Source organism: Phaseolus vulgaris, chromosome 6 (assembly GCF_051622355.1).
Source record: "Phaseolus vulgaris cultivar YP4 chromosome 6, ASM5162235v1, whole genome shotgun sequence".
Taxonomy (NCBI): Eukaryota; Viridiplantae; Streptophyta; class Magnoliopsida; order Fabales; family Fabaceae; genus Phaseolus; species Phaseolus vulgaris.
The window spans coordinates 20266763-20410207 of NC_143503.1; the positions used below are offsets into that span (position 1 = coordinate 20266763).

The window sequence follows — 143445 nt, forward strand, 5'->3', positions numbered from 1 at the left end:
TCTTGTATTGGAAGACCTTCCGAAAGATGGGCATATCTGACGACGACATTGTCCAGTATGATGAACAAATCATTGGCTTCGCGGGGCAGAGAGTCAACACCAGAGGATACATTGACCTGGACACCAAATTTGGAGAAGGAAATCGAGACTGTCGGACGATCAAAATCAGATACCTGCTTGTCGACGCCGAAACGTCTTACAATATTTTGATCGGGCGATCCTCTCTCAACAAATTGGGAGCTATAGTCTCGACTCCTCACCTGGCCATGAAGTTCCCGGCCGACAACCCGAGTAGAGGCCGAGAGGTGGTCACTCTCCATGCCGACCAAAAAACTGCTAGAGAATGTTACGCGGCAAGTTTGAAGATTCTGCCACCGCGAACACCCACCCGGAGGGCCGAGGTTCATCATATATCCTTGAGTGATGACTTGGATCCAAGACCTAATGACGAACCCCAAGTGGAACCCAAGGAAGAGGTGGTGCCATGCCGAGTGGGCCGAGCAGGTCAGAATACTCGTTTGGGATCAACCTTAGGAGAAGAGGGAAAGAACATTATCACAGCTGTCCTATACAAAAACACAGACTTGTTCGCATGGTCGGCAGCCGACATGCCGGGAATAGATCCTCGCATAATCTCGCACAAACTATCAGTCTGTAAGGAGGCTAGGCCGGTAGCCCAGAAGAAGAGAAAGTTCGTGGGAGAAAAAGGACGGATAGTCGAAGAGGAAACCAGGAAACTACTGGATGCTAGGTTTATCCGAGAAGTGCATTACACCACGTGGTTGGCAAACATCGTCCTGGTGCAGAAGAACAATGGAAAGTGGCGAATGTGTACTGATTACACCCATCTTAATAGGGCATGTCCAAAAGATGCATATCCATTGCCAAGCATTGACCGGCTGGTAGATGGTGCAGCCGGTCACAAAGTGTTAAGTTTTCTTGATGCATACTCTGGATACAACCAAATACGCATGAATCCGGCAGACCGAGAGAAGACAGCCTTCATTACCGACAAGGCCAATTTTTGCTATGAGGTCATGCCTTTCGGCCTCAAGAATGCTGGAGCCACCTATCAGAGGCTCATGGACCAGATGTTCCGAGATCAGATAGGAAGGACCATGGAAGTATATGTTGACGACATAATTGTAAAATCCGATAGCGTGGAACAACACGCCAACGACTTGGCCGAGGTCTTCCAGCAGATAAGAAAGTATAACATGCGCCTTAATCCAGAGAAATGCGTATTTGGAGTCGAAGGAGGCAAGTTCCTAGGCTTTATGCTGACAAGTCGAGGAATCGAGGCGAATCCGGACAAGTGTCGGGCCTTGGAAACCATGAGAAGCCCGGAAAACCTGAAAGAAGTTCAGCGGCTGGTGGGAAGACTGACGTCCTTGTCCAGATTTATGCCTAGATTAGCGGATAAGATCAGACCAATCTTGAGGCTCACGAAGAAAGCAGAGAAGTTCACATGGAGCGAAGGTTGCGAAGAAGCTTTTCAAACGGTAAAAAAGGCGTTGGCCGAACCGCCTATTCTAAGCAAACCCGTCCATGGGATCCCTCTACTGGTCTACCTGGCCGTGTCGCCGGAAGCCGTAAGTGCCGCCATAGTACAAGGCACGACAGAACAAAAACCAGTCTACTTCATTAGCCGAGTACTACAGGATGCGGAAACCCGGTATCAAATGATCAAGAAGGTAGCTCTAGCCCTCGTCCATGCCTCCAGAAGGCTACGACAATATTTCCAAAGTCACGAGGTTATAGTACGAACCGACTTCCCCATCAATAAGATTTTGCAAAAACCCGAGTTAGCCGGAAGAATGATTGGCTGGTCAGTCGAGCTGTCCGAATTCAGCATTAAATACGAACCACAAGGACCTATCAAGTCCCAATGCTTGGCAGACTTCACTTCAGAGTTACAGCAATGCCAAGAACCTGAAACCATATGGGTCTTGCATGTCGATGGCTCCTCAAGTAAGAAGGGTGGGGGAGCCGGAATTGTTCTGGAAGGGCCAAAAAATATACAAATTGAGCAATCTTTGCGTTTTGGTTTCCCTACTTCGAACAATCAAGCAGAATATGAAGCGCTCATAGCCGGACTGTTGCTGGCAAAAGATGTGGGAGCTCAGAAGGTGGAATGTCATACGGACTCACAACTCATGGTCGAGCATGTCAATGGGAACTACCAAATCAAAGATCCTCTGCTCCTGAAATACTACCACAGAGTGGTTAACATCATCAGTCAGTTTCAAAACGTCAAGATAAATCATGTGAAACGACAAGAAAACCTGAGGGCCGACACCCTGTCCAAACTGGCAACCGCTAGGACGAAAGGCCGACACGCCTCTGTCATTCAGCAGATCTTATCGGCTCCGTCGGTCCCCATCGGGGAATGCATGGTCACCGAAAAAGGAGAAGACGACTGGGTGTCCGACATGAAGAAAGCTGTCAAGGACCGTGAAGAAGGGAAGGACGGCCATGACTTACACCTATCCAGGAAAGCGTCACGATTTGTTATAATAGGAGAAGACTTGTACAAGCGAGGATTCTCAACCCCTTTACTCAAATGTGTGTCGAAAGTAGAAGCCGAATATATTCTGCAAGAATTACACCAAGGGGCGTGCGGGTTACATTCTGGGGCCCGAACAATGGCGACGAGAGTCCTGAGGGCCGGTTACTATTGGCCTACGCTAAGAACAGATTGCACCAACTTTGTGAAAAAATGTGTAAGTTGTCAAGAGCATGGTCCGCTAATCCACCCACACCCTCACAACCTGCAAAGCATCAATTCTCCCTGGCCTTTTGCCCTGTGGGGGATGGACATAATAGGTCCCTTCCCCCAGGCAACCGGGCAAAGGAAGTTTCTACTGGTCGCAGTGGATTACTTTACAAAGTGGATTGAGGCGGAACCCCTTGCAAACATCACAGCTAGGCAAGTCCAGAACTTTGTATGGAAAGACATCATCTGCAGGTTCGGAATCCCGCACACCATCATCACGGACAATGGGAGACAATTTACTGATCGCAAGTTGGTCGAATTCTATGAAAGCCTGGGCGTCCAGCACAAGACAAGTTCAGTGGAGCACCCGCAAACCAATGGCCAAGCCGAATCTGCCAACAAAGTCATCCTGAACGAACTAAAGAAAAGACTTGGCAGTGCCAAAGGTAAATGGGTAGAGGAGCTCGTAGAAGTTCTCTGGGCATACCGGTGTACCCCCCACTCGGCAACTGGGGAAACCCCGTACAATCTCACCTACGGCACAGACGCCATGCTGCCGGTTGAGGTCGGAGAGCCGACAATCCGAAGAGAACTCCACAGTTTGAAGATGAATGAAGAGTGTCTAAGAGCGGAGTTGGATTTGCTCCAAGAAGCACGCGACAGGGCCAAGATAAGAGAACAAGCTTGCAAGCAGATGGCTGCGAGAAGATACAATTCAAAGACAAAACCAAGAGCCTTCCAAGAAGGAGACCTGGTCTGGAGAATGAAAGGGGAAGCTCGCAGGATCCCAGCAGAAGGAAAGTTCAATGCAAACTGGGAGGGTCCCTTCAAGGTCAGAGAAAATCTCCAGAACGGCGCATATCGCCTGGAACAATTGGATGGCAGGGAAGTTCCCAGGACGTGGAACGCGAGCCATTTGAAAATGTATTTCAGTTAACATGTATTATAGGTGTACTCTTTCCTACCTTCGATCTTTTTTCCCAGAGGGCTATCCCGAGGGTTTTTGATTGAAGAAGGTTTTAACGAGGCACCACAATCAATGAAATCATGCTTATCACTCAAAATCCTCTGGCAAATCATTAATACAAGAGTACAATAAAAACCTCTCGGCCAAGGAAGAATTCACCCAAGTGAATCCCTGCCGAGAGTACAAGAAAAACCTCTCGGCCAAGGAAGAATTCACCCAAGTGAATCCCTGCCGAGAGTACAAGAAAAACCTCTCGGCCAAGGAAGAATTCACCCAAGTGAATCCCTGCCGAGAGTACAAGAAAAACCTCTCGGCCAAGGAAGAATTCACCCAAGTGAATCCCTGCCGAGAGTACAAGAAAAACCTCTCGGCCAAGGAAGAATTCACCCAAGTGAATCCCTGCCGAGAGTAATAGAAAAAACCTCTCGGCCAAGGAAGAATTCACCCAAGTGAATCCCTGCCGAGAGTACAAGAAAAACCTCTCGGCCAAGGAAGAATTCACCCAAGTGAATCCCTGCCGAGAGTACAAGAAAAACCTCTCGGCCAAGGAAGAATTCACCCAAGTGAATCCCTGCCGAGAGTACAAGAAAAACCTCTCGGCCAAGAGAGTTCAAAATAAAAACCTCTCGGCCAAGGAAGAATTCACCCAAGTGAATCCCTGCCGAGAGTACAAGAAAAACCTCTCGGCCAAGGAAGAATTCACCCAAGTGAATCCCTGCCGAGAGTAATAGAAAAAACCTCTCGGCCAAGGAAGAATTCACCCAAGTGAATCCCTGCCGAGAGTACAAGAAAAACCTCTCGGCCAAGGAAGAATTCACCCAAGTGAATCCCTGCCGAGAGTACAAGAAAAACCTCTCGGCCAAGGAAGAATTCACCTAAGTGAATCCCTGCCGAGAGTACAAGAAAAACCTCTCGGCCAAGGAAGAATTCACCCAAGTGAATCCCTGCCGAGAGTACAAGAAAAACCTCTCGGCCAAGGAAGAATTCACCCAAGTGAATCCCTGCCGAGAGTACAAGAAAAACCTCTCGGCCAAGGAAGAATTCACCCAAGTGAATCCCTGCCGAGAGTACAATAAAAACCTCTCGGCCAAGGAAGAATTCACCCAAGTGAATCCCTGCCGACCGAGAGTGCAATAAAAACCTCTCGGCCAAGAGAGTTCAAAATAAAAACCTCTCGGCCAAGGAAGAATTCACTCAAGTGAATCCCTGCCGACCGAGAGTGCAATAAAAACCTCTCGGCCAAGAGAGTTCAAAATAAAAACCTCTCGGCCAAGGAAGAATTCACCCAAGTGAATCCCTGCCGACCGAGAGTACAATAAAGACCTCTCGACCAAGAGGGTTCACGATAAACCTCTCGGCCAAGGAAGAATTCACCCAAGTGAATCCCTGCCGACCGAGAGTGCAATGAAAACCTCTCGGCCAAGACAGTTCGAAAGAAAAACCTCTTGGCGAAGGAAGAATTCACTCAAGTGAATCCCTGCCGACCGAGAGTGCAATAAAAACCTCTCGGCCAAGAGAGTCTCAGAAAGCCAAACAAGTAATGTATACGAGAAGTGAGTGAAAGACGACATTCAAATTAAGAAATTCTCATTCATGGTATTCAAAAGAAACCGGCTACGCCGTATCGATTACACAAAAGACGGGGTCACGACTTTACAAAAAATAACAATTAAACGCGACCCATGCATAGAAGAACAAACTAGCTATCGGGCTCTAGGTGTTCGACCTCTGAAGTTGTCGGGGGAGCTAGCACTTGAGGTGAGCTTGGGATTTGATCTAGCGGCATGAGTTGGCCTTCGTAGAAGTCCTTGTCAACATCAAATTTCCCTTCATCCAAGGGAACATTATAGAAAAAGGCTGCTTGCCGAAGGGCTTTCTTAAAGCCAAGTTCATGTTCCTCCATGACGCTATCTTCGGCCACCTCTAGTTCCTTCAGCAGCTTCTCTATCTTCTCTTCGGCTCGATGGTTGGTATGGGCCATGTCCAAGAGGCTTTCCTTTAAGCCCTTCACTTTGTTATCAGCCTTCTCGGCAACCTCTCTACCAGCCCTCTCGGCCAATTCGGACTTCTCTTTCCACATCGCCACCTCAGTCTCTAGAGCTTCATTCTGAGCCACAAGTGTAGCATTCTCGGTCAACTTTGTTTTCAAGCTGGCCGAGGACTCATTCAGCTTAGTTCGGAGTCCCTCCACCTCGGCTGCATTTTTGTCCCTCTTCATCAAATCGGACGCCATCCGTTTGCCGAGTACCAAGGTCCTAGAACACAACTCCATGAAGGCGTCATGAACTTGAGCAGGGCGTGCCGACAGATACGCATCTTGCTGGTAAGGATTCAGCATGATGCTCACCTTCTCGGCCACATTAAGATCGTGTCCAAGAAAGTCAGGCCCACTTGAACCCGGTCTCCCAGGCAATCGGCCCCTCTTAGGAGACCTTCCAGATGAAGAGCGCTCCCCATGGCGCCGAGAAGACTTGCCACGATCCTTGCCATGGTCTTCTTTTCGTTTCTTTGGGTTGGTCGGGCGGTCGACTTCGGCAGCTGGCACTATAGTAATGGGGATAGCAGCCTCGGCATTCGGTGTACCCGATCCTCCCGGCGTATCCCCCCTCGCGGCCATCTGAGCTTGCCGCTTCAGGCGAAGCTCTCGAAAATAATCTTTCTTTCCACCTGGCGGCACCAAACTTGCCATTATACCTGAAGGACGAAAGCAAAGTTAGTCATAGTAAAATGCACAAAAAGACGAGTAAAAACACATACCATCAACATCAACACATCTATCAGGGGACAAGTAGGCACGGACGAGGGACCGGGTTGGAATCTTGCGAGGAAGTTGGTCCAACACCGATAACACTTCCAAGTCGTCATCGGTCATCAGGGACCTCGGCCATAAATTGAAACGTGCCGGATCCTTCGTCCAATAAAAAGGAAACTTAGGTGTCTCACCATCAAAGAAAAACTGCCGTCCCCCCTCCTCAATGACAACCTTAAAGAAACCTGTTTTAAAGTTCTTATAAGATGTCGTATAAGGAGCGAAAAGGCTATTTTTTGTTTGGCCGACAAGGGATAACCAACATATTCGGTCACCCGGCCTAGTGCCAAAGAAATGCAGAAAAGACCTAGCTGTCGGCCTAAGACTCAACACATCGCAAAGCAACCGAAAGGCCTGGAGTGCTGCCCAGCTATTCGGGTGCAGTTGCGTGGGGGCTACATTTAAAACACGCAGCACCTCCATGGAAAAACTATCAAGGGGAAAGCGGATATGCATATCCGAAAACAAACAAGAATAGAAATAAAAAAAGTCCTTTCGCCCTTCCCCCCTTCCCAAACAAACAGTCTCAAACTCTCGACACCTACGAAGAGCGAAAGCACCACTAGGCACACCATCTAACACAATATCTACGCTATCTACAAAATCCTGAAGCAACGAAACTTTGGTAAAGACAGAAAAGAACTCACGAACGCTACTATGTACCCATTTATACTCGGCCTCTCGGGTTTCCTCCCCTGCGTACCCACTCAATGACAACGACTCTGCGGGTTGTTCACTTTCCCGACTCAAAGGGCCGACAGCCCGAGAAGAGCCTTCGGCATTCTCGGCATCTATGACAGGGATATCATCAGCCAATGGCCTCTCCCTATCAGACCCCCTAGACACAGAAGGACATGAGGCAGCAGCCGAAAGAAGAGACATTGTTACCTCCAGGAAACTCTTCAACCAATACACAAGGAACGAAGGAATATCACTCGGCTGTCGGACTCTCGGAGCTAGTTCATGAATCACGTGAAGAAATCGGAGCCCACTGCCACTCCTATTTATAGGTGAGAAAAACGAGAAGGCGAAGCGTCACAACGAATGCCCACCGTTGGATCCACATGCAATGAACGCGTGAGATCCTACCCAGCGGTCACATCCCACAGTACCACGTGCACGCGCCTCGAGTACAAGCCAATGTACTCAACCTCAACAAACTGAAGGCTCACGGCAATTCGACTCTACGTTACATTTTAGCCAACTCACTTGAGCCTGGGGGGCATATGTACTACCAGATGGCCGTAAGGCCGACTAGACCGGATAGACGACAAAACCGACTAGACGACAACAGGCGAAGCTAAACACGTAATTAAGCATAAACAACCCAACTTAAATGGTAAGCACGGTTAAGACTCAATTGGGCCTTCGTTTGGACCCTAAAGCAGGCCCACAGCGGCCATAGCCCACCTAGAGCAGTATAAATAGCAGAAGAGGCACATCACCCAAGGTAACTATTCACTCCCCACTCTTCTGGTACCTAGCTCTCGGTCTGACTTGATCGTCGGAGTGTCTTCGCAGGTACTCCCCCCATCGTGTCCAAGCTGAAGATCCAGTCGGAAGAAGACCAACCGGAGGACCAACCGGAAGGCCGACAAGAAGAGAAGAACGATACGACATCATCAGAAGAAGTGTTCTGCAGGGTCAGATCTTGTAGGAACAACAATAATTGATATTATGATACAATGTTATTTTAAATTATTTATAATTCTAAAGTATATTAACATTCAAATTACAATAAAAATATATTAAAAAATAGATTAAAAAAAGATAAACTATTAAGAAGAAAAAAAAATCGTAAAAATGATTGTGTTTAAGAACAGTAACTTAAAAGATATTTTCGTAATCGATAATTATTCAAATTTATGTATAAAGAGGAATGGTAATAAATACTTTTTATAAAGTAGTTTAAAAGGATTTCAGATACAATTTAAAATAATTATTATAAAGTCAATAATTTATAAGTAACTGTCATTCTAAAAATATTTATCTAGAAATTAATTTAAAATTTTAAAAAATATTGATAGTTAATTAGATATTAATTTAAAAATTAGTTTATAAATTTTTATTAATAATAAAAATTACACGTAATCAATAAAATAGTATATAATTTAATCAATATAATAATTAATTATTTTTTATCTTTAAAATTAATTTTTATTTAATAATTTTTTTATAATATTTATTTGAACGTGTAATTTTATTTAAATTTATACTTTAAAGGAAAAAATATACAATTTAAATCATTTTATTTTTTTATAAATATGACAAATCTTGCACACTTATATTATATTATATATATATATATATATATATATATATATGGCATGATTCATAAATTTTTGTCCAAATATCATGTTTACAAAAGAGGAAAAACAATGTTTGTTCCCTTTAGAATAGATAAGGTATGAACATAATTTTTTTCACACTTTAAAGTTTTAATCATATATTCTAGAATTATAATCATGAATAAATTTATTATTTTAATTGAGATTCATCTAATTGAGTTTATTTTGATCTTAACTTTTATTTATGTTAATCTTGTGTTTTAGTCGTAGTAAAAGATTTAATATTTCCTAGAACATATGGTCTGACTAGACGGTATGATAGAAGCATTTGGCTAAACCATTTGAATGAAGGGTTTATCGTTGCAAATGGGTTGAATCATGCGAAAGTTCAAGTTGCTTATTTAAATCAAAATGGAAAACAAAATTTGAGTTAAAGAATTAAATCACCAATATCTCAAAAACAGAGTTGGAAGCAAATTTATGCAAGAGATATTCTCTCAAAAATTTTAAATTATAAATATCATGTTAAACGCACCAAAAATTGAGCAAATCTCCTTCGAAGATATTGTTCGTGTAAATCTTCTTCAAATATCTTTCAAAATAATATTGGGTTTAATTATAATGGATGAGTAAATCTAGAACGAAAATTGAAAATAAAATATTTGGATTAAAAGCAAGAACAAGATCTATAACTAATCGGGAAAGAGAATAATTGCTTCATAATTCGAAACAGAGAAAGGAAACGTTTGATAATTGTAAAAAAATATCTTGAGAATGATTATGAATTCGATTTTGTGCAAAGAAAATAAGATTATAAAAAGAGACGTCAAAGGTAAAACGATGATAGTTTGTTGGATCGTGATACAACACACTCTAAACCTAGTTTTAGTTTTTTTGTATTTTTTGTTGTTGTCATACTCATGGAAGTCTAAACCTTTTGGGTTAACTCCTCTGTAATTTCCCAATGAGTTCTGAGGTTCTGATCAATAAAAGTTTCATTTTTCAATTCTACGTAGTAGTTTGTTTTAACCTTATGATATTTTTGAAATCTTTTTTTTTTTTTTGTAAAAGGTTGTTCTCGAACACATGTTGAAGGTTCGATTCTTTTCTCTAATTTGAATTTTTTGGTTAGTTCGTTTTGTTTTAATTAATCTATTGAGTGCGTGATTTAAGAGGTAAAAGAGAAACATCTTATAAGTAGATGCATTAATACAAGTGGAGTATTAAATACGTCCGTGTTTAATTTAGTTTAAATATATATGAGAATTGAATGATGATAATATTTAGATAACCTGTGAAGAATTTATTGGTGGAAGAACTTTAGGAGTCACATATTCTTCATTCATCTTACAATGTCTATTATGTTCTCTTATTGAACAATCATAAATCTCTCTTTACTATACTATTTTTGCTAATTTTTGTTGCTTGCAAATAAGTTTTGAATTTTATTTGTTGAATTCGTTATTGAATTTGTTAGAAAATGACTTGAGTCATCTTACCTTATCTATACTATCATCTTTAGTGTTAGATGGTTTATCACTATGTTAAACAATCTAATACTACAATATTTTTAATTTGATTGTAAAAACACCAGCTATCTATCACACCTTCCTTATGCCTTCCTCATGCTTGACTAATGTTGTTTCTCATCTCAAATTTGCTATAAAGCTTATTACAAATTGATCTTAAAAAACATTTAAGTGATTAAAAGAAAGAAATTATTTATAAACTATTATTGAAAACTTTTAAACAAGATGAAATTTTTAGAAATTGGAATAAATTTATTATTCTTTATAATAATTATTTTAAAAAATCATATAATAATTTATTATTAGATAATAATGTAAACTTGTCTTATAGTTTGAGTATATTAACGTTAAACTCTCTATAAAATGGTAATAAAATTTAATAATATTTTTTTTTCTGACTTGTTTGGTAAAAATTTCAAATGTTACAAAATTGAAAAGGTATATTGTTTTAAATCATACAAATTTCATTTGTAGAATCCCAAAAAAAATTAAATTCACAATAACCTTCATAGTAGAAAAGTAAAAAGATGAAAAGAGAGATGATGAAGAAGAAAGTATACATAAATTTATATATATATATATATATATATATATATATATAAATAAATAAATTTATTTATCATGTGAAAAATAAAAGAACAATACAAATGGTATGAGACACACTAGTAGGGATATATAGATTAGAAAGAAAAGAAAGATGAAAACCAAATCATATATAAGTAATTTAGTGAGTTGAGGTTAGAATATCCTGAAAAGGGTGAAATCTAAGACAAAAGAAACTCAACTATGTCTCATGGAAAATACTACATTTGAACCAAACAGAGTATTAAAATAGAAGATAAAACATGTTATTCAAATATGGCAATAAAAACCATCCAGCTGAAGCATCTACAAAACCTACTCTAATAAAGGTAGGAAATCCTTTAGAAGTGGTCATGTCATAAAGAATAATTTATCATAAATAATTATTTAAATTCTAAAATTAATAACTAAAATTTTGATAGTTAATTAGATATCAGTTAAAAAATAGTTTACAAATTTTATTAATAATATAAACTATTTTATATCAATATTTTTTTAACTTTCAAAATAATATTTAATCTAGTTAATACAAAACTAGCATTGCACTATGTTTTGTTGAGCTTGAGTATCGTGTCAAAATATACAACACGAAGAATATCAAAACTTTTGAAAAACCTACTTTAACTCATATTTTATTTGGATTCCGAACTTCTACATACCTGCATTCAGGATATTGGGTTATTATCTTTTAAATAGATTATTATTATTATTATTATTATTATTATTATTATTATTTATGACAAATCAATTAATATAATATGATAGATAATATAACTTCTACTTACTCTTTCTCCTGTTTCTGTGCATTATTTGTTAATTGAAAGTTCATGAATTTGATGTTAATGATAATTCATGTCTTCTCTGTTTAATGTGGTAAAGTGTGTAAAAAAACTACTACAACCAATCAAAAGTTATTACTGGTAAGGTTACTACTGAGTAAAAGTAAATAGATTATTTACTTTTTCTTATTAAATTCTTGACAAATTCTTTGTGCATTGAACTTGCATTTTATCACCTTTCAAAATTTTCAAAATTCCCTCTATTTGAATTCAAAAAATACAATTTTAAAATTAAAATCTAATTTTGGAAAAGTAAATCCAGAATGCAATAAATACATTATGGAAAAAAAATCCAAAATACAAAATTTGAAAATACAATCTGGAAAAGAATTTTCAGAATTCAAAAATATGTTATGAAAATTCAAATCTGGAAATATATTTTAGAAAAATGGTTCCAAAAGTATTTTGTTATCCGTACCCTAATTTTATTTAAGGTTATTTTGTCATTTTGCAGGGGTATTTTCGTCATTTCACTGGAAAATTGAGTGCAAAATGACATTGATATGGTGGAGGAAGAATTTGCCTAAATTCTCTTACAAAACAAATTAATTAAAAAAATAAGCATTTTGTGAGAGAAAAAATTATGCACTAGTAATGTAAAAGGGTTTTACTATGTAGTTGATCTTGAACAATTATGCATGATAAACTTGTTGACTCATAATAGTGGTAACTTATGATTGGATGATAATGCTGTCTTACATTAGTATAACATGCTCATTAAACTCTGTTTTATACTAAGTAAAATACTTATTGTTAATTATTTTGGTTGGAGAAGTTAAGGAGACTTTAGTGGCCATCATCACTCATGAGTGGCCCTACCATAGACTCAAAGTCTTAGTCAACTAATACTAAGTTTTTGCCTATGGATGACTAAACCTTTCTTAATAGTAGTCTCTCTCAACTCTCTTGTTCATTCTGCAATCCAAGCCTGAAAAAGGTACAAACGTGCATCAATTGTTCAGGGAATTTTGGTTCATCAGCTCTTAATCCAAGGTTTGGTTCATCCTCATTTGTTGCATGCTGCACTGCTTCATATCTGCAATACGTAGTTGACTGTTTTATGATTGGATTTAATGTCAAAAGATAGAACCGAAAACAGCATTTAGGAACCAAAGAAGCACACATGTTTTGAATGATTTTGTTTTACTCTCTTGCATTTTGTTTATTGGTAAATAATGTGTGTTTAGTAGTGGAAAATTATCTTTCCAAAATCATTTGGCTGTTGGCTCTGGTGCTTTCATTCTTGAAATGTTTTTCCTTTTTTGAAATTGGAAATTTATGAGATCAAAAATATTTTTCTTGAAATTTATAATTTGGTGACCTCTTGAACATTCAGGCAGTTGCTACTTTCCTAATGTTTGATGCTGTTGATTGAGATCATTGCTCAGAATATTCCCTTTCTGGCATAATTTTCAGTATGTCATAGTTGTTGGTTTAATGTGAAAATAAAAAATTAGCTGCACAGTGCATAATTATTGTGCATACTACTACGTGAATCATGATGGACCCTCTATTAACTGGGAGTCGTTGTTTTGGTCATTATCACCATAGAAAGACCATATTTTAGTATGTCAAGAACAGCTGTTTCAGAGTATGTATAATCACATTGAATAGTTTATGGGTTATCAATAAGTTCATTTTAAACATACCATTATTATTGCTATTATAGTAAAATAGTATAAAAGAGAGAGGATGCTTAGGATTTTACTCAGGACTTTTTATCATAAAAATATATTTTTCGGGTACACCCAATAGTTTCACATCGTTTTGTATGGAGGGCACCCCTATGAAATCATACATAATGCTGAAAAGTATAAATGTTGAAGCCTTTTGATTGCAGGAAAATGGCTGAAATAGGTGCAGCTGTGGCGTCAACGTTAATAGAGCGTGTGGTGGATGCAATTATAGGTCGTGCTAGATATTTATTGTATTTCAAAAAATCTGTTGTTGATCTTCGAAAATCAAAGAGAGAGTTGGAGAAGTCATTGCAGCACATTAGAGAACGTGCTCAAGAAGCTGCTACAAATGCAGAGAAGATTGTGCAACCAGTTGAAGAGTGGCTGAAAGATGTGGAAAGGGTTTTGGAAGATGTGCAGGGGCTGGAAGAAAGGGTGGAAGAAAGTCAATGCTGTTTGAACATGACATTTAAGTATTCTCTAGCAAAAGAGGTGATATGCATGACGATGCAAATGAAAGTGGTCAACAACAATAACAAATTTGAGCCATTTTCACACCCCATTAAACTCTCAAGCATGAATTACTTCTTTCCCAAAGACTTTGTGGCATTGGATTCTAGGATGCCAGTTTATGAAGAGCTGCTGCAGGCAATCCAAGATGAGAGGAGCAATGTGATTGGAGTGGTTGGCGTGGGAGGATCAGGTAAAAGCACTTTAGCAAGAGTGGTGGGGAAGCAAATAGAGGAGTCAAAGCTTTTTGACAAGGTGGTTATGACAATTGTGTCTCAAGATCTCAAATTGAGGGACATTCAAGGTCAAATTGCTGATCACTTGAGCTTTTCATTGATGGAAGAGACAGAACTTGGCAGGGCACTACGGTTATCTCACAGGTTAAAAACTGAGAAGATTCTCATCATCTTGGATGGTGCATGGGAGAAGCTGGACTTGGAAGCTATTGGGATTCCATTGAATGAGAATGACAAGAGATGTTGCGTCCTCCTCACCACCCGCAACCAAGAAGTTTGCACCTCAATGAACTGCCAAAGAATGATTGAACTCTCTATATTAAATGAAGATGAAGGTTGGAATTTGTTCAAGCAACGTGCACAAATAGATGATGATTCTCCAGATGAATTGAGAGAGGTGGCAAGGAGAGTCTTTGACAAATGCAAAGGACTGCTAGTTGCCATTCTTGCAGTGGCAAGAACTTTGAAGGGAAAGACTTTTACCAGCTGGGAATTGGCATTACTTAGACTAGAAACTTCTGAATCAATTGATGTTCAAGAGGGCTTGGCAAGTACCTATGAATGCAATGAATTGGAGGAAATAATTTGCTTGGATTCAAAGGATGCAGGACAACTTAGATACCTCTATGCCCCTTCCCAGCCACTTTTCCCCAAACTAAGGAAAATCTTAATCAAAGGATGCATCAAATTGAGAAAAATCTTCTTCCCAAGCATGGTTTCAAGCCTCCCAGAGTTGAGAGAGCTGTCTGTACAAGATTGCAATGAATTGGTAGAAATTGTTTCTTCAGAGGAAGCTAGACAATTGCCAAACCTATCTTTTCAATCTCAACAAGTTTCTTTCCCCAAATTGGGGCTGATTGAGATTGAAAGATGCAACAAATTGAAATCAATTTTCTTTGCAACCATTGTTTCAAGCCTATCAGAGTTGACACAGTTGTCTATATGCAACTGCAACAACTTAGAGGAAATAATTTCTTCAGATTCCGAGGAAACACAGAAGCATAGAAATGTAAATGCTCCTTTCCCACAATTCTTCCCTAAACTATGGAGGATTAGCATTCAGAATTGCAACAAATTGAAAACATTCTTCTCTGCTACCACCATTACAAGTCTACCAGGGTTGCAACAACTAATAGTAAAGGACTGCAACACATGGGAAGAAATAATTTCTCTGGATTCTGATCAAGCAGGACAATCTAGAAACCAATATCCTCTTTACAATCAAGAAGACTGTTTCCCCAAACTTAGAAGCGTCCAGATTGAAAGATGCAACTCATTGAAAACAATCTTTATCATGGAAATTGTTTCAACCCTTCCTGAGTTGTTTGAGTTGACTGTAAAGGGTTGTGATGAATGGGTGAAAATAATGTCCTTAGGTTCGATGCAAGCAAAACAAGCCGGAAATCTATCTGCTCATTCCAAACAAATTTGTTTCAACAAACTGCAGAAAATTGAAATTGAAAGTTGCAAAAGATTGAAAACAATTTTCTTTACAGACATTGTTACAAGCCTTCCGGAGTTAGAACAAATAGTTGTAAAGAACTGCAATGAGTGGGAGAGCATAGTTTCTTTACATTCAAAGGAAGAAAGACAGCATAGATTCCTTTCTGCTTCTTCCCAAGAAGTTTCTTTCCCCAAATTGAGGAAGATTGTAATCGAGAAATGTAACAAATTGAAAGCAATCTTTTCTACAACCATTGTCACAAGCCTACCGGAGTTGGAGCAATTGATTGTAAAGGACTGCAATGAATTTGAGGAAATAATTTCCTTGGATTCAGATGAAGCTGGAGGACTTAAAACCTCATGTGCTCCTTCCCAACAAGTTTCCTTTCCAAATCTGGGAAGTATTAGTATTGAAAGATGCTCCAAATTTAAAAGAATGTTTTACATGGTTATTGTTAATATCCTACCAATGTTGGAACAATTGGTTGTAAAGGATTGCAATGAATGGGAGGAAATGATTTCCTTAGATTCAGTGAAAGCAAATGAACATGGAAATATTTCTGCTCCTTCCCATCATATTTGTTTTCCTAGACTGACAAAGATTGAGATTGAAGGCTGCAATAGATTGAGAGCAATTTTCTCCTCAACCATTGTTACAAGACTGCCAATGTTGGAGCAACTATCTGTAAAGGACTGCAGTGAATGTGAGGATATAATTTCCTTGGATTCACAGGAAGCAAGACAATTTACAAGCCAACTCGCCCCTTTCCAACAAGTTTGTTTCCCCAAACTGAGGAAGATTGGTATAGAATGTTGCAACAAATTGAAAGCAATTTTTTCCACAACCTTAGTTACTAGACTGCCAAGGTTGGAGCATCTGAGAATCGACAACTGCAATGAACTGGAGGAAATAGTTTCTGTAGATTCTGTGAAAATAAACCAACTTAGAAAGCAATATGATCGTTCCCAACAAAGTTATTTCCCTATGCTGCAGAGGGTATTGGTCAACAGATGCAACAAATTGAAAAAAATCTTCTCAGCACCCATTGTCACTAGCCTTCCAGAGTTGGTGAATGTATGTATAAGCTATTGCAATGAATGGGAGGAAATAATTTCTTCAGATTCAGAGGAATCAAGTAAACAAGGAAACCTATCAGCAGCTTCCCAACAAGCTTTTTTCCCTAAGCTGGAATCAATTTATATTGAAAAATGCAACAAAGTGAAAACACTCTTTTGTGTAACACTTGTTACTAGTCTACCCAAGTTACAACGTCTACATGTAGTGGGATGCAATGAATGGGAGGAAATCATTTCTTTAGGTTCAAGGAAAGTAGGACAGAATAAAAACTTCCTTAATCCTTGCAAAAACAAATGTTTCCCTAAGCTAAAAAGAATTTGGGTTGAGGGATGCAACAAATTGAAAACAATCTTGTTTTTAAGCATTGTATCAAGACTACCAAACTTGGAATACCTGTTTGTTGACAATTGCAACAATTTGGAGGCGATAATTTCTCCATATTCAATGGAAGCAGCGCAATCTAGAAACCTATCAGGTCGTCCAAATCAGGTTAGATTCCCCAAACTTGAAAGTATTGTGATCAGGAGATGCAGCAAAATGAAAAACATTTTCTCTACAATCACTTTATCAAGATTTCCAAAGTTAAAAGAACTTGATGTACTGGACTGCAATGAACTGGAGGATATAATTTATTCAGAAGCAAAACCACTTAGAAACCTGTCAACTTCTTCCAAACAAATCTATTTCCCCACACTACATAATATCCAAATCGAAAGATGCAACAAATTGAAAACAATCTTTTCCTCCACCACTGTTAGTAGCCTGCCAGAGTTGGAAAGTGTGATTATAGAGAATTGCAATGAATTGGAAGAAATATTTTCTTTCGTTTCAGAGGAAGAAGAACAAGTTGAAAATATATCTGCTCCCTCCCAACATGTTTGTCTGCCAAAAGTTCGAAGCATTAGAATCAAAATATGCAACAAATTGAAGTGCATATTCCCTTATTCTGTGGCATGTGAATGTCCTTCACTGGCTTTACTAGATGTAGAGTCTTGCTCTCAACTAGAACAGATTGTTAAATTTGAACATAAAGCTACAAGTGAAGAAGAAGGTGCAGGGGTGGCGGTTGATGATAATCAAGCTAAGCATTTATTGTTTCCAAATCTTGGTTTGCTAAAACTCAAGAAGTTGCCAACTATTACTGGGACTTTCCCTTGGTATGAACCCCAAAATTGTCAGTTGATCATAGAAGAGTGCCCCAAGTATTTGTGGTTCACTTAATGTGCCTCACCACACAGGTACACCACTAACTATTCTGCTACATTTTTCTCTAGTGTTGATTTAAAATGGCATTCACCAATTTAATTAAGGAATGTCAGTTTCTGTGATTTCTGTTTTGTTGGAAAATGTTCTCTTATCCAGTTAGTAGTTATAGTTCAGGAAATATAAACATTATAAATCAAGCATGAGATTAACTCGTTGGATTTAATTCCAAGTTGTGAATTATTTTATCAACTCAAAGATGTAAATTATAGTGTTGTTTGTGAATTAAAGTATGATAATATAGTAAGTACTGGACTTCCTCTTTTTCCCTTTATATTTAAAGGAATACATGTTTTTCTTTATGTCAGTGGCTAAGCAGGGAAGCAAGCTGGTGGTGTGGTCCCCATGGCTGCTAGAACTCTTACTCTCTCGGAGCCTCTTGGTGTCTCAGTTCCTTCATAAGGGTGGTTCTTTCCTCTGCAGTTTCCTCCACATGCAACTTAGCTCTGTTTTATTTCTTTGCTTAACTTAAGTGCTTGTTTATGTACTTTGTGTGTGTGAAATTTGTCTAAATTTAAAAGTGTGTTGCACAATGATCCAAGTAATTATTGATTGTTAATGGAATTTAAAGGACTTTGTTTGAAGTATCTATCTTCAAGAAATCATTGTAATATTATCGATCGAACTAATAAATATCCAAAATGTTTATTGCTCATCTTCTCTCAATTAGAATTTTCCTTTTGATTCAAGGTAAAACTGATTTCAATAAAAGAATGATTTTGTTAGAACCCGACAGAAAAAGGAGTTTTTTCTTTTTCTTTTTGTCAAAGTGGGATCATGGAGTTGGGGCATTATACTTTTCTCGACTCATTTCATTGAAACTATGCCTCAATTCAGTTGCATTCTTGAAATAGAGAGAGATGTAAAGATTGATTGGTAGTGACTGATGATTTTTTCATTTCTTCAACATTATTGGACTAAAGTGGTACACAATGATCCCAGAATAAGTAAGCGCCAAATTTCAAGAATGCTTAATTAATGCACATTCTTTTACTTCCAACTAGCATGTCTAGAGGTCCTACAGGTGCCTGAAAGGAAACTATATATAGATGCTGCAATAAATACATAAAGGTCTAGTTGATGTTAAGTTACTTTCCCGTCATAACAATGGAATTCAAATTCAATACCAATTTGAGTGTTGGTAAGAAACAAGAACTGTATTTAGTATATATACAAGAAAAATACTGGTAATATGATCAAAATACAATTTCATACTAGAAAGCAAAAATGATAAAATTTGATCGATTACAATCTGTTGTGTTCTGCAACATATCTTGTCAAGATCAAACAATGTCAAAATTGACTGATTGCGTACATATTTTTACAGAATATAAGTGATGTTGATCGTAGGAAGGCATTATATCCCAAAAAATGGTTCACTCAAAGAAACTTCAAAAGAACTTTGACACCACAATTCCAATTCCAATAGGGAACATAAACATGTTTCTCTTGATGAAATGTGGCAAAACAACTGGCATGTCGCTGGAAGATTATTACGTGCCCTTTGGTCTTTAGAGAACATTGCTTCGATACACATATAATTCATGAAAGCAGGCTTCAGTGAATAGTTAACTAAGAATTTAATAACTAAGGACAAAAATGTAACTTCTGCAAAATACTCAAAATATTAACATTTGAGCAACAAAATAGAATTTATACTTCATGGTTAAAATGCACTAAAAAATTCCTAGAACTTGCACAAATGGGAATTTTCGTATGATCTAAACTTCAACATGCATGATTCCATTTTCATCTATGATAACATGCAACGTGTATGTTTCTGGATGAATACTAGAGTATGAAGAGACAATATATTCATTTGTCAATGAATAAAATAAAAGATTAGGCTATGATTTGTATCATTAAACTGGAATCTGAGAAAAGGCTTACTTTTGGTGGATAATGGTTTCAGATGCTATCTTCTTGTTCTTCCATCTCCTCAAGAATAACATATTTGGCTGCAGCATCTCCTGAAGGCTCTGCCACGTCACTGCCACTAGCGTGGCCCTTCTGAAGCTTAAGGTATCTGATTTTTCAAAACAACAGAACAAACGCACTTACTGGCTGCCATTAAATAGAGAGGAAATATCACATCTGAGAGAAACACGAGTATGGCTTCCTTAAACCCTAGATAGTATGTGTACAAGAATTACATGGTAGCTATTACGTTGTATTATTAGATCGAACAAAACTTGCAGTTCCATTGTTTTACATATAATAAATTGAGTATAAAATTGGTTATACATGACAAATTCAGCACTATACATACGATTTGACATTGAACTTTCCAACTGTGACCTATTAGTACAAGCAAATAAACTACAAATATCATGTAATTAAACCTTCCCTTCAAGTTTTGGAAGTGGGAAATATAGACTAAAATAATTATTCAATTCAATTATCCCCCTCAATGTGGCAGAAAACTTAAAAATAACACATTTTATTGTTATCACAGAATAAATTAAAATTTGAGAAAAGAATGCACATTTGACTGATATTGTTTCTTGAAGAATACGTTACATGATGACTTACTTGTACCAATTAAACAAACTGACACCAATCATAATAGTTAATAGTCCAAATCCTTTCAACCAAGTGAATTGATCATGGAAGTACAGTACTGCAACCTACACAAAAAACAACATAAAACCAAAAGAGTAAGATGTACAAGCAGAAAACCCAGATGTGAGGGGTAAACAAACACATCAACTCATCTATTCATTTAATACACAGCATTATATAAGTAGAAATGTAGAATAATGCATATCTGTTGCATTATATGCATAATGCAAATCTATACATTATGAGCAGATGTTGAAACTCAAGAATCAGTTAGTGCTCAAGTTAAAACATGTAAAAAACTATACAGCAATACGGAATTGACAAATTACCCTAATTCAATCTAAATACAACAACTAACTAAAGTAGAAATAAAAAGGACAGCTCTAATCAATAATTTGAAATAGTACAGCTGGATTCTAACATCACATTCAAACCAAAATATGAAACTTCTTTGTTTTAAGGTTTCTAGGTCTGTATGATCCTTAACTAATTTCTGTCTTATATGGACTAACAGGAGTCAATGAAAGAGAGAAAAAAAAGTGTGCAATTTGTCTTGCAAATAACTAACAGTTCCATGAATGCTAATTTTTTCCCCTTTATGTATTAAAATGAATGCCAATGTTTAGCTTAGCAACTATTGTAATAAATTCGGTACATGAAAGCATACGCTGCAAAAATGTAATTCTGATACGTTTACACCACAGAAGTGAAACTTGGTAGGATAGAAATATTTGATTGAATAATAAGAGGGACAGACACTGGATAACTATATCAACAAATGGTAATATCATCCAAAATATAATGGTACCATACCAATATGGTGACTGCCTCTTTAACAACCCCAGCTATTGTCACTGTAACAGCACTAGTTACTGAGACCAGAACATATTCTGTTAGCACCTGCAAGAACATCAAGATCCAAAAGTCAGTGTGAAGAAAGAATAAAGTTAGGTAATATGACAGTAAACCAAAGCCTGTTCAGGACAAGTGTAACAAGCAAAATTAAACAATAACTAACAAGCATAGAATTGTTAAGACTCCTCCTTGAGTTTTAGGAGGAAAGAGATATAAAAAAATATACATGTATCTTAAAGGGAATACACAGCCTTACCATAAAAAAAGCAATTGTGCCACCAAGAAGCATCAGCAAGCAACTTCGAGTAATATGCACTGAATTATCAAAGTACTTGTTTTCTTGGAATTCATCCCATGGATCTAAAGCAAGGGAAAGAAGGGCAGTTGCCACAGCCATTACTGGAGTTACATAGCTCATCAGTGTAAGTGGATTTTTCAGACCTGAAATCATTTGAAAAAAGCATAAAAAAAATTTCTTAAAATATAACAGCAGTTACAAAATCTTAACTCGAAAGTAAACTTGGGCAAAGAAAAATGACTCAATGCTAGATCAAGTGAAAATTTAAAAAGATGAAAACACTAGAACATGTCAATATAAAAAGTTAGCCTCACTAAGTCTTCAAATAAATAATTAGGCTCTATAATTTTAGAACTTCAAAGTCCACATCAATGCTTGGAGTGCTCTAAATCTCTTGAGCCAATTTTGGTCTTTCCCTTTATCTTTTTGGCTTTGAGGAGGATTCCTGATCCTCTTCCAGTATTTTTTCCCCCTTCTATTAAGTTATTTTACTAAAAGGAAAAAAAAATCAATTTCTTGATACATAATTAAATTAACAGTTGCATATGCTATTTTCTATTTATTAACTACTCCACATTTATTAATTTCTTCAGGAGCTTAATAATCAATAACCTTGTGTTAAAATATAAGATTCCAGGATTTAAAATATATTGATTGCAATTAAATTCAGATTTCAATTTTCACAAGGTAAGCAATGATAGTTGTTTTAAAATATATGGAAGGTACATATGCAAAGAAAACACAGGACTCCAATAATTTTTCAGCAAGAAGGCAACTGCTTTATTAATCTAATTTTGGATTATAAAATCTACTGTGAAGCAACAGAAGTATTTAGTTGATGAGCTGAAGGAAAAACCAAGGGTTAGGGCAGTACAAACTTTCAAAAGAAGCAACATCCCTCTGACAGTTGAAGTAACCATTACTGATGCATCAGCTTTTCAGCAAGGAGACTCCAACAATAGGTGTACAATTAATTTCTTAGAGATGCATCATTAATCTTCTTTTTTTCAATGTTTTTTTTTTCGTTATTTTTCTTAGGAGGATTGCTTGTCCTCCTTACTCTTCAAAATTCTTTCTCTTAATCTCAATAAATTTATTTCTTTTTACACACAAAATAATAGCTACTAAAATATATGGTAACCGGTATTTCCAAAACTTCGATGTCTAAAATACGTAGGCATAAAGCACCATTTCTGAACCAGCAATTTACACTATTTGGTCACATAAATTAATGTGTCCAGAAAGGAACAAAAGAATGCATAGTGACTGAAAAATGAATAAACTGGCAGAAATGAATGTCAAATTAATGAATTGATGGAGCAAAACCATCAAAAAATAAATAAATTTAAAAAACCAATTATTTAATTAAGTGAAACAATTCATCCAATATATCATATAAATTTAGTAAAATTAATATTCTCAGACATGAAGTTATGCAGAGCACATACCGTAGGCTTCTTTCTTTCAATTTGGTTTTCAGTTCAACACGAATGGCAAGAATGCAAATCAGGTTCCAATACAATAAAATGAAGCAATGTATCAGAATGTATGGTTGACAAAAACAGGAAAAATAAGGGCATGAATGTGTTTCTGGGTCTGTTTTGTGTAGACAGACATGTAGATATCAAATATCCATAGAAATGAAAATGCAAATATAATACCTGCAAAAGGATCTGAGTCATACACCAACGAAACCCAGACATAACAGCAGCAAGCATAACAAGTACAAACCCCCAGAAGTCAAACTCGGTCTCTTTTGAAACTGCAGCACACCAAAATAAATTAAAGATGAAAGGTTTGAATTCTCAATTTGATATAAATTCCTAAACCTTATAAAATGCAATTTGACGAATTTTGGTTTAATTCTCAAACATTATCAGAAAAAAACAATAGTTTTAATTGGTAGAAAATTTAACAAAAAATATGAAGAGTTTATTGGCTGTTTCAGATTCTGAAAACATTTTTGTTGATTAAGCTTCAAACTAAATTATAGGAATAAATGCTGGATGTATTTCATTTTGGAATTGAAGAAAATTCTTCCACACCAAAAAAATCAGAAGTATATTCAACGACACGGGCTAAGATGCAAAAATCCTTGATAGCTATGCTGCTTATTCTCAGAAGGTTTACATGCTCTATATATATACTTTATCATTGAGCTTGTAGGCAGCCAAACTGGCTCAGGTGCTTCAGACTCTAAGTGAAAATAAATGCATATAAAAATAGCATATTATGATAGGTACCAGAAACGTAAAAAGGAAACAAAAACAGAGGTTCTTCTATATATCTCTTTCCTCCGAATTCTTACCACTCGATTATTGCTTAACCCCTCAATCCTCTCATCATTACATTTATGTATCCTCCCATGCAGAATGTACTCAAAATGCCACCTCCCTGTTAACCACATGCACAGGCAATCACTTTAGAGCCACCCATCCCACCTAACATCCCTTCCCAATCTGTTCTAGCTCTCTCATCATCTTTAACCCAATAGCCTTCCCTTTATCACTTAAAAATTTAATAATAGGGGAATATTTACCATATTACTACCACAAAAGTGAAGGAGGATATAATACCTGTTAATAATATGCCAACAGAGATGACTAAGATGATGCCTGAGAGTTTAAGGCTTGGTGTCTCCAACCTTCCAACCAAAATTTACAAAGAGATGTCAGAAAACAAGCATAAATGAATATATATGACCTACAGGATGCATAACCAAACATGCAATCATTTGATAGAGAAAAATAGCAGCATGAAAAAGTATAACAGAAATTAGAAAATAAAATATTAATTGAAATAATTGTTAGCATGTCAATTTTAAAAGAATTACACCTTCCCACAGCATAAATAACTATTGCTGAAAGTAATGATTGATGACTGCAAATACCTAATTCCTTCAAGGTTACACAAAATTTCATGATAAGTGTGCTTTCATTAATAAAAAAAAAGCCTAAAAACTATCTTATTGATGCAGCTGCTTAAATTTTAGAATGTTTAACATTTACTCAAAGAATCATACAATCGGATTATGAAGGCAAAATGACTGGGAACACACCTGAAAGCAAAAGCAAACAGAAGGAGAAAAATTGGAGCAGCAGATTTACACTGCAAGAGAAAAAGGAAAGGTAAATAAGAAGAATAGTTACTTGCATTAAAACGAGGTAAAATGTAGAATCTAATCTAATGAACACTACACAAAGAAAAATAGAATAAATGAACATATATCTATCTCATTATACATGAAAAGAGAAATGTCACAAACCATTGTAGCAAACGTGACAGAGATGAAAACTAGAGATGCATTGCTCAAGTTAACATCCATTGCAGTTCCAAAAGCAGTTGGTACAACTGTTAAAGGCAAAGTCCATCTGTGGCATTAGTTGATATAAAAGTTAATGTAACAAGTGATGAGAAATCTGCACAAAAAGTGTGCTTCAAGGTATAAGGTTAGCAAAAGAAACAAAAGAAGAAAGAGTAACAGAGTCAACCATCCTAGGAGTTGTTCAATCATTTCATATTGCTAGCAAATTTGTGCATACTCAGATCGGTAAATAACAATAATTGCTATTTGCTGGAACATAGGTAAGCTCCCATAATGATAAACAGAAGTATGGGAGTAGTTTCACAAAATTAAGCATCAGATATTTTAATTTTTTAGTAGAAAAGGGTGATAAGTTGAGCTCATTTGTCTCACCATGTAAACAAACACTCAACCTACAAACATGAAAGTGTAGTATGTTTGACTCCGTCTTTATTCCAAGCTACAAAAATGTTACTAGTTTGGACCAAACTACTACTACTACAACCTGGAGATTCAAGTAGAAAAAAAATGAGAAAACTAATTCCTATTTTGAGAAAAGTTATCACCACAAAAAACTACAAATGATTTTAAATCAAAAGTAGCAGTGCAACTATAACTGAAGTCATTCCGCATTTATAACAGTCATTAAGTGATATGAAAAATCACTACCCAAAATGTATTTAGAAGAAACAACATTACATACCTATTCCATATAATAAAGTGGTGGAGAGAGTTAAAACCTATTATAACAAGAACTGGTGGATACAGGAATCAAAAATTTACCTCTCAAAAAGTAATCCCTCCAAGAAATGACAACATTAGTCTCAAACCTATGAGACCAAAACCAGGTGATAAATTTTGATAGAACAGCTTGCATTGTAAAGTGGATAGTATTCATTAAAAAAGGAGCTGGGAACTTTCCCATATGATCTCCCAATAGACTTTTATTATACCTGTTCAAAATATTTTGGAATAAGAAATGGAGGAAAAAAGGATATGCATCAGAAACAATAGACAGGATAAATACACCAGCAATGACAAAAGGGTAAACAAGGAACTTACAGGGTCAAAAAGAGACTGAAAGTGTACCACATAAGTATCAAAAACAATGTCTTCAAGATATTTGCTAGATGAATAGGATTCTGTGAGCTTTTATCCAATGATTCATCATCACCCACAGAAATGTAGGAATCAACATCACTTGTTCCTCTTTCAGACTTGTCCTCAATGTCAAAAGATGCATACTTCTCGGATCCATTACCTCTCCGGTGAACAAAATCATCATCCATCGTATCAATACCGTTAGTTTGCATACTCCTCTGCCGAAACTTTTGGTGAAAGAATCTCTCTCTATCTAAAGCTCTGCTCTGCAGCTCATTCTTTTGAGGAATAGGTAACGCAAAATCAGAGTCCTCTTCTAAACTAACATCTCCATTACATAATTGCTCATCCAAACGGATTCTTTCATCATCATCTTCACACCAGCGTGAAAAGGAAAGTTCTCTACGAATGGACGGTCCTAAGCTTTCACTGACAACATCATCAACCTCTGTAAAATCACCATTCTCTGAATCCAATTCACTCTGTACCATCTCCTATTATCCATGTATGTACTCTTCCATCCAACTTATGTTTAATATCATCACTTGTTACCAAATCCAACAACATAAGCACACTTCAGTGCATAACACAACTAGTGCTGGACTGCTGTTCAGGCACAGGACTGCCTCTATGATCAAATCGTCACGTGGGGACCCACTGATACTAAGTAAATAAAAATAGGCTCAATTTATTTCAGTCCAAAAAAAGAACCAGCTCCAGAGCTCTTAGATACCCACTCTATAGTGTGGCTTAGATTAAACTAAAGACTAGATCTTTACATGTACAAGTTCAAGAAGTCTGAATTTCATGCCATATGACTAAATCTACCATAAGTCATAACTAAATCTAAACAAAACCATATTACAATACAAACTGGTAAGAAAGCATAGAGGAAAATAAAAAAATCTCGCTAAAATTTATATTGAAATTGATTGAAAAAGCAACAAACCCCTCAACTACCTATTATCACGGTACGCCCCAAAACAGCTTGATACTTAAAAATAATAAGAGTAATCAATGAAGACTTTCATTTGCAACACAAGAATAGGCAAATACATATTCAAGGTTGTTTTGTTCTGCAGTGCCATTTTTAAACCGGCCCAAAATCAGTTCATAGTCATCAAGCGTAAAGCTGAATAAAAAGATCATTACTTTGATGCAAGCTGAGAGATATAAATTCCCATTTGAACTAACATTACCTCGTACAAGTCAAACAAGAAAAAGTCCATAAAAATGCAACCTTTGGGATACACACGGGCTTTTGATGATACCCATCATGAAACTTTGATTAAAAAAATTAATGTTAATTTCCTGGAAGCATGGAACTAACCTGGGGATGATCGACAGAGAGAAAAAGAACGAAACAGATCTGAATTTGAAGGCGTTGGATCTGAAACTTGGTCTGAATGAAAGGTGCGTTGGGCGTTTCGCGGAATTTGTTTGAAGGTTATTGTCTTGCACAACAGCAGAGTCACCAACCTGTTGTTAATGCTGATTATTATCGATTTATTGCCCTCTAACAAAGTATTGATGTTTTTTTGTTATCATTTGACGCATAATCAATGTTGGTCCATAGATTTTTTGCTTTGCATCCATTTTTTTCTTTTATTTGTAATACTTTGCTTTCAATTTTGGAAAAATGGTTGGACAGGTAAAGTAGGTGGAAGACAGAATTGGTCGACACGATTTTCAGGTGTATGTTTCACTGTTTGTAGGAAAATAATGAAATTAAGTTTTATACAAATTGTAGCAGTTATTTATGTTAGAAAAAATTATTTCGGCAATAATTTTTTATTAAAATTAATCATTATAAAAAAATCATGATTTATTAAGATAGTACAATAGATTTTGTAGACTAATTAGTAAAAAAAACATTGATCGTTACATTGTATTAACCAGTATTATTATTATAACTTAATTACATAAGGTAAAAGTTAGAGTTATTTTACAGGGAAAAATTATATTTTTAGTAGATAATTCTCTTAAAAACACTTCCACTTTTTATTCAAAGAAGTCATATTTTTGTATCACTTTAATTGGTTTTTAGTTTTCCTAACTAAAAATTTATTTGATGATATCAGTAGTATTTATTTGTGGGGTTAACTGAGAAGACATAATAACATAGGCATGATTAAAAAAATTGGTTGCATTACTAAAAAATAAACAAACTTTATTGTAACTTGAAGTGTTTTTTTAAGACTATTTTTAACTTTTTATATTTGTTCTTCCTTATTACGAAAATATTTATTAAGTTTATTATTTGTATTTTTAACACGAGATAATATTTTATTATATTTCTCTCTTCTTCCATTTATAAAATAGAGTTTATTATTTTTATCCTTTTTATATTAGAGGGATTTCTTAATTTTTACCATTTTATGAAATAAGACATTGATGGTGATAGATAAAAAATTTGCTTTATTTTATTACAAACTAGATTTTTTACATTATTTTGTTCATTTTAATTATTACATTATTTACTGTGTTTATTTATTTATTATTTTTAAAATGATATTACTAGATGATAAATTTATCTTCTTTTATTTTAATGTTTTTATTACGATGCTTATTTCAACCTTGAACTATTTATGTTATTTTTATGATTTAAATTATATCAATTAACACATTAAAAATATGTCTACTTAAAATAATGTTATTTTTCTATTACATTAAATTTGGGTAAGAATAGTTTAAAATATAGATTAAGATTAACAGCACAATTTACAGAGTATAAAACTCTAATAATTAAATATGAAAGATATATATATATATATATATATATATATATATATATATATATATATATATAGAGAGAGAGAGAGAGAATAATTTATCAATAACATTAAAATTATAAAATATAAATAATATACAATTTATTTTTATGAATAAAATTATAATATTTTTTCTCTATAAAAATACTATATGTACATTAATCTAAGTTTTAAAAATTGTTTAAAAAACTATTTCACCCAATATTTATAATTTAATAAATTAGTGTAATAACTTTAAAATACTTTTTTATTTTCTCAATTTAAAATAAGTAACTTTTTAAAATTAAGGAAATTAATAATTAATTTAATAAGTGGAATCAATTAACTTTACTGACTATTACAAAGTACACACAATGCTAAAATAAATGTATGGTATGAATTATTTATTTGAATGTAAAATTAATATAAAAAATAATAATGTTTCGTTAAAAGCTTGATAAAGTTAACATCCCTAAAACCCTACACCGACACTCATTATGAGTTCATATCATAGTTTGTTGACCTGAGACATTAATGACAAACAAGATGCATATATGTGACCAATAGGTGTGCCCGAATTTAAGAAAATGTTTATAATTTTTATCTTTAAAATATTTTTTATTTTGTTTTTTAAAATTAAAATTATCTAAAAGTAGTAAAGAATTACCATTTTTAAAATTGAAATAATAAATAAAACTACATGTAAATAGATTGTTCTCACAACTGGTAAAGAAATAAAAAAATTCTTATCTTTTTCCTCACCACCATTTCCCCTCAATAGAGTTTGTTGCAGTCTGCACCTCCGTGTTTCAAACCTGCACCCCATGTCATCCATTGTTTGGCCACTTCAATCTCCCAATAAGTTGAAGAATATCTTAAATTCGATAACTCCCATTACTCAATGTTCACATCCTCAAGCAGCAAATATTATGCAGAAGCTATGAATTGTTGCTTCAGCCGAAGCATGGTCCAAGTGTTGGTAACGTGCAACCAAACAGACACTAAGATGTGTGTCGTGTTAACGTAGGATTCTTGATGGAGACAAATGCCACTTTCTTTGGCATAGAATGGAGTTTATCATTCGTAGAAGTGCTTGATGATGCATGCAAACCAGCTTGCTGTGAAGGTTCGTTGATGGAGGCTTTTGTGGTGTCTTGATTTTCTCCTTCCTTACTGTACATAGTCATCTTAATGTCAAATTGTGACGAGTCAGTCAACAATTCAGTATTCATATTATCTATATGACAGAGATCTTCTTTGGCAGCAACAGCTTCTACTCCCTCAAGCTGATCATCTACACAACACAATTTAGCAAACCTTGGTTAGAAAAAAATGGCACCAACCAACAAATTCAAAACTTAACTTTGATTATATAATAGTTCCATAAACAGCCTCTTTGCGACATTAATAGTTTCGGATATACAATGGTGATGCCAAAAACAAAGGGGAGAGAACAGTAATTCTTTTATTTATGTGATTTGTGTACAACTTCATGCATGTAAATCAGTTGCAGAAACTAAGCAAGTACAAATGCCACTTTGTAAGCCCAATCAAAGAAATTAATAAAGCAAAGTATAACAAAACAAGCAAAGATGACAAGATCAATTCAAGAGCAATAGTCTTATCCTAGTAGGTGATTTCGATCACATTGACCACGCAATGTCATTGGGTTTGGCTAAAAACTAAAGTCTCAGTTATATTATTCGTCATGAGATCCCTTATAATAATTTCTGCCAATGTTCTTCTTTGGCGACAAGATCAATTCAATCAAATTAATTAGTATTATCTGTCATTTAATAGCATTCGCATGTTTGAGATCCAACGATTCACAATAATAACTAAATAAACAGAATATTGGCTCCCAAATTATACTGAACAGAACAAGAGAAGCTACTGAATATAAGTCATATCAACAAGCTCTTATCAAAGTCAGTGCTTTATTATATAAAATGCTTGACTTCAGAAATATAGTAATATGAAAAGGACAAAATTGTTTCAAACACCAGAAAGACGTTCAATTTAAAACAGTTAAACTGCCATGAACTGAACTAACACAATTAAATAGTAAAATAAAGAAGATCTAGAGAATATGCAACAGCAGAAACAAGCACATCACGGTTCTTACCCCCGAGAAAAGACTCGATCCTATTATAACTAACATTTGATGTTTGGACAGAGACATTTTCATTAGGGTCCTCAGGTTGACTTTCATTCCTCTTCCTTTTATGCTTCCTCTCGTGTAATGTAAACTTGTCTGAATTCCAAACACACTCTAATGTAACAAAATCATCACTAACAGGAAAGAAATCTCTAAACACCTGCATCAATAGTATATATCAATAAAGGAGAAGAAAATATATTAGCCTATCATTTTAGATTTATATAAAAAGAACCTAGTGCTACAAACTAACCTCAATCCCATCAAGAGCTATTTTTGCTGACTGTTTCGTTATAGAGAGAGAAGAAACCATGTTGAACAATGAAACAACATCAAGTAATATCTGTTCAAGGAGGATAAAAGAGGTTCAAATTAATTCGTCAATAATGCTATACGATAAATTCATGATCACACCGAAGTATAATTTATGTTTTACAGTATTAAATGCCAATCTAATATGTCTTTTACTTTCCAGCTAATTTAAAAAGTACCTCTGCATTATCTTACATTAGATAAATTGCAACTTAATAAACGATATAGCCAAGATTAAATACATAAACTTAGAAAACTTACTTGTTGAACCAAAACTCGAAGACGTGCAAGCAAAGCCATGATTGTCAGAGAAAATCCCATAAAAAAACATTGAGCAAACAATACAGATATCTCACTATGAAATCGTCAAGGAAAGAACTTCTATTTCGCAATTTTAACAGATTCTTATAAAATAATCAAGAAGAATACTAAAAGGCCTCTAGTGCTACTGACATTAATGGTGATAAAAGCTTTCAAGGGTTTGTGTATTCTACTTCTCCAAAGTATAAAGCAAAATGATGATTCATGGATTAAATAAAAGACCAAAATACCACATTAGATAACCATAACCAATCTCAGAAATGTAAAGCATCAAAATCAACATAATACAAGACTGTATGAAGGTAAGGGGAGATGACATCAACACTGGCAAGTACGAATTAAGAAGTCCTTCGATGAAAATGTAAATCAACCAACAAACCTGCCTAGGGAAAAATATCAGCATAAACGAAGAAACAAAAAGACAGAACACAAAAAATTCCACAATTAAGTTAGTGTATAGAATCAGTACATGCAAGTAAGTTCCGTATGTTTTACAAATAGCATTGTAGTTAAAGGGGTGAAAGCTAATGAAAAAAGAATACTAATCCTATTATGGAGCATGTAAATCATATCCATCATTTGGTAACACAAAGAACTAACTGGTACCCATTGTAAGAAATACAAAAAAATGCCATGATCATAGTATAGCCTATTAATTAAATTATGAGCATGTACAATAAATGAGCCAAGTATTAAAATACAAATCACACTATAACAGTAGTAGAAGGATACGATGCAGCCTTCAGTATTGGTTCAACCATCTGCATAAGAAAACAGAACATAAATTGAAATCAGAGAACAGGTTCCATAAATATAAACAATCCCAGATTAAGTCTATTATGATGCACAGGGAAAATTATTTCAATTAGAATCATACAATTTGTATGAAATCCTCATTATAGTTATACTACATAGCATACAAGGAAGGAGGACAGCTAATGAGCTACCACAGTATATATACCTTGATCTTAAGGTACTAAGTAAGGAAAACAATTAGAATTTAGAGCAACAACAGTATTGATCTGCAATTTCACCTCAGCTAATAAGCGTGCAGCTCCTAACAAACGCTCCGTAAAATTATGCTGCTTTTCACCATCACACTTTCTCCTTTTTAAGCTGTTAAAAAACGATATGTGAAACACTATCATCACCAACAAAACAGAACTTATAAATTATAATATCATCATATGCTGAAGGGAAAAAATTTCATGGAATTATTTAAGAAAATCAAAAAATAAGTAGAGGTTCAGTTCTGTAAGAGAGAGACAGAGAGACACCACTCCAGCAAAGTAATAATCTTTTTCATAAGAATATTGCCGCATTCATATTCACACATTTAACTATAAGTGTAGGTTTGAATAATGGTTTAAAAATAGTCATTTCCTATTTTTATGAGATCATGTAAAATGAAGAGTTCAAAGTTTTCCATTTCCTTTTTTATGCCTTGCACACACCACACGTAAGGAAAGGGCAAATAAAATTCAACATATTGGAAAAAAAGAATCCTCATGCCAAAGTACTAAGCACCAGAGAGGAATTCCCTGAAATATCAGCTCAATATAAATACAACATATTTAAACATCCAATCATACTTCCTTGCAACTATCAGAACTGTATAGCTAAATTAATTATTTGAACATGATTTGGGAAACACCAAGCAAAGTAATTGATTGTTAGAAACATGGTAGTTGAATCGAGAGATACAAGTAGTGTATCGGAGAGCTGATATTATGAATCGTAAATCGTTTTGTATCGTGAATGTGAATCGTAACATTCATAAACATAAAAATTTAATATATACTTAAATATATAAGATGTGTATGTATACATGCAAGATACAATAAATTATATATATATGTATATATATATATATACCACACAAATTCACCAAAACAACCTCTAAAAAATAATGTGGTGCATATATGTTATTAAACAAATTCTGTCTATCTTTTTTTATTTACTCATTTTTTAAAATCCACACTGATTCACACAATCCAGAATCTTTTCTTTCGCTTCGCAATTTAGCGATTCTTCGCACGATACAGCTACGATTCAGGGCCGAAAAAGTTTCTTCAAACGATTCAGGGCCGAAAAAGTTTCTTCAAACGATTCGTATACTGGGAGGGTTGGGAGGGTGAAACCGTATCATACCTCTCTAAAATAATAACCCTCTGCCTTGGTTTTTCTCCTTTGATAACAAGGAGGCATGTTGATACAAGATCCTCCAAGTTTGCTGATTGCAGAAGTCTTAAATCCCTCCTCACCTACAAATTTCAATACAGAACAAACAAAACCCCAAAAGATATAAATACAATGTTCCTCATAAATGCAATAGCTTTTAAAAATTGTACATTACAAGGAAAAAAAACTTCCATGAAATTTGTGAAACATTATGCAATTACACATTGACAGTGGAGAAACTGTAAACATAACATGTAGTGAACCTTCAAAAGATGTTGGAAATAGGAAGAGCGCCGGTGCTGGTTCTTATTCTTGTACACCATTCTCTGAAGAATGCCACGCTCAGATTGGAGTTGGGGAAGCATAGATGTTATTCTTGCCTCAATTGTTTCAAATTCAGTACCCATTGAGTCCCTGCAATTTAATTCAACAAATCAATAAAAAATTATGCATTAGTGATACAAATGGCCAAGTTAACCAGAAAAATAAAATAAAACAAACTTCTACATTTTAACTCATAAAGCCACGAGTTTCACGATGTTGGGACTAATACTTCTGGCGGCGACAGCGGTTGTCGTGGTGGTGCCTCTCGCGGTGGTTCTCGAGCCGTAGTTCCTCACAGCGGCACTGTTTCTCGTGTGGCGCTTCGGAGGGTGTTGCGGTGGCGTCGCAGCGGAGGGGCGGCAACGGTGACGCGTGTAGTGGCACAGTGTTACATGCAGTGTCAGTGAAGCTCTTCTCTCACTCTCACATTCCCAATTTTACTTTTAGGGTTTCTCACACCTAATTGGATTTGAATTGGATTTGGATGAGACAATCAAATCAATTAGTCTATTTTAAATAGTTAAATATAATTTTAATTTCTTTATTTTGTTTTTATGGTATTTTAAGACATTTTCTTCACTCTAAAAAGTCCCGTAATTGTAATTTAACTAAATCTTTAAATTGAAATATTCAAGGACCTATAAAAAAATCTTATTAATTAAAATATAAAAAATATAAAAAATAAATGCAAAGAAAATATCAAAGTATATAGAGTTTATCAATATTAGGCTTCTCTAGAATTTTTAAAATATTTATTCTATCTTTACTATTTATTTAAAACTTTGTTCCTCCTTTGTTAGTTGGGTAAGCTTTTTCAATGTTGTATTGTAATTGTTATTAGAAATTGGTTGTATAACAAAATGGTGAGTTTTGAATAACAAAATTTATAAAGAATAAGTAAGGGAGGAGAAAATGTAAACTAAATAATAAAAAAATAAATTCTAAATTTAATTAAACTATTCTGAGAATTGCATTGGAATATTTTAAAATGTTGAAAAATCCTAAATTACAAATAGGTTTATATTAAGATTTAAATGTTGATGAAAATATTGAAGATAATCATGTAAAATCAAACCATATAATATTCAACAATAATATTCATTATAAAGATTTTATAATATATAATTCTCACATTCTATATATTTAATTATAATATAAATATCTGAACATAATTTAAACATTAGAGTACATATCTGAACAGTTTTTTTAATTTTATTTTTCTCAATTTATCTATTGTCAATTTTGTTCTTATCATATTTTATCTTGGTGGCAACAGTGAGAAACAAAACCATAATTTTTTTTTACAAACAAAACCAAAACCATAGTTTCTTTTCCCAATCTCTATCAAAGTAAATTTTCATCCGGACTTTAAAATTAATCAATAGACAATTTTATATTATTAAATCATATACAACAAGTAAGATCTGAAATTTATTTAACATGAGTCAAAATATAATATTAAGTAATTTTCTAAACAAATAATAGTACTTTATTAAAAATAATATGAATACTTATTATAATATACTTAATACATACTCATAAGATTTGAAGTGAGTTGAAAATATATGTTATTGAGTTAAAAGAATATTATAAAATTTATTTATTTAATTTTTTAAGATCTGATTTAACCTATTTTGGGAAGTAATAAATAATTATAAATAAATATTTAAAAAGATAAGTGTGATTTAATATCCGTTTTAATTATATATTATCAAATAAGTTTAAGTCTAATTAAAAAAAAATATAAAGTTATATTTGCTATTAATTTATATATAAACTATGTTTTGTAATTTTATTTTAAATATATATTTGATTAAAAGATGGATCTAAAAGAGTTTAGGAATTTAATTTACATTGAGGAGAGTTGAAGGTATTATAAATTGAAGAGTTTTCTTAGCAATACCTTATCTATTAGGGTGTGGTATATTAATACTTCTAACAACAAAAATATACACTTAACATCATAATAAATTAATATTATATTTATTTTTATCTTATTTATTTAATGATGAGATATCATTCTAAAATCGAGTTAGTTCACGGATCCCAAAAACTATGATCAAATAATTTTTAAAATAAAACATATATACTTTTTAATTAGAAAGATCCAATACTTGAAAATGATAACTTTGTAGATAATAATCAAATATTTTACATCATAATAACAATGAATTTAATAATTAAAAATGTTACACCAACCCTTTTATTAATGGTTATCAATATAAAAAAAAAACTCAAGTTTTAACTGTTCATTAATTTCAATTTTTTCAAAAAACTTTCAGATAATACACAATAAATTAAAGTATTAAAATGTTAACATTGTTTTTTAAATTAGATAGGTACATGGGTCGATCAAATACATTACAAGTTCAACCTGAATAAGTAGATAAATAAGTCAATTATAACTAAATCAAATTAGTATTTTATTGATTACAGATTTTATCATGTGTTTAAGTCTACTAATACTCTAATAATTAATGAAGCATTTTTATTACATCCTTTATCTTTTATCATTTGTTATAATATATCACAGTTTTGATTAAACAATTGAGAAGATTAGAATGATACTGCAGAAGATTATACTCACAAACTGATAGCATAGATGTCTGAAGATTTTCTCTTAAGACTTGTTACTTCTGGTCTCAAACACAACAGTGAGTGAAAAACTCAGTAACACCATTTCTCACCCTTACAATCTGTAGTTAAAATGGACCAAAGAAAAAAAGTGAATTAGGTTCCTAGGTGATGATGAACTTTAAAAACCAAAACTAGTCAACATGAGTGGTTTTTTCTTCTTCTTTGAAATGTTCTTTTCTTTGTCCTGCTATTTACATATAAATGTGAAGTACATCTCAGAAGTCAATTGTGGGCTCTCCTAGTGTCAGATTTCGTTCCACTTTCCATGGCAAGTTAAAGAGTTTGGCCATGATAAACTTGAAGATTTTGTTGACATTTATATTGTGGGTTGCACTTGAGAAGAAAAGGGTAGCTTTCATGGCCCTTGCATATGCCCTTGCCTGTGTTTATGCATTAACACCAAGTTAAATTTTGGAACAAAACCTGGTAATGAAACTTCAACATTCACTGATCTAGATCTGATCCTTAATAAGGAAATAGACAATTTGGTAATAAAAGTGACAAGATTCAAAAGAAGACACTCTTCAATTTCACACATCAATCAAGGTAAAGGGATAAAATGTTCAAACCAGACAAATCAGTCAATAAAAATAAAATAAAATAATATCTTCCAAACATTTTTTATTCTACTTAGCAATAATGTTTTACCTGTGTTACAATTGTCCATTGCACATCTGGGGGGAGTCTAACAAAGTCATCAAATTTGGTTCCTATCAGAATGGGAATTGCAGTCTGCAAGTTAATAAAATCAAAACCAGTAAGTTCATTAATGACATTGATTTGCCATTTTAACACATAAAACAATTGCTAATACAATCTTTCTTAATAAATAAATACTGTTCTGTGTTTGGTCTTAATGAGAGGTTCAGACCACATATTTATCCTAAATCATAAGGGTCATTAAAGCTTTGGGAAAATAATGAATGTGCTTTGTCCTTTTGTTTGTACAATTCCAAAGCTTTTCCATGTGAAAAGAATTTGTAACCAACTTTAACCAGTGAAAGGTCTTAATTATCTGTACCACACACAATGAATTCATGTAATTTCAAAATTATTGACCATGTGGAATTGAATTTGGGTACCTGATTCCACTTTCTTGCCTTACTGTACCACCCCACAACACTGCAAAGACATCCCAAAGTAAGCACAAAAAGTAAATATCTTTGCATTTTTGCTACCAAAATGTTTCCACAGATTATGAAGGAAACAGCTACCTGTTCAGTGTACACCGATTTGTGAGATCAAACATAACCAAAATTGCAACTGAATCTTTACAAGCCATTGGAATCTGATGAAGAGACCCTGTGTCACCTACATACACCAGCACAAAATAATTCACCATCAAAACTTCACTCACAGTTACAAAGCCTAGAAAAGCCATGACAGAAAGTTCTAATTCAAAGAAAAATTTAAAGTTAAACACCTGCAACATCCCAAATACTAAAAGAAATTCTAGCTCCTTGAACAGATAAAGTTTTGTCCATCAAATTAAGTCCTTTCATCTGCAAACTCCTCTTTTCCTGTTCATCCCCCACATACTTGATCTGGAAAAAGTAGTCATACTCACATATTAAAAGAAGAACTAAAAATTATAATAATAAAGTAATGACAAATTTTGGTGACAAAAAAATTCCTTTTCCTCCCAGATTTCTGGGGCCACATAAATTTTAGTGACAAACAAATCTTGTACTTAAAACATAAAACTAAATAACCAAATTTATTCCTAATGGAAAATAGAAAGACAACCAACACTAGATAAATGAAAAGTGAAAGAAAAGCTAAGAAGAAATTAAATCAAAACTTAAAACTGGTTTTTCCAACAAGGCAAATCACCCAGCAAAAATAACCAAGACCCATTTTAGATAAATAAAAAGTGAAACAAAAGTTAGTTTGAAACTAATATAAACTTAAAACCAGTATCACAAAACCAGTTTTTTTCAATATGGTAATCACCAAGCATAAACAACTAGTACCCATTTTAGATGAATGAAAAATGAAACAAAAGTTAGGAAGAACTCAAATTAAAACTTAAAGCTAGTTTTTCCAATATGGCAATCACCAAGGAAAAACAACTAATACCCATTTCAGATGAATGAAAAATGAAACAAAAGCTAGGAAGAAACCATAAAACAAGTACCACAAAACTGGTTTTTCCAATATGGCAATCACCAAGCAAACTGATCTTGAGGTTGACCAAATCAGAGTCCGAGTCACATGGGGTGGTGATGGGGTGTCCATGCAGGGAGGAGCCACCGTGCAGGGTGGCCGTGGAAGGGGGGCTACGGAGGGGCAATCTGAGGTAAGGGGCAGGTGTAGGCCTTCCAAGAGAGCAGAGAAAGATCCTGTCCCAGATGAAACGACCAAGAAAGGACACCCTATGGAACAGGTTGCAGTGAAGGTTGACATGATGAGCCATTCTGTGGCATGCTTGAGTTGTTCTTCTTCTGCTCTTGCCACTGATTTTGGCCATTGAAGAATGGTGTTTGCTTCTTCTTCTTCTTCTTCTGCCTTTTCTCTATGCTCATAACTCCATTGTTTCTGTGTGTGCCTTTACTTTGGTCCCATCACCCAGGCATAAATTCTTGTGCATTCAATATGTTTAAATTATTATTTGGTCTCTTTTTGGTTTGACAGAATAAACAATAAAATTCTTCTCCTGTTTTTTTTTTTATAATATTCCCAAGACTTCAAGTTGAAAGTTGTTTGGTTTATGGATTAATTTGGACAGTTTAATAATAATGTTTATTCCTTCAACAATTAATTACTATTCACCCAATAATGATTAGATCTTGAATTACAAAAAATAAAACATAAAATGTCCACAAGTTTACTTAGTTTAAATTAATTAACATATCAGTATTAATGACATAGTTGCCCAAAAAAATTATTTAAAATGCTGATTAATATCAAGTAATCACAATCTTATTAAATTTGATTTACCTCAATTTGTATATATTTATAATTTAAAAATATTTATGAAAAATGTTTTTTTTTTTAAATTGAAGTTGCATAAAAAGGGTAAGTGGCTTTCTCTATAATTCATTCAATTTAAATTGAGCTGAATTATAAACTATATCTATGGAGTGGATGAGTCAACACTTGATTTTTATTTATTTTTTCATTCTTGAATATTCCAATGGAAAAACAGTGTATAGAAAATATCTAATTTTCTTTTTCATTTAATATATATTTTTTGTATTATTGCAGGATCGGAAACAAAGGAAAATGTGACTCTATTAAGGGCAATTGACTCATATTTCTGAGACTCCAAAAAATTGTAAGGGTATTGTAGTAAATTCACACTGTTTTGTCCACATTCGTGAGCATTGTGGGACTTTTGTGCGTTATGCTTTTAAGATAACAAAAGGATGGTAAAAATAATAGAATAGAAAAGAGTGGTTATGATAACAAGGAATTTATCCAAGTGAATCTTCAAACACTGTTCTTCTTTTATTCAACTGTTTTAAATCTTCATGGAATGAAATATATTATTATGTTATGTGTTTATGATATGAATAGTTGTTTATGATTATGTTTGACATAATAATAATAATAATATAATAATGTGTTGAAACATAAATTTAAAATGATGCATTGTTGTTTTTTTAAAATGTATTATATAAGAATAAGAATTGTATTGTATAGATTATTCTCAGTTGAAGAAAACCAACTTAGTTTTGTAATAATTTTAATCTGTCATTATTTATGTTGATTAGCCATATGTACAAAGTGGAAAGGATGGATAAAGAGGTTTAGAAATAATTTTTCTATTGCATGGAACAAAAAAAACAGGTGTGCATATATATAATTATATTTTATGTTTCTTTAATTTAGGCGTGAGATTACTGTTTTAAATATTTCGGCAACTAATGCACAGTTGACAAACTGCAACGTGGTGTGACTTGGCTGAGGTAGGTTTACGTAGTATGACGTGGCTTAGACGGAATGACGTGGCAAAAAAATCGAAATTTAAGATTTCTTATTCCTGTTCATCTGCGTTTTCTATCTTCCATTGGTGCTTTGTTCCTCTTCTCTCTCCCTATGTTGTTTTTCTTCTCTTGTTGTATTGCTTCTCTTCTCTTGCTGTTGTTTGTCATCTTTGTGTGTGGTGTGAGGATCGTGTGATGTGTAGTCGTTCATTCGGCTGCTATGGTTTCGGTGGGTGTCTTCCTATACGCTAGGTTGTGTGCTTTGGAGTCATTATTGCAAGGGTTCTTCGGTGAGACGTTAGGTGATAAATTTCTGGAAGTCTGGTTTTGTTTTGGTAGAGTTAGGGTTTTGGTGGCCTGTGTTTGGGTTTTATGAGTGATATGTATCTCTCTTGCATTTAGGGTGTGAGGCTTGTACGATTTTGGGTATGCAATTAGAGAAACTTTGTGAGATGAGGAAGAATGCATGCATTTCAGGTTGGAGGTATGTGCTGAAGGTTGAGGATGAAGTGAAGGAATAATGTGAGGGTATCGAGAAGAAGAGGAAGAGGAGCAAACGGAAAAGTAATGAATGTGACGAGGCAGAGAGTGCTAAAGAAGAATGTCAAAAGGGACGTTTTCTAGTGCTTGGAAAACAGAGTCAACAACACTGGGAAGTAGAACCGTAAAGGGGTTTAATAGAGTCACAAAATCAAGTGATGCAATATTTAGTAGAATCTTGATTTTGATGTGGTTGAAAGGATATGAGTTATTGAAAGAGTAATTCAGTAATTTAAAAAATATGATAGATTGGTAAAATAGAATAAATGGTGGTGCATGTGTGCGTGGATTTGTAATTGTCAAAAAGATAATGTCCATTTTATTGGCCCTGTAATTTTAGGAATGGATTATGAGACTTTTTACAGTGCATTTGATGACCAATCGACCACAATGAATTCAATTCTAAAAGGGAAGGAGTTGTTCACTCAAGAGGTAATTGTTGAGTTGTGCTCTTGCTTTATCTTTTGGAATTTAATGTTATGAATTTAGCTTATAATTTATATTTGCAAAATTTAGTTCTATATTTAGCCATTTTGCTTGTTGTGTTGTGAACTTCAACAAAATTGGTATTTCACTCATTAGACATTTTGCCAATAAGCAAGTAAAACACTTGTATTTCAATATTCTATTAAAACCATGAATGAACATCTAGCCGACTTTAAAAGCTTATTGAGGAATTACATATGTTTCTTTTGCCCACATTGTTAATGTAATATTACTATATTAGTTTTTTACTTGGGTGAAAGAAAGTGAAGACTTATTGATTACTAGTCTCTTTGAGTTTTTTTCACTTAGTTCAATGTTACACCATTTTGATCCCACTCTGGTTGTATTAAATGCGTAGCAAACAACAAGGCTAATGTATGATTCAGAATCAAAATGCCTTGGATATTTACAGTAGTTTATCACATGACAGAGCTATTTTGTAGTTGCAGTCCACGGCCAGACTTGTGACTTATATTGGATGGATTAATACTGGGATCACGTAGAGGTTATTCTCATTCCAATTTCTATTGCTGCCCATCTAACTAAAAATAATTGAGCATGACAAAGGTTGTTATCCTGTCTGTCATTACTCAATTGTGTTGTAACTATTTGGCAATAATTGCATTATTTCAAGCTCAATGTGCATTTGATGTCATATTTTAGCTATTCTATCTTTGTTTCTTACATTTGGCACTTTTATCATATCCCTTGATGTTTTCATGCTCCTTTCCTTAACATTTATAAACTCCTTATATTTTGTTTGTCATTTTCAATTTGAATAATTGATAATTTTCTGACCAAAGAAACTATTTTTTTATTTCTCAAAATCAATTGATTTTGACTGTCTTATTTTGTATTTTTTTGTCCGAGAGTAACAAATTGGTTTCTTTAACAAAAAAAACCCTCCCCTTCAAGTTGGTTTTCGTTCTTAGTTTTGCTAATTTTGAGGCTTGAACTGCTTTCCCATTGCAGGATATAAATGAAGAATGAATTTCAGACAAAAATTGCTTTTATTATGATGGTTTGAAAAGGCTAAGGTTAAATGACCCAAGGATTCATGGTCTTGATGGATGATTTAAGGCTGTTAACTGGCGTGATGCCCTTGTTGTGGTAGCAAAGATTGCCCACCAAGTTAAACCAGAAGAAATTGTTGGAGTAGCTGGGAAACTTTATGATGCTGAGTCCATGACATGATTGCCCTACAAATTTTCATAAATGGGATGGGGTCAAATGATGTATGGGGTGAAAGCATTGGTGTAAATACTAATGTTGGTTTCATATTAGAATATAGTATGAATACTAGCATTGCTTTTGTTGGTCTTGAAAAGGTGGATGTGTTCCTATTGGTTGGTACCCATTAATTTTTCAGTTAATCTAATTTATTGTTAATAATATCTTTGTATTTTAATGTTACAAATGGTCAAATGGTTATTGTGTATAGACTATAGATTTTCTTTCAATACTTCATCTCATAAATTTTAGGTAATTTTTCAATACTTAATGATTTTCTTTCAAAGAACATGCCTCCGCTTTCCCTCCCACGGACATGCCTCCACTCGACTTGATTCTAACATCACCGCCACCACTAACAACCACTCGATTCTCCCTCTGCGTTGAGAAAGTCAATAGTCCAACTTCTCACACCGTTTTCAAACCCTAAGTTTCTTCCCCTTTCTATATCTGAAAACCAAATTACATCCCTCAATTGCCACATCACTATCATAACATTTACAACAATATCCTTTGCCACGTCACTCACTGTGTCCACATTGGCATTGTCAAAAGTGTGTAATGTGAAAGAGAGTGTAAAGAAAACATTTTTGATTTAAATAAGATATATATATATATATATATGTATTCATAATTTTTAAATATTAAATTATCAATCTCTTTCTACTTAAATAAGAAAAATTAAATTATTATTTAAAAAAAGACCAAATAAAAATAATTATTAATATTAATAAAACCAAATTTTAAATTTATTAATTTTATAAAAAAATAGATTGTATTGATGAAATATTTATGAAGTTTTACTTAAATCCTGCTATATTTTAAAAAAATTAAAAAGTAAATATGTTAATAAAAATAAAATCAGTAATTAATTGTACACAATAAAATAATGGTTACAAATTGTTTTTTTTTAATTTAATATTGGCCTTTTTTAAAATTTTAATTTAAATAATTATAAAATGTCAAAATAATGAAAATAAAAAAATAAAATAAAATATTAGTATAAGGATAAAATAGGAAAAAATTGTTGCATTTATGTGGATTCGTACATGAGAGACACAAAAGAGCATGAAAGACACATAGAGAATGAGAAACACCGTGAGAATTAGAAACATATTATTAGATTTCAATAGATTTGAGGAACAAGAAAGCTAAAATAAAAAAGAACAAAGAAAGAAAAAATCGTGTTGAAATTAAAAAATTCAAATTGGTAAGCAGCAACCATTCATAAAAATAAAAAAAATAGAGATATATTTTAAAAAATTAAATTTAAAAAAACTATTTTTCTGATAATTATTTTAATATGTTTTAAAAAAATAGAAAATGACACATAATAATAAAATTAAATATTGATATAAAGATAAAATATTAAAAACTACTTATATTTTATATTAAATTATAAATTATTTGATATTTCATTATTATTATTATTATTATTTAACTCTAATAAAATATAACATGGATAATAGTAATTATATGTAATTATAAATTTTTACATGAAAGTATAAAAGATATATCTTTCATAAAATTATACTCATATAATTAAATTCCTCTCTTTCATATATATATATATATATATATATATATATATAAAGAGATAGACTTAGTAAAACATGGAAATGGTTAAAATTATTATCACAGCCTGATTTTTTTTATTATTTATTTATAGTTGTGTATTTAGCATCCTCATTACAAACCTAATTTGCATCCTCATTGTCCATCTCTCCATTTTGATTAGCACAAAGTTCAGAATCCTCATAATTTCAACAAAATAATACTTGAATCTAAACAATACTTACATTTATTATTTTCATTAATATCTATACTTTCATCTAATATTCAATCTATTTCCTGAAGATTTTTACTTCTATTTTAAAAATAGAAAGATCCAGTTGAATTTAATCTACTCCCTGATATTCCTTAAAAAGTACACAACTGTTTCAAATTCAATTTCTGTCAAATTAAAATAAAATTTGCAGCAAATTTTATCAATTAAAAATAAAAGGTATTCCAAAATAAAAATAAAAAAATCTGCATCTCAATTAAATAAAAAAATCCAATTTAGAATCCTAGCTCCCTAAATCACACCACGCAACAATGGAACCCTGATTCCACACCAGCTATCTCTAACCTTTTATGAACGGCACCTTCGTCACCACCGTCGACCTGCAACCCCCGACCACCGCAATCGCCGCACGAACGTACGAACCGCCACCACCCTGCAACCTAACCGCCACCACCGCGCGACCGCTCCGCTCGATCGCCACCAGCGCCGCATTCGTTCAGAGAAGACGCACCACCTCCGCGCACTCCACAGAAGACGCGAAGCCCTAAAGGTCAGTTTATTTCATTTAATTTTCCCCATTCTGAAGGACACCGTTTTGGGTAAAAACGAATGTTGAACTCGCAAACTCGGAGCAGACTCGCGAGTTTGACAACCATGATCTTGTGTGTTACTATGTTCTTTTTGGATAGCGTATTGACTTGATACATCAACGATTTTAGCACATTATTTTTTTATTTTTTTTTAATAAAAATCCTATTTTCTTGGATATTCAATTTGTTAAGTGCATTGGATATATGTTTCTTCTTTTCTCGACAAGATCTCTAAATTACCATTGAAATTGATTTCTAATAATTTTTTCAGTGAGTTGATATGTACAATGGAATTGGGCTACAGACCCCAAGAGGGTCAGGTACAAATGGGTACATTCAGAGTAACAAGTTCTTTGTGAAGCCCAAGATTTCAAAGGTTGCAGACAACACGAAAGGGTTCGAGGAAGATCAGGGCACTGCTGGGCTTAGCAGAAAGCCTAACAAAGAGATCCTTGAACATGATCGTAAGCGTCAGATTCAGCTTAAGCTCGTCATCCTTGAAGACAAGCTCATTGATCAGGGCTACACTGATGCCGAGATTGCTGAGAAACTTGAAGTAGTTCGCCAAAATTTGGAAGAGGCTCCTGGCACCAATGAAACGGATGGACTTGGGCCCTTATCTGATAAGAAGTAATTTGATCTTGAATTCTGATGTTTAGATAAGAAGTAATTGATCTTGAATTCTGATGTTTAGATAAGAAGTAATTGATCTTGAATTCTGATATTTAGATAAGAAATAATTCTGTCTATTAATGATTAATGTGTTCTTGTTAGGCTTGTGATTGTTTTTTAATTTTAACATCTGTGTTAGGGTTGCGAGTGATTATTATTTGTGATTCCAGTTATCAGAATCAGAGAAGAAGCAATTGACTTTGCAATTGACTTTGATGGAATTTTAGGCCTGTGATTCTTGTGAAATAATTGTTTCAACTTTTTGTTGATAAGCTCTTTTACATTTTTATGAATTGTTTGTGTCTGTCATCTTAGAGCAGAAAGCTTAGTGTGAAACAAAAAAAACCTTTATGCGGAGAATCACTTGAGCTTTTATGGTTGGACTCTATAAATTAAATAGAACTTTAAGTGTAACAGAAAATTCAAATGGTAACATCCTATCTTAAGTTTAGATGCTAAGAACATATCATTAACAACATTTGTGAATCACATCTTTCACACCAATCATCCAATTCTTCCACAGCAGGTTATGACACCTTTTATCCAAAGGTTGTTGCTCTGAACCTGTTCAAGTTGGCCAGAGCAGCTGTTTTTGCAGCCAAATTATAAAAAAATGGCTGCTCGAGCTGGCAATCACTGCAATGCAATCTACACTCACTTCTCTGTTCCACTCAAGTTGTGTTTGCTGCTAGTGGGTCTAGAAGGGAGATATTCCACAACTAGGTTATACTACAATGTATTGTCTTATTTTTTATGTTAAGATCTTTTATATTTTACTTACAAGACAAAAACCACCCGGTCTCCTCTTTTTACTTTGGGCCAAAAGTTATTTATTGGACCCTTTTATTCATGGGCTTTCTAATCAAAATATAAATAACAAAATCCAGATTAAGTTGAAGGTTTTTTATTGAAAAAAATGTGTTTTCAACACTCCATTGGTGTGTGTTTGTCTGTATAAATCTGAGTAATGGACAATACAACTGTGAGAACTCATAAATAAAAGGCTACTGCCTATTACATACTAGGTATAACAAATTTTATAAAAGCAATACAACAGAAGATAATCATTAATTAACTTCGTACTAATGTGGTATAATATCTGCAAGTTGATAAATTTAACTAATCTCCTTGGATTACATCTTTAAAGTGACAATCAATTTAAATATGTTTAGTTAAACATTGGATTAGATGCAATCTGAAGAGCTGCCTTATTATCACAATTTGACTTAGTTTGTTGGACTCCTATAAATTTTAACTCCTGGAGAAGTTGTTTGCATGTTAGATTATTGGGGTGTAAGGTTGTTTTAATTATTTTAGTGGTTGCTTGTTGATTAATGTTTCGAAGGCATAAATGCAGTTAGATTCAGATTAAAGTATATGTCAATTTTTGAATGTTGTGTGTAAAGTTATGGCTAGATATATATTTAATAAAAACTATTTGGAGTATTTCAGGGTTTCAGATACGCAAACTCATCAAATTGCTGCTAGGAAGGAAAAACAGATGGAATCATTAAAAGCTGCTCTTGGCATTGTATCATCTGAAGTCAATGAAATAAATGCAGATGGGACTGATGGCCTTGTGAATGATGTAAAAAATGGTTCTAACATGGACGGGAAACATGATTCAAAGCCTGAACATGCCTTTTTGGACAGAGATTTCAGTAGGAAGAAACAAACGGTCGAAGGTCAAAAGGATGAAAATATTAAGAAGAGCCACAAGAAGATCGAAACTCGTGAGAAAAAGTACAAGGATGATTCTTCTGATTCAGACACCTCTTCAAATGAGAAGAGAGGTACAAAGAAGCGTGGTAAAAAGTATACAAGCAGCAGTGATGAATCTGATTCTGATAGTGATTCTAAGAGGAAGGTTAAGGCCAAAAAGATGAAGATTCCTAAGCACCGCAAGAAGGGTAGGGTGGAGGGTAGTGACTCTTCTTATGACTCTGATGACAACAATATTGCAAGAAAAAGTTACAAGAAAAGACAAGAGTCTCATAATAGGCACACTTCAAAGGATGATTCTGATGATCATGATGACATCCGCAAGAATAAGATCAAGGAAGGGATGAAACATTAAAAAATGAGCAAACGTCATGATTCTGAGGTGGAATCTGATGTTGACAGTAAGGAAAATAAATATGGTACAGTTGGAAAGCAGAGGACAAGAAGGTATAATTCTGATGATGAGAATTCTGATAGAGACGGTGTTAAGCATGCCACTGAGCAGAGAGGCAAAAATTATTATAAGAAGGATGTAGAATCACAGATTGTTGGTCGGACTGCTTGCCATGGTGAGGATCATTTAGCAAGGAGGCATAGAAGAGACGATGATAATCATAGAGAGCATGAGCATAGAAGGGATAATGATGACTGTGGGGAAAGAAAGCATGGAAGGGATGAAGATCGCATAGAAAGAAATTACACGAGGGATGAGGATGTTGGAGAAAGAAAGCATGCCAGGGATGAAGATGTTTCCAAAGAAGAGAAGCACAGAAGGCATGAGGATGGCCGAAGAGTTAATCGAACAGGAAGAAAGCACTCAAGAGATGAGGATGATCTTGGAGAAAGAAAACATGCAAGGGATGGTGATGATTCTAAAGAAGGGAACCGCAGAAGGGATGAGGATGACCATGGAGAGAGGAAGAACTTGAGCGATGTAGTTGACCTTGTTGAGAGAAAGCGTGGAAGGGATGAGGATGAACATGGAGAGAGAAAGTTCAGAAGGGATGAGGATGAACATGGAGAGAGAAAGTTCAGAAGGGATGAGGATGAACATGGAGAGAGAAAGTTCAGAAGGGATGAGGATGAACATGGAGAGAGAAAGTTCAGAAGGGAGGAGGATGAACATGGAGAAAGAAAGTTCAGAAGGGTGGAGGATGAACATGGAGAAAGAAAGTTCAGAAGGGATGAGGATGAACATGGAAAAAGAAAGTTCAGAAGGGATGATGATGATCATGCAAGAAGAAAGTTCAGAAGAGATGATGATTATCATGCAGGAAGAAAGTTCAGAAGGGATGATGATGATTATAGGGAAAGGAAGCACTCAAGAGATGACGGTGGTGTTCATATGGAAGCAAAACACAATAGGATTGAGGATAGTCATGGAGAACGATAGAACATAAGTAAGGATGATGATAGAGAGAGAAAACAGTCAAAGGATGAAGGTGGTCGTGGAGAAAGAAAGCACAGAAGCCGCCAATGAAACTGATGGACTCGGGCTCTTATCTGCATCAGATAAGAAGTAATTGATCTTGAATTCTGATGTTTTTGTTAGAATTGTGATTCTTGTGAAATAATTGTGTCTATTAATGTGTTGTTAGGCTTGTGATTGTTCTACTCAAGTTGTGTTTGCTGCTAGTGGGTCAAGAAGGGAGATATCCCAGAACTCTAAAGTTATACTACAACGTATTGTCTTCTTTTTTATGGTCTCATCGTCTTACTTTGGGCCAAAAGTTATCTACTGGACCCTTTTATTCATGGGCTTTCTAATGTTATTTAATCAAAACATAAATAACAAAATCTAGATTCATTAAGTTGAAGGGTTTTTTATTGAAAAAACTGTGTTTTCGCACACTCCACTGGGGTGTTTGTTTGTTTGTCTGTATAAATCTGAGTAATTGACAATACAACTGTGAGAACTCATAAATAAGGGTTACTGCCTATTACATACTAGGTATAACAAACACATCTCTATGAAAGCTATACAACAGAAGATAATCATTATTTAACTTCCCCTTCAAGCTGGAGCATATAAATTTTATGCACCAAGCATGGAACATATAAACTAAATTTGAGGTCTTCATAATGATGTTGTAAAATATCTGCAAGTTGATCATTGGAATTGATAAATGTAACTAATCTCCTTGGATTACAACTTCTCTCGATTAAAGTGACAATCAATCTAAATATGTTTAGTTAAACATTGGATTAGATGCAATCTGAAGGGCGGCTGCCTTATTATCACAGGTCGCTTAATGATAATATGAGATAAAGTTTGTAATGCTCATTTTAGGCCTTCTTGCTAAGTGTCTAAATGAAATGACAAGCTCTTTTTTCCCCAAGCATTCTTTTGAATTAACAATAAAGAAATTTAGAATTTCATTTGCTTGTTTTGCATAGATACTGTTCTTGCTGTGTTCACTGTTTATGTCAACATTTTAGAGAGGCTGCATTTGGTACTTAATGTCAGAATATTTCTTTTGACTTTTTCATTTTTCCTCTCCAGATGTTGACATACATTATTACTTGCTATTTGATGGACCTGATGATCTGTGGCAACATACAAGGAACTTATATAACGAAACCTCGATTTTCAGGTGTGTACTGTCTACTATGTTTTATTTCTGCATCAAGAAGATGGCATTTGTAACACTTTACTCTTCTTTTACTATGATTCAAAAAAATACAATAGAAACAATTTGCATGAAAACAACTTTCTGCTGTGTAAGTATAGCAATTTGTATTTACTTATGTCATGCCTATGAAATGGAACATAATACAGTAAAATTGATGTCTGGAATTTCCATTATATCAAGGGCATGTTCAAATTAAGTAGATTATGGTTAATGAATTTAGAATATTAAAAATGGATGATGACATTTTATTAACTTGATTCTATGGTTTTCTCAAGACCTCTGTCACTAACAAGAACATATCCTTCTACATTTTGTAGTTTCTCTGGAAAACAACACTGTGGTCCAAATAACATCTTTACATCTCTATCAAGTATTAGAGCTACACTGGTTGGTGAGTGTCCTCCTGAAAAGTTGGTGCATGTTGTTGAGAAGCTTCAGTGCCGTGCTCATGGTGAAGATGGAGTTGCACCTTTTTAAATTTGATGTGATCTTGTTTCAGCTACTCTAGAACTTCCTTTGCATCTTTTTAAAAGTAGTTTTAGAAGAAAGTTTTACTCTATAGTTATGTGATGTTTTAATGTCTAAAATATTAGTTATTATTTGACTGTAAACCAAACGCTTTTTTATTTTGGTTTGTAAACAAAACGCTTTTTTAATAAAATAAGAAATTAAAAGTAAAAACTTTACATAATTATGAATCCGTATATTACAGAAAAATAAATATAACCTAATAAATAAAATCACATAATATAAATAAATAATAAAGAAAAATAATACGCAAGTATAGATAAATTAAATAATATATAAATAAATAACGTAATAGAAATAAATTAAATGACAAAAATATAAATAAATAAAAGTAACTATAATTAAAATAAATAATTAGATTGTATAATAACATAAATAATAAATATAAATAATTAATTAATAAAACACACGTCTCATTTTATTATTCTCCTTACCTTTGGAGATCTACTACAATAAGAAATTTCAAATTTCCTTCACCCCAAATTCAATTTTTCTTTCTTTCTTCTCTCTTTCCCCTTTCTCTCCCACCCCATACACACACACACACACACACATATATATATATATATATATATATATATATATATATATATATATATACTTATGAGAATATAGTAACATGGATTAGAACATTTACTAATTCTTATTTTAAGATAAAAAAATAATAATTAATATAATTACTTAAAACCATAACCCTTATCTTTGTCCTTCATATCTAACTCATAAAGCATTCCCACTTGTTCAACTTCTTCCCACAAACCAATTTCATCCAATTCAAAAGTGCAAAAGCAACAATATATACAAATATATTATTGAATTTAAATCATATTAAACACATTAAATTTTTTTCTACAACTCTTCATGAAAGGCCAAAAAGCCGTAAACTCTTATATTCTTCTCCAGATCCTTCTAACCCATAAACTTTATCTCCAACTTGTTCAACTTCTTCCCATAAACCACCTTTATCTAGTTCAAAAGTGCCAGAAAATGAAAGAACAACCATTTAAATATATTATTGAGGTTACTATCCTAAATTTTTACCTTTTGCTTCAGACCCTGATACAAAAACATTATATTTTGCTTCTTGAACTTTTCCCCCACAAACATCTTTCATCTTGCTCAGATGCGTAAGAAAATGAAAAAAAATAATCAATGTAAATATATTATTGAGTTTGTATAAATAAGAGTATCTATTTAAAAAATATTTTCATACAACTCCTAGAAAAATCTAAACTTTTTATGTTTCGCTTAAAATGAGTCAATGTAGTTCAATGGAGTCTAATAACGAGTAATTTAATAAGGTCGTTATAAGTTCTAAATGATTCTGGTAAGATATTAAAAAATGAATTTTAAGTTTTTTTTATTAGTAAGAAAGTGAATTTTAAATTTAACCCAGTTTTATAAAATTAGCTGATAAGATAAACTTTGTTTCTATTTATATAATATAGTGTTTTTATTTTTAGTCGATATGAATCTCCAATCAATAAAGTAAAAGAAAAATGGAAAAACAACCTGACAAGGAAGAGGATAAAGGTAAGAGTTATTATAAAGAGAGAAAAAAAACCAAAGATATGAATAATTGTTTACGATTATGTTTGAAATAATAATAATAATATAATGTGTTCAAACATAAATTTAAAATGATGCATTATTGTTTCTTTTTTCAAATGTATCATATAAGAAAAGAATAAGAATTATATTATATAGATTATTCTCACCATGCTTGAAGAAAACCAACTTAGTTTTGTAATAATTTGAATCTATCATTATTTATGTTGGTTAGCCATATGTACAATCAAGCTGAAAGGATAGATAAAAAGTTTAGAAATAATTTTTAGTTATGCAAGTCTGCATGGACAAAAAAAATACGTGTGCATATATATAATTATATTTTCTGTTTCTTTAATTTATGCGTACTGTTTTAAGTATTTCAGCTAATTAGATTTATTTAAAAATAAATATTTGTCCTTTTGGTGGGATTTAGTTGTAATGGACCACTGAACATATGCAACCTGTAGTCCCACATCGAAAATAGAAGTTATTTTAACAAAAAATATACACTACAAATACTATATGTACCTCACTATTAAACTTACTTACCTGAACGGGGTTAATGAACGATCAATAAGGTTTATATCCTAGGGAAGTGACCTTCCTTGCACATTGAAGGGATGCTAACCTAAGGTCTATCTAATTGATGGAGCCTCCGTTATAATTTGTGGTAGTGGGGCCAGCGTTCGCGCGGCCCCTTCTGACTCAGTATAAGATTCATGTTTTTCTTCTTCATTCCTAATATAAGGTCCATATTGTTCATTTCAATGACTCAAGTAAATTTAATAGTGCAGGTTTTCAGTCTAACTATTGTTCTTATCTGATCTATGGAACCCATGAATTTGCTGTGGAGTTTGGTTTGAAAGATTGTTTACTAATTAATTCTATTGTTCTTTGTTATTGGCTAGTGACACCTTCTTCCATAAGGTCCATATTGTTCATTTCAATGACTCAAGTAAATTTAACAGTGCAGGTTTTCAGTCTAACTATTGTTCTTATCTGATCTATGGAACCCATGAATTTGCTGTGGAGTTTGGTTTGAAAGATTGTTTACTAATTAATTCTATTGTTCTTTGTTATTGGCTAGTGACACCTTCTTCCAAGAGGTCAAAACTTGTAAATTAAATTCTTTAGTACTAATAATTGAATTTATTAATTAGAAAAGTGGTATTTATAATGTAGATATTAGTTTTTGTAATAGTTATTTTTGAAAATTATATATAGGATAACTAGACAATATTCACTTAATGTAAATACTCTTGCTAACCATGTCTGTCCTTTAGCAATATTTATGTTCAATTTATCTGACATGCCAACTATAAAAGATATTTCAGTTTATCTTTACTCATCATAACATAATTCCATTAGATCAAAGTATAGAATATTAGTATAAAAACATGCATTTGATTGTTAAGCATATTTGTATTTTTTATTTGTAACTGCCTTAAGATTATGTTTGACATAATAATATAATCTGTTCAAACATAATTTTAAAATTATCTATTCTCATGAACAAGAAGAATTTTTGGTTTTATGGGTAAACAAACTCATTCTCATAATCCATCCAAAGCATATGAACTAACAGTTCAGAAGTTATCAAAATGTTAACAACTATGTAGCTGAATTGGCTTATAGTGATCAAACAAATCATGCCCTTTGCACTGAAAAATTAAGAATGAAATCTTTAATTTCTTCGTTGGCCCTGTCCAGTGCCGTCCTACCCTCTCCATCTTTTACGTCATATTTTGCTCCAGCTTTCAAGAGTTCTTCAATTTTTGGCTTGTCACCTTCTGATGCAGCTAATAGGAGAAGGATGTCCACAGGGTGGATCTTTAGGCTTAGAAGAGCTTCCATTCTATCATAGGTACCATCTACAGCCAGCATCCCCATGTAGTTGAAGTACTGCAAAATTATTTTATGAGATGTGAATTATGATGTGCAGGAAAATGTTACATGTCATTGTAAAGTTCATTGATGCTTTTAGAAATAAGAGCATTTTCTCTTCCAAAACTGAATTTCCAAATTACTATACACAGGAAAAGTCAATAGAAGAACTGGAGAAGGGGATGAAAATTTGAACAAAATAGATACTCAATAAAGTTGCACAGAATAATATACAAATAATTCAGAGAAACACTTGAATCTGTTACAGATAAATTTAGAGAGAAATTTCGGACAATGTGTTAGCTTGACTTATTTGTGACTTATATTTTGAATTTTCAAGATTACGATGAATTCATCCTATTGTATAAGAGGATGAGAAGATCGAAATTCTGTAGTTAATGCTCTAGTTATTAATTTTTTTTTTACTAAATTGCAGTACCATTCCTTCCTTTAGAGTGACTTTCAAACTTCATAAAGTTTCATCTAACATAGTTAACCAAGGCATTTCCTGTTTCCTGAATATGTGTCTCAAAATAAACTGGTATGGAAGATCCTCATCAGTATCATAATGTTTCCAGAGTATTCAGTGTTTTGATGGTTTTGTAGGTTTAAGTCAGGCTTAAACTGACTCCAAGAGTTGAGAAGAAATTAAAATTCTTTTGCTAGTATCAGAAAATCTTCACCTAACCAAACAATGGTCACAAAGGCTACAAAATTATTTCTCTTTTATGAATAATTATTGTTACCCTATATGAATGTATGTATATATATACACAACCTGCTGCAGATAAAATACACTATTTGGCTGTGACAGTGCCTTTAATGAGACACCTTTATAAGGTCTTTAAATTTTTAACCGCACAAAGTATGTCTGAATGTTAAACTTGACAAAGACAGGATGGGTTCAGTAGATAATAAGGGTGACCTGTATAGTACTTAGAAGGGATGTTGGCCTAAGGTCTGGCAGGTGGTACTGATATATTATTTATGTTTATGATTTTTAAATTTGATGACATTGTAAGAGATTGTTCTACTATGTTAATTGTTCCAGCAGATGCGGCAAGACAAGTTAACAAGTGTCTTAGTATTCTATGACAATCATGTCTCTCAGTGAGATTTGTTTGTAAGGTATTTTAATAACAAAATGGAGGATGAGTCAATTACAGCTTAAAATTGGGTAAAGATCAAGCAGAATTAAACATTTATTCATCATAGCAGTACCAACGCAACCCAGTCTTATAGAAGAAAATTTGATGAAAATTGTTCTCAATAAATCTAGAGTGACTCCAAGAAACATTCTAGTGGTGCACAAGCATAATAGTTAACAGTGGCAAAAGTTTAAAATTTCGAATCAGCAAACATCATTCACATTCTTTAGTAGCTGTAAACTCCTAGTAGAGAAAAATAATAAGGGCATATTTTTAACAAGATAAAAATGACTCAATAGTAACTTAAATAGCGCAAAGAGCAGACAAATTTGGTCACATTAAAATCATTGCAAATCCAATCAAAATCATTTGTCCATCTCTACATAACATATAAAAAATTGCCGATCTATCTTCATTACTGCCTCTTTTATTCAATTATGTTCCTGCATACTTTCCCCTTTCGTTTTCCAAGATTTCTTTTTACTTAGAAAAAAACTGTTAAAAAGTTCCAATCTTATCCTAAAAATTGAAGCATGCATGCAATAATAGGAATGAATAATCTTATTTAACTACTAAGGATGAGAGTAAGAACTCTCCTCCAAGGGTTTCTCCTCCCCAAAAAGAGTTTCCCTTTCCTTACAAACTTTCTAGTTCTCTGAATGTCCTATTTATCAAATTGATCCCCTCAATCTATAACTCCCTAACCCCATTAAGAACATACACTCACTATTCTCTTCACCTATATGAGATTGGAGAATCCTAATGTAAATAAAAAATATTCCCTCTTCTTAAAGCCATCCCAACAAAACATACCAGCAATGCATAAGCACAGTCCCTCATATCAAATCTCCACAAGCTCAAATTTCCCATACAACTAACATGCACATATCATCTTATCCCTCCCTTAATGTAATTTCCTAACACAAACAACAATGAAATTCTACAGCATCACCACATGCACAAGCATGACACATTTGTAATAACTAACAACTCTCTAACAGCTTCAATCACCAACCTGTTCCACATCATCTCTGTCAAAGTCATCACGGGCCTGGCTGCCATAAATGCCAGCACCTTGGGCGTCAACACCGTTCTTGCCGAACCTGAACCAGCACGTGGCTTTGGAGCCGTTGGAGGGGCCAATTCTGGAGGTGAGGCTGAGCCACCCAACACTTTTTTGTGTGCCCAGAAACCGTGAGGCAGAAACGTGAGGTGAAGGGAGGAAATTGTTGAGCTTGGAAGTGATGGGGGGGTGGGTGATGCATGGGATAGAAGCCATTGTTGTTGAGTTTTGAAACAGCAAGCTTGCGTTGTGAAACTTTCGCTTCTTTTGTGTTGTGTGTTGCTATCCACACACGTGTCTCTTAGATGCTATCCACCAACTCTATGCAGATTTTCTTCTTATACTCCCACTTTTTTCTCTCTTCACTCTACAACTATATTTATTTTATTAGTAACTATGTACATAATTCTAGGTACGATATTTTGAAAAATAATATATTTTAGATGGTGTGATATGAAATTATATTTATCTTAAATAAATTGATTTTATTAATTTTAAGAAAAAGAGTCTTCTTATATTTTAACAAAATAAAAAATTGTGAATAGGAAAAGGAACAAAAACAAATTAGTAAAATCACTTTTTTATTTATCAGAGCCTTGTTTCGAGACATGTGGTTTTGAAATATTTAATTATACTATAAAACAAATTAGTAATTCTTTAATGACAATTAAGGTGCAGAATTAGAGTAATGTATAGAAGTTGCAAACTATGGGCTAAATTCACCCTCTAACTCCAGAAGAATGAAAAAGTAGTATCAGTCTTGCTGATAATGACAAAATTACAGAACACTTATGAAAAACAGCCACTAAAAAATCACATGCTGTTCCATTTTTCATATTAAAACTCTGAATGTCAAACTAAACATCATTTATACTACATGCAGAAAGCAATTATATTTGTGTGTTGCATTTTCTCCTGTATTGAGTCTATATGGATACTTGGCATGTACTTGCTGATCTGGTCAAGTTACGAATCTTCTTAACCAGAATGACAATGCTTTCTATCAATTCCAGGATGTTTTACAGTCCAAACCCTGCCAAGTGATGTTGAAAATACTGCTTTATAACTACTTTGAGAGACTGAAAAATCTTCTCACTTCTCATTGAAACTTCATCAATCTCTACCCTTTAGCATTTCTATCAAGTTAATGCAAAATGGGGAAATTTTTAAACTTTTGTCTAAAGTATCGGGGATATTAGAGGCTAATATTTACTTAATAGTAACAGTGTATTGAAATAGTTACATAGGTCTGTCATTAGTAGTATACACTAACCTTTAATCTAATGTTAGCATTTAGGTTTGAGAGTTGCAGCCCATGCAATTTCTTCTGCTTCAAGGAAGTGTTTGGTTTGCTAAAATATGTTATATTTTTCATCTGTGACAATAATTTTCTTTCTAAATTTTATATGATTAGAGAATTGTGCTTAGGTTTTACTTCTTGTTTTCAGTTTTAATTTCTTGATTAGCTACCTATCTCTACTACCAGTTTGTGTACCACTTCTTTATTGAGGATTCTCAGTCCTGAATTCTAGAAGATCTTAAAGGCTTTTTGAGTCAATAATGTTATATAAGTATAGGAAGTGAAGTTACTGTAATAATCAAACAAAAGATATTTTGAAAAGATATAATGAAATTGAGATAATGATTTTAATACATTTTTGTGATAGTAGTTTGCAACTAAATTTTTTTGCAGAATGGAGCAGCATCAGTGTTAAAGGTAACATAATTTTGGCCAAAAGTGATTTACTTTTCATTGTTGAGTTTTTTCTTTTTCATTTAAAGTTTGTACACTCAGTTCCTTAGTTGGAGTGATATTAAAGGTAGATATACATCCAAGAAGAGAGACATGTGACATTCATGGGAACATTGAGAGTCTATCTAAAGCCCACATCGACAATGCTAGATATAGTAATGGGAAGAATACACTACAAATATGATATGTGTCATCTTTTACAACATACTTACCTGGACGGGGTCTATGGATAATCAAGGAGGTCTATGGCCTAGGGAAGTGACTTTCATTGCACACAGAAAGGGTGCTTCTCTAAAGTCTGTCCAAGTGACAGAGCTTACGTCATAATTTGTTGCAGTGGGACCTGCGTTCGCGCGGTCCCTTCTTATACAGTTTCAAGCACTAATAGATTTATCAATTAGCCTAATATGCACCTAGCCTAATATTCACCGATTTAATTGTTTTGGGGTTATTCATTCTTATCAGGAAGTTGATATTCGTTACTTGGGTTTGTCATGTATCATTCTTGTACTTGATATTCCTCCACTAATACGATCGAAGTTGTCCTCTACTTGATATTAGTTACTACAATACGATCAAAGTTGTTTAACTAATTTTTATTGGTGGAAAAATTAGTGATGTCAAACTTGGTGAGCTCTCTTCTAATCAGTCTGCAAGAATAGTTCCTTGCTTGAAGAAAAGGATAGACCTTTATGGGACTTGAAGGAAAGGATAGACCTGCAAGAATAGTTCCTTCCTTGCATGAAGGAAAGGATAGACCTTTCATGGGAAAAAATAATGATATCAAACTTGTCAATGGGTTCTCTCCTTATTATTCTGCAAGTTCCTTGCTTGAAAGAAAGGATAGGAGGAACAGAAATGAGGTCAATCATTTTTGGGGATTCTTTGCTTCTTATTGTCTATTGATATAGCTTTATGGCAAAGGTAACCAAAAGGAATGACTTGGAAAAAATATTTACATCCAAGTCTCAAACCTCATTCCACCCTGTCTCAAAATCTCAGTATTTTAAAAGTATTTTGTTTCTTTCATCAGTTTTTCAAGAAGTCAGACTTGATACCTCAATCTTGTTGCAAAACTATATTGTTTCTTTAATCTATTCAAAGTATCGAACCCTCACACCATCCTGTTCCTCAATCTTGTAGCAAAAATATATTGTTATATATATTGTTTCTTTCATTGTTTTCTTTTGTATAAAGTCACAATCTCCCACAACTCCGTCCCTCAAACTTATTGCAGGAAAAAAATGTCTATTCGAACAAATCCCATGAAAGCAGTGCCTACATTGTTGAAACGTTTGGTGACTACAGACAAAGTAGCAAAATTGAAGGTTTTGAAAAATGAGTTGATCCAGATAAAGAATTTGTTTTCCATGGTGAAGGAAAATGAACAAGAACTACTTGACACTTTAACCATGGTGGATGGCTATCTTCGCAACAACATACCTAAGTTGATAGAAGAGGAGGAATATATTTGTGAAAAAATAAGGGAATCAACTAAAAAGTTGCTGCCACTTGATCAAATCCTAAGGGCAAATAATGCTCCTGAATCACGAGGAATAACAGTTCAAGAATTGAAGCTTGGTGAAAGAGAAGAAGTGAACATATCACTCCCTTTGACCCCACAACCTGAGGAGTTGGGAGTGATTGAGGAAAATTGTCAAAGCCTAGATGATCCTGAAAAGAAATGTTTGCTGTCTCTCCTACATTTCCCAGAGAATTCCGTTATGAGGAAAAGGAATATAATTCTTTGGTGGGTTGAAGTAATGAAAACAGCAAAGGAAATTGGTGAGTTTGTGTTTGAAAAGCTTACGGATCTTAAACTAATTGTACCACATAAGTATGACTTTGTGAATAAATTTAAAATTAATCCTCTGGTCCATCATATTCATAAGTCAAGTGGGTCATTATTAGGAAATGATGAAGAAAAGCCTTTTGAAATGTACTCACAAAGAGTAACCTCATCTCATTCTCCACGTGGATGTTTAGCACTTGACAAACAAAAAGTTGAACTAAGTGACGAGTTTGGTTTTAAATGGAACCTTTTGACAGGTATTTTTAATTTTGGTTCAAGTTATCTTAACTTTGGACCCCAATCAATGGCCAAAATGAAGAATTTGAAGGTGCTTCAACTTGGTCGTTGGCTGCACGCTTCACCAAAACATCATATTGAAGTGAACAGCGAAGAATTCTTGAAGGAGTTAAGAGATCAAAAGGATTTGGCATATCTTAGCCTTCGTGGAATATCTAGAATATCTGAGCTGCCAGATTGCGTTTTTCAACTTCAGATATTAGAGACTCTCGATCTCAAGGCCTGTCACAATCTAGAAACATTACCTGTCGATATTGCATCAATGAGAAACCTCAAACATTTGAATCTGTCTCAATGCTACTTGTTGGACAGAATGCCAAATGGGATCGAGAAGCTGTCTAAGCTTGAAGTACTGAAGGGATTTGTGATTGGTAGTCCTGACAAGACTCCTTGCAAAATATCAGATCTTGTACATTTGTCAAAACTAAAGCAACTCAGCATCCGCATAGGAAGTGGGGCCATGATCCAAGATATAGAGTTTGAAAAATTGAGAGAGTTCTCAGAGCTTGAGAAACTAAAAATATCATGGGGTGTGTTTGGCACAAGGTTCTGTAAGATGGAGGTTAGTTTGCCTCCAAAGTTGAAAAGATTGCATCTTGAAGGCTTTCCAGGACAAGATATGCCAGAATGGTTGAAACCTGACAAGATAATCACAAGTTTGCGTGAGCTATATATTACAGGAGGAAAACTCCAAAGTATGGATATTCAAGGATATGCTCATGTGTCTTGCTCATTGCAGATCATCCGTCTCAAGTACTTAGAACATTTGAATATTAATTGAATCAACAAATTTGCTGGATCTGTTATCTGCTGTGTATTTCAGAAAATAGAATATGTTCTAGATTATCATGAGTTTGATTAGATAGCATATTGAGTGAAGAAAGGTGAAAGCATGTGTCTATGTCGTACTACTATTTACAGAATTTTATATACATGTCTAAATTTAATTGTGCCCAGCTATGTTTTTCATTTCAGGTAAGAATGAAGACAAGCTGAAAAAATAAAAGAAAAAGAAATATGCCTTAGATGACAATATATATACCTACATTTGGTGTATATATTTTACCTACCTCACATATCCTCAACTTATTTAATTAATATTAAGTAGAGTTGTGATAAGCTGATAACTGATACATGTGCACCACTGTTTTACAAAAACTTTCATCAACACCTATGCTGCTCTGCTTAATCGAAATTTCTCTATAACTCTGCTTAATAGAGCATGTACTTATATTTGGGCCTAATCACGTCTATTGAGTCTTAGGTGGTATATGATTTGATTCATTTTAACCAAATCTACAGGAAACTTCCCAAAAAGGCAATATATCATCATACACTGAACGTGCTGTGTGCTATTATAGTAGCTTCTCCACTCTCCACTGCAAGTCCAATGCATGCAATCACTTAAGCATACTTCTTCCACATTTAGCTTCACCTTATCAGTCCAGGGATTCATTAGGTGAAGATTTCCTTCTAAATTACATGGAACACAAGTAGCCAATAGAAAAGACCTGCATAACAAAACCTTAGATAAAAAAATTTGTGTTTGGAAATAAGAAAAATATTGTTCTAAGATGAAATATAACTACTTGTCCTTCAATTGTAGTGAACTAATACTGCAATGTACCTAAAATTACAAAGCCCCATCTGACATTTCCCAACCAAGTAATGCTACAGTACTTTAATTAATGCATATTGGGAGGATAGTTGAAGAGTGAAACTAGTGTAGTGATAAAATAAAAAGTCTTTTATAGATACAATGAAATTGATGCAAAATAGGAAGAAGAGGTAATAAGAGAATAATGATCTTAGAATATTGTGATGGCAGTTTGCAGCCACTAATTCGCAGAATGCAGCAGGTTTAGTTCAAGGTCTTGTTATGGACATGTGAACTCAACTAGTATGGGATGGTCATGTTTTTTTTTACATTCAATTCAATAACTAGTATATTAATGAAACGCTGATTCTTGAAGGCAAATTCTTTTTAGTTTGAGTATAGTTTTACCGAATCCTTTTTCTTTAATTTAAACCAAGCACTCAACGGCTTTGAAACCATTCTATGTTAGCCTTCAAAAACTAAATCCCACATTGAAAATATTTCTTATAGAGTCATGGAAAATAGACTACAAATATAAGATTTGTCACCCTGAGTTCCATACTTACCTGGACGGGGTCAATGGATGATCAATAAGGTCCATGGCCTAGGGAAGTGACCTTCATTGCACTGAGAAGGGGTGTTACTCTAAGGTCTGTCCAAGTGATGGAGCCTACGTCATAATTTGTGGTAGTGGGGGCCTGTGTTCGCGCGGCCCCTTACATTTTAGTCAATTGTTGTTTGACTTTTGTATTTTATTGTCATCTGTGTATATCTTCCAAATGGGATTTCTATTTGCCATATAATGAGATATCATTGTGTTTTATGTTAAAGTTTGTATAACATCTGCCTTTTAAAATTACACTGTCTGCATTAACTCCATGGAGAACAATCACTTATGCATACTTCTTCCTAGACAACAGAAAAAAAAAATTAAAAAATCTCAAACCTATAATGTTCTTAATTTATTCTGTTATGAAAAAATTTACTTTATATTATAATTCCTTCTGTTCTGTAATTCTGAGTTGAAGTATTGTTCTTAATTTGTTTTGTTATGAATAAATTTAAAGGAAAAGAACTTAACTATGCTGTTGGTAATTTTCAGAGAACTTCCTTTATTCCCCGTGTGTTGATGAAAAGGAAAAGAAACAGGTAAAGTTATCTGTGGTTCATACATTGACATCTAACTAAATGTTATAAAACAATCTAACACATTAATTGATCACAGATATCAAAATGGCTAGTTGTACAATGCTTAATCAATCCAACTCCCGTTGCCCCTAACATTTATGTTAATGAATATCTCTATTTGGATCTATTCACTCACTAAGTTGGTAATATTAAAAAATCATTTTTGAAAGAATGTTTCTTAAATTTTTCAAAATATCATCAGCCACTTACCCCAGTTCAAGTTGTCTATAGATTACTGTCTCTTGTTATAAAAGCTTATTTCTTTAAGATTACTCTATCCACTCTACTTCCAAAGTGTGCAAATCTCTACCACAAACATATTTCTTTATGTCAAAGTTTTCCACTAAAGTAGAAAAAACCCACTTAACAAAAGCTAAGATAAAAAAACAGTACCATGTTTTGAAATATGAAAAATTCTAAGATGAATCTGTTTTAACTTTTAAAATAAAATGATAAATGTTCATTCAATTATTCACCTTTCAATTTTAGAAAATTAAGATTGTTATGTATAATAAATTAAATTTAATAATAAACTACCATGAGCTAAAAAAACTTGCGGAAGATCACTTGGCCTTAACTATTTGGAAGTAAGTCTTATCAAAAGAAATCTTGAAGTGGAGTTAAAGAGATAGCAATGTGAAGTGGACATTGAACAGTGGGTTTTAAATGATGCTAATGCCATAAAAACGTAATCACATGTGAAGTGTCTTTTACCAATGAAAGTATCTGTCACACTCACATGCAAAACAGAAACAGAAAAGTTTATCACACTTTAAGAAAACAGTGACAAATGATTGAAAATAACAGTGGAATTGTCCTTATAGCTACTTCATATTATCTTACCATGGTTAAAAACTAATCCCAATCACTCAAAAAGTTGGTTATCTCTTAAGTAATTGAGGCAACTAGGATCATTAACTTGTTCCAAGTTGATCTATCTATTCCTTTGCATGACAGTGACAATTTCTCCTTCGAAGTAGAAGTTTATGAGCAGTGGTCCTCTTAAAATGCACAGTATAAATGGTAAGAAATTGGTCCTTTAGTGAATGAAAGTGTTACATAGCTTTGATAAGAACCTTTGTTTTCTATCTTGTGAAAGGAATACATGTCCAAGAAGTCCAACACCAATTAATGGAGCACCCGTGAGTGACTCCACTACAAACAAATGCAGCACAGAGGGTCCACAAAAAGTGACAGATTGCATTAGTTCCTCAAACCTGCAGAGTCTTTTTTTGGGTAGTGTAAAGTGGGGGATGACAATAAAATCATATAGAAAATAAAAAAGAACCAAAAACACAGGTTTCACAATGTAGAGAACTAAAATGTATCAAGACCATTTGTGAAGCGCAATGATATAATACAGTTGCAAGTTGCAATATGAGTAAATTTTAGTGTTAAGAACTGACAAATCTTCTACCTTCTCTCCATTTTACCAAATATTTTAATTATAAACAGTGAAATCAGAAACTGTAAATCCTAGTCTGAGAATAACTAAAGCATTGTCTTTTTGAGTCTACAATGTTAAATATCCCTCCCACTGCCCTTTACATCCCAAACGAAAACCAGATTATATGATGGATACAATCAACCAAAACAAAATCATCCACACTTAATCACTTCCTGAAAAGCACTCAAATGGAAAGATATTTACAAAACCATCCAGACTTATATTTTCCTGTGCCATTTAAAGACACCATAATGTAAAGATGGCTTGCTCAAAAGTCAAAAGAAAGTGATAGCCCAGTTTCTTCATTCACATGAATTCATCTGTTCCAAGTTTCATTGACCATGGTCTCAAAATAATGAACTTGTTATTGGCATGTAGCTAGACATGATTAAACATAAAGTTACAAGGATAATGCAGTAGTTAGAAGCTCGAGTGTTTTACTGCATGCACATGAATCGAATGACAATGTCATGTCACCAACTAACTCTACAACCATAAACATAATAGATGCCACACACTTCATATAAATAGTACATGGTGTGGAGAGCTTTTGTGAAACTAAAGAAAATGCCGCAGCTTGTGGAAAAGTTCTTCAAACATACAACAAACCGCTCCTCTTCAATCCCAATTTTGCTTTCTCCTTGACACCAACAAAACAAAGCATACATACGCCCACCCTTGCCACAAGCAACACAACAAATGGCTGAATTTCCACCTGTAGAAATAGGCACCAGAGGCACAGTTGGGTCCCTTCTAATGCAAGAAATTGAGTACTTTAGCCAGCTTGAACTAAACTCCCAAGGCTGGTCACAGAAGAACAAATCTAAAACCATCAACATGGGTTCCTCAGTTAGCACTGATTCCAGACACTCAACTGTGTCCAGAGTAGAAACTAGAAAGAAAAAGCGAGGAAGTAGCAAGCTCTTGCCAAGCATGTGTTCTACGGTGAATGTAATAGACAACAGTAAGCCAAATGTAACCTCTGCTTTCAGCTACAAGAACCTGAAGTCTGACATACAATTCCAGCTTTAGGTAATGCTCTCAGAGAGCTTTGAGAAACCCAACTTCTTAAGAGAATTTGTGATAGGTACATAACCACACTTGATGTCCACAACTTCCACAATTTTAGATTTTTTCTTCTTTTCCTTTTTCTTCATAACTGGACTTGCGTCCAATGGAAGGGTGTGGGAACCAAGCATGGGTATTTGATTGGTATGTTTGCCATTATGTTTTGTTTTGGGGCCAATCCCAGAGCTTATATGGTTTGTAACATTACTACTACTACTGCTACTACTGGCTTCAAATGATTTTCTTGGTTGTGGTCGTTTCGGTGTAGTACTACAACTCGAAACTGAAATTCGAGGTTTACTTGTTGAAGATAGATCCTGGTGTGGAATACATGACATCTGATCCAATTCCTTTGTCATCAATAAGCTGATTGGTCCAGTGGTTCCTACTGTAATGGATCCTTCATCGCCCTTAGTACCTTCCATGCTTCGTTTAGCTCCAATCAAACACCCAAATCTTCAAAGCTCTGATGGATATAGCCAGATAATCTGTTATACATGTAATGGTGCATTCAGATCAACAACTCCTAGTCTTTCATTTACCAGTTTACAATTGAAAGATGAATATTTCCATCAGAATCAACAATACATGCAAATAGCACATGAAAATCATAATTAGCAAGTATGTACCTCTAGATTACCGTTTAGCAATTCACAATTGAAAGTAATGGAATGATGAGTACAGATATACATCATATCTTACAGCAAGCAAGAAGGGTTGGAAAGGGTATAACGTGTAACTAAGTTCACACTAACAAAGCATCATCCTCATCACATCAACAGCTGCATGTTTGCTTGAGATGCAAATCACAAAACACGAAAATCCATTTTCCATAAACAGCAGAACTGAGCAGGGCAAGCAAATAAAGAATGCTTTATTGGGAGAAAAAAACACAAATTTGAATGCATGTTGTCATGATACATCATGTGGCCTCTCTCAACCGCAAGACACCAACCATACATTATAAATTTATAATATCAGCTTGAGAATGCCAGCTACACTGCTCTTCATGCATTTATGACTATGGGCCTGTTTAAGTAAGATCTCTATAAGCACTTAAAGGAGAGGAAAATAAAAAGAACAAAAAGAGATAAGTTTCTGCATAAGTTTATACTATCTTATGCATAAGTTAAAACTCTGATTTTGGAGAAGCTAATATGAAAGAGCTATTATAAATTAACTTATGGATAAGGTTAATTTTAATTTATAGAGAAACTCATTTCACTTTTCCAGAAATGTTCACTGAGAAATTAATCTAAACAAGCTTCATGGGATAAAGGAAACAAAAATAATGAATAAAAAAAGGATGAAAAGGTAAAGAAACAAACCTAAGAGGACCACCAACCAAGAATAGCTAAGATGATGCAGAATCAAATCTGCTAAAAACCACCAAACCCTTATGGGCTACATAAGCAGAATCCAGAGAAGGGTAGCAACTTCACCAAAAGACTTCCAAAAACACAAACAAGCCATTAAATTCGACAATGTTAAAGAGTATACACGAAGAAAATACTAAAGGCTCAGTATTATTAAAAAATGTAACAAACTAAAAACCAAGCATTACTCAAATTTAATCAAATTGTTAGTTTGAGCATTCCTAACCATACATTATAGATGCAAGTCACATAGGAGTGGAAACAAGATTATCTACCTTACTCACAAGCTCAGAAGCATTACAATGCAGTCAGGAACAGGACTCCTCAAGCTTCAAATTTGAAATTTTGAAACTGACCCAGCTAAGATTTTCTCACATAAAAAGGAAGGGGAAAAAAAGTAAAAGCTAATCTTTTTGGAGATTAGAATCTGAGAAAATGAAACTTCGGTTTATAGGGAAAATTAGGACAAAATGGCTTACAGCCAAAATGGTTATTTATTTACCCAAGAGAAAACAAAGAAAGAGACAAAATCATATCTAAATCCAACTTTAAGACAAACTTTTTTGTCTCTCTGCATTGGAGTTTGTCGGATCCACTGTTGTTGGTTTGACAATAATCAGTGTAGGCGCCGCGGTGTTATTTTTGAATCCAAATGTTGATATTCTAACTATTGTGATATCATTTTTGTTCAGATATCATTTTGGCATTACAGATATGAACCTCTTGGTCTGCTAATATTGTTAGTTCATATCATACTAATCAGACAACAAAACAGTTACTTACTTAATTTGGATCCACTATGATAAAGACATATTAAAAGATTATAATATTTTTATTAATTACACCATTTCTTTGAACATCATTTTTAAAGTGTTTTTTAAGCAAATCTTCATCCTTTCTAGCAAATATTGGAGAGAATTTCTCAACGCAAATAAAGAGAACACTAGAAAAATTTATTGAATAGAAACAAATTAGAGAAAAAAATAATTAATTGTTATAGTCACTAAATTAGAAATCATTTTAGAGACTAAAAAAATGCTGGTTTCTAAATAAGTTTATATTATTATTAATTAGTTTTTAAATTGGTATCTAATTAACTATAGAGATTTTTCTACCAAATTTAGAATCTAAATACTTGGTAGTTAAAACCTTGATAATTAACTAGATACCAATTTAGAAACTATTTAACCATAATAGAAACTAATTTAAAAACAAAAAAATTATTTTAGTCTCTAGTTTCAAATTTAATCACTAAGCGACTAATTATTTTTGTTTTTAGTTTCTAAAATTGGTTTCTATTCAATAATATTAATGATTTTCTTGCAGTGAAAATTCACTTAGATAAGAAAGACTACGTATTAACTTCAAAAAAATAACATCTTGAAAAACCTAATGAAATGATTATTTTTTCATGAGATTTACGTAATTTATTCTCATAGATTATCCGTATCTTATATTAACAATAGCACTTCTTTAAAAAAAATACTTATTTTTTTATCAATAAAAAATAAACAAAAACAAAATTCTTATGAATATTTTTTTTAATGTGTTGCTCAATTTTGTAATTAGCTACTAAGGTTTTTGCTACCAAATTGAGATTCTAAATAATTGGTAGTTAAAACCTTAATAACTAATTAGATACTAATTTATAAACTATTTAACAATAATAGAAACTAATTTAGAAACTAAAATTTTTTTAGTCTCTAAAATATTTTGTAATTTAGTCACTATAGCAACTAATTATTTTTAGTCTCTAAAATTGGTTTCTATTTCATGATTTTCTTGTAGTGTTTATTTGTTTTTATTTTCATCACATGAAAATTTCTTACTATTAATTTTAAGTGTTCTTGATATCATATTTTAATATTTATGTAATTACAATTTTTTCCTTGAAATTGACAATTGGAAAAAGAAAATATATGACCTCTTGACAATATGATGTTTTCATTAGTGTATGAGTATGAGTATATTTGTCACGTAAAGAAACATGTAAATTTCATACCTAAATAAATATAGATATAAACTTTTACTTAAAAAATGGAGTCACTGGTTAAACTCGAACCCGCTCTATTTCTTTTATAGTCACAACCCTTATATGATTGGAAATTAATTTTATAATTAAGTTAAAGAAATAAAAATTGCGATGTGAGAATATTTTAGACTGCTAATAGCTAATAGAAAGTAAAATGCTCTATTAGTTATAATATGATTGTGTACATAAACTAAAATCAATAGTAACTTTTAACATTAAAATAAAAAGGAGCTTAAGTCCTTAGTATCAAATGGAGATATAAGACAATACGTTAATAAATAGTATTTTTTTTTGCAAAAAAAAAAGTATAAATTAATAAGTAAATTTATACCTAACTTAATTTTACAAAAACAATATATAAAATAAAAATCACACGTTATTTATATATTATAGTTTTAACTTATTTCTATTTGATTACTTTAAATTTTATTATTATACAAAATTTGTATTAAGAAATGAACTTTAAATCTAACTTAAATTCGTAAAATAAACTTAGAAAATAAAGTTTGCACCCAATAAAATATTTTTATTTCTAGTCGATGTATAGTTTCTATGGGGCGTAGGCCTCCCCAAAGGTAACGGAGGCGTGCAAAGGTTTCCTCAGACCAGACGGAGATTGGCCCTCGAGTGCAAAGGGAGAAGGGAGCTTGACTGCAAGACCCACCCGTCGAGCAGAAACGAAAGTCGGCCTTAGTGATCCGATGGTGTCGAGTGGAAGGGTTCCAACAATTTTACATTGAATTGATACAAAACTAAATCAATTAAATTAAAAATAAGTATTGAGCTATGGTCATCTCTAATATAGTTAAATGTGTTTAGAAATGGCAAGTATATGAACAAGACAAGTAAAACATTGTTGCACTTGATCTCTAATAAAAAAAAGAACTGCACCCAAGTTATCATAATATATTGTTATTATGTTCGAGGCAATGTGAAGTTCCTCAAGAAGAGATGAAATTCATGTAATTTTAGCAAGAACAGCTACTACACTCTGATATTTATCTTCAATGCTGCGGTGCAAAACGAGACATTGTTTATGAGATCCTCAAGAAACCAAATTGCAAGCAACATAAACACATAAACTATTAAATGATGAGCCTTTCATAGTATATAAGTGGGTGCAAACCTCACCTCATAGAGCCAGTTTTATGGGGTTGAGTTAGGCTTAAAACCCACTTCTTAACATGGTATCATAGCTCTAATCAGAGCTCTTATGATACAATCTCATTTACCCAAAATTTATTTATTGGTCATATTCTGTGATACATGCTGCGCGTATTATAAACATGCTTCCCACACCTGTTTTAAACTATTCTTCCCCTCATGAAATGCTTTTCAAAACTGATGCAGATTTTAAAGGATTAAAGGTGTTTGGTTTTTTTATGTTATGCTAGCACTTTGTCCACAAATAGAAGAAAATTTTATCCAAGAGCATCAAAATGTGTTTTTATTGGTTGTCCAAGGTGGACAAAAGGATATATTTTGTTGAATATTCAATCAAGAGAAATTTTTGTGTCTAGGGATGTTGTCTTTTATGAACATGTTTTTCCATACCAGAGGGTTCAAGATACTAGTAATGAAACTAACAGTCCTGATATTGATGATCAAATTTTGTTTGCTGAAGATCAATTTGTCTTAAGTCAGCCATCACAAGTCATTCTTGCACCTTGTGAAAATACACCTTATGATAATGTTGAAAATTGCAGTGATAATAATTGTGAGTCACAAATTGAGGTTTCAGACGTAGATTGTTCCCATATAGACCAAAACCTCAATGAAAATCATGATATAAAACAAAGTTTTGAATCAGAACCATATGTCCGAATGAGCACAAGAATAAAAAGATCACCTTAGTATTTAAAGGATTATCATTGTAATCTTAACGTTTCCAGTACATCTTCAAGAGTTAAATATCCTTTGAATTCTGTTTTGTCTTATAGCAATTTATCACCTTCTTACAAATCTTTTGTTATGTCTCTTTCTTCACATGTTGAGCCAAACACTTATTCTGAAGCTGTGAAACATGACTGTTGGAGAAAAGCTATACAATGTGAGATATCTGCTTTAGAGTCAAATCAAACTTGGGAGACTGCTCTTCTGCCTAAGAACAAAGCTGCCATAGGTTGCAAATGAGTATTCAAAATAAAATATAAGGCTGATGGGACAATTGAAAGGTATAAAACAAGGTTAGTGGCAAAGGGGTATACACAAACAGAAGGCATTGACTACCTTGATACTTTCTCTCCAGTAGCAAAGATGACCACCATAAGGTTGCTTCTTTCTTTAGTTTCTATTTATAATTGGGAATTGAAACAATTAGACATAAACAATGCCTTTTTACAAGGAGATTTGAAAGAAGATGTATACATGGTTGTTCCTCCAGGATTGACTTCTATTCCATCAGGAAAATTTTGTAAACTAAAAACGACTTTATATGGTCTTAAGCAAGCTAGCAGAGAATGGTTTGCCAAACTCTCATCATTTTTGCTTTCTATGGGATATACTCAATCTATGAATGATCATTCCTTGTTCATTAATTCTTCTGAAGGATCTTTTACAGCATTATTGGTATATGTGGATATAATATTGACAGGAAATGATAAAGAAGAGATTGCTCGAATCAAACCAGCCTTGAATCAGACATTCAAGATTAAAGATCTTGGAAATTTAAGATATTTTCTTGGTCTAGAAGTAGCAAAAAGTAAGACAGGAATAATGGTAAATCAAAGGAAATATGCATTGGAATTATTAACAGATGCAGGTCTTTTAGCCTGCAAACCTGCACCCACTCCTATTGATAATCATGAGAAATTCTTTTCTACTGGAAGTGTTCATTTCACAGACATTCAAGCCTACAGAAGATTGATTGGAAGACTTATGTATCTCACTAATACCCGACCTGACATAACATTTTCTGTGCAACAACTTTCTCAATTTCTTGCTAAGCCTACAATTGCTCACAATAATGCAGCGATTAGAATTCTCAGATATATCAAAGGAGCTCCAAGTCTTGGTCTATTTTTCTCTTTCACTACCTCTGTTCATCTGAAAGTCTTTTGTGATAGTGATTGGGGCACATGTAGTGATTCAAGACAATCAGTGATTTTAGTGTGTATCTTGGAAATTCTCTCATATCTCTTTTATACTGTGACAATGACTCAGCAAGATACATTGCAGCAAATCCAGTGTTTCACGAGCGTACAAAAAATATAGAAATAGATTGTCACGTGATCCGGGAAAAATTAAAGAAGGGTCTCATCCATTTGCTTCCCATTTCCACCACAGAGCAACTGGCTGATATTTATACCAAAGCTTTAAGTCCTCAATCTTTTAAAAATATTTGTTCCCCAGCTTGTGGCGGGTATTAAAGGATACGGATACCAGATTATAGAAGGATTCTAATATTAATTGGGTGTGTCTTTTGTAATTATGGTCACCCACTCCTAATACATGCACCATTACACTCAACCTCATAAAACTAACTTATGAGTTGATTTCAAACGATGGTGAAATTTTTGGAAGATACTGTTAAGAAGTGGGCTTTAAGCCTAACTCAACCTCATAAAAACAGCTCATGTGTTGAGGTTTGCATCCACTTATATACAATGAAATGTCCTAATCTCTAGTCGATGTGGGATTTCCAACAGATACTGAGACTGATTTGCAGAGACAATGTTGCAATTATTCGGTTCATATCTATGCCAGCAGTGGAGAGCACTGTGACCTATCTTACCACGTATCTGACGAATATGATATGTGTCACCCTGTACAACATACTTATCTGGTTGATCCAGAAGGTCTATGGCCTAAGGAAGTGTCTTTCATTGCACTTCTCTAAAGTCTGGCATTGACTATTTCAAACTTTAATTCTGGTTTATTGTGTGTAGATTGGAGATTTAGACTAATATGCCCTGAATTTAAGGTTTGGGGCTTTTCATTTATGACAGAAACTTGATACTGTTGGAACAAAGGTCAATGTTCCTTTTCTTCATCACCAAGAAATAGGTAAGGTAATTAATTTTCATTGGGAAAAGGTAGTGATGTCAAACTGATGAGTTCTCTCATCGGTCTGCAAGAATAGTTCTTTGCTTGAAGGCAAGGATAAACCTTTCAAACTTGTCAATGGATTCTCTTCTTATAGTCTGCAAGACTAGTTCCTTGCTTGAAAGAAAGGATAGGAGGAAAAGAAATGAGGTCAATCATGTTTGGGGATTTGCTTCTTATTGTCTATTGATATAGCTTTATGGCAAAGGTAACTAAAAGGAATGACTTGGAAAAAATATTTACATCCAAGTCTCAAACCTCATTCCACCCTGTCTCAAAATCTCAGTATTTTAAAAGTATTTTGTTTCTTTCATCAGTTTTTCAAGAAGTCAGACTTGATACCTCAATCTTGTTGCAAAACTATATTGTTTCTTTAATCTATTCAAAGTATCGAACCCTCACACCATCCTGTTCCTCAATCTTATCTTCCTCAATCTTATAACAAAAAATATATTGTTATATTGTTTGTTTCATTGTTTTCTTTTGTATAAAGTCACAATCTCCCACAACTCTGTCCCTCAAACTTATTGCAGAAAAAAAATGTCTATTCGAACAAATCCCATGAAAGCAGTGCCTACATTGTTGAAACGTTTGGTGACTACAGACAAAGAAGCAAATTTGAAGGTTTTGAAAAATGAGTTGATCCAGATAAAGAATTTGTTTTCCATGGTGAAGAAAAATGAACAAGAACTACTTGACACTTTAACCATGGTGGATGGCTATCTTCGCAACAACATACCTAAGTTGGTGAAAGAGGAGGATAACATTTGTAAAAAAATAAGGGAATCAACTAAAAAGTTGCTGCCACTTGATCAAATCCAAAGGGCAAATAATGCTCCTGAATCACGAGGAATAACAGTTCAAGAATTGAAGCTTGGTGAAAAAGAAGAAGTGAGCACATCACTCCCTTTGACCCCACAACCTGAGGAGTTGGGAGTGATTGAGAAAAATTATAAAAGCTTAAATCCTCTAGAAAAGAAATGTTTGCTGTCTCTCCTACATTTCCCAGAGAATTCCGTTATGAAGAAAAGGAATATAATTCTTTGGTGGGTTGAAGTAATGAAAACAGCAAAGGAAATTGGTGAGTTTGTGTTTGAAAAGCTTACGGATCTTAAACTAATTGTACCACATAAGTATGGCTTTGTGAATAAATTTAAAATTAATCCTCTGGTCCATTATCATAAGTCAAGTGGGTCATTATTAGGAAATGATGAAGAGAAGTCTTTTGGAATGTACTCACAAATAGTAACCTCATCTCATTACAGTGATACTCTACCTGGATGTTTAGCACTTGACAAACAAAGAGTTGAACTAAGTGATGAGTTTGGTTTTAAATGGAACCATTTGACAGGTATTTTTAATGTTGGTGCAAGTTATCTTAACTTTGGACCCCAATCAATGGCCAAAATGAAGCATTTGAAGGTGCTTCAACTTGGTCGTTGGCTGCACGCTTCACCAAAACATCATATTGAAGTGAACAACGAAGAATTCTTGAAGGAGTTAAGGGATCAAAAGGATTTGGCATATCTTAGCCTTCGTGGAATATCTAGAATATCTGCATTGCCAGATTCCATTTTTCAACTTCAGAGACTAGAGACTCTCGATCTCAAGGCCTGTCACAATCTAGAAACATTACCAGACGATATTGCATCGATGAGAAACCTCAAACATTTGAATCTGTCACAATGTTACTTGTTGGAAAGAATGCCAAAGGGGATTGAGAAGCTGTCTAAGCTTGAAGTACTGAAGGGATTTGTGATTGGTAGTCCTGACAAGACTCCTTGCAAAATATCAGATCTTGCACATTTGTCAAAACTAATGCAACTCAGCATACACATAGGAAGTGGGGCTATGATCCAAGATATAGAGTTTGAAAGATTGAGAAAGTTCTCAGAGCTTGAGAAGCTAAAAATATCATGGGGTGTGTTTGACCCAAGGTACTGTGAGAGGCAGGTTAGTTTGCCTCCAAAGTTGAAAAAATTGCATCTTGAAGGCTTTCCAGGACAAGATTTGTCAGAATGGTTGAAACCTGACAAGATAGTCACCAGTTTGTGTGAGCTATATATTACAGGAGGAAAACTCCAAAGTATGGATCTTCAAGGATATGCTCATGTGTCTTGCTCATTGCAGATCATCCGTGTCAAGTACTTAAAACATTTGAATATTAATTGAACCAACAAATTTGCTGGATCTGTTACCTGCTATGTATTGCAGAAAATAAAATATGTTCTAAATTATCATGAGTTTGAATAGATAGCCTTTTGAGTGAAGAAAGGTGAAAGCATGTGTCTATGTCCTACTGCTATTTACAGAATTTTATATACATGTTCTAAATTTAATTGTGCCTAGCTATGTTATTTTTCTTGCGATAGGGGTAATATACAAGGAGATCCTCTTCTCTTCTACTTAGTTGAGGAAGTTCTTATTAGGCATTTTTCTCTCATGGTTCTTAATAAGCATATTCTTCCCCACGGTTGTCCCTAAAGGGCTGGTGTTCCCTTCTCATGTTTTGTATGTCGATGATGTATTTGTCCTTTACAGGGATAACAAAAAAAACTCTTTCCAATTTAATATATTTTTTGGATGTTGGATGATAGTGATCCTCACTCAAAATGTCTAGAGATTTCTTCTCCTCTTCTTCTCCTTCTTATGAATGGGGAAGTTGGTGTGGCCTAGTTCTATACCTCCAATGAAATCTTTAGTGCTTTGGAAAATTTTGCACAACAAACTTTCTATAGATAAGGACATTCAAAAGAGAAGGGTTATGATATGTTCTATGCGTACTTTTGTATGAGAATCATGAGGAAGATATTTGGAATTTGTCTTTTGGACGTCCTTCTATCTTTTTCTGTCTTGAATTCAAAATGTTTTTCCTGATTTCAGTAATCCTTCTTAGGCATTATTTCTTTTCTTAAATTGTAGGAGCCCTCGGGTTAAGCACATTAGGCTTGTCATTATTACTTTTACCTTATGGATGATATTTTACTTTTACCATGTGTACTTTTTTCCAATAGCATATTAGCATTGACTTTACCATAAATTCTATAGAAGAATGTATCAGAATGTCAGATAATATTTTTAATAAAAAGATGCACAATGATATTTTTATTATTCTGTTTTGATATTTTTTGGAATCAACACTAGATCTTTTGTGATCTATATTCCAATACAAGTGGTTTGGAAATTTCGTAGTATTTATTGGATCAAGGTTAATACTGATGGAGCGACAAAGGCTCTCCTAATTTTGTTGTTTGTTTAGGGATCTTTAGAGGTAGTAAAGAGGAGTATCTTGAGATTTTTCCTTCTTATTTGGAGATTCATAACTCTATATGTTGAAGTTGTGAGAGTTATCCTTACTATTGAGAATGTTAAGAATGCTGGTTTTGAGAGACTTTGATTAAAGATTGACTCTTCTTTGCTTTTTGTCAAGCTGCTTTTGGTCTATTAAGAAAAAAATGGTGAAAATGTTTGAAGACTTGTGAGTAAATGAAATTCAAGATCACCCATATTTTTAAAAAGAAATCATTATACATACAAGTTGTTAATCTGGGAGTGTAGTAAGTTAAATTTTGTTTGGTATCATATTTTGCTCGTATTAATTTGGATGCTTTTCCAAAATAGGTATAATCTCTCTATATCTATGAAGCTCGAACACTTCTTCTTAAATAGAGTAGGTAAGATACTTATTAGTGAAGTGTTCAATTAAAAAAATTATTTGTTGAATTTTTGAAAATTCTACACAGTTCTAACACAATTTTAAAAAATATAAATACAATAACTTTCTAAAAACTCAAATTTATTGTATATATTTTTATTACAATTATAAAAATAAGAACAAATTCTTTTGAACCAGTCATGAAAAATATCTTCTTGATCCCAAAAAAATCTGAAACATACTTTTGCACATAAATATTTATTTTCAATTTATATAATTCAAAATTATATAATATATAGATTCGTGTTTCCGTATTCTACATTTTAGAAATTATACATATCTTCGTCTCCATATCTGTGTCATATCTGTGTCAGTGCTACATAGCTCTATATTCAAATTTTAGGAGAGGTTGGTTCTTATTAAATGAGTTTTGGTGTAATTCTTCATGTTTTGCATTCTTTTCTTTTTTTTTTGTTTAGATTTTATGTGGGAGAGGTTGGTTCTCCTTACATGGATTTTGTTGAAGTCCTCCATATTTAGTATTCTTTTCTTTAAAAAATTTAATATGCTCATGTGATAGATAATTAATAAATATTGAGATGTCAAAATTCATAATGATATTTAACATAAATTTTATAAAAAGAACAAATAAACATGAAAAAATAAAATAAAATCTCACAAAAATATGCTGTCCATTTGGGGTGAGAACAAAAAGCTAGAGATACATTAACAAAAAGCAGTATTGGTAGTAGTGGTTACAGCTACCATAACCCCACAACATTGGTTACACACCAGTCACCACTCACCATGGCCACCCAAATGCATCAGTTGAAATTCACACCTCCAGTGATGGGAGTAGATATGGTATAAGCATTTCAATATATGTCTGGTCAGTAATAAGGACACATTGCAGATTTCTATGGTCCTTCCATGCACAAGTTTATGACAAGGGTTATTAGCTTCACATACTACTTGCGCTTGTACCTGAAAATGGAATTTGAATTGAGAGCTCATTTATTGGCACTGAAAAAACTAGTGTAAGATAAATTTACATGCATGAAGCTAATAAGAGGGGCAAACAAATATCTAATCACTGCAAAAGCAATGGACCAAACAAAATGAAAATGAGAAAAAATTTGATTGCCTATGTCATTATTTTCACACTTCGGGTCAATCACAATCCCACTTTAGAAGCAAAAGAAATTCTAGACGAATCAAGATGAGATGAGATCAATGATTTGATGGATGCTTAAAAGCAGAGTTTCTGGTTTCAGAAATGAGACTATTTATAATTAATACCTTGACTTGCTTTTGAATGAACTCTTGGACTTCTTTCCTCCTCCAACACCTTTTCTTTTTGGCTTTTTATCCTTCATTTCAGTCTGGAATAGATCCCTCATCTCTTCTGTCCTTGAAGGAGTTTTTCTCGGAACATTACTAGATTTCTTTTGACTCTTCTTCATAATCTTGCCAGAATCTGCTGCCTTCTTGACAGCCTTCACTGCTTTTGCCCGTCGGTAAGCAAGATCAACAAGTGACATTCCACCCTTTTCTTTTTTATTTGTCCCCTTGGCCTGCAATCATATATGGATTTATTTAAAGTGCAACAAGATGAACAACAAAGAGTATATTTCAGCCTTCACTGCATGAAGAACCTTACTAGGGAGGAGAAGGATTACATACCTCTACTTGGTTACCATCCTGCTCCTCATCCTCCAACATCTCTCTAGCTGCTTCCAACTTTCTGCGCTTCTTTCTAGGCAAATGTTTCTACACCAAGACATATTCATCAAGTAAATACATAGCATTGCATATACATGCAAGCCTACTTACATTTTATATTATATAAACAAACAAAATTGCATGCATGGGAAATTAGAGAACTCTGTTACCTCTCGCTCTCGTTTCCTCTTTTCCTTCATTCTGAGGTCTTCAGCTTGTTCGGCACTAATTACCTCTTTCCCAGAACTCTTGTTCTTTTCTAGGGAGGACGCCTGATCATAATCAATGTATTTCTTATCAACAATTGGTAATATTTCACCCAAGAAAGAGAAATTTAAATAAAGAAAAACTTGTCATTCAATCTTTAGTTTGACTGGCATCTAAACCTTCACAGCTAAATGAAATAGTCACCATTATTCGCGTGCATTATAATTGTTAAGGTATGACTTGATTACATTAAATAGGAAAATATGATATGATTTGACTATCAAACAGGAAAATATCTTGGTAAATGTTTCTCATTATTAACTATTGATTTTATTCCTTATTATTGTTTCATGTGTGTACACTACACCCGGAACTCATTATGTCTCTTTCTGGTTTCTTTCTTCTCAAGAATAATCATTAGAATATCTTGTTGGATATTCACTGAAACATAGGTATATATGGTAGAATCAATTCGGAGCAATCTTTAGGAACTAATCAAGATTTGTATATTTGTGTAATTAGGATTGAATCATTGTAATTATTACTTAATACCGAGACTAATTGCATTTTTAATTTAGCTATTATAAGAAGAAATAACAACCATTTTCCAAAAGCTTTCCTTAAGAAGCTGAAAATGCAGAGTGAGATTACTTCCTCAAAATAAGCTATAATCAAAAGACAATCTATTCCTAGCAAGATTGCTTTTATTATTCTGAAGTATAACGCTCACTCAGTCCACTGTCAAATAGGAAATAATGCCAGTAACTTGAGAGACTATTTCAGAAAGATAGAAGATATTCTACCTTAGCTGCTTTTGCAGCAAGCTTTTTCTCCTTCTCTGTGACAAACCATGTTCTTTTGGGACGGGAAAAGATCTCTTCCTTATGTTCAATCATGTTTTCGGCCTACCAGTGTCATATAAGTGCATACTTTTAGTAAAGGGGAAATGCTAATAATGAGAAAACGAAGACAATTGTTCCCAAGACAGGGAATATAATATAATCACATTAAGAAAATTAAGTGATGATACTCTCGAAACAATATATTACAAGTTGATGAGACACAAAAACTGGACATGATTACTTTTTTAGTTATAAGGCTTGTCAATATTGATGGCAAGTAAAGCAAGATAACTGATCAATACCTTTGTGGCCTCCATTTCAGCTTTCCTTAGGACTCTTTCTTCACTGAATAAAAAGAAATAGAAATATAAATATAAATAGAGTAAAATGCTAGTAAAATGGAAGTGAAAGATAAAGAATGAAGCTTTAACGATTAAATAGTACAATCAAAACCTCTCTTCTTGAAGTACTTCATAAATTTGATCCTCCATTTGGTCAATAATATGAGACCACTTAAGTATAGACTGCTCAGCAACAGTGCGGCTTTTCAACTTTGAACCCGCCCTCTTGGCCTAATTAAATGAAAATCAACAGGTACAGGAATGATTATAAATGGCTCATTTAAAGCATGACAAGATTTTTTTCCTTTTCCATCTTGACAGAAAAACAATAAAAGTATCTGGGTTTTCTTCAGGCAAATTTTACTGAAGTGATTAATAGTAAAGATATGTATAATCCAGACCAATTAAAAACTAAAATCAGTATACACATAATGAATGGCATACTTCTCTGTAGAGGATGTAATTAAAATGTTTGATGTAGAAACTTTCTGATGAAATGTCAAACTTGAATAATTGGGAAAAATAATTAACATACATTGGCAGAATATACGTAAATGACTAAAGGGGACGGGACCCAAAATCCAGATCAGCTCAGGCAACATTTTTCATTTTAAAAATAAGGGAAACTGTGCAAAGAAATATGAATAAAATGGAGCAATTCTTCAAACAATACTCACAATGGCTTTTAAAAGTGATCGATCATTGTCAGACACAAAAGTGACAGCATATCCTTCTCTTCCAGCTCTTGCAGTACGACCCACTCGATGAACATAGCTTTGGGGAGAAAAGAATTATTGAAGTTATCAGGATAACCAAAGAGAGAATGAGATAATGTTCAAGGTGAGATCAACAAAAAAAGTTCATATATATACAGCAAAGCAGCAACATGTCAATCAAAGTTACCAGTTAACAAAAATATGGATCATAGATTATACCTAGTAAGATCACGTGGACATGAAAAGTTGATAACTGTTTGAACACCAATAATGTCAAGGCCCTGGAAATAAAAGCATAGGCAACAGTGTCAGATCTACATCCAAATTCAAAAAATGCAAAAAGAAAATGCTAATAAGCTACAGTTTTACTATCCCTATCCTGTCTTTCAGGATAAGAGATAAAAAGGGGGTGTTTGATATAAGAATACAATTAATAATACAATATTCAAAGTGAGTAAAGAAGAAAAAAAAACATAGAGAATAGACTCGTACACGGGCAGCCACATCAGTTGCAACCAGAAATTCCACTTGCTGCTTCCTAAACTGTTCCAAAGCCTAAATAGATAATCAGAAGTGAGTAAATCTTGTCACAACCACAACTCGTTCCAACAGGAACAAAAACAAATGAAGTCCAAATGAACATCATCAAGTTTAGTATCCCAAAAATGTGATAGCAAGATAACTACAAAACCAAATAAAGAGCAAAAGTACAAAAAAATACACATCAATTATTTACAACATACTTCCAGACGCTGGGCTTGAGTAAGATTTCCATGAAGCTCGGCAGCTTTTAAGCCAGCTAATCCAAATATAATCTTTAATCTATGTGCTGCTTGCTTTGTTCCACTGCAGAAAGGAAATAATACTCATAAAGCAGTACAAATGAAGGCCAACTGCTAGAATAGAGGCATAATAAAATAACCACAGGAGTCGCAGTTAAATCAACCTCCTACTTGTTGCCAATCAGTTTCATTGAATAGCCATATAAGAGAATTCATAAACAGTTCATGATATAGAATCACAGCCTACGTGCATAAGCATAAGGAAATGATAAATGAAACCTGAAGATGATGACTTTGGAGGTAAAAGTTTTTGAGCACATTGCAAGAAGAACAGCTTCCTGGTTTACTTCACGCATTCTTCGTAATCTAACAACTCTGGAAAAGGAAAAATAAAATAGTTAACAAAGCTCAAGATTTTAATTAATGCCAAAACCTTGCAAACCCCATAAGTTAACATAATAGTTTCGTACAAGTAACTTCAATGGATAAAATTACTATAAACAAGCATGAAATTTGCTCTTCTTCATTTGCTTTTAAAATTAAAAAAAACCACTCAATGTCCATTCCATTAAAAGATTTGCTTACAACAAAAGAATATTCAAGAAGTATTACTTATTGATTTTTCTTCAACAATAACTTCTTATTTATCACTATAATATGACATACAGCTGACTATCAAAGCATACAGAACAGATGTATATGGTAAGTGATGGTGTGAGATTAGAAAATATAATGAGATATAAAGAAATTACTCCTCAGTCAAGGTTGTTGGCCGTTTTGTAGATGGATCAGCAGAAAGACGCAAGGGCTTTGACAGGGAAAGTTTAATAAGTTCATCAACCTCCTCAGTCATTGTTGCTGAAAACAGCATAGTCTGCCTTTTTTTGGGACACACGCGAACCTGTTTAACATTAAACAGACTTTTTTAATACTTTATTTGAAAAACTGAAATCAGGATAAATTATAAAACAGCATATTTAACTGTAATGACTCTTGCATTAAATGGACACTAAAACTTACAAGTTCTTGAATTTCAGCACTAAATCCAAGCTCCAAAAGACGATCTGCCTCATCAAGGATTAGAACAGCAAGATCATCCAAATCAACAGACATAGCATTGCGTAAATGGTCAATCATGCGTCCAGGAGTAGCCACAACAATGTCTGGCATTGTTCTCAAAGCAACCTCTTGCACCTAGGATGGGAAAATACCACTTTTAAAACATAAATAGCAAACGAGACAATCTTTGTCCCCAATCAACTAGACAAACGTAGAAAATTTTTATAGCAATAAAAGCCACATTGCATCCACTAATTAAAAAAAAAAACATCAAACTAGGTGACATTATTTAACATATGGTAGAAAAATGAGACAAACCACTGATTATGAAGAAATCAATGGTTTTTTTTGTTTATCAAATACAATCCTTCATATTGTCCTAGTTTATTAGTTAGAAATATTTCTACAAAGGGCTCGTTAATCTAATTAGTCATGAGAAAAGGTCATTTTTACAAAAATTCTGTCTTAAAGCAATTCATATTGTCAGTCAACAAATAGATATCATATCATACAGTGTTAAAAAATGTGAAATTTAAATTTACTACTAGTACGAAAGAAAAATCATGTCTTGGAACTCAAGAATTGTTTACTATGTATGAACTGTCAAACAGACAAAAAATGTACTGTTCTAGAACCCAATATTTACAAGGTTGTATAAAAGACAGAAAGCAAAAGAAAATAATTCTCCAGGACAAAACCAAAACAGCTGACTGTATACAGAAAGCATCACAAAAGGCACATAGTTATATTCTGAACCACCAGCAAATCTTGTACATTAAGCTGTCAGGAAGTTGAAATAGTGATCAAACCTTTGTTGAGAGACCCCCAACAACCAGGCAACACCTTATATCAGTAAACTGAGCAAGCTTCTCTATCATGCTGTGAACTCTGTCAAAGAAAAATTATAAATAAGTATATTTGGAAAGCAATTAACATGAACCACTACAGCCTTCCACTGGATGTGCTTAATTTTCAGAATTAAATATATGAATACAATAATATTCATAGACAAGACAAATCATTGATTTAAATGGAGCCTAATCTGAATTTGATGCATTAATTTAAATGTATTAAAAAAGCAATAAATATTTCAAAAAACTAGATCCATCCAATGGAACCATTAACTGAACCATCTATATACTCAATGGATCACATCAGTTCAAGCTTTAGCACAAGTGATAATGAAGAACGTGCATGCAAAGCCAGATCAGATATACTAGTAGGCCCACATCATACTCGGTCAAAGAAAAGAAAAGAACATTCATAGTACATTTTAGTATCTATAGGCCATTCCTCTCCTAGAATGATATATTTAGAATAATTTTACAAAATAAATATAATCCTGAAGTAAAAATCAGAACAGTTATAAGACTTACTGGACTGCCAATTCTCTGGTTGGAGTAAGAATGAGGACCCTTATTGCACGCATGCGTTTTGGACGGAACAACAACCTCTCTAGCGTAGGCAGTGCAAATGCAGCTGTCTGCATGGAAACACAAAAGCATGATATGAACACAGGGCATTATAAGCAACACCATTGTACAAAAACGCAGGCAACAAAACAACTGAAGCAAGGTATCACAAATTTACAAACACCCAAAGAAAAGCAACAGAAATACCTTCCCTGACCCAGTAATGGCACTACCACATATATCACGACCAGATAATGCCAATGGAATACATGCTGCCTGTCATCAAAATTCAAAACGCCCAAAAACAAAGTAAAATTGTCTGCACGAAGTGTCATAAATAGCATGAAGTCACATACATAACTAATTCCAGTAGTACCAAGACTCAAAAAATAAAGCTAAGCAAAATATTGAAGGTAATCTATCCTAAATAGCATTTAATTAAGCCACCATTAATGCTGAGAATTAAAATAAAAATCAACATAGTCAAAAAGAAAAACCTGAATTGGCGTTGGTTTAGCATACCCCAGGGCCTCACAAGCCCGTAGCAAAGGACGAGACAAATTAAGCTGCAGGAAAGAATCAGCGTGGAAAGAGGTTCCATCAGAAGGAGCAAAAAAGGACTTGCTATCACCACCATAACCCTCTTCTTCGTCTTCTTCATCCGGTCTATAGTCTTCCTAAACAGAAGCATTTGAAACAAATAAGCACTATTTCCTATCATTAGTAAGAAAGCAAATTCTGAAACAAGAGAAATGCTAGCAACACTCTCTCCAATACCCGTTTTAAAAAACAGTATTATTATTAGCTAAAATATATGGAAAACACCAAATTCCACAAGTCTCACACTCCTTCAATAAGCCTCCGCTCAATATCTTATAGCTTCCAATAAATTTTAACCAATAACAAACCATGTCCGAAGGAGTGTGTTGCAATGCATCTTGCTATCACTATACTTGAAACAAATAAGCACCGTTTCTACAATCTTCCTAAACAAACTCAATAAACAAATAAGCAAGTTTAAACAAGCACTATATTTCAACCCCTGCGACTTGAACAAACCCCACAGAACCCTTCTTCAATTTTCCCAGAAAAAACCCAACAAAAACAGCATTTAAAGCATACAAAAAACTTTCAAATCCTAAATAAAACCATCTTCTGAAACAGAGAAACACTTCTACAATCCTCCTGAACAACAAAAAATTCCAATGGTATATGCAGAAGGGTACACTACTAAAAAAACGAAAACCCAATGATTAATTTCCAATCCTAAGTCAAACCAACTTCTGAAACAGTGAAGCACTTCTGCACAATCCTCCCCAACAAAAGAAGATAATTTTTTTCCTATCGTATAATAGTAAAAATCGAGAAGGGTATACGAATGCACACACACGCACACAAAAACGAAAACCCAATAATTACTTGTTCATCAAGTTCGGACTCGGAGCTGTGGTCAAGCTCAGCAACGAGCGGCGTGGAACGTTGTCGGAGAGCCTTGGAGATTTTCTCGTCCACCGAGGTTGTGCTCCTGCGAGCGTGCTCCTCGGCCACTGATTCAGTGTATTTAGCGAAGTCCCATGGAGACTGCGTTTTCTTTTTCGAAACCCGCGGTTCTTTGTGCCGCCCTTCTTCTTCTTCTTCGTCAGAATCTGATCCTGACTCCGCTTCTTCTGGTTCTTCTTGGTCTTCTTCTTCCTCTTCTCGTTCGGAGTGTTCAATTTCTTCGTCGCTGGGAGGATCGAAGACGAAGCTGGGCGACATGGCTGGTTGTTTGGTTGTTTTTGCCGCAGGTTTTAGAAGGGTTCTGCTTTGTGTACTTCTTGTAATTTAAACCATGCAAAGGAGCAATAATGGGCCGGGTCATATCAAACATTTCGGCTTTTTCTTCATGCACTCCCATAAAAATAGGAAAAAAGACAAAAATACCCTCCTCATGGACTCGAAATTAACTTTTATATTATGAAAAATAAATTTGAAAATTAAATATGCAAATTAAATATTGTCATATCATGTAGTTTGCAAACAAACAAGATAAAAAATGTTTTCTTTATATATTATAAGTACTTTAATATTTTTTATTTTTAATAAAATTTTAATTTTCTTTTGTGAAGTTGGTTTAATTTTTTTACCAATTCACAAGTTATCCCTTATATAAAAAAAATCAATAGATACAACCTATATTACTAAGTGACACGAACCAACTCAACTCAATAGATAATCTCATATACTTTTAGTTCCAGCTGCACTTCCATTCTAATGTGCATTTTTAGAGGAAGAAGAAGAGAGAGAGTTATTTTCAAAATAAGCTTTTTCCAAAAAAACTCGTTCTGAAAATTATCATATATTTTATGGGAAGTTTGCATTAGAAGATTTTCAATTTAAAAATAATTTTTGGAAAGAGTAAAATGATTTTTTAAAAGTTATGAGTGTGCAATTAGAGGAGGTTATGAGATGGGGAAGAAAAAAACCAACAACATTTTTCATTCCATTCCAGCGAAGTGAAATCACCTAACTACCTTTTAAAATCGTTACAAATTTCCAGAAAATACTTTCAGGACCTATTTCAAAATTTTCAATTCACAGTCTATAATTAATATTTAACTATTTTAAAATATATTCTATAATTAAATTCATTATAATAAATAAAATTTTCAAAATATTTTAAATTATTTGAGAAATCTTATTTTGTAATGGTAACAGATTTTTTCTAACAAATTTTGAAATTAGTATATTTATACAAAATATTTTATGAATTTTGTAATTTAGTTTTCAATTTATTATTGATAATTTCATATAATTAATTTAATTGCAATCTAAAACATGTTTTAAAATTTAGTAAGTACTTTTTGTATTTCATTACTCATGTTGTTAATAAATTTGTCTTTAGATATATTGTTTTCCCTTTTATTTAAAATAGTATAAGACAATTGGATTAGGGTTTTTTTTTCTGCACTCGTCAAATTTCTCCTTACATTTAGGTGAAATAATCAAAATATTTTATTTGTTTCGCCCTAATTCTATAAAATTCGTTTTGTGAAACATAATCTGGAAAAAGTTTATTCTGAAAATTCTATTTCAAAATATATTTTTTAAAAATATATTTCATAAATTCTGTATTATAAATAAAAAACTGAGATGTTATCTGGGATCAAAGGAATGCGGTGGTGTTTAAGCAAGGTGTAGTAGATGCGGAAGAGATGTTTCAAAAGGCTCAAATTAAATCTTGGCTATAGATGAAGCACAAATCAATCTCTTTTAATTACTCCCTTGTGGATTGGATTCTGAATCCAATGATCTGCATTTAAAGCTTCAAGTGAGTGGGTTAGGAAGGCGTTTTGCCATGGCGAGGAAGGTGGGAGGTGCTGCAGGTGGGCGTGGAGTGATCTAATGTTGTGGAGGGTGAAGGAAAGAAGTCGGTGTGAGGTGATGCAGTAGAAGTTTCGCTCCACCGAGTTAGAAGATGTAGTACTCCCAATTTCATGTAGGAAACTCACAGAATGGTGCAATATCTTTGGTGAACCCAAGGGAGTAGGGTGGATGAAGAACAAAGAAGATGGTTTGTGTAGATGAAGCAGAAGTTGAATACGTTGTAGTTTATACATCTAATAGATGTTGTTGCACGGTGCATAGAAGCTCTTGATACCAAGGTCAGTAAAACAAAGATGGCTTGGATTCTGGCCAACTTTGACCCAGTTTGTGAGAACCAGTCAAGATTTCTGTCACCGCAGCAGCTCGTAATTGGGTGAGGTGGTCTATAAAAGGAGTGGGCCTTTGGACAGGTTCTGTATGGTGCAAGGTGATGAATCTGTGCTGAATTATGATCTGCAACTTTAACCCAAAGTTGTGTGACCCTCTCTGGTGGGAAGTACGGGCCAGTCTCGTAACAATAAGGGAGTCTCTAGTAGACTTAGGCAGGGTATTATGGGACTGCAACAGAGGTCATGCAATAAGGAGCAACACCTACAAGGTGTTGTACTGTGGCAATAAAAGAAGTGTTATAGGGGACGATGGAGCGCGGAACAAGGCATCTAGCAAGGAACGAGTGTCAAACCTTTGTATTGAGCATGGTGGTTGGATGCTGAGGAGTTCGGTGTGCATATGCTGTCATGTGCAACACTCTGTTGTTTAGTATGTTGGAATTGGATATGGGGATGTGCTTATTTCACTTCATTCAGTTTTGAAACCACTCTTTTTGGGCTTTTCTGATTGCTAGTGGTTCTGATTGACCTAAGGCATGTGCTAGTTTCTAGTAGCCTGCAAGTTGTTTTACTGCATCAATGGTTGTGTGAGTCTAATAGGTGCTCTATGGTGATCAAGAATCAAAAGCTTTTGTTGTATGGAATTCTTGACTTTTGTATACGGGTTGGGACACCCCTGAAGTGTCCCATTTTAATTTTATTTATTCTTTGCTGATAAAAAAAAACTGAGATAAAACATAGAAGAAAAAAAGAAAGGTAAAGATATAAGAAAAAATATTTCTTTTATTTTTTTTTCTTGATTCAATCAAAACAAAGAATATATATATATATATACACGACCCGTACACTCATAATAAACAAGATAATGTAAAATAAAGAACGGGAAAGATTAAAATAAAAAAAGACAAAATAAATGTTAGATGTAATGGTGGTCATGGAATCCAAATCCAAATTTTTGAATTGGATTTTAAATCCAAATCCATATTTTTTTTATAAAACTAAATTGGATTTTTACAAAATTTAAAATCAAATATTTGGATTGGATTTTAAATTCAAATCCACATTTTTTATAAAACCAATTTAGAATTTTATAAATTCAAATCGGATCCAAATTCATATTTTTATAAAATAAATTAATTAGATTTTAAATCTAAATCTATATTTTCTAAAAAAAACTAAACATAATATTAATATAATAATATGTAACAAAAAGTTTAATATTACATAAATATCAAGAAAATATAATAAAATTACAATTTAATAATACCAAAAATTTAATAATACAAAAAATTATAACTACTATTCATGAGAAGTTTGAAACTAGTTAATTTTGCTCAAGTACAGTACAAAGATAGCATAATCACAGGATATTAGTTCAATCTATCATAATATTTTCTTTATGCAACTCTTACTACAAGAAAGTCAATGAATATCATGATGGCCTTGTTATGACCCATGTTTTCATTTTCCCTAGAAATTGAGAGATTGGTATTGTTGGTGTCAACTGGCTCACATAGTGAAACTTTTGATGAGTTTGACTTTGAATAATAGCACTGATCCACACCAATTAGCCTTTTCATGTGTCCAGCCTCAAACGAACCCTTCCAAGCACCAAAATACTTGTCAAAACCCATCTCCTTGGTAATAGTGAAGAAGAGGAAGAAAATTACACAAACTTAAATTCATATGGAGAGTTATGTAGGGTTCCAATCATGGTTGTCAAACTCACGAGTCTACGTAGACTCGTGGGAGCTCCGTAGACTCGTAAGATTCTACTTTCATATTAAAAAAAAAAAATAGTGTAAATAACTACATTTAGTCCTGAATGAGAATTAATAATATACCAAATCATCTAACTTCAAAGTCTCAAATAAAGAAGGTCATACAAATACTACAAGAGTTAAATTGTTCAATTCAAGTCATAGAAATTAAATAATTAGAAATTCAAATTTCCATGTCCAATCCTCTAATGATATCCTCTCCTCCATCATCTCCATCATCATCTCCATCATCATCTTCATCATCATCTCCATCTTCATCTTCATCTTCATCCACATTGACATCAAAAGTCAAATTTTCAAGATCAAATGCATCTAGAGTTGGAACTGTTATTGCCGAATTTAAGTGAACATTTGCATCTTGAACTTGATCAATCTCATCAATATTATCTCCCTCTTCAGTTATCCATTCATCATCTGATTGAATATCATCAAAGGGAAGAGCAACTATTTTTCTAATTTGCTTATTACTCAACTTCAAGTTGTACATGACATACACCAAATCATTCACCTTTTTCTGATGCAAACGGTTTCTTCTCTTTGTATGAACCTATATTAAATAGGAAATTTAGTAACTAACCATATAAAACTAAATAAAGAAATTATAGATAACTTCAATTACCATTTCAAATGAGCTCCAATTTTGCTCACATCCAGAAGAGCTACAAGTCAAGCTTAGAATTCGGATAGCAAACCTCTTCAACTCAGGAGTTCTATACCCAAACATCTCCCACCATTCTCCAGGAAGTATTGTTTTTCTACTTTCCTTTGTGTCATCCATTGCAAAGGCTCCTCTACCAAAATGATACTCAACAAGTTGCACATTAATTATCCTTCTTTCAGCAGCATCCTTAACCAATCTTCTCATGGATGTATACAAGCCTTCTTTCACCTCAGGATCATCAGATCTAAACTCAGGTTCATAATGGAATTGTGGATTGAGATAGTATGCAGCTGCATGCAGAGGCCTATGAAGTTGATTATCCCATCTTGCATCAATTATTTTCCAAACCTCTTCATAGCTACATACATTCATTCAATAGTAATCAATACCAACCAACCAACCAACTATCATATAAGTAATAGAAGAAGAAGGAGTAATTAAATTTTTAAAGAGAAAAGCTATAAAATTTTTACCTTTTCTTAATATGATTAAAATTGTTCTTAATCTTCTCCTTTGCACGATCCATCTCTTCATATATGAAACCCATTGCAGGTTTTGCATCTGAATCCACCAATCTTAGGACCACCATAAGAGGGGCAACAACTTTGAGGCACGTGGAGATATTCTTCCAAAATCGGTTGTCTAATATCATATTTTCAACCTTTTTCCCCTCTTGCGAAGTTCCAAATTTACTTGTTTTCCATTCTTCAGAACTGAACATGGTCAATAATGAGGCTTTCAGTTCATGAAGACAACCTAGAGTTAAATAAGCGGTGGCAAATCTAGTTACACTCGGTCTTATCAAGTCTCTTTCTTTTGTGAACTTCTTGAACATGCTAATTAGCATTAATCTGCCATAAATATAAGTGGTGATCTTTCTTCCTTTCTTGATAGTAAACTCATGGACCTTCAACTTCTTTTCAAAATCTTCAAAAATCAAATCAATGCAGTGGGCAACACATGGGGTCCAATACAAATGCTCCCTTTTTTGCATCAACAACTCTCCAGCTGCCTTGAAATTTGCAGCATTATCAGTCACCACTTGCACCACATTTTCTTCTCCAACTAATTCAACAACATCATCCAGCATCTTAAAAACTTTATCTCCAGTTTTTGATATGTCCGAGGTGTCCAATGAATACATAAAAACAGTCCCTTTAGGACTATTTACCAAGAAGTTGCAAATAGAACGCCTCTTTTTATCTGTCCACCCATCAGACATGATTGTGCAACCTGTTTTCTTCCACTCTTCCTTGTATTCTTGAAGCACTAAATCAGTTTTGTCAATTGCTTGCTTCAATAGTTTTTCTCTAATATCATATGATAAGATGGAGGTTTATAGCCAACTCCATATTTTCCAATCATTTCACACATCTTTGTAAAAGTTGGATTTTTAATTACATTAAACGGAATGGCACTTGTGTAAAAAAATTCAGCAACTTGAGCATCCACTTCTTCTTTATAACCTTTCTACATCATTTGATTTATGGTAGCTTGAACTGCCCCCCTACTACCAACTTTTTCTTTTCCTTTAGAACCAAATATATGTTGTCTTTCTTCAAGCCCCTCACATCCTTGGTCTTCATCAATTATATTTAACTTTCTTTTTTTCAAAGAGGCTTGCTTAGCTTCTGCAACAATTTTTATCATCAAATCTCTTATTTCTTCTGGAACAGAACAACAAGGTTCAGAGTCCTCCCTAGTTCCAGCAAGATGATGCTTGAACATAAATATTCCTCCACTCACAGTCTTTGAACAATAACTACACTTCACTTTTTTTACCACTGCCATTAATATCTATCCCATGCTTCCATCCAACATCAGTTCTATTTCCTGAAGCATTTTTACTTCTATTAGAAGATGCAGATGCAGTTCTATTGAGCTCACTTGAATTTGATCCACTCCCAGACATTTCTTAACAAAAATACTGCTCCTCCAAATTCAATTTCTGTCAAAAAAACAAAAGTGCAGGGCAACCAGCAACTATTCTCAATTAAAAAACAGTCCATTCTGCAGCCAATTAAAAAAAAACAGAACCCTAATAATCCCTTCCCTTTCCTACCCTAATTTCACACCACCCAACTCTAACCTTATATGATGAGCAACAACAACCCACAAGTCCGACGAACACTCTGACGCAACCACCGCAACGCACCACCGCGACGCCCCACCTGCAACAACCCACGAGTCGCGAACACTCCGATGCGACCACCGCAACGCACCACCGCGACGCCCCACCTGTAGCAACGCGACGCCACCACCTGCAGCAACTTGCGACGCGACCACCACCACTGCAACTTGCGACGCGACCACCACTACTGCAACTCACAACTCAATCTATCGTTGCTACACTCCACAGAACAGAACGGAAACACAAAACGAAACGCAAAAACCTAATTTTTTTTATTTCATTCAGGCCCCCATTCAAAACGACACAGTTTTGTTTTTTAAAAAAAAAAACCCAGTTGGACTCGCCAACTCGGACCAGAGTCGCGAGTCCACACCGAGTCTACCGATTCCACACCGAGTCCACCGAGTTTACCTCAAAACCGAGTCTGCTGACGAGTTAACTCGGTAAGGCAAAGTGGGAACATGAACTCGGACGAGTCAACAAGTTGACTCGCGAGTTTGACAACCATGGTTCCAATATTTAATAATTCATGTGAATGACCCTTCAACTAGAGTCATATAATTTAGATCATCTCATAGATCAAACATTTTGTGATACAAATAAATTGTTGTAATTTAAAAGTTAAAATCTTCAATGGTTTGTGATCTTTACATGGAAGAGTAAAGCATACCCGTTAGAACACCAAAGGCTTGGAGATTCTGAACAGGACAATGGTTGGGAAAAGGCAGGGGAGTTGGTTTGGTTGAAGAGGGAGTGAAGGAGAAGTTAGTTCTTGTTGAGGCAGATTCATCAATGATGGTGCTTGGAATGGTTGATCCACTGCCTCCATTCATTGGCAAGGTCAAATCCAAATCAGGAACCATAACTTCATAACTGAAACCATAATAATTATAATTAATCCCTTAGAAAAGAACAACAACAAACAATTTCAATACATACTTGCTATCTTTGTGTATTGTCTTGTCTCCTCTCCAACCTTGAAATATTCCATGTATCATAATCTGAGAAATTATAAGCAAAAACAACAAAATGAAAAAAAACAAATAAACTAAGAAAAAAGATAAGCAAAAACAACATGACTGCTAAAAACAAATCAACTAAGAAAATAAATTTACATGACTTGGATATTTCCATATTCTTCACAAGACTTCATGCTTATAAGGACTAAGAAGTCCATTTTTGCAACCTGTATGCAACACCAAAAATAAAAAATAATCAAAGAAAAGTTAACTTATTTACTTCTTGTGATTCAAAATCATTGGTGAATCATAACATCTCAACCTCAAAGAAATCAAGTTGTGGCCATGAAGCAAACATACTATGTAAGAGAAATTATGGTTGATTCGCCAACATCTTGTTGAGAAACCAACTCTATAAGAAATAAAAAAAAAACTTATCGTTACTTAATACATATTTAATTGTAATATTAATACGTATTTGGAACATCAACATAGCTTGGTCAACACATTGAAGCTCTTCAAAATCATAGTCTAACAATGATGGTAAAGGTGTATCTTTTAGCCAATCTTGTGTACAAATAAATGCCTCCATCTTTTTATGTGATAAAGAACTACGATATGGATCAAACACTCTTCCTCTTGTGCTAAATGTGGACTTAGATGTTACTGTAGAAACATGCATAACTAATAATTCTCCTGCTATATTTGAAAGGATTGGAAATTTACATGAATTAATTTTCCACCAATCTAGAATATTCAGATTTGTACTTGTATCAAGTTCCTCCTCTAAATATTTTGAAGCTCAGATTTGTTTAAAGAGGTTAACCCTATTGTTTGCAAAAATTTATTCCAACCATATGGATCATTTTTATAACTCTGTATCTCTACATGTATATGTTGTGTGTCATTTTCAGCTCCCCCATTTTGACTTTTATATTCATCAAACAACAACTTCAAAGAAATATCTAATCTTGACTTTAAGACACATCTGTTATTGGTCTTTTCTAAATCAAAAAGTTGATGAATTTCCCAATTCATATATCTTATTTTGTATCTAGGATCTAAGACAACGACAATTAGCAACAACATATTCAACTAGTTAGGTTCACCCCAATATTTCTCATATTTCTTGAGTGTTGTTCTTAAGAAAATGATTGATCCCATTCCAAATTCCTACCACCTCTAACATGTACATATTACTCGTAACATAGGAGGTACCAGAGATGCGCATAGTAGCTTCGTAAAAAATACCCAGAAATGGTAGAATAGACTCATCATACTGCCAATCTTCTTAAGAAGGCAAACCAAATCTCTTTCCTAACTCATTAGCTTATTTTGTATCATGAAACTCAAGCTCATCAAATTCCTTTTTATGTTTCAAAACAACATTTAACATCAAATAAGTTGAATTCTACCTATTTTCAACATCCAAACAGATGTGACCCTTATATTCAATGTTTTGTTTCTCAACACACTCTTTGAATTTCATAAATCTAGAAGGAGATGATCTAATATATTTCAATGCAGGGCGAATTATTAAAACAGAGTAGTCAATCTCTTTTAGTCCACTACTCACAATTAAGTTCAAAATATGTGCACAACATAGTCACCTTTCAAAACCAAGTTATTCCAAGATAATAGTATTTTCTTCAAGTGTTGAACTCACATGTCATTTGATGTAGCATTATCTTCTATCAAGGTTAAAACACAATTCAAACCCCATTCATGCAAGCATGACTCAACAAATTTAGCCATGACCTCTCCTCTCCTGTATGACTTATTAATTGACGAAAATTCAAAATCTTTTTATGCAAGATACAGTCATTATCAATGAAGTGGGTTGTCAAACACATATAAATTTTATATTTGAGGTGAAGTCCGTGTATCAGTAGTTAGACAAACTCTTTGACAATGTTGAGAAAGAAACTTATTCAAATATACATTTTTTGCATTCCATAATGATATAATATTTTGTGATAAGGTATAACGTAATGAGATCTTAAATCTTGGTTGCAATGCATTTGAATACTTCCTAAAAGCAACATGCTCAACAAATAGAAAGGGAAATTCAGCTTCCACAAACATTTTTACCAGTTCTTCTTGACAAACTTCTTGGTTAAATCTACCATAGGAAGGAGAGTTCATATTTCCATAAACTGTTGAAGATGCACCTACTTTTTGCCTCTTGTTTTCTTCTTTATAAGGGTTATTTGGACATCTCAACACATGATTTCGCATTGCACTTGTTCCTTTCTCATATCAAATAAGAATATCACAATACTTGCACTAAGCTCTCTTATCCAACTTAGGTTTTAGTTGAATAAAATGATTCCAAGCTTATGAGCTATTTTTTCTTCCCTCATGGCAAAGAGGTATTGCATTTGTAGAGTCAGAGACAGTTGGTGGAGTAGAAACCACATGCTTAATTAGTTTTAAGACTGAATAATCTTCTTCTTCGTGCATTGATGACATTGAATAAAAGTAAGAGATACAACCTATTATTGTATCCTTTGCAATATGGCTAGAGGGGTGTCCTCTACAATAATAAAAAAAAAATATATGATGTAAAAACTACAAAGTCATTTATACATATACATACAAGTATATAAAATAAGAAACGGGAAGAAAGGAAGTGGGGAGGGTAAAATTTTTTTGTTAGTACAGTGATTCGACAACAACAGAAGGAACACATTCACATTTTATCAATAAAATACAGTGTGATAGTCCAATTCATTTACAACTCTTGGATTTACCTTTTAGTCTCAAAATATGGAATTGACAGACCCCATGTCTTAATAGTTGTTAAGTGAAGTGCAATAACAACAACTTCACAAGGTCCCTAGGTATGATTTTCTTTAAAGTTATCCTATTCTCTATAATACCTTTTAGAAAGCAGGAATTCTCAATTTATGAAGGCATGTATGCGTGTGATGTGAATGTTAGGGTCATAATAGCTCAAGTTGTGGATTCTTAGCAGTCACATTGCTAGTTTTTAGGAGGTCCAAATAACTTTTGAGTGCTTCATCTATATCTTCAAAATTTCTTGTTAAATTAAGTTGAAAATTTTCAAAGTTTAGAGTTTACATTCGTCTTCTGTTGTGTAAGTGACTGTTGTTCGAAATAATTACTTATGCTTTAAATTAAAACCTTCATTGCTAGGCTTTACCCCACCACTCAAATTTAAAGTGTACCCCTTGTCTAGTCTTATCAACTAAAAACATATGCACAAGAAGCATGCGAAACACCAAGTAGAAACACGTTTTGCACAATACTACACTTCTATTTCAAGCTTGTCCTTTGTATTCCTAAATCCTCAAGTGAAGCCTTATATCATCATAGTTGGCTCTAAGCAATTGTAGATTAAATGTTTACCCTACATTCTAAAGCACATTGGAACTAGTATCTAAAGTAACCAATAACAGCTAATTCTCAATGGTTGTTTATAATTGACGTAGATATGCTGGTCTCCATAGGCTGACCATTTGAAGTCTCACATAACATCCAAGTACAGTACACAAATCTATGGTAATGGCTACAAAAAAACTTTTTTTCTCTAGTTTTAAAGAATTTGTTTGATTCTTCCTCATCATGGCTTTTAATTCGATCCAACATTGACCTATTTATTACCTTGACAAAAAGAATTTCTTCCATGTAATTTATAAGAGGAAGTTTACATTGGAGAAACCTCCTAGTTTAGTTGTTTGGGGAAGATTTGAATTGGCTCATAAATCCTTGTACAAACCCAAAAGTAGTTCCCTTGAGTTTGGTTAGTTTGCTTTAGAACGTTATTAAAAAATTTGGCATGACTCATGTTAATGTTGTTAATTTGGTTTTCTAAATCAATCCCCTATCAATGAATCAACCTTATTTATATGGATGGCATAAACATCACAAGAAGCATATTTTCTACACCTTCAAGTTTAGCAATTATTGGTATAGCATTTGCTTGCCAAATCTCAAAAACATAAAAAAAAACTAAAATTAGTGTTGAATCAAGTGTGATCAAAGGCTTTGAAGAATCCAAATCCGAGTGTTTGATGCAAGGCTGATGTTGCTGCTGTGTTTAGGATAGGATCTGAGTAGTTTATCTGTGTAATCCACTCTTTGTTGAATCTAAAGCTAAAGTGTTTTCAAATCTTTTAAGATTAAAGTGTTTTTCAAACTAAGTGAAAAACAACCTGTTGTTTTGTCGAAACAACCGATTATTTTACTCTTAGGTGTTTTTAAAAAGGTTGAAAACTGTTTTAGTTGGTTGACTTGTTGTCAAACCAAAACAATCGATTGTTTCGTGCTTTCAATCGATTGTTTGTTTGAAAATCCTAACAAAATCTGTTTTGTTAGTTGAGTGTGCTTTAAATGATTTTCAAACTGAATACGCTCATGTTTTAAATGCTTTGACCAATCTTTGAAAGCTATAAGTAGTTTGTTTATGTTTGATAACAAACAAGAGAAGAAAAACATATTTGAGTTTTTCAATTGTGAGAGTTTGCTTTCAAGATTTGAACATTCACTATTCAGCTTTGGTTTTCTCAATAGAGAGTGGAATAGGATTACATCTGTATTGATTTCAGTGCATTATAAAAACAAGTGTAATTCATTTTGAATACTTTGTATTTTTTGGTGTTGTAAGCCAAGGAGTGTTGTGTGCTCTTGAGGTTGTCAAGATCAACATTCTTGGTGTGTGTTGTGCCAAAGGACGTGTGTTTCTTGAAGGGTTCAAGGTCACTTCTTTGGTGGTTTTGTGTGTAATATGTATTTGATTGCTTAGTGGATTGCCCAGTGGATTCTGTGGACTGGATGTAGCTCTTGGTTTAAGAGTGAACCGGTATAAACTGTTTGTGTATCTCTTTCTTCCCATAAACTCATTTAAATTCAGTTGTTATTGCTCTGCTGGTATAAACAACCGATTGTTTCGAAGAAACAACCGATTGTTTTTCTAGTGCTTTGCTGTTTTGTGCTTTATTTATTGGCTAACCGAATTTCTGATTGAGTTTCATTCAAAGGATTTTGTTCTAGCTTAAAAAGTTTTCGAAAACCCTCTTTAAACAATTCACTCCCCTCTCGTTTAAGGCCATATATTTTAACAGTTAGGACATTTAATATGAATATGATAATCAAGCTAGAATGCTAACTCAGACTTGGATGAGTTTACATGCCCATGATGACACAATTGTTTAACTCAGTTGTAGAATCCTATTTGAACAAGCTTGAGTTAACTTACACAAACTCATTTGAACTCAGTCAATCTCACGAGTTCAGTAATGAGTTGACTAGCTCATTACGGTAAAATTATTTTACTCAAAACAACAGTTATTGATGTCATTATTTGAGTCTTAAAACGCAAAAAGTGAACATTAAGGCTTGTTCTCAGTCTTCGCACACAAGTTTATTTTGATTTGTTATGGTTGATTTCCTTTGCATGGGGTATCTCAGCTCAAACATAATTGCAAACTGCTTACAACCCTATTTTTTGTTTCTCTGTGTTGTCTATATTTTATATGTTTGAGAAATGTTGAAATTCTGAGAAAATTAATTTCAAGTATTTTGTAGTATATGCAGGAATATACTATATATTAATGGAATCATATATGCATTATGGCATTTGTTTAAACAAAATAAAAGCTAAGTGAAGACTAGGTCCATGCACCATCCCTAAATATGGTAAAATGAATCAAAATCTCATGAAGTAGTGCCAAAGTGATTAGACCTCAGAAGCTGATTTTTTCAAGAAAAGTGTAAGAGATTCTTAATTATCATTGCTTAGTGTTGATTGAGATAATTTATAGTTATTTAAATATAAAGGTGCACTATTATTTGTAATGTAGGAACCCCAAAAATTGGGAGTTAATCATACCAAAAAATTGATTTGGATAAACTATGGCAAACATATTTGGAACTGATGAGATGACTCATGGCAAACGTAGAAGTAATGGTGAGTTGAAAAAATATTAACATGCATCAAGAACAACCATCCAAATAGAAGTGCTTATGGATGAAAACGAAACCTACCCGTAAGTTGCTTTTGTTGCAAAGACATAGTGCTTCGATGCAATGAAATCGATTTGCCTAGACGGTGGAGAGGGAGTCGGAGGCGGTGGAGAGAGAGTCAGAGGCAGATAGAAATAGTGGTTCACAATTTTTAAATGCAGAGCAAAGTGGAATATATGATTTGGATTGAAAATTTGGATTTGCTAATTTTTAAAATTTGTATAAATAAAATGGATATCTAATTTGAAAAAATTATAAAATATGGATCAAAATAAAATCCAGATTTAAATAAACAAATTTATAATGGATTATAGCAGTTAAAAAATTGGATCAGATTAGGCTAACCATATTTTTTGCGCACCCTTAGCTAGACATATGTACAAAGAGAAAAAATTAAGAATTAGAAAAGAAAAAATTAATATTAGTTTCCTTCTAAAAGCCTTGTATCCATATCTTTTGTTAGCCCCTCACAAGTTGAAGAGCAAATATTGATGAGACCCAGCTTGGAATAAATACTTTTGAAAGATTGATGACTTAAGGCTTTGGTATAAATATCAACCAGTTGCTACGTGGTAGAAATGAAAAGAAAATGTATGAGACCCTTCTTCAATTTTTCTCTAACAATGTGACAATCTATTTGTATGTATTTCGTACGCTCATGAAACACTAGGTGTGAAGTGAGGGAGGATGGACCCACCTATATGGTGAAGAAGTGCAATCACAGATGGACTTGGCTCATGTCAGACGTGGTGGTGACCTGGTAGGAAATAAGTAGTGACCTCTGAAGGCAAATGTGGTGACCTTTGACAAAGTTTCTGCACACACACTACATTTTCGTATTTTGATCCATTGTGAAAAGTGGAGTGCTTTAGAAGGACGATGCATGAGCATGATGTGGGTGTGAAATGAGGGAGGATGGGGCCACCTATATGGATGTGAAGAAGTACAATCCCAGATGGACTTGGCTCATGTCAGACTTGGTGGTGACCTATAAGGAAATAAGTGGTGACCTTTGAAGGAAAATGTGTTAACCTGTGACAAGGTTTCTGCACACACACTACATTTTCGTATTTTGACGTACTGTGAAAAGTGCAGTGCTTGAGAAGGGCGATGCATGAGCATGATGTGGGTGTGAAGTAATCAAAATTATTTCGTGCTAGCTAAATTGAACCCCTTCAACACTAGAATGTTTTCGCTTAATCTAAATTATTTCGTGCAAGCTAAATTGGACCTCTTCAGCACTGGACCATTTTCGCTTAATCCAAATTATTTCGTGCAAGCTAAATTGGACCTCTTCAGCACTGGATCATTTTCGCTTAATCCAAAATTATTTCGTCTAAGCTAAATTGGACCCCTTCAGCACTGGACCGTTTTCACTTAATCTAAATTATTTTGTGCAAGCTAAATTGGACCTCTTCAGCACTAAACCATTTTCGCTTAATCCAAATTATTTCGTGCAAGCTAAATTGGACCTCTTCAGCACTGGACCATTTTCGCTTAATCCAAATTATTTCGTGCAAGCTAAATTCGACCCCTTCGGCAGTGGACCGTTTTCGCTTATAGTGCATGCCAAAAAGCATTAGTGCTTAAATACAAGTAATGTTTGCCTTTGGATAGACTCAAATTAGGTGTCTCAGGGAAAATGCATCATTAAGACTACACACTTAATACATCGATTTAGAATAAATTTACCGCATTTTGGGGATAACCATGTACATTGTAATCTTACAAAATATTTTGAATACGATAAACAAAATTTCATACAAACATATACAACCAGTCATTACATGTGGGTGGCTGAACATCTACCACAATTGTTCAAGATTACATAACAAAAATGTACATGTGTCATTCATAAATTCCATCCTTAATACATTGTCACATCCGTCAAAATTTACTGAGTGCATTGTTTTTTACCTGCAACGGAATAACAAACATGACTTCAAAACATCTTCATGTATAACAAGTTTACTGAATAACACATTGGAATAAGTTATAGTACAGATAACCAAATGACCTGATATGCACTTCAGTGGTGTCAAATATTCAAATTACTATCTAGTCCCTTTCAATTATGACTAACAATCGTTTTTTCCCTTTCCATACCTAGTCTATGATGATTTCATCACAGCCGACTTCACACGTTTCCTTGCTCTATGCTTCACTTGGGTTAATATGTTACTTTTTTCTTCTCCTCCATCTTGATCTTCGGGTATGTCTTGCTCTTCGGGTATGTCTTGTTGTTCGGGTACGTCTTGCTCTTCAGGTATGCCTTGCTCATAGGGTTCGTCTTTATCATCAATGTAAGACGTCTGCAGATGTTTGTCATCATCTACTGAAAGACTATCACGCAAGATTTTGCAAGTGCACTTAAAAATTCTTGTGCCCACTTCACACTGCTCTAAACTCATGGCCTCTAAAGACCTCAACTAAACGACTTTGTCCCCAACTCATGCCCCACTACAACCAAGACGAACACTCACTTCCCATTTCCAGAAAAAGTTTCCTTGGGTATGTGTAGGAAGTGAAGTGTGGGTCACCACATATTCCCTATAGGGTCACCATTTGATTATATTCTCTTAGTTGAGTGAATTTTGTGCCCACTTCACACTGCTCTACACTCATGGGCTCTAAACACCTCAATTAAACTACTTTGTCCCCAACTCATGCCCCACTACAACCAACATGAACACTCACTTCCCATTTTTAGAAAAAGTTTCCATGGGTATGTGCAGGAAGTGTAATATGGGTCACCACATATTCCCTATAGGGTCTCCATTTGATGTTATTCTCTAAGTTTACTGAATTTCTGCTCACTTGACACTGCCTTACACTCATGCCCTCTAAAGACCTAATCTAACACACTTTCTCCCCTCATCATACCAATCCCAACAAACATGAACACTCACTTCATATTTCCATAACAACTTTCATTGGGTTTGTGAAGGAAGTGTAAAGTGGGTCACCACATACTATCACTCTCTAACTTGAGTGAATTTTGTGGTTAATTCACACGGTCCTACTCTCACAGCCTCTAAATAACTCATTTAACCCATTTTCTCCCCACCTCGTGTCCCTCCCTAACCAACACGAACACAATTGACATTTCAAAAAAAAGTTCCCATGTTAGGCCTGTGCACGAACTGTAATGTGGGTCGCCACATACTTCTACTAGGGTCACCACATACTGCAACCCTCTAAGTTGATTGAATTTTTGCTCACTTCACACTGCTTTACACTCATGCTTTCTAAATATATGATCTAACACAATTTCTCCACACATCATGCACATCCTAACAAACATGAACACTCACTTCATATTTCCATAGAAAGTTTCGTTGTGTTTGTGCAGTATAATGTGGGTCACCACATAATCCTACTAAGGTCACCACATACTGCAACCCTCTAAATTCAGTGAACATTGTGGTTACTTCACACTATCCTACTTTGATGGCCTATAAAAAACTGATTTAACCCACTTTCTCCCCACCTTGTGCCCCTCCCCAACCAACATCAACACTAACACTAACACTCTTTTTTTACCTTTCTTATCTATGTCAACATTACAAAATTTCCTTAAAAATTTTGGTACCTCATCAACCTAACATTCCAAACAAATACTCTGCATTATTTATACACTAAAACACATATTTCCAACAACAATATTTTTCACAAAAAATCAAGTCATACTCCAGAAAAATGGGTCCCGATTTTTGGACAACTCTAAATGAGTTGGTCGACCAATCATTTTTCTTTGTGTATTCGGACATGCTATTATGAAATAAAATACTACAATAATAGTGAAATACACCCAACATGAAATACGAATATACATTTATCTTAACAGTCTGTGCAAAAAAATAGCTTTGGCTCATACAAGGGTCACACAGGACAAATAACAGGAATGACCCAACAACAAAAATCACACAACATCAATGTTTCACTTAATAAACAAATGGAAAATATAAATGTATTACCTTTGAAAATAGGATGTCCAAGAGGAGAACGCCACCCAACCACCGTGAAAACAGGATGTCGAAAACGACACCACTACCCAACCACCGTGAAAGGAGGATGTCAAAGATGACACCGCCACCAAACCACCATGAAAAAAGATGCACCTAAGACGACGACAAACGCCGCTGCACATAAAGGTTGTGAAGAACTTGGAACAAAGAGCTTGCGGAGAACTGGAAGATGATGTGGAGGAGAAGAAGAAACCTAAATTCAACCCCTTTCTTAAAACCTAATTTCACATTCTAAAGCACCTAAACACTAAATGTTCAGATTTTTCCTGGGTCCCACAACCAAAATAAAATAATATTTTTTGTGCCATGTTAGCAGTTGTATGGTGGAGCAACTCATTTAGAGTTGTCCAAAAATCGGGACCCTTGTATATAAGGAGTTTGATCATAGTAGAATTTAGGAAGAAAGATTTTAGTGAGACTGTTAGTGGACATAAATAAATAAACATCGGCCCTGGGGAGAGAATATTTGTGGTCAGATGATCCAAGTCGTCTCCCAACGAATCCAATAAGAAAATCAACAAATCAATTTTTAGAGTCCATTTGCAAAGAAGAAAAGTTAGCGATAACAATAAAGATAAGAGGGGTTGAGATTGTTTAACATAAAATATAAAAGATATTAAAACAACAAATAAAAAGCGGTTGATCCCCAAGTTCTTCCACCATTGATTTCTTCATAGGTTCTGTAAAGTTAGTTATTTCTCAATCCTCAAACAGAGTTAAACCATATTAAACATGCGTCAATCTGATTCAACTTAAGTTCACCCGTAAAACATGCGTATACTAGTTTAATCAGTACCGACTTTGTTCCATGCGTAAACTCCACGGAAATGCTTATCTGTTCTATCTTGAATCATGGGTCTAAGAAATTAATTAAAACAATGTGAACTAACTAAGAAACCAAATTTTAAGATAAGGAAAACTCTCAGGCTTCGTTTGGATCCGCATGAGTACTGTGCACGACGACGGAAATGAGGAGGTGCTTCACGTTTGCTTCCACTGATGGAGGAGGGAGAAGGGAAGTGGAAAGGGAAGTTGGATGAATTTTTGAGCTTCTCATTGATGAAGAGAAAGCTGGAGGGGAGAAGAGAAAGCCAGCTAGACATCTCTAAATTACATTTTTATCCACAAAAGCTAATTAAAATCATTTAATTTTTTTAAATAAACTGTGTATACCCAAATAAATAATAATAATAATAATAATGTAAAGTATTATTAATACTAATAATATAAATATTAAAATAATAATAAGATTTAAAATTAATTTATAAAATAAATAATAATAAATGCAAATCAAATAATTTTAATAAAGAATATAATAATAATAATAATAATAATTATTATTATTTTATTTTATTTATATTAAATATTAATAATTTTATTAATAATAGAATATATATATATAATTATTTATAAAAAATAAATTTATATAATAATAAATAATATTAATCATCTAAAATACTTAATTAAATTTTTTATATATTTCTATATATAACATAACATAATTTAAAAATTCACATATAATATTAAAATTATGTAAATAAATTAACTTAAATAAAAAATAAATTTTAATTAATAAAATGTTAAATAATAAAATTATATTTTAATTTTAAATTATAATTAACTAAAATATGAAATAGGATTAATCATTATTTTATTTTTTTTATATACAAGGGTAAAATTGTAATCTTACAAACTTTACTATTCAAAATAATTTATAATATTCTTACAACTATCCCATCACTCACAAATTTCAATAAACTTTCTTCACATATCCACTCTAACATACCCAAATCCAAACAACCTCAACTTTCTTCACACTTCCACTCCCACTCACCCTCAACTTTCCACTCCCCCACACCCTCTAATCCAAACACACCCTCAATCATGAGTGTTTAAGTATAACCTCTCACAAAAACCAACTTTCCAAAAGATTAAGATATTAAAACAACTACTATATAGAATTAAAAAAATGAAACTTTTATTGATCAAAACCTCAGAACTCAATCGAAAATTACAAAGGAATAAAAAAAAAAAAAGGTTTAGCCTTCAATGAGTCAAAGATAAAAAATGCAGAAAAATAAACTAAGGAAGCAACTTTGCACTTAGAGATATTGATACACATTCCATGTTGGAGGCACCACTTTTGGTGGAGAAGATTGTGGAGAAGATCCAGCTCCTACTTAGGTGGATAAAATTTCTCATACTTTGCATAAAATCCTATCGAATATTTGCTTATATTTTGATTCAAAGAAGTGAACTTTTGCATATTTGGACAATTCGTAAAGGTAGACACTTCCTTCAGACTATTTACTCTAAAAACACAAAATTAACAAAAAGAATAGTTAAGACTTAAATAAACCCAATTATATAAATCTTAATTAAAATAATGAATTTATTTATTATTACATCAAATAATTTATGATTAAAGTTATTAAGTGTGAATAAAATATATACATTGATGTAAATGTATTGAGATAACCAAAAATATATTTTATCCTTATTTAAACTTGAGTATACACAAAGAAGAAAGATGAAATGAAAGCAATGAAACCAAACAATAAAACGAAATTCAAACAAATTAACCTAACCAAAACAAAACCCTAAATTACATAGATGAAAAATCGATATAGACGACGAATAAACTTACCAAAGTCAAACCCAACCAAATAAGAACATTCAATGTTGTCCAAGTGAGAATTGAGGAAGAAGGCGTTAGTTCACCTACTTTATATATATTTTTAAAATTTATTTTTTCATGATATTATAGATCACATTATTACTTTTATAATAAGTGACAAGCAATTTATATTTTACACCATGTCTTGAGTTTATTTTTTAAAATTAACACTTTTATATATATTTAATGATTTTATCTTTTGGAGTTATTCTAGTGCCAGTTTAATTCCTTTAAATTCAATTTTTTTCATAATATTTTAAGCATGTATATCTCAATTGTGAAAATTGTTATAAAAGTTTTTTATTGCATAATTATTGGTGGATATACCATAAATAAGGGACATGGATTTCTTTTTTGAGTGGTATCTATTCTTATTTTTTTGGAAATCATCTTATAAACTGGTTTTGAATTAAGAATTAAACAAAAAAATAAATAACTATAATGAAAAAATGTTTTATACAATAGAAATAAGAAGGAAACGATTAAAAAAAAATCTCTACTTGTTTAGATAATTGAAAACGAAAGAAAGGTTATGTGATTTTGTTAGATCAACTAATTATTTACTTTACCATTATTTTTACAAAAAAGTATATATTATTATTATTATTGATTTTATATAAAAATATTTAATTTTTAAACAACACTTTATCTCAAATCATAAATAAATAAAATGAAAGGAATTAGAATACCATGAAAGCCACATAAATTTTATTTTTAAATTGTTCCTTCTGCATTTTTTGCTTTTAAATAAACATAAGGAAATATTCAAAATCACTCTTAAATTTTCTTCTCCAAATCTTTCACTCCTTCATCAAGCTAAACATGAAAAAACACTAACTCATCAATTTTTCTTTATACCTTTGGGGTATAACCCTATCCCAGTAAGCTAGTCACACCTACCCTATATTCTACAGCCATAGGGTCCCTTCCCTTGCCCTAGAGGTACAGTTGTAGTGCATCTCACTACCCAAGCAAGATCCAGGCATTGTGGTGGTACCCAAAAACCCTATTTCCATATTCCAACAATTTTATTTGATTTTATATAATAAAAATAATAAATTTATATATGGGGCATCACCATTTTCCAAATCCTTAACTTCCAAAAAGAAAGGGTCCATGATTTTGAGTTCTTCTGATATTTGAAAACTTGTTTTGCACCCTTTTTCCCTCACAGATCCACTTCAAATCAGTTCACATTTTCCTTTCACACATTGCTTTTGCTTTCTCTCATATCTTCTTTTTCCATTGCATTGAGTCCAAAGAAAACCCCTTTTAACATTAACTCAGACACAACATTTTGTTCACTTTCACAGCAATGAAGCACCCAAAACCCCAAAACCAAACAAACCCAACACCATCACCCTCATCAAGATCTTCATCCTCATCTTCTTCACTCTCATCCCACCTTGCTATGGTGGAGCTCAAGCAGAGGATCCTCACCTCCTTATCCAAGCTCTCCGACCGCGACACGCACCAGATCGCGGTCGAGGACCTCGAGAAGACCATTGCTGCGCTCTCGCCGGACGCCATTCCCATGATTCTCAACTGCCTCTACGACGCCGCCACCGACCCAAAGCCCGCCGTCAAGCGAGACGCCCTGCGCCTCCTCGCCGCCGTCTGCGCCGCCCACGCCGATGCCGCGGCCGCGCACCTCACCAAGATCATCGCCCATGTCGTGCGCCGCCTCAAGGACGCCGACTCCGCCGTGCGAGACGCCTGCCGCGACACCGTCGGCGCGCTTGCGGCGCAGTATCTGAAGGGCGACGGCGGGGGAGGGGGGGTCGGGACGGTGGTGGGGCTGTTCGTGAAGCCGCTGTTCGAGGCCATGGGGGAGCAGAACAAGGGGGTGCAGGCGGGCGCGGCGGTGTGCATGGCGAAGATGGTAGAGTGTGCTGGCGGCGGAGGGGAGGCGCCGGTGCCGGCGTTCCAGAAACTTTGTCCGAGGATCTGCAAGCTGCTCAGCAGTCCCAATTTCATGGCCAAGGCGGCGATTTTGCCGGTGGTTGCCAGCTTGTCACAGGTGAGAGGACAGCATTTTTGTGGGTTGGGTGGAGTGGGATCAAGGGTTGGTGGATTGATGTGAATTATTTTGAAGAAAACTTAAATGTAGTACCATTGGTTCTATTGGTTTTGTTCTGGAATGAGATTTGGAGTTTCACTTCAGTAATTCAGGATGATAATTAATGGAATCTGTTATTATTGAGACTGTTTAGGTAAACTCTATTTCTGATTGGGAACAACACGTTTGTAGAGCTTGAACTTGGAGGCTTATTTTGGTCATTATGTGGTACAGTGGTTTTGTGCTTGCTTTATTTGGGGTATGAATGGAGCTTTAGTGTAAAGCATTGTAGGTGCTCTGGTTATTTTGGATGTAGAGTTCTCTTTAGTTCAAAAATTAGATTCAGATCCATTGGTGTTTCTTTAGTTCAGTTCTCAAATCTGAATTCGAATTTCATCTCCATGATTTTTGTAGTAAAGATTTGCATTAAAATTTCGCTTAGATTATTCAGGTATGGACGAGTGCTTGAGTTATTTGAGTACCCCGCCAATGGAAATACTAGATGTAGTACTAGTAGTACCATATATGCAGATGCTATTAGTGTTGTTCTCAACTCAAATCAGATTTGAATAATACAGGATGATAATCAATGGAATCTTTTATTATATAGATTATTGAGGTGAAATTCTAATTCCGATTGGAGAACCCCAGCAATATCACTTCATTGCATCTAAGTTTTTGTGGAGTTTGAACTTGAAGGGTTATTTTCGTCATTAGGTGATGCAATGGTTTTGCACTTTATTTCAGTATGAATGGAGGTTTAGTATGCAGCATTTGAGGGTCTAGATTATTATGCTGTCTAGAGTTTTCTTTAGATCAAAAGCTTAGATGTAGATCCATAGGTGTTTCTTTTATTCTGTTCTAAAAAAATTGGAGTTTCTGCTACATGATTCTCATAACAAAAGTTTTCATTTTGCATTAAAGGTTCACATAGATGATTCAGGTGAGGAGGAGTGCTTTAGTTTTATCTAGGGAGTACCCTGCCAAGAGCAGCGCTAGTGTTGCTTTCAGTTCGAACTTGAAGGGTTATTTTGGTCATTAGGTATTGTGCTTGCTTTATCTAGGGTGTGAACGGAGCATTAGGGTAAAACATTTGAGACGCTTTAGTTATTTTCAGATATAGAGTTTCCCTTATGACAAAACTTAGATGCAGATACATGTTTTGTTTTGGTTTTGTTCTCAAACCAGAATTGGAGTGTTACTTTCATGATATACACAATAAAGGTTTGCATTAAATGTTCACACAGATTATTCAGATATGGTGGAGTGCTTGAGTTATATCTATGGAGTACCTTGTCTAGAGGAGCATTGGTGTTGATTTCAGTTTGAACTTGAGTGGTTGTTTTGGTCATGAGGTGGCACAGTGGTTTTGTCCTTTCTTTATTTGGGTATGAATGGAGCTTTAGTGTAAAACATTTAGATGCTTTAGTTATTTTGTGATAGAATTTTCTTTAGGTTTAGACTTAGAAGTATCCTTTGGCGCCTTTTGTTTCTGTATTCAATTTGGAATTGGAATTTCACAGTAATGATTTGTGTAGTTCAGGACAGGATAGTTTTGTGCATGTTTGGTTCGACATCGGATCAAACTAGATCTGTGATCCACATCCAAGTTAAAGTTACTTAGAGTAGCTTTTATTTTTCACATCTGAAATGTTGATCTGGGGCTTGAAACGCTACTCCAAACACAGGCTTACTTAGATATGAAACTCTAATTCTGATTAGAAAACAATGCTAAAAGTACTTATGAAATTATGTTTAAATTTTGTCGTTTTGTTATTAAGAGACTATGGTGGAGTGATTTACATATATTCAGGGAGTGCCCTGCCAAGAGGAGCATTTGTGTTGGTTTTAGTTCTCTTGCTGGATCCAAAACGTATCACTTTTTTTTTTATCTGTATGTCTGGCTCTGTTCGGTTCTATTTTAACTCTTAACATGCTAAACAATTGCTGTTTGTTTATTGTAGTAGATTCATTAGGGTTATACAAAAACTGAGATTTAGTTAGACCTGATTATATTGGCAAAAATTCATCTGTAGAATTCAATTTAACATGGTCATATGTGGTGATAATGATGTTGGAAAGTGGCTTTGGCAACTGCAGAGGCTAATCCCAATGAAGTTGGAAGTTGCAGTTCAATATTTGGCATAGGTCTATCAGATTTGGATGGTAGAGGCTGCAAAGATGTCTTTAATTTTGATTCTGTTGGTTTGTTTGTTTTTGTCAAACTTGGGGCCATTAATCGCCGACTTACCATTTTATGATGTTTAGAACTGGTATGAAAATTCCTCAGAGGTAATTGGGTATTGATTGCAGGTTGGAGCAATTGCACCACAAAGTTTGGAACATTTGCTGCCCAGCATCCATGAATGTCTTTCAAGTACGGATTGGGCAACACGTAAAGCAGCAGCTGAGGCATTAAGTTCTTTGGCATTGCATTCAAGCAGTTTGGTTATTGATAAAGCAGCACCCACACTGGAAGTACTCGAGGCTTGCCGATTTGACAAGGTAGCATTTACAGTGAGATTTCCTAATCATAACTTGTTGGCATCCCATGCTATTTTTATTTTTTGATTCCTCGGTGCTGTCACTTCTTGCAATTCTTATTTTATTTAAATGTTAGGTTTCTAAGAAGAAATTAGTTCAATAAGGAGTATGTTTGGTTAGTCTATTAACTTAGTTACTATATAAGCTAGTTTGATCTCTGTAAAAGTGTTTAGTAAGGTAATTCAAAATGACTTATTTTAGGAGATTATAGCTTATGAGCTACTAGCTACTTCAACTAGCTTCTTGCTTATTTAATTTTGTTCCATAAGTATCCCTTATGTTTGAATACATTTCCTTATCATTCTTATTATTTTTACCTATTTTCAATTTTACAATGACAAAAACATTTCTTCTCCCTTCAGTTTTACAATTTTACAAAGAGAAAAACATTATATGATATTATGTGAAAATTACACACAATAAACTTGTAAAAAAGAAAGAATAGTAATTTCAATTGAGAAATTGAAAAAATTAAACTTTTTGAAATAAATAAAAATTAAATTTGATTAATATTCATCACGTTAAATAGTTTTAATAAAATGACTTGTCCAAATAAAAATAACATATATAACTTTGAAAAAATAAATAGAAAGACTGAAAAGTTTAATAAGAATTTAATTATTTTAAAAAAGAATCTAAAATTATAATAATGTAATAATTTTTTTTCTAGCAAACACAAATTTTATTTATATAATAAAATTTAGTGTTTAAGGTTTAAAGTTTAGGGTTTATGTACTTATTCCTTTTATATTTACCTATTAGCTCATCATTTAGTTCTACCAGACATTTCTAATCCAATAGACTAGCTTATCAACTTGGAACTTATCAGTTTAGATCTTATCAGCTAGCTACTAGTTTATTAGTTAGAAGCTAGCTTATTAGGTACTAGCTAGTTTATAATCTAGTTTTACCAAACAAAACCAAGGAGTAAGGATGTTAATTGTAAAACATTAATGAAGGTAGCCACATAACATTAGCTTTTTCCTTTTGACTTTTTTCTTGCATTCTAGTGTATCTCATTCAAAGAGTGACTGGTTTATCAGGTGTCTGTCAATAGTACCAATTATGCCGTTCTCTTTATAGTCTGGGCCAAGGATCATTGGTCCTAGTATGGCAGATTTTAATTTGTTGAAACTCCGTTACCGGAGAACTAATCCTTTGCTTTATTATCTACTTTTTTCTACATTAATGTATTGTTGTTCTCAGATAAAACCTGTAAGAGATAGCATCAATGAGGCATTGCAATTGTGGAAAAAGATCGCAGGAAAAGGAGATGGGTCTCTTGATGATTCAAAGCCCTCGTCTGGTAGGATGTTTGATTTGTCTGTCATAATCTGTTTTTTATCCTAGTTTATGTTGGTGATGACTGTTTTTTTTATGCTTTAGATGGTGGGAATGAATCAGCTATTTCGTCAGATACAAGTGACCCGAAAAAAGTAAGTCTTGATGAGAGGAAGACTAATTCATCAACTAGTTCTTCAAACTTGGATTCAAATTCTAAGGCCAAAGCAGCTGGCATCTCTGAGAAGGCAGTTGTAATACTGAAAAAGAAAGCACCCGCCTTATCTGATAAAGAACTAAATCCAGAATTTTTCCAAAAACTTGAAAGAAGGGGTTCGGATGATTTACCAGTGGAAGTAGTTGTTCCTCGGAGAGGCCTTAATTCTTCTAACTCCAACAACGAGGAAGAGTCAGAGGCAAATGTTAAAGATTCAAAAGAAAGAACAAGTTCTGTTGGAAACATCCCTAATGATGATTTTCATGGATCCTTAAGTAATAAATATCGTATCTTTGAGAGAGGCAATGATGGAAATTCTAAACAAAGGAATTATGATGATTTTGGCCATGACAGATACCCTGAAAGAAGGGTGAACTCAAAAGAACCTAGGACTAAGGCATATGATACTGATGATAGGGCTGAAAATGATCAGAGGGAGGGTTCTGCCAATCTTTCAGGTTTTTCTAAAACTGATGGTCAATCTGAAGTACCCTTCTCCAATAACAGAGGAAATTGGTTGGCCATCCAGAGGCAGTTGCTGCAACTGGAAAGGCAACAAGTTCATCTAATGAATATGCTTCAGGTATGGTCAGTATGGCACAAAAAATTAGTTCTGGTATAATGTCATTCACAAGTGATTGATGTTTAAACAATTTTGCAGGATTTCATGGGTGGATCACATGATAGTATGGTGACTCTAGAGAATAGAGTGCGAGGTCTAGAGAGAATTGTTGAAGACATGTCTCGAGATTTATCCATATCATCAAGTCGTAGAAACTTTACAGGGTTTGAAGGATCATCTAGCAGGCCATCTAGCAAGTATAATGGTTTCAATGACTACTCCAGTTCCAAATATGGAAGAGGCGGTGATGGACGCATCCAATTTGGTGAAAGATTTTCCCAATGTGATGGAAATGCTTTGGGAATGAGGGGAAGAGGGCCATCTTGGAGATCTGACATGTCTGAAGGGTGGGATCTTCCTGGGTATGGTTCTTCTAGAAATAATAGCCAGGTTCCTTCAAGGAGGGCTTTTGGTGGTAGTTCTGCTGATGGAAGATCACCAAAATCTGTGCATGAGAGTGATCAATCAGGAAATAGGAGAGCTTGGGATAAAGCAGCAATGCCCATCCGGCTTGGTGAGGGACCCTCTGCTAGAAGTGTCTGGCAAGCTTCTAAGGACGAAGCTACCTTGGAAGCAATTCGGGTTGCTGGTGAGGACAATGGAGCATCTCGAGCAACAAGGGTAGCAATCCCTGAAATGACTGCAGAAGCTCTTGCTGATGACAATGTTGGGCAAGAGAGGGATGCCATCTGGACTTCTTGGACCAATGCAATGGATGCCCTTCAAGTAGGTGACACAGATTCAGCCTTTGCAGAAGTATTATCCACTGGTGATGATATTTTGCTTGTAAAGCTAATGGATAGAACAGGTCCTGTAATTGACCAACTTTCAAGTGAAGTTGCATGTGAAATTGTGAATGCCATTGGACAATTCTTACTGGACCAGAACATGTATGACATCTGCTTGTCTTGGATCCAACAGGTACGACTTTTTCTTCTGTTTGAATTTTCATTTCCATAACATGGTTTGTATAATTCCCTGTTACATGGAATCACATCTTTTGTGATTAAAAAATATAACCTTTTATCTTCAAGATGTATATGACCCCGATCATTCATTCTGATTTTAAAAACTATGGGTTTTATGCACATTCATTCCTTGGAATGATAATTCTACACCAAATTGCAACAAATAGCTTGTTTAGCCATTGATGCTTACTCCAATTTACACATAGCTCCTCTTCTGATACATAAACTATTGAATTCATGACCATAATGTCCAGTTGCTGGAGATAGTATTGGAAAATGGAGCCGATACCTTTGGCATCCCCATGGAAATGAAGAAAGAGCTATTACTGAATTTACATGAAGCTTCTACAGATACAACTGAGGCTTGGGAAGGGGTACATCCTGATCAGCTTTTATTGCAGTTGGCATCAGCCTGGGAAATTGATCTACAACAGCATGACAAATAGCTCACAGAGAACAAATCATCTTCTGCGATTGAAACTTGAATTGAATGGTATTGAGTGCAATTTGAAATTTTGTTCAGGTGTTTGGCCTCCTCAAAACAATTACATTGCAACAGATTTATGTTCCCTTTTCTCCTGTATCTTGGTGAAGGCTGATCCTATTACTGGTCAGAGCAACGTTTGACCGTTGAATATCACCATTATTTTTTTTGTATCAACAGATATGGTCATTACTAAGTGGCAGTGTCTGGTTGCAGAAATTGTCCTGCTTAAAGACGTGTAAATTGAGACGAATGGACAAATCTTCCATGTAATTATTATATGTAATCTTTCTTCATTTGCTTATTTCATTTGCACCATTTTCTTGCCTTCTGCTTATAAAATATAATCAGAGGCACCACTACTGATATTTTTTTCTTTCTATTTGGAGAACATATACAAACCTAGAAAAACATTAAAAAATTCACGAATGACAAGGATAGGGATTTTGGAAGTTAAGGGAAAATTAAAATCTCCATAATATTGAAGATAAAAAAGATTGATATTTTATTTGCCTTTTCTTTCCTACAATTCACAATTAAATAAGAAATTTAGATTAAATATATTTAGTTTCTGAAATCGAGTAATATTTGCTGGTCACCAAGAAAATTGTGTTTTTTTCCCTTTTATAGAAATGTATACAATTTCATGAATATAAAAATAACATGATTTTCTTAGAAACTAAAAGTCAACATTTCTGTATTTACAAAATCTAAATATATTTAACCTGAATTTGTATAAAATGTCTTTAAATTTTAAAATAAAAAGTTTTTTATTTAAATTCTTTCGTTTGTTCTTTTCCAACCAAAATATAAAATTAAGTGCTGGGTTGCAAGTACTTTTATATCAACACGATTAGACACTTATGTTAATATCTGTCCTTATAAATATCCTGAGCTTTTATATGTTGTTTATAGGGGAGTTACGTTACCCGATGATCTAAAACGTCATTGTCATATAATTTAAAAATATATTTCTACCTTTATAAAATTTATCCTAGGAAATATAATCTAAATACAAAAAGATAAATTCAAAATACACAATCCTAAATATACAAGATGTAACTCAGAATACATCATTTTTGGATTTGTTAGATATTTTAATATTTTATTTGAATTAATTTTAAACACAATTAATTTATTTTAAAAAGTTATTTTTATTTTTAAAACACAAATAATTTATTTAATACAAAGATTTTTTTAATAGTAATAATATTAAGGTAAAGTAAATACAATAAATGATATAATATTTGATATATTAATGATTAATTTTTTTTTACAATATCTTTATTAAATTTAAAAATACAAAATCTTAGAACATTGAAAAATTGTCTAAAAATTAAAACTATATCCTGTTCCCTGGACTGGTATAAACGACCTCCTCATTTGTGATGCCACAAATTAACTACAATGCATTATGAGTTTTGTCCGATGTTGGATACCTTTTACCACATGTCTACAGTCGATCATACGCTGTAGAATATCGACGATCCTTATGAATATACCTGTATTAATTGAAATTATATTAGACACTTAAAAAATTAAAATAAAAAATCATGATAAAATAATGATGGAAAAAATACTCCTAATGTGACGAGGTCTGACCATCATGTGAACTATGTGGACGACAATGTGACAATACATATACTTGATCTTCGTCCACTCAAGAAAGTATGTAGGAGTGTGACACTAATTTGAATCAGTGCATGTTGAGAAATGTGAAGTCAGTGTCACATTGGTAACAAGATGATTGACAAAGTGCAACTATCGGTCATAAACGACTGTAACTATACGTCTTTGGTGTTGGGTATGAAGCCAAAACCAATTGGGTTGGGCTGACTAGACACCATGTTTAGTGAATGGGCTTAATCATTATGTCCCTTTTATAATCTCTATTTAAAGAGATCATTGTACTTGTCATTGGTGTGCAACAAAACATAATGAAAACCTAATAGTTGTCCGTATGGATGTAGGTTGCAGTTGGCGACCGAACCACGTTAAATCCTGTGTTGTTTATTTTCGACAGTTGATTCGTGATTATGTGTGTTGCTTCCGTGTGCATTTTTCCCATCAAGTGGTATCAAAGCTTGGTTCATTTACATATTAGAGATTCGATCAACAGAAATTAATCGACGAGACGTAAAAATTGCTGCTGTAGTAGCGTCCCAAATCTAGGGTTTCGCAAAGGCGGCATCAGCATCCCAAAGTTAGGGTTTCGCAGAGGCGACATCAGCATCCCAAAGCTAGGGTTTCGTAGAAACATCAACAACGTCCCAAAGTTAGGGTTTCGCAGGGGCTGCAGTAGCATCCCAAAGCTAGGGTTTCGCAGAGGCGGCAACAGCGTCTCAAAGCTAGAGTTTCGCTGGGGTTGCAGTAGCGTCCCAAAGTTAGGGTTTCGCAGAGGCTGCAGTAGTGTCCCAAAGCTAGGGTTTCGCAGAGGCAGCAACAACGTCCCAAAGTTAGGGTTTCGCAGAGGCAACAACAACGTCCCAAAGTTAGGGTTTCGCAGGGGTTGCATTGGCATCCCAAAGTTAGGGTTTCACAGAGTGACAACAACGTCTCAAAGCTAGGGTTTCGTAGGGGTTGCAGTGACGTCCCAAAGTTAGGGTTTCACGGCGACTCAGGATTCGCGACAGTCTAGACCTACGACTCGCGATAGGCACGCGCAGTAGGTGGTGCAACCTGCAGTGGGGTGGGTCGCGACAGAAGTGGTGGCGGCTCGCAACGTTGTGCGGAGTAGGTCTGTGTCCAGGCAGTGCGGCGAATCGTGTTTCACGACGAACAGGTGCAAGTGCTTACAGTGAGCGAGATAGAACGAAGGTGCAGTGCGATGGAAGTGACGGAAGACGCAGAGTGACGCGTGCATTTTTCTACTGGTGCAACAGTGACGATGCGGTGCTAGGCGCGGGGTGTAGCTACTTTTCGCTGCATCACGAAGTTAAGACAATTCAATTATTGAGCAAATTAATAAAATGAATTTGATCTTAACCAGACTTATGTCAGTGGACATTAAGTTCGATGATGAAGTTCAAACTTTACTACTGCTATTGTCTTTGTCTGATAGTTGGTCCGGAACGGTTACAACAATTACCAGTTCAACAGGATCCGATGGATTCACATTTGAGAAGATTCGTGATCTCATTCTTGGCGAGGATGTCCGAAGAAGGAGTTTTGGGGAATTATCTAGTAAATCGCTATCTGTCATTAGAGGTTAGAAAAATATCCGAGATAATGGGAGCAAGAACAAAAGAAGGAGTCAGTCAAAGACTCGAGATTGCTCAAGTGTAACATGTTGAAACTGCAAGGAGGTGAGACCTTTTAGGAATTAATGCCCAAATGGTAAATAAGTTAACATTGCAGAAGACTTCGCGGACGAGGACCTTTTAGTCTGTTGCGCGAATATCAGTGTGGATTTCTGGGTCAAGGATTATGAAGCATTGTAGAATTTAGTTATTGGAGACTTTGGAAAGGTAAGACTAGCGAACAACAAAACTCTTGATGTTACATGCATGAGTGACATAGTGTTGAAGACACTAGTTGGTTTCTGAACTTTGAAGCATGTCAGAGTTGTTCCAAGCTTGACGAAAAGTTTGATTTCTAGTTTGACGAACAGGGACATGAAGTGAAGTTCGAAAGTCAACAATGAAAGGTCGTGAAGAAAAATCTTGTCATGGCCCGCGGAAGAAAGAGAGGTTCACTGTATATGGTCGGATTACCGTATGAGGGAGTGACCATCCCAGTTCAGAAGATAAACAAAGTCCGGTTCACAGAATCTTGTGGGCAGAAGAGGGTTGTCTTTACAAGAGAGAAACCCAGGGCCACAGGTTAGATTCAGGATGAATGAGTATGGAAAGGTTCAGGTAGACCAGTCAGAGGTACTTATGGCAGTGGGAGCACGGGTCGTGCTTCAGTTGAGGTTCCTAAACAACAGTGGGTTAGGAGAACCGGTATTCCAGTTGTTGAAACATCTCCGGAAAATTTCTTGTTGAGTATGGAGTATGTTTGTTCTCAGGCTATTCCAGGATCCGACAGTTCCTGTAAGTGGGAGCCGGTAGGAACAAAGAACGGGTCACTGACTGACGTGTTGAAACTCAAGGGAGTTTTAACGAAGTCTTCAAAATGATTAAGAAGGCTGGTGGCAACTAGAGGTGGAACATTGAGTTCCGTCGACATATTACAGAAGTACATGTACACAGTTGAAGTGCAAGTGAACATTGTTCCGTGACTTCAAGTGGGAGATGTTGGGTATGAAATCAAGACCAATTGGATTGGGCTGACTAGACACCATGATTAGTGAGTGAGCTTAATTATTGTACGCAGTTGAAGCGTAGGTGAACATTGTTCCATGGCTTCAAGTGGGAGATTGTTAGGTATGAAGCCAGGACCAATTGGGTTGGGCTGACTAGACACCATGTTTAGTGAGTGGGATTAATCACTGTGTCCCTTTTATAATCTATATTTAATGAGATCATTGTACTTGTAATTGGTGTGCAACAGGACATAATGAAAACCTAATAGTTGCCCTTGTGGATGTAGGTTGCAGTTGGCGATCGAACCACGTTAAATCCTGTGTTGCTTATTTTCTACAGTTGATTCGTGATTATGTGTGTTGCTTCCGCGTGCATTTTTCCCATCATTTGGAAAGGTGGGGAAGGTCGATGAATCGTCTACTCGTATTCAAAATGGTGCATAACACATTTTGCAAAATTGCACTATGAGCACGTCCCGAACTGAATATATCTCGAGAACATGACTATTGACTCAAAAGACTGACTAGAATGATCATCATAAAGACTCTAGAGCACCCAAATATCGAAAAGACCATTGATCTAGACACTCACAACACTAATTGTACATATATGATGTCAGATGACATAACTTTTGACATATGAGATTGATATCTACATGACTTATTATAAAATGAATATTATTTATAATATTTAATTAAAAATAATCTAAATTGTTCATATTATTAGTATATTTTATGTGCAACATTATCTTCGACGGTGGTGACCAATGCAGTTTGGGCATGGCTTTCCCACTCACAAATGGAAGAAGAAAAATTCAAAGGGGTGCAGTGGAGATCCAAAAAGAAGAGATGAGGGAGAAGAAAAAGGAGATTTTAGGGAGGTATTTTGGTGCTTTCACATATACTGATGGGATGCAGTTTAAATTTATGCGTCCATTGTGCAAAACGCAGAGCCCTTGTTTACGTCCTATGGAATGTTCAAATCTATTGTTTTATTCTTTTGTTATAAATGGCGTACGTGACCATCGTTAAATATTTTCATGTGACAATGTGGCGTTACGAAATAATTTTACCCAATTCATGCGACAATCCAAACCAAGAGCTCACAAATATAGGCACCAATGATGTTTTTAAAAGATTTAATGGGTTATAAAAGAGAAAGAACAAAATTAACATTTTGGAAAAAAAGGGGATTGCATGTGGTAATGAGGATGCAAGAAACAAAATTTATGCGAGTTTTTTCAACTTATTTCATATTTTTTTTGTAAAAGGAACTAAATTTCTTTAGATTGTGTTTGGATTTGGAGGTGGCATTGTAATTGAAGACGCATGAGAGGGTGTCACTTCCGTTTGGTTCAAGACAGATTTGAGGGTGATGGAGTGGGGGGAGAGAAAGTTGAGTGACTCGTTGGTCCTGTGAAGCTTGAAGAGAAAAAAGAGATTTGTAAGGAAAAACCCACGTCGAGGAATAAATATCATGCTACCCTTGCTTTTGCTCACCTTTTTGAAAGTGAATTTATGTTACACTACACCACTTCCATCCAGTGTCATGCACAACAACACCACCATCACTGTATACTGCCGTGCACGACAACACATTCCATTTAAGAGATTCTTGACTTTGGCACATGGAATCTATTTGACCGCCATGAGCGTGATGAATGCCATGAATGCAATGCCTTAGAGTAGATAGTGTTGGGTCTATTAGTGTCTAAGTTCAAGAGGGGAGGGGTGAATTGAGCTTATAAAATTTTCGCAAGAACACACAATTTTCAGTATACCAGAGGCAAAAAGAACAGATTGTTTTTACATGAAACAGATTGATTCTTCAGAGCAGTCTAGAACAATTTGAATTTGTTCAATATAAAATTGTGATCAACAGAGGATTATAACAGAGTCAGATCAGCTGAATATTATAAGGATGAAGGATACAACTATGCTTAGAGATCAACCAAATTTACTCAACACAAGGTTCTAAGGAGAATGATTCTTTCTCAGATTTTAATGAATAGACTGTTTGTTCACAGATCACTTAAACCATCATATACAACTGCCTTGTTTATGATTAGAAAGCTTTAACAAATAAGGAAGAACAGTTCTTACTTAAACCCAGAATTAACAGATTCAATTTCAAAAGAACAGATTTAGTTCTTGACAGAATTAAGAAAAACCAGAAATGAGTGCAGGGATGAGAAGAAAAGGCACACAAGTTTTTATACTGGTTCACTCATACAGAGCTACGTCCAGTCTCACCTTACCCCAAGGTGGAATCCACTAAAAACAGTACCAATTACTTACAAACACAGCAGTTCTTGAACACTACAAGAACAACACGATCAATGCTGAAAACCCTATTTCAGCACACCTTGCACTCCAAGAAACCCTATCAAGGAGTGACTAACACTTACTCCTTTACAAACCAGAATAAAGGAAAGATTACACCTGAAAAGAAGATGCAAGAACTCAAAACCAGTAGTTCAATTTGCTGCAGAACTGCACCAGCACCTTCACCAAGATCAAAGGTTTTCTAGAACAAGCACACTTGAAAATCTCTTTGGAAAACCTTTCAAAAATCTTTTGATCCTTCTTCTCACATGGAAAATGTTTGATCTCTGTCAAAAACGTAATTGCTCAGCACTTTTTCATGTGAGAGAGACTTTTCTTTATATAGAAAACAGTTTCTAACTTCTTTTCAAAAAAACAGTTGAAAAGCAGTTATGAAAACAACAGATTCATTTTTGAACTTAACAGGTTTATTTTGTGAAAACCGCCAACTCAGCTAACTGAAATAACTGTCTGAGTTGTACTTTTGGTGCCCTAACAAACTTGTGAAAAACCTTTCAACTGACCAAAGAGCAAACCGATTCTTTCACAGTGAAACAGATTAAGATATAGCAAACAGGCCAGCTCAGCTTTAACTGAAATAACTAACTAAGCTTTACCTGTGGTGCCCGAACAGAATTTTAGAAAAGCCTTTTAACAGAGAAGAAATAAACCGATTCTTTCTCCATAAAACAAATTTATTTTTGTACTGATTTAAAACTTTTAAGAGCACTTTTTAAAAGCTTTTCAAAAAACCCTTTAACCACATCATGTGCTTGATCTAGACTTGGTTAGGCATCTAGGATGGGTCATACAGCAAAAGGCAACCTTACACAATTACAAGCCTACAAACAAGATCATCTAAACCTATTACAAACATCAAGGCAAACTAGCTATTTTCTACATCAAACACACACAACACAAGGTAGAGAAGAGGCTTCATCCATCTTCAACAGATAGGTCATAAATAATGTTGTTCATTCACGACCTATATAAAAGCATGGTTATAGGAAACACACATTGCATTGAAACAAACTCTTCATTCAAACAGACTTGTGCATTGCTTGAGTGGGCTTGGAAAGCTTTGTGAGTTAGCAGAGTGTTACGGGAGTGAGTTGTTATTGCATATTTAATCTCAGGTTAGCCATTGTGTGAGTTTTGTAGGGTGCCTAATGTTAAAATTACAGACGTTAGGTTTTTCCCATTCAATTAACAATAAATACCTATTATTATGAGATTTAATTCAGTTTTAGGATTTAATTCAGTGGGTAATTATGATATTGTTTAGGTTATTTTGTAAAGGCTATATAATAGCCATCTATTATTCAATAAAAGTGAGCACTTTCTCTCATTATATCCACTATTTAAAAAGGGCTTCTCTGTTTTTTTAACATTTGGTATCAAAGCTCCATTACGGGACCTGATTAAACCTAGAAGCAACAGTCTTCTACGAGAGAAAATCATGTCAGAAAGTTCATTTGTGCAGCCAACAGTTTCGAAATTTGATCCACTATGATTATTGGACAATGCTCATGGAAAATTTTCTACTCTCTAAAGAGTACTGGGGCATGGTTGAAAATGAGGTTCCTGCAGCAACAGAAGGTGTTGGCCTCACAGATGTCCAGAGAAAACACATTGACGATCAGAAGTTGAAAGATTTGAAAGCAAAGAACTATCTATTTCAAGCATTAGATCGTTTTATCTTGGAGTTTAAGGATACTAAGACCTTGACCATTTATGAGTTGCAAAACAGCCTGCTCGTGCATGAACAATACATGAGTTATCATATAGAAGAAAAACACGCTTTAAAGATTACTTATGCAACACAATCTGGAGGAAGGGGTCTAGGTCATGGCAAAGGAAGAGGACGGGGACGAGGTAAACAAATCTTTGACAAGGCCACAATAGAGTGCTATCATTGTCACAAGCTTGGAGTGGAGTCAAGCCTTCAGTTGAACATTTTAGAGTTTTTGGTTGTATTGCTCATGTTTATGTGCCTGACAACAATAGAACCAAGCTGGATGATAAGAGTTTAAGTTGTGTTTTATTGGGAGTTAGTGAAGAATCAAAGGCTTATCGACTTTATGATCCAACTTCTCAAAGGATCATAATAAGTCAGGATGTTGTATTCGAAGAAGAAATGAATTGGGATTGGGATAAGATCTATGAAGGATCCATTATGTGCGAATTGGAATGGAGTGATAATGAGAAGGATATAGTTGCATTTGACGAAAATGAAGAGGGGAATGAATCTGATGAATATGATCTCAAAGCTGATATAGAAGGGGAGAATTTTTCCTCTGAATCTTTGGCAGACATGAACTCTCCTAGCTCAACTGAAGAAAGGAATAGAAGACCATCGGTCTAGATGAGAGACTACACAACAGGGGAAGAAGAAGATAATGAAGCTCATTTAGCTGTACATGCAACTACTGATCCTATTCACTATGAAGATGCCTTGAAAAGTGAGAAATGGAGGCACGCCATGGATATGGAATAGAAGCAATAAACAAAAATGGCACATGGGAATTGACGGAATTACCTGAGGGAGGAAAGAAGGTTGGAGTAAAATGGATCTATAAGACTAAATTCAATGAAAATGGAGATGTCGACAAATACAAGGCTAGGCTTGTAGCAAAAGGGTATACTCAACAACATGAGGTAGACTATACTGAACTATTTGCACTTGTGGCGCGTATGGAGACAATTCGTAGTAGTACTTGCAGCTCAAAGAGGACGGTCCATCTACCAGCTAGACGTAAAATCTGCGTTTTTACATGGAAAATTAAATGAAGAGGTCTTTGTGGAGCAACCCTGCGGTTATGTGAAAAAGGGACATGAAGATAAGGTTTACAAATTAAAAAAGGCACTCTACGGACTTAAGCAAGCCCCATGTGCTTGGTATAGTCGTAAAAAAAGTCTTTTCTGTTTTTTAACACCTAATTGATTACCACCGAAAAAGAACACAAAACTTAATCGATTATGTTATTCAAAATAGTTGATAATCGATTATATATTATGTGTTATTTTTTGGAAGCATAATCGATTATCTAAGGTGTGTAAATATGAGTATAATCGATTATGCTCTAGCATAATCAATTATGATTGTTTTTATGCTTTTGAAACCTTTTGGATAATCGATTAGGTTGTGTTTTTAAGGTAAAGGGTAGTCAATTATGTTCACTATTTCTTCTTTTCCGATCTCCTGGAAAGAGCAATATGTTTCTTTTATTTTTTTTCAACTTTCTTTTTTTAATAAAATCTGTATTGTTTTCGGCACAACTTCTTCTCCCAACTAGTTGTGTTGTTATGCTCTTGTTTAGTATATGTTTTATTTAATGTATATTTTATTTTTATTTTAAATTTTTTATTTAAATTTATATTTTGTTTGAATATTTGTATTATAAATTTAATTTATTTTACAATAGTTATTTATGTGAATAAGTTTATAATTGACTTAAATATATATTTGTAGTTTAAGTTAAATGTATTTTTAATTGACATATTTTTAAAATTATTAGTTCATATGTATTTCAATTTTAGATGTGAATATTTTATTTGAAATTCAATAATTATATTAGTAAATTAATTATTCCATGTTCTGTTAAGTTGTTTATTTAATTTATTATTGTATTTTTGAAGAAAAAAATGATGAAATATAAGTTTTTTATTTTCTTTGACATTAATTTAAATTACAGATCTGAATATATTTTTTGAAAATATTATTATTAATATAGATTAATTTTTCTTTATTTATCAAAATTAATTAAATATATTATTTAAATTTAGAAATATTAATATAATAATAGAATTTATGTTATATTATTTATAATTGAATTTATAAATTAAATGTATTTATTATTAAGAATCCATTTGAATGAGTTTTGAGAGTGTTAATTAAAGTCCATTTTAAATATACAATAAAATTAATGTAAATATTGTGTTTTATTGATTAGTAAGAATTCATTTTAATATTAGTCAGAACTTCAATTTTGTTTTCTGTTTAACTTTTATTTTTAGTTTATTCCTTTACTTTTTAGATTCTTTTATTTACATAGGTATTGTTTTTAATATTTATTTTTTTTATGAAAAAAAGATTTATTTTATTTAAAATTAATATTTTGTATAGAATGAAAATATAAACGGCTTTTTTTTTTTGTTTTTTAAAGATAAATTGATACTTATGTGTATTAAAATAATTATTATATATATTAATTTAGATATGTTTTATTAATTTAGAATATTATATAGAGTTTAAGATATTAATTTATATATGTATACAGTTTTTAATATACTAATTAAAAGTTAAAATTGAATCCTAACGTTTGGATTATTATTATTAATATAAATTAATTTTGTTTTATTAATCAAAATTCATTATATATTATTTAAAATTATAAATGGAATTTATGTTATTTATAATTGAATTCATAAATTAAATATATTATTATTCAGAATCTATTTTGAATATACAATAAAATTAATGTAATTATTGTATTTTATTGATTAGTAAGAATTTATTTTAATATTAGTAAGAACACATTCGATTTTGTTTTCTATTTAACTTTTGTTTTTAAATGATTCTTTACTTTTTAAAGTTTTTTGTTACATAAGTAATTTTTGTTACATTTAATTGTTTATGAAAAATATATTAATTTATTTAAAATTAATTTTTTTTGTATACAATGGAAATATAAACGGCATGTTCCTTATGCTTGTATGATTCTATTCTATGCTATTCTTTAGTAGTTTTAATACCTTTTTAATGATGTCATCTAATTAGATAAATATTGAAAGTTCGAATTTCTGCATATATTTTTATGAATTTTTGTTATATTACACTATTACATTAGAAATTTTAATATATATATATATATATATATATATATATATTATCTTTTATATTACATGATTGAAATCATATAGTCATTTATAATAAAATATTTGTTTAAATTTGTATGAGTTATTATAATTAGTTTTTAGGATAACCATATTTGTGTAGTTTTAGAGCGAAATAATAACCATATTCGTAATGTTGTATTGACACTTACCCGTAATCATGATTCTGGATGAAAAGTTAAATATTACATGGATAACATTATGAATTTAGTGGGGCATTTTGAAAAGGTAGAGATGGTAGATTTTGAGGAAACAATTGTAATTTATAACGATTTTGGTGCGGCGGACATGAAATTAATTTCACAAACACAACAACAAATTAAAAAAAAATATATTCAAGGTGCATAGTGATGATCCTTTATATGATTGGTTTTGGATTGAATTTGTTATGTGCGATGTGTAATACAACCAACTCTATGAGCGGGTTCCAACCACGAAAAGAGCGTCACAGACAAGAAGTGATGGAGTAATTGGTTCACATCGAACGATGTCGTGATATTATTCGCATGGGATCATAAACCTTCTTTGAATTATGTCAACGAATACGGGAAACTGGACTGGTTAAAGATGCATATCGACCAACTGTGGAAGAACAAGTTGCCAAATTTTTTCACATTTTGGGCATAATGTGAAGAATCAAAGTGTTCATTCTTCTTCCATCAGTCTGGAGAAACAATTTTCCCTCACTTTCATAATGTTTTGAGTGTAATTTTAAGGTTGGAGGGAGAATTCTTAATTCAACCAAATGGAACTGCTGTAGAACCGCACATCCTTAACAAGATTTGATTTTACCCTTATATTAAGATTTGTTTATAACAACATTATTTTAAATTATATACAATTTATTTATTTTGTGTTTAATTAAAATTATAAAATTTGATTTACATTAGGATTGTTTAAAGGCCATAGATAGAACTCATGTACGTGTTAAGGTCTCACGTGCTGATGCACCTCGTTTTCAAGGGAGAAAAGATTGACCAATCCAAAATATATTTGCAGGTTGTGACTTTGACATAAAGTTCACATACATCCTGGCAAGTTGGGAAGGAAGTGCCTCCAATTCAAGGATATTGAAAGATGCTTTGATACGAGACAATCCTTTGGTTATTTAGTTTTAGTGTTTGAATGTGCAGAACAATAAATAGGTTATAATAGTCTATACTAACGCAGGTTTCCACAATGTTTGTAGGAAAATACTATCTTAGTGATTCAGATTTTATATTAAAATAAAAAATAATAACACTTTATCGTGGGGTTAGATACCATTTGAAAGAATATTCATGAAAAGGGTTATAAAATGCTAAAGAGTTGTTTAATCATCGACATTCATCACTTAGAAATGTAATTGACAGGACTTTTAGGGTAATGAAAAAATGTTTTCCAATTATAGCCAGTGGGACAGAGCCACATTACAATGTCGATACTATGACAAAAATTGTTTTAACTTGTTGTATTTTGCATAACTTTCTTCTTGGGATCGATAATTATGAGTCTTTGATTGAAGAAGTAGATCATGAATCGCTACAAGAAGATGTACGACCAACCCCTTCTCACGCTCGTGAGGATGATTATAGGCTAGGTTCACATATTAGGGACACTATAACAAACAAAATGTGGCTAGATTATGCAGACAATTAATTTGATGAAATATAATATGTTTTCTCTTTTGTTGTGATGTTTGGTTCCCTTACTTTATTTAACTTATTTAGATGGCCAAATTCATCAGGTGGTTATCGAGAGTTCACTAAGTGGACAACAGAGATGGACTTAATTATTCTAAATGCAATGGTTGAAGAGGCACGTCGAGGTTCTAGAATTGACGATAGCTGGACCACTCTGGGATATACTAACGTTGTTATGACTCTACACACACAAGGCTGGATTATCGACTATTAAGAAAAATCATGTTAAAAACTGCCAAAAAATCTTTAAGGACAGGCAGAGGGAAGTACATGATTTGTTTGGTGGATTGAGTGGTTTCACATGGAACCATACCACCAAACATTTTGAAGTGGAGGACGAAGTTTGGAATGACTTGATAAAGGTACCGCCATAAGTATTTTTTATAAGAAATACATTTGAATGGACCTTGTATTGAACTAATATGTGACATCTATATAGGCGAAGCCATCTGCCGCGAAATGGCGTGTCAATCCCCCTAAACCGTAAACCCTAAACCATTCGTCATTATACCTAATAGAGGACTTGTGGTCTAATGATAGAGACACCGAAATTCGGGTTGAGGACAGCCCGCGACATCAATTTACCTCTACACATGAGTAATTTCAGTATGAACCTAGACGACAATAATATGGATTATATCCCCGAGTAATAGAACTTTGAAGATGCAGATGACTACGTCCCACAATTACCTACCCCTCATATTCAATCAAGTGACACTCCTTCTGACACTCCCTCAAACAATCATTTTATGCCTTTTGCGGGCTTTGCTAGCACATCCTCGTCTCGAGGATCAAAAAGGAAAGGGAAAAGGGCCCACCATGGACGAAATTGATGAACATTTTGCTTTGTTGAATACAAATATTCAACAATGTGTTTCGTCCGTTAAGCATGGAAATCAGACGACCTCGGAGTTGGTTGACATTGCTTGTGCACAAGCAACCTCAACACAAGATGTAGCTGCGAAAATTAAACAAAGAAACGACTTATATGCACCATCATCGTCGCCATACATTGTACAAATTCTCTGAGTCTGATATTTGGGTTATGCTGGTCGAGCTTAACATCCAGGATGAACAGGTCATGGATCAATGCTACGACTTTTTATGTGAAATCCTGTCAGAGTTAAGCAACTATTTGAGATGCCAAAGTGTCCCATGACAAAGTTGTTTGCATTTATGACTAGGCATTGATTTGATGTCTCTGACTTCGCGTTAATTTCATGTCTTTCACTTATATGTTGTGCTTCTATTTTCTTTCAGTTGTTGTCTAATTTGTCTGTGTATGTGTTATTGGACAATTATTATTAAAACTTCTACTATTCTATTTGAGGACTTATGGTATTGTATTTTCATTGGTAATGTAATATTTTGTTTATGAAGTTCTAGTATTGTATTTGATAACTTCTATTATTTTGTTTAAGATATTTTCATGACTTTCGTTTACTTAAATATGTGTTTCATATTTGATGTCATGAACATTTCATTCTTTTTATACAAGGTTATAATTGTATTATCCATGACATCATCATCCATGAAACGTCAAAGAACCCACCAACACAACATGATGCAGTTCCTCCTACCCAAAGAACGAGGATTCAAGACGTTCTTGATTATTCAAGACACTTTAGTACAAAACTTTAGACAGTGGTCTATGAAAAAATGTTTCACAAAAGACCACTCTTATCACCAAAAGCTATACATTTTCCATTTTTCATGGCACCGGGGTTTGAATACCAGAACCATATAAATTTCCAAGGATTACAACATTTTCTTGGAATGAAACTTCCTTATTATGAGGACTTACTGAAAGTATTTTATACAAATATAAAGTTCACTCCTATTGGTGACCTTTCTATTGAGATTTGTTGAAACCGAATTGAAATAAGACAAATGGATTGGATGAATATTGCGTTAAGTTAAGTTAACAAATGGATTGGATGATGGCGTTAAGTTAACTCTTGGAACGAGCCCTATGGAAGTAAATTTTGATCAAGCACTGACATTATCATCCATGATTCATGAAGATATACAAGTTTAAAATGTAAAAAATGTAGGTAGTCTGAATATGAATGATAAACTATTACATTACACATGAGTGCACATGTTGTGCCATCGTGACAACAACTTTGCACCATTATTGAATGAAGATATTTTCATGTTGTGGTGCATAAAAAATAATATATTGATTAACTGACCACATTACATCATGCAATACATGATGAAATGTTGGGATAACAACATGCCTTTGTCATATGACATTTTGATAACACAGATCATGTAGGTGTATGGCTTGGACTTGTCTAACGATGCAACAATAATGTTAGAAGAGAATGTTATTGCTTTGAATGCAACTTTTATAATATTTTATTTATATTATGCATAAATCAAATTTAGGCTCCATTACCTTCAATTTCTGCGTATCACACATCATCATTGTCTAGTTGTACCGGTTGTGGTGTGCAAAAACATTGTACTCTTAACCATGCTGGTGGGAGAGCAAGTGACTTCGTTGCACCTATTAGTGATTGTGTAGATTTTGATGTTTTGAGAACAACTGAAAAAAATTTCGGAAAACAATTTTGGGATTGTCCTAAGTACTAGGTATAATTTATTTAACTAGGTTTGATGTAAACTTAAAAATGCTATTTTAAAGTTATTCATTGTTCAATTTTAAAGAGTAACATGGTTCTAGGCTATAATTTTTTTCAAATGGTACATTGAAGACGTTGGCGATGAAAGACATGCAATTATCGTTAGACAAAGCAATAAGATGTCTTCTAGAATTTTTTTTGAAGGTTTTCACAAGAAGGATTCAAATGTTATTAGTGAGGATGTATTTTTTTTTTTTCTAATTAACATTATTATGTTTATAATTTTGTCATAATTTCAAAATCACAAAGAAATTAACATGTATTTATACCTCTCTAGATTAAATGTAATAACTTTATATATTTTTACTTTCAATGAATGACTACTTAATGTTCATCCTATGTATAATATATATATATATGAAATATATATATATATATATAATATATATATAATATATGTATATATAATATAATATAAATTAAAGAATCATAAATAATATTAAAATGATCTAAATACATTAATTTACCTAACCAAATTAATTTAAATTAATAAAATAAAAAATAATATAATTATATTTAAAATTTTAATTTTATTTATTTTTTAAATTTTATATTATTTTATTATTTTATTTATTGTTAAATATTATGAGATATAATTAAATATTATGAGATATTATAGATATTGTTAGATATTTCAATTTATGTAATAGACTTAGTCCATATGTTTTTTTTTTTCTATATAAACATAACCTTATGTGTTCAATATACAGAAGAAATTTATCCTATTATTTCTTTTTCTTTAATATGGTATCTAGAGCATATGGTTAGGGTTCAATTTTTATTGGTGAACTCACTCTTCATTAGAATTTTCCAGCCATCGTCCCACCGCCTCGCTAGATCCACCACTATCACCACCTCAACCGCCGCTGGAAACTCGTCAGAGCCGCCACTGAAATCGTTCTCGTAATTGTCGTCGGAGACGCTGCCAGAGCCTTCATCATTGTTGTTGCCGCCAATTGACCAGTGACTGGATTAGTCCTTATCATCTATGGCTCCTTCATTCCCTCTTCCGCTTTTACTGCCACTATGGCTTCTTCCATTGTCATTATGCCGAATCTATCTATTTATACTAATTATGTCAATGTTCATTTCTCCATTGACAAATTGGATGGAACCAATTATGACACTTGGGTCTCAAATATTAAATCAAGGTTATGTTGATCATCTTACCCGTCCCAATGTTGTTGAAAATGAGGTTTCCTGTTGGTTTAAAATTGATGTTCAATTATGCATTGTTATCAAATCTATCGTTCACTCATCTTTAAAACAAATTTTTCGTACTTGTGAGGCATTCAAAAGTTTGGGAAGAAGCAAAATTATTATACACCAATGATACTTAACGTCTTTATGGTGTGTGTCAAAATCTCCTCACAATTGTTGCTCCCAAACATCTTGATGGTACAATGGCGGAATATCTGGGTAAACTGATGTTCTTCTTCACGATTTTAATGAGTTATTACCTCCTGCCCCCACTCCTTCTCAAGAACTAGAACATAGATCCAAGTTCTTCATGTTATTCGATTTATATGGTCTTCCTGATGATTATTCTCATGTCCGTGATCAAATTTTAGGATCTCCTATCATGCCCAAATTGACTTCCACTTGTTCTACCCTTTATCAAATTCCAGGTAAACACACCACTGATACGTCTCATGTTGATGACTTTTGTACTTTAGTCTCTCAGCATAATGATCGCACTCGCCCTCACAAGCCGGTTTTATGAGGTTGAGTTAGGCTTAAAGTCCACTTCTTAAAATGGACGTGAGTATCTTTCTCATTCTTTTAAAAATTTTATGGCTTCTCATGGTATTCTCCATCAAACTTCATGTGCTTATACACTTCAACAAAATGGGGTAGTTGAGCGCAAGAATAGACATTTTGTTGAAACAACTCGTACTATTTTAATCCTCGGTGATGTTGTTCTTAGTACATGTTATCTCATTAATCACATGTCATCTTTAGTTTTAGATGACAAAATTCCTCATTCTATTTTATTTCCACATGACCCTCTTCAGTCTTTACCTCCCAAAGTTTTTGGGTCCAAATGCTTTGTTCATAATTTTAGTCCTAGTCTTGATAAATTATCTCCTAAGTCACACAAATGTGTCTTTTTAGGGTTCACTAGATCATAAAAAGGATATAAATGTTTTTCACCTTTTCTAAATCGTTATTTTATTTCAACATCTTCAGTGAATCTTCTTTTTACTTTAAGTCTTATCCTTCTCCTTCTATGTCTTCAACTAATCAAGTTAATATTCCTCTTGTTGTGCCTAGTGCACCTAAAGATTCACCACCGCCACCAACTCTTCAGGTGTATAGTCGTCGTCAAACGTCTCATCGTCCATCAGATGACTCTCTTCTAGTGACAACACCTCATCCCCCTCCGGATCTGATAATTTAACCTTCGACAGTTGAACATGATCTTCCTATTGTTATCCATAAAGGTATACGTTCTACCCGTAATCCCTCTCCACATTATACTGCTTTGAGTTACTATAGACTATCTCAACCCTTTTATAGTTGTCTTTTCTATTTCTTCTGTATCCATTCCAAAATATGTAGGTGATGCCTTAGCTCATTCTATTTGGTGTTAGGTCATGCTTGATGAAATGAATGCGCCTTAAAATAATGGAAATTGGAAACTTGTTCCTTTACAATCTAGGAAACTTGTTGTTGGTTGCAGGTGGATTTTTGCTATCAAAGTTGGTCTTGATGGTACTATTAATCGTCTTAAAGCTCGTCTTGTGGCTAAGGATTATACCCAAAATTTTGGTTTAGACTATCGTGATATTTTTTCTCCAGTGGCAAAGATGGCTTTTGTTCGCTTATTCATAGCCATGACTGCTCTTCAACAATGGTCTCTTTATCAACTAGATGTCAAAAATGTCTTTCTTAATGTGGATTTGCAGGAAGAAACTTATATGGAGCAACCTTTTGATTTTGTTGCTCAAAGGAAGTCTTCTAGATTGGTACGTCGTCTTCTCAAATCCTTATATGGCCTTAACCAGTCTCCAAGGGCTTTGTTTGGAAAATTTAGCAATGTTGTTCAACAGGTTGGTATGACTCGTAGTGAAGCAGATCATTCTGTTTTTTATCGTCATTCGAGTGTTGGGTGTATCTATCTTGTAGTATATGTTGATAACATTGTTCTAACAGGCAGTGATCACTATGACATCTCACAAGTAAAACAACACCTTTATCAACACTTTCAGACCAAAGATCTTGACAAACTCAGATATTTCTTGGGGATTGAGGTAGCACAATCCAATACTGATATTGTTACCTATCAAAGAAAATATGCATTAGATATTTTGGAGGAAATTGGGTTGATGAATTCAAAATTTGTTGATACTTCCACGGATCCCAATGTCAAACTTGTACCCAATCAGGGGGAGCCTCTTTCAGATCTTGAGAAATACAAAAGATTAGTTGAAAAATTGAACTATCTCACTGTTACTCGTCCTAATATTTCCTTTGCAATCAATATGGTGAGTCAATTTCTTAATTCTCCATGTGAAGATTATTGGAATACAGTCATTCGTATACTGAAGTACATTAAAGACTCTCCTGGAAAAGGTTTGTTATACGATCATAATAATCATACTAAAATTGTTTGTTATTCAGATACTAATTGGGAAAGATCTCCATCTGATAAAAGATCAACTACCGGTTATTGTGTCTCCATTGGAGATAACTTGATCTCTTAGAAGAGCAAGAAACAAAGTGTTGTGTTTGATCTAGTGCAAAAACAAAATATAGAGCTATGGCTATGGCTTCTTCCTTATGAGCTTATTTGGCTTAAATAGTTACTTAAAAGAATTGCAATTTCATGAGGTCACTCAAGTGACACTTATATGTGATAATCAATTTGTTCTTCTTATTAGCTCAAATCTTGTTTTTCATGAAAGAACCAAACATATTAAGATTGATTGTCATTTTATTTGAAAAAAGATTATATTGAGAGACATCAAGACCAAGTTTGTTAATTCAAATAATCAATTAGCAGATATTTTTACTAAACTTTTACGAGAGCCTAAAATTGATTACATTTGTAACAAATTGGGTACATATGATCTATGTGCACCAACTTGAGGGGGAGTGTTAGATATTATGAGATATTATAGATATTGTTAGATAATTCTATTTATGTAATAGGCTTAGCCCATATGTTTCTTTTTCTATATAAACTTAACCTTGTGTGTTCAATATACACAAGAGATTTACCCTATTATTTCTTTCCCTTTAATATTTATAATGGAAATTTTACATTATTTTAATTAACTATAATGTGCACAAAATTAATTGTTACTTATTTTATCTTTTTTTATATACAAGGATAAATTTGTAATCTTATATTTTACACAATTATAAATAATTCAAAATATTCTTACAACCATCACATCACTCACATACTTTAATAAACTTTCCTCACACATTCACTTTATTTATTATACCCTAATCTAAACACCCTCAACTTTCCACTCTTTGATCCAAACAAAGCATAAAAGCCTTCTAGTGACAGAAAAGTTATGAACAAATTCTATCAATTTTCTTATTAAAAAAGATTTTCCTATACAAAAAAAAAACAAGTTAAAAGTTAAATTAAGGATTTAGGGACCAAAAAAAAGCCACACTAAAAATCCTACATCAATTTTTTTACCTAAACACTTGTTGCTGCATGATGTAAATGAAATAGAAATTTTGTATTTTATATACAATATACACATGATACAGTTGCACACAAAGCCATGATGCCATAATGTTACATGATGCATACAAATGATACACCAAGAATCATAATAAACAGATAACAGAAGCAGTCAAATGGCTAACACCAGGGCTTTGCCCCTTAGTTTCTTCCTTCAAAGACACAAATGCTATGCACAACAAAACATCAGTATGGAATTACTCTTCCCAGAACATCAAGGGCCTCTATAGAAATGAAGGAAGATAACCTCAAGGGCAATTCCTTTGCCATGGAAAAAGAAGCACAGAAGTAGCAGCCTCTTCTGTTTTACAGTTACCAAAGGAATCATGCTGCCAAGAAAACACCTCAATCCAATCATGGATGGCCTTTGTATGAAATCAAGGGTGCAAAATTACCCCACCACACCAATTCATCACCTTTAATATTGTATGACTAGCCATCTATTTTGCAGCATACCAGTTTTGAGCACACTTGGCATCGACAGAGAGGCCGACCTTGAGAAAGTTCTCACCGTTGAAGGGTTTTTCCATGCACTCAACAACTATGGCCTTTGCAACCTCAGCTGACTCTGTTGGTCCTTCCAATATGACCTCATCATGAACCTGATTTGCCATAGCCAAAAATCTTAGTTAACATTGAGAAGTGAAACATCACACTGGAATGGATTGACAAAGGGTAATAGAGATATGAAAGTAATACAAACAAAGAAGATGACATCATGAGAAGTTAATGAAAAAAAGGGAGGATTAAGAGACGTATTATTTAAGCAATCTACACCATCCATGGTTAGGAAGCTCAATGCTCATGACATTCACATATTAAAGATCAGAAAATGAGGAATTGAAGAGCGTGTTAAAATGGAAAAATGTCAAAGCAACCAATGTATAAACTGGAATATTAGGCTAAACGGAAAATACATCAATCAAGATGCCACGAATTATCTTTATTTCAAAAGAATAATTTGTATAGCTTTTCATTCAACAGCCGGTTGCTTAAGCAGACTACTTGGAGCATTTTGCTTCACCATTCAAAGATTGGAATAATGAATTTTAATGCAATTGAGTAGGTAAGTATCAAAGAGCTTGCTTTGGTAATACAGCTTTTATAAAGCCTTTACAAAACAGAAATCACAAAATTAACTCCTACAAAACAGCCACTTTAAACAAACAGAAAACTACTGCCTATTAACTAGCCACAACGTTACAGACCAAGTCATACTGCCTATTAATCAGCTATAACGTTACAGACCAAGCATCTGTTTACTCAAGTCGTCGAACTCCAAGCATGCTTCTGAATTTCACTAATTGATCTAGCTTAATTGGTTTAGTCATTATGTCTGCTACTTGATCTTCAGTTCCACAAAACACTAACCTCACAATCCCATTAGTTGACAAATTATGCAAGTAATGGTACCTGACATCAATATGTTTTGTCCTTCGATGCATAACTGGATTCTTGGACAATTTTATTGTTGAACTACTTTCACACTCGCTTGCTTAGAACACCCAGCTCCTTCAGAATTCCCGTAAGCCAAACTCCATGACATGCACTGGCAGCCACATTTTCAGCTTCTGTAGATGATAGTGTTACAATTCCCTGCTTCCTTGAACTCCAACATATTGCTGCTCCATTTAAAAAGAAAACATAGCCTGAAGTGCTCTTCCTGTCATCAATATCTCGCGCATAATCATTGTCCGTGTATCCCAACAGATTTACATCCTTACTCCGTTTGTAATAAACTCCAACATCTAATGTACCTTTTAAATATCTCAGTACCCTTTTAGCAATCAGCATATGTTCTTCTTTGGGATCAGCCATATAATGAGAAATCAAACAAACCACAAACATTAAATCGAGACGAGTTACCGTGAGGTACATTAAGCATCCTACTAGTTGTTTGTACAATGTTGCATCGACACTTTTACCGCCTGACTTTGACAAGAAGGTGTTAGGGACTATCAGATTCTTTACTGCATTACAATTCGACATATTGAGGTTTATCAAAACGAAGGAGGAATTCATTTGTGCCAAAAGAAGTATGCTAAAGGTTCAATATGTCGAATTGTAATGCAGTAAAGAATTTGATAGTCCCTGGCACCTTCTTGTCAAAGTCAGGCGATAAAAGTGTCGATGCAACATTGTACAAACAACTAGTAGGATGCTTAATGTACCTCACGGTAACTCGTTCCGATTTAATGTTTGTGGTTTGTTTGATTTCTCGTTATATGGCTGATCCCAAAGAAGAACATATGCTGATTGCTAAAAGGGTACTGAGATATTTAAAAGGTACATTAGATGTTGGAGTTTATTACAATGGAGTAAGAATGTAAATCTGTTGGGATACACAGACAGTGATTATGCGCGAGATATTGACGACAGGAAGAGCACTTCAGGCTATGTTTTCTTTTTAAATGGAGCAGCAATATGTTGGAGTTCAAGGAAGCAGGGAATTGTAACACTATCATCTACAGAAGCTGAAAATGTGGCTGCCACTGCAAGTGCATGTCATGGAGTTTGGCTTACAGGAATTCTGAAGGAGTTGGGTGTTCTAAGCAGCAAGTGTATCGATATCATGTGTGACAATAGTTCAGCAATAAAATTGTCCAAGAATCCAGTTATGCATCGAAGGACAAAACATATTGATGTCAGGTACCATTACTTGCGTAATTTGTCAATTAATGGGACTATGAGGTTAGTGTTTTGTGGAACTGAAGATCAAGTAGCAGACATAATGACTAAACAAATTAAGCTAGATCAATTTGTGAAATTCAGAAGCATGCTTGGAGTTCGACGACTTGAGTAAACTGATGTTGTTTCAGCATACTTCAGTTTACGGGGAGGAATTTGTTGGAGTTTCTGACTTGGTCTGTAACGTTATAGCTGATTAATAGGCAGTATGACTTGGTCTGTAACGTTGTGGCTAGTTAATAGGCAATAGTTTTCTGTTTGTTTAAAGTGGCTGTTTTGTAGGAGTTAATTTTGTGATTTCTGTTTTGTAAAGGCTTTATAAAAGCCGTAGTTATCTTTCAATAAATATATCAGTTTCCTCATCCAACAGTAACACAAACAATCACTTTTTTCACTGATCAATAGAAATTATATTCCACAGTTAATGATTCTTTAATTTCACTGATACTTGTCCATGCCCTATTCTCTCAAAAAGTGAATAAATATATTATTGAAATCAAACCTGTGTGAATATACTTGAATGAAACTTGACAAAAAGTGAACACAAAAAAAAGCAGAAAATTCTAGACATAAATATTAACCTGTAGAAGTAACTTCCATCCAAGCTCCTTCAACTTCTTATTTTTGGATATTTGTAACATGGCACACATAGCAACATCTGCTGCACTACCCTGTAATATTTGACAAATCAGAAGAGCCAGAAAAAAAGGCATGAAGGTGGATATGGATAAAAAACTTTATGGATTGAAGGAAGAATAATATAAATCTGTTGCCAATAGAAAAACACCATCAATTACTCTCCAAAACTGTTTATTAACATGGAGGCTTACATTTAGAGGAGAAGCCACTCTGTGGAACTCCACACACACACTCACACCAATGGCATGTCTGGTGAGAATATTGTTTATTATTTTATTTTATACATGGAAATTTTTGCTTTAATATACTAGAGTAACAGCTGACAAGACTAATGCAATCTGTGTACTTCTCTAAATCGATAGGAAATTAAGAACAATGCAATTAGCCTCCAATATAATTTTATTCACAGCTTTATATGAATTATCATTTTAATATAAACTTTGATTTGTGATGTTTTCACAAGCCTAATGTGACCCATTTTCTCACCGCTCACTGTTGTTCTTAGAGGGAAAAAGTTTCCAAGAGATCTGAATGTAACCGATTATATGGTGAACCCACTATAGCAAGAACAAGTCACCTTTTTTAGATGGTAGAACTGCTATAAGCGAATTGGTACATTATACATCTACTATAAGTAACCATCAAAATTGAGACAGAAAGGGAGTATGGCAGGCTATTGTATAAAAGTATTTGAAAGATCAAGGACCTGGACTGGTGTATTAATAGCAGCTCGCTCAATATGACCTTTATGGTAGCTGTGATCTGGGTCTATCTTCGGAAACCTCCGGGCTCGCCCTAACAATGTGTGAACCCGTTGGAATTCACAAGCTTCTTTTTTACGTTCTTCTTGCCATTTCAGCACTTCTTTTCTGTCATTGTACCAAAGGTCAACTGTTCTCCTAGCCTCTTTCACAGAAACCTGAGAAAAAAATATATGTAACCTTCTTCGGACAACTAAATCAATAATGAAGAGGACTTGTAAACTATTTAAGCCCTTCATAATAAGCTACAAAATTCAAGGTACCTTCCAATCCTTTGATAGCCCAACTGGAGTCTTTCCATACGCAATTGAGAAGTTAAGCATTTTGGCTTTTCTTCTTTCAGAAGCAAAGGCATCCTGAAATGAAAAAGAAATGTCAAAAATAGATAAATGGTACGCTATTTTAAGATCAACCAATGAGCAGATGATTATATTTTTGTTTAAATCTTGATTCCAAATTTACTATGTATCATGCCTGTGTTCTATAAGTTTATAGAACTGGAGCTGGCTACAAGAAGCTTAACTAAACCTCAAATCTTAATTATTAAATACATCTCAGACATCCCCAAACTCTGATGAATTTTTCGGTGTAACTGTTTGGAACCCCACAATATATAGACCACAAACACATGTGCCCAATGTCGGATGATTTCCCTCACAACAGTACAAGCAGTAGCTGCTCTTTCTTTGCATAAATTCCTGAATTCTGGGTTTTGCTCTAATATTTAAAATGTCCCTCTTAGAAAGTGGACTTTAAACTTAACTCAACCCCACAAAATCAACTTATAAGATGAATTTTGCATCTGCTTATATACTATAATTTAGTCATATTTTTAGTCCATGTAGATCTCCAATAATTCGTCTACTTGGGTTAACATAAAGCAAAACATTATTAATAATATTGTGATATGAGAGAATTTATTTCCCTAATCTCATCCATAAATTTTCTTGATAACTGCTACACAAGGTGGCAGCCAATACATGGAAACTGTTTTCTTTCCCTTTTGGGAGGGAGGGATTCACTTTTGTACCTGATCCATCCATTACGATATTTAACCATGCTTAATGAAACACCATGCAATTATTTTTAAATTGATTTAGGGGTGCCTTTGATGGGCCTCTTCAGGGGCTACCTTAATTCAGCCTCACAGGTGGTGATTTAGCCCTACATCTACAAGAGATGTGGCTTAAGTAGAGCATTTAAAAGGCTTGGACAGTCCGTACTGTACAAACTGGTTTTGTAATTCCTTCCACTACTGGGCCCCATTCTCTTTCTCATTCCCCCCACTACTGGGCCCCACTCTCTTTCTCATTCTCTTCACTACTGAACTACACTCCCTTTCTCCTAGTGAAGACTTGCCATATATTAGGCCCATAAACATCTTGTTGATGTCTAGGAGTCCTATCATAAATGAAGAAAGAAAATAGCCTTTAAATTTAACATGTCTTAATTGTATCATGTGTTCATTACTGACATACAATGAGCTACAACATAATGAGATATACCAAACTAACAAAATATTTTTGGGTATCTAACAGCAAGGCTATTAGTGCTTATGGTCCACTTTAAATAGATCCAAAGACAATTTACCTTCAGGAGAGGAACTGGGGGTTTGTCTTCACCAGGCTGAGGATGCCACTCAAGAAGCACTTCCTTTCTCTCAACTGCTTCACGAATATATGGGTACATATTCATTGCAGTTCTCGAATGAAAATCTCCACCAGCTTCAAAGGCTTCCAACATGCTCTTACAGTTAGCAAGATGTGCAAGAATCCTAAGCTCCAACTGCAACCATATGCAACTCCGTCAACAGAAGGAAATTTCTTGTAACTAGTTCAATTAGATAAGTAAATACCTAACCTGTCCATAATCAGCAACTATAAGAGAATTCCCTGGAGCGGCTATGAATGCTTGACGGATTTTGTAACGGTCCTTTTCCAAAGCAGGTTGGTTCTAGTTTATGAATTATATATGTTAGATTAAATAAAAAAAATTTAAAATCCAATGATTTATCTACAGTATGCAATACCCATACTATAATTTCAAAGTTCAAATTAAAAATCAATTAGATTCATAATTCATTGTAAGTGGTTAATGTACATGAAAAATGAGTTTACTTAGTGTATAAAACAACTCATATCTTAACCTGACAGTTTAAACTTTTGAGATGAATCATGACATGGTATTAGGGCCTCAATGACCAAGTGGTCTAGAGTTGGATCCCTGGCACTCCCATTCTTCTAACAAAAATGTTGAATTTCAGCACAGGTAGGCTTGTGCATTTTTCATACTTCAAGCCCAAATGGGACTTGTCCGAGAGAGCACATGTATAATAAGAACATTTATGTATTTTCACCAAATAGGTTAAGCTTTGGAATAATTTATTCATAACAAAATACAGAAAAAACAAGATAATATACAGTCCGTAGGAAGGATAAAAGAACTTTTACTAAAATGAGAGAGTTCATGAACTAAACTTACAGCAAACAGGAAAACTTTGGCACATTTTTATCTAAAATAATAGGCTTAGATTAACATTTATTTCATATCAATCCTGATAGATAGCTGTTTAGTCTTTTGCCAATAATGAGCTGTTCTATTGCTACACTAAGAATTTAGCATTGTCAAGAACCAACTGTTCTAAAAGCTTAAACTATTAGGTGAGGATATATATTGAACTTGGCTTGTCATACTACGTCCATTGAGCCTGAAGCATGGACAATGCACAGGTCAACCATGTACCTTGCTTAAAAATAAACATTGTTTGAAGAATTAATCAAACTCCTCCTAACTACTTCGTCATAGAGGCTTTTATATCATATCAAGGACCATTTCTCCTAAATGCACGTATTATTAAGTGAAGCCACATAAATGACTTCATAACTTATAAACATAAAAAGATAGAACTACCATCATCAATAAATAAATAAATACATAGATGAAGTATTGAAAAAAAATGGCATTTAAAAATTTCAAGTAAACAAACAGCTAAGTCTCAAAAGTTATCAGAACCTGCAGATTTGGCCTTCTTGCTGACAGGCGTCCAGTCTCCGTGTTGATATTTATGGAACAATGAATTCGATCATCCTTTCCTGATATGTTGTGCCCCTGCCATTGAGAACAGATTAATATAACATAGAGTATACATACATAACCAACAAACTTGAATACATACACAATCTATAATATACCAACAACCCCCTTTAAGTTAATGCAAGCATTGGATTAATCAAGTAATCGCAAATCTCATCCTCTCTCTTGCTCTAGCATACATAAACAAAAACTAGCGCACTATTTATATTGCAGTATCAATACATTGATGCCTGGGTAAGCAAAGTTTATAGGGTAACATCAAAATCAATAACCACACCAGACAAGGGATATTCAAAATAAAAAATTTAAAAAGGAATATTACCTGCAGGGGAAGGATGAAGTTAGAGATCAAAGAATTGATTGAACAGACTTCACATAAAGCAGCAATGGCATGGCAAGCCTCTCTACCCTCTTCCTCTGTAGGAAAACAGGAAAAAGCTGTTCCGTAAGCAGATTTGTCTATTTCTTTGGGTAAAACTTCACTTTGAGAAGGATTTCCATCTTCAACATCAAGATCCACATCACAAGCCTCATTGAAGTCATATTCAGCAGAAACTTTGCCAGCCAGGACTTTTAAAGCATCACCACTAACTGACGGCCAACCACTTGGTGTGTACATCTCTACATTCAGGTTGTATCCAATGCTATTCAACTTAATATCACAAAATTTTGTGGGAGCTTTCTTGCCTTCTGCAATCACTTTATCAACATTGGGAATTTTGAAAATCCGCTCAGTTGGAATTGCCTCATCAGGGTTTTTTCTGTAATGAATAATGTAGCACGAGAAAATGATAAACTATAACGATATCAACATAATGAATATGTCTAGTACTTTTACAAAGCATGTTTCAGTATAGTTCAGATTGCATGATATCATTCACCAAAGAAAAGATTGTGAGGTATCAATTTCAACTTCAAAATTATCAATTTGTTAAGGTAGAAACATGCTCCACACAAGATTTAAATGATGAGCACCTGTTAATGGTGCCACCAAAGAGCAGTACACGTAATTGTGCATCACTTCCAACATTCATATACTTGGCATCAGGACAATATCTCGATGCCCATTTTCGGAATCTATTAACAGCTGCCTCTTGCTCGACTTTGGCCACATCTTCTATGCCTTTAAGATATAACCGATCAACTAACATTCCCTCTGATTCCATTTTGACTAGAAGCTCACCAAATGGCTGCAAATATTCCTGGTAGAAATCATACATGTTTTTGTGTAAAACAGGTACTCCATCAAGATTCCAAGGCATGTTTGTAAGATGACTTTTTAGGCTCTCATAAAGCTTTAGAGTGCTTCTAGCATCTAAGACAGAGTAACATATCCAAGGTATTCGTTCATCTCTCTGCAGCACATCAACAGGAGCAATGGTAGTCATTTTACCCTCAGATCCATCTACCTTCACCTTTTTCTGGCCAAATATAGTTGTCATGGACACCTTACCAATCAAATCCTTTTCATGGTCCAGTTTAGCCCTACACATTACCTCTCTGTCACCTGTAAGTCCTTCAAGAGAATAACCACCAACCCAGCGCCTGGATGAATCCCACAACCGTGCCATGTGCATTGTATCGGCATGAAATCCAGAAACCTTAAATCCATAGTTTTGTATAACATGACAGTCAAAGCTATAGTTATGCCAGACCTACAGAATGCACCAACGAATTGATTACTTCAAAATTTATTTTGAATCCCATGTCGCAAACCCAAAAGTAATATAAAGCCATCTTTTGTTTATGAAGCTAGAATTATGCACTTGGATAACCTTTTTAAAATCTAATTTATATGAAATATTCTTTTAAAGCTTTTTTTGGAAGCTA

The 143445-nt window shown here is 33.9% G+C and overlaps 13 protein-coding genes, 1 long non-coding RNA gene, 3 other non-coding genes and 1 pseudogene across 27 annotated transcripts in view; 9 read left to right on the forward strand and 9 right to left on the reverse strand.

The window, feature by feature from the left end:
• Positions 1-12622: 12622 nt before the first annotated feature.
• Positions 12623-18525, forward strand: LOC137831198 (uncharacterized). The gene is made up of 3 exons (XM_068638774.2): positions 12623-12723; positions 13571-17911; positions 18245-18525. Exon 2 carries the CDS (start codon positions 13575-13577, stop codon positions 17892-17894), a length of 4320 nt encoding a protein of 1439 aa, XP_068494875.2. The 5' UTR covers positions 12623-12723; positions 13571-13574; the 3' UTR covers positions 17895-17911; positions 18245-18525.
• A 510-nt stretch (positions 18526-19035) lies between these two features.
• LOC137831199 (Nucleotide/sugar transporter family protein) lies at positions 19036-27763 on the reverse strand. Of its 4 annotated transcripts, none has more exons than XM_090303269.1 (13): positions 27387-27763; positions 26018-26719; positions 25739-25908; positions 24917-25022; positions 24710-24759; positions 24228-24295; positions 23313-23413; positions 23100-23112; positions 21610-21794; positions 21312-21398; positions 20469-20563; positions 19827-19962; positions 19036-19460 (listed from the first exon to the last, which is right to left on the reverse strand). In XM_090303269.1, exons 4-12 carry the CDS (start codon positions 24974-24976, stop codon positions 19845-19847), a joined length of 777 nt encoding a protein of 258 aa, XP_090159395.1. In that variant the 5' UTR covers positions 24977-25022; positions 25739-25908; positions 26018-26719; positions 27387-27763; the 3' UTR covers positions 19036-19460; positions 19827-19844. The 4 variants fall into 4 exon arrangements, with proteins under 4 accessions (XP_090159395.1, XP_068494876.2, XP_090159396.1 ...); XM_068638775.2 differs by having other exon boundaries at positions 24917-25002; positions 27387-27740; XM_090303270.1 differs by having other exon boundaries at positions 26018-26713; positions 27387-27738.
• A 1696-nt stretch (positions 27764-29459) lies between these two features.
• LOC137831191 (uncharacterized) lies at positions 29460-34597 on the reverse strand. Of its 2 annotated transcripts, none has more exons than XM_068638767.2 (9): positions 34332-34597; positions 34042-34192; positions 33749-33861; positions 32632-32713; positions 32330-32358; positions 31538-31631; positions 31218-31307; positions 30932-31124; positions 29460-30100 (listed from the first exon to the last, which is right to left on the reverse strand). In XM_068638767.2, the coding sequence occupies exons 2-9, from the start codon at positions 34183-34185 to the stop codon at positions 29808-29810; spliced, it is 1038 nt and encodes a 345-aa protein (XP_068494868.2). In that variant the 5' UTR covers positions 34186-34192; positions 34332-34597; the 3' UTR covers positions 29460-29807. The 2 variants fall into 2 exon arrangements, with proteins under 2 accessions (XP_068494868.2, XP_068494867.2); XM_068638766.2 differs by having other exon boundaries at positions 34286-34597.
• Positions 34598-36679: 2082 nt separating this feature from the next.
• On the reverse strand, positions 36680-39347 carry LOC137831193 (septum-promoting GTP-binding protein 1). Its single transcript, XM_068638768.2, has 6 exons — positions 38877-39347; positions 38163-38283; positions 37954-38050; positions 37822-37861; positions 37388-37471; positions 36680-37119 (listed from the first exon to the last, which is right to left on the reverse strand). The coding sequence occupies exons 1-6, from the start codon at positions 39207-39209 to the stop codon at positions 36955-36957; spliced, it is 840 nt and encodes a 279-aa protein (XP_068494869.1). The 5' UTR covers positions 39210-39347; the 3' UTR covers positions 36680-36954.
• Positions 39348-44639: 5292 nt separating this feature from the next.
• On the forward strand, positions 44640-50953 carry LOC137831190 (uncharacterized). 3 transcript variants are annotated; one of them, XR_016521661.1, is made up of 5 exons: positions 44975-45260; positions 45572-45930; positions 47425-49213; positions 50198-50288; positions 50645-50953. XR_016521661.1 is itself a non-coding variant. In XM_090303673.1 (3 exons), the coding sequence occupies exons 2-3, from the start codon at positions 45581-45583 to the stop codon at positions 48047-48049; spliced, it is 975 nt and encodes a 324-aa protein (XP_090159799.1). In that variant the 5' UTR covers positions 44640-45260; positions 45572-45580; the 3' UTR covers positions 48050-49449. The 3 variants fall into 3 exon arrangements, 1 of the variants encoding a protein (XP_090159799.1); XM_090303673.1 differs by lacking the exons at positions 50198-50288; positions 50645-50953 and having other exon boundaries at positions 44640-45260; positions 47425-49449; XR_016521660.1 differs by lacking the exons at positions 44975-45260; positions 45572-45930 and having other exon boundaries at positions 47439-49213.
• Positions 50954-52947: 1994 nt separating this feature from the next.
• On the forward strand, positions 52948-53107 carry LOC137833731 (U1 spliceosomal RNA). Its single transcript, XR_011084799.2, has one exon. It is a non-coding gene; the product is annotated as a U1 spliceosomal RNA (small nuclear RNA).
• Positions 53108-53928: 821 nt separating this feature from the next.
• On the reverse strand, positions 53929-56863 carry GDC1 (Ankyrin repeat family protein). The gene is made up of 2 exons (XM_068638765.2): positions 56454-56863; positions 53929-54308 (listed from the first exon to the last, which is right to left on the reverse strand). Exons 1-2 carry the CDS (start codon positions 56715-56717, stop codon positions 54054-54056), a joined length of 519 nt encoding a protein of 172 aa, XP_068494866.1. The 5' UTR covers positions 56718-56863; the 3' UTR covers positions 53929-54053.
• A 1595-nt stretch (positions 56864-58458) lies between these two features.
• LOC137833721 (U1 spliceosomal RNA) lies at positions 58459-58617 on the forward strand. The gene has a single exon (XR_011084790.2). It is a non-coding gene; the product is annotated as a U1 spliceosomal RNA (small nuclear RNA).
• A 596-nt stretch (positions 58618-59213) lies between these two features.
• LOC137833423 (disease resistance RPP13-like protein 4) lies at positions 59214-61359 on the forward strand. Its single transcript, XM_068641774.2, has one exon. The coding sequence runs from the start codon at positions 59499-59501 to the stop codon at positions 61122-61124; it is 1626 nt and encodes a 541-aa protein (XP_068497875.2). The 5' UTR covers positions 59214-59498; the 3' UTR covers positions 61125-61359.
• A 1139-nt stretch (positions 61360-62498) lies between these two features.
• On the forward strand, positions 62499-62659 carry LOC137833711 (U1 spliceosomal RNA). Its single transcript, XR_011084780.2, has one exon. It is a non-coding gene; the product is annotated as a U1 spliceosomal RNA (small nuclear RNA).
• A 356-nt stretch (positions 62660-63015) lies between these two features.
• Positions 63016-64470, forward strand: LOC150027270 (uncharacterized). The gene is made up of 3 exons (XR_016521693.1): positions 63016-63089; positions 64086-64151; positions 64228-64470. It is a non-coding gene; the product is annotated as an uncharacterized LOC150027270 (long non-coding RNA).
• A 380-nt stretch (positions 64471-64850) lies between these two features.
• LOC137831188 (uncharacterized) lies at positions 64851-67489 on the reverse strand. Of its 5 annotated transcripts, none has more exons than XM_090303728.1 (4): positions 67295-67489; positions 66972-67092; positions 66346-66672; positions 64851-66131 (listed from the first exon to the last, which is right to left on the reverse strand). In XM_090303728.1, exon 4 carries the CDS (start codon positions 66066-66068, stop codon positions 65604-65606), a length of 465 nt encoding a protein of 154 aa, XP_090159854.1. In that variant the 5' UTR covers positions 66069-66131; positions 66346-66672; positions 66972-67092; positions 67295-67489; the 3' UTR covers positions 64851-65603. The 5 variants fall into 5 exon arrangements, with proteins under 5 accessions (XP_090159854.1, XP_090159853.1, XP_090159855.1 ...); XM_090303727.1 differs by having other exon boundaries at positions 66273-66672; positions 67295-67488; XM_090303729.1 differs by lacking the exon at positions 66346-66672 and having other exon boundaries at positions 64851-66109.
• A 5849-nt stretch (positions 67490-73338) lies between these two features.
• Positions 73339-75347, forward strand: LOC137833421 (disease resistance RPP13-like protein 4). The gene has a single exon (XM_090303726.1). The coding sequence runs from the start codon at positions 73636-73638 to the stop codon at positions 75265-75267; it is 1632 nt and encodes a 543-aa protein (XP_090159852.1). The 5' UTR covers positions 73339-73635; the 3' UTR covers positions 75268-75347.
• Positions 75348-77344: 1997 nt separating this feature from the next.
• On the reverse strand, positions 77345-85628 carry LOC137831187 (DEA(D/H)-box RNA helicase family protein). Its single transcript, XM_068638763.2, has 19 exons — positions 85251-85628; positions 84329-84508; positions 84039-84107; positions 83796-83902; positions 83229-83307; positions 82381-82554; positions 82113-82261; positions 81640-81735; positions 81322-81424; positions 81071-81133; positions 80798-80859; positions 80540-80636; positions 79975-80093; positions 79824-79866; positions 79483-79584; positions 78643-78744; positions 78434-78520; positions 78050-78324; positions 77345-77734 (listed from the first exon to the last, which is right to left on the reverse strand). The coding sequence occupies exons 1-19, from the start codon at positions 85587-85589 to the stop codon at positions 77719-77721; spliced, it is 2262 nt and encodes a 753-aa protein (XP_068494864.1). The 5' UTR covers positions 85590-85628; the 3' UTR covers positions 77345-77718.
• A 3724-nt stretch (positions 85629-89352) lies between these two features.
• Positions 89353-91305, reverse strand: LOC137831186 (uncharacterized). Its single transcript, XM_068638762.2, has 3 exons — positions 90442-91305; positions 89927-90326; positions 89353-89854 (listed from the first exon to the last, which is right to left on the reverse strand). The coding sequence occupies exons 1-3, from the start codon at positions 91188-91190 to the stop codon at positions 89471-89473; spliced, it is 1533 nt and encodes a 510-aa protein (XP_068494863.2). The 5' UTR covers positions 91191-91305; the 3' UTR covers positions 89353-89470.
• A 1441-nt stretch (positions 91306-92746) lies between these two features.
• On the reverse strand, positions 92747-94911 carry LOC150027271 (zinc finger BED domain-containing protein RICESLEEPER 2-like; annotated as a pseudogene).
• Positions 94912-106649: 11738 nt separating this feature from the next.
• LOC137831185 (TORTIFOLIA1-like protein 1) lies at positions 106650-114230 on the forward strand. Its single transcript, XM_068638760.2, has 6 exons — positions 106650-107771; positions 110124-110315; positions 111561-111660; positions 111741-112435; positions 112514-113395; positions 113697-114230. Exons 1-6 carry the CDS (start codon positions 107067-107069, stop codon positions 113886-113888), a joined length of 2766 nt encoding a protein of 921 aa, XP_068494861.2. The 5' UTR covers positions 106650-107066; the 3' UTR covers positions 113889-114230.
• A 20180-nt stretch (positions 114231-134410) lies between these two features.
• The window catches only part of LOC137831183 (DNA polymerase I A, chloroplastic/mitochondrial), a 12221-nt gene continuing 3186 nt past the window's right edge, over positions 134411-143445 (reverse strand). The window contains exons 4-12 of the mRNA XM_068638758.2: positions 142591-143270; positions 141938-142376; positions 141535-141630; positions 140383-140475; positions 140113-140307; positions 138786-138878; positions 138468-138680; positions 137704-137793; positions 134411-135036 (exon numbers count right to left, since the gene is read on the reverse strand). Coding sequence (XP_068494859.2) covers positions 134875-135036; positions 137704-137793; positions 138468-138680; positions 138786-138878; positions 140113-140307; positions 140383-140475; positions 141535-141630; positions 141938-142376; positions 142591-143270 — 2061 coding nt within the window. The 3' untranslated portion in view covers positions 134411-134874. The remainder of the gene's footprint in view (positions 135037-137703; positions 137794-138467; positions 138681-138785; positions 138879-140112; positions 140308-140382; positions 140476-141534; positions 141631-141937; positions 142377-142590; positions 143271-143445) is intronic.

Bases quoted from the DNA above. Each gene is read 5' to 3' on its own strand.
- GDC1 (XM_068638765.2), bottom strand. From the start codon at position 56,717: ATGGCTTCTATCCCATGCATCACCCACCCCCCCATCACTTCCAAGCTC. The intron at 54,309-56,453 runs GTTGGTGATTGA...ATAATTTTGCAG, and splicing joins ACAGAGATGATGTGGAACAG to TACTTCAACTACATGGGGAT.
- LOC137831199 (XM_068638775.2), bottom strand. From the start codon at position 26,547: ATGGTACAGAGTGAATTGGATTCAGAGAATGGTGATTTTACAGAGGTT. The intron at 25,909-26,017 runs GTAAGTTCCTTG...TATTTTGAACAG, and splicing joins TTCAGTCTCTTTTTGACCCT to GTATAATAAAAGTCTATTGG. The intron at 24,296-24,709 runs GTGTGTTCCCAG...TTTGGTTGGAAG, and splicing joins CTGTTTGCTTTTGCTTTCAG to GTTGGAGACACCAAGCCTTA.
- LOC137831185 (XM_068638760.2), top strand. From the start codon at position 107,067: ATGAAGCACCCAAAACCCCAAAACCAAACAAACCCAACACCATCACCC. The intron at 107,772-110,123 runs GTGAGAGGACAG...TATTGATTGCAG, and splicing joins TGGTTGCCAGCTTGTCACAG to GTTGGAGCAATTGCACCACA. The intron at 112,436-112,513 runs GTATGGTCAGTA...ACAATTTTGCAG, and splicing joins ATCTAATGAATATGCTTCAG to GATTTCATGGGTGGATCACA.
- LOC137831191 (XM_068638766.2), bottom strand. The intron at 33,862-34,041 runs GTTCACTACATG...TGAAATTTGTAG, and splicing joins ATTTCCAACATCTTTTGAAG to GTGAGGAGGGATTTAAGACT. The intron at 30,101-30,931 runs GTAAGAACCGTG...TGTGTTGTGTAG, and splicing joins GATCGAGTCTTTTCTCGGGG to ATGATCAGCTTGAGGGAGTA.
- LOC137833421 (XM_090303726.1), top strand. From the start codon at position 73,636: ATGTCTATTCGAACAAATCCCATGAAAGCAGTGCCTACATTGTTGAAA.
- LOC137831190 (XM_090303673.1), top strand. From the start codon at position 45,581: ATGTACAATGGAATTGGGCTACAGACCCCAAGAGGGTCAGGTACAAAT. The intron at 45,931-47,424 runs GTAATTTGATCT...GGAGTATTTCAG, and splicing joins GGGCCCTTATCTGATAAGAA to GGTTTCAGATACGCAAACTC.
- LOC137831198 (XM_068638774.2), top strand. From the start codon at position 13,575: ATGGCTGAAATAGGTGCAGCTGTGGCGTCAACGTTAATAGAGCGTGTG.
- LOC137831187 (XM_068638763.2), bottom strand. From the start codon at position 85,589: ATGTCGCCCAGCTTCGTCTTCGATCCTCCCAGCGACGAAGAAATTGAA. The intron at 84,108-84,328 runs GTTTTTCTTTTT...TTTTGATGACAG, and splicing joins CTAAACCAACGCCAATTCAG to GCAGCATGTATTCCATTGGC. The intron at 83,903-84,038 runs GTATTTCTGTTG...GTTTCCATGCAG, and splicing joins CCATTACTGGGTCAGGGAAG to ACAGCTGCATTTGCACTGCC.
- LOC137831193 (XM_068638768.2), bottom strand. From the start codon at position 39,209: ATGGCCAAAATCAGTGGCAAGAGCAGAAGAAGAACAACTCAAGCATGC. The intron at 38,051-38,162 runs GTGTTTAACTTT...TGGTGTATGTAG, and splicing joins TAGTATTTGGGATGTTGCAG to GTGACACAGGGTCTCTTCAT. The intron at 37,862-37,953 runs GTAGCTGTTTCC...ATGTCTTTGCAG, and splicing joins AATCGGTGTACACTGAACAG to TGTTGTGGGGTGGTACAGTA.
- LOC137831186 (XM_068638762.2), bottom strand. From the start codon at position 91,190: ATGTCTGATGGGTGGACAGATAAAAAGAGGCGTTCTATTTGCAACTTC. The intron at 90,327-90,441 runs GTAAAAATTTTA...GAATGTATGTAG, and splicing joins TTTAATCATATTAAGAAAAG to CTATGAAGAGGTTTGGAAAA. The intron at 89,855-89,926 runs GTAATTGAAGTT...TATTTAATATAG, and splicing joins ATTGGAGCTCATTTGAAATG to GTTCATACAAAGAGAAGAAA.
- LOC137833423 (XM_068641774.2), top strand. From the start codon at position 59,499: ATGTCTATTCGAACAAATCCCATGAAAGCAGTGCCTACATTGTTGAAA.
- LOC137831188 (XM_090303730.1), bottom strand. From the start codon at position 66,068: ATGGAAGGTACTAAGGGCGATGAAGGATCCATTACAGTAGGAACCACT.